The sequence below is a fragment of the Melitaea cinxia genome, chromosome 10 (assembly GCF_905220565.1).
Source record: "Melitaea cinxia chromosome 10, ilMelCinx1.1, whole genome shotgun sequence".
NCBI classification, from domain to species: domain Eukaryota; kingdom Metazoa; phylum Arthropoda; class Insecta; order Lepidoptera; family Nymphalidae; genus Melitaea; species Melitaea cinxia.
This window is the reverse complement of record NC_059403.1, coordinates 6,625,292-6,764,733: the sequence shown is the minus strand read 5'-3', so window position 1 is coordinate 6,764,733 and position 139,442 is coordinate 6,625,292. Positions and strand designations below refer to the sequence as shown.

Genomic DNA, 139,442 nt, shown 5'->3' with positions numbered 1-139,442 from the left:
TATATAGACAAAAAAAAGAAAAGGTCCTTAATATTCATCTTTTATATTGTGTGTTAGGTTAAGATCTTTTTTTAAAGGAGACATATTATTTATAAGTTTTTTTTTAACAAAGTTGTGATTCTTTTTAAAAGAATTATTATAGAGGTACACCTCTATAATAATTCTCAATATAAAATTTATCAACGAATTTAATTATATTGTTTTATATTTCTTCAGCAATCCGTAATAGAGGAGCGATAGATGGATTTTTATATAAAGCCACGGAACGCTTAAATGCCGTTCAGTAACTTCAACATAAATTTTTAAGAAAATTCCTTTTTTGTTACAAACGAATTTTGTACCAAAACAAGCATGTTTTTGACAGCGAAATTACTGTGTTGGATAGAATTTTAAGAATATAGAATGAAAATATAGGTACAACAAAACGAATCCGACTGAAACGTTATAAATGCGGAAAGCAGGTTAAAATGGAATTGAACAAGAAAATGAAGACCTCATTACGAAGCTGCGGAGAGATCACGTAATATCATATTTAAAAAAAGTTTTAGTTTTCTTTTTGCTTATAAAACCTTTTTAAGTGAGTATTTTAATTCCCACAAGTATTTATGTAGTGGTTCCAAAAAGCTGGTACGAAATAAAAAATAGCGTCAAATATTCACGATATGAGAATTTGTTAGTCCAGCCACGTCCTGTGTAATTTACGAGCTGGCTGTGCAACTCGGGAAAAAATGTAAAGAGGAAACTGTAAAAAAAAACTTGGCAAGCGCGAATCGTCGTGTCTCTTGATGGTTCATTGAGTTCCACTGAATAGTGCAGCTTGTGATATATATGTGACAAAATTATTTTAAGATTTTTCCTTTTTTGCTTTGACAATTGCAGGTTTCATCTACTTACCACTACAAAAATATTTAGGTAAGCGTGATTTTGTTACTCTTCGTCAAAGTTTCTTGGTCGTTCTTAGATTCAATAACTTATATTCGAATAATTAATGCATATTGTTTAAGTAACTATATTATGATTTTCATCGCCAGTAGGACAAAAACTAATGTCATTGAAAATCCAAATCAAGCGATTGGATTCACATTAACATAACGGATGAACGGATGTAAAACCACATCAGTTAGTATTAAACATGTATCCTAAACAAAGTCAGTTAATTTTGGACGTTACAAAAGTACAGAGAAACATATTACATAAGATACACGTTAAGCTTTAACTTCGCTAGTTTTTGGTAGGTGACTTATTATGTAATTGATCAATGACTGAATTACTGGGAAAGTGTGTAAAAGTACGACACTTCCCAATCGCGATTCTTCCCAAAGTTAACAAACTGGCCGTTGTTATCTACGAGTCAAATTCCTTTCCACATGTTTGACCCGACTCTTTACGTGTTTTGTCAATCTCGTATACTTAGCTATTGAGTAAAATCGGAACGGATGTTTTGTTAGAAATATAAAACTAAATCGAACTAAACACTAAGCTCTAAACTTTAGATATAAAATTCAGCTGTTTAAAAACAAGGTACATTTTTAAATAATGTGACGGTGATAAATTTTATTTATTCCAGTGATCCCTAAAGACCGAAGCTCCGTATGCACTCGTAAATATTTGTACTACGTCTATTTATAAATATGATTTTTCACTTATGCGAACTTTGTTTCGTTTATTTATTTTTAATTAGGTAATTTCGCTGAGAAAACGAAAGAGAATATTTTATAACTTCGTTTTACATTAAAAAAAAACTATTAGATGTTGTAATAACGTAAAAGAATCTTCAATGCAACTAAGTATATGATGTTATCAAGAATAAGTGTTTTAGGTTTGATATTGATAGATCGTATCGATCGAAATTGTTTATCGCCCTACTGCTTGACATAAGCTTTTTCTCCTATAAAGAAAACTGGTTGAAGTGCTTGGTATGCAGTTGACTTAATTTAAGTCTATTTAAATACAGGAATGTTACTCGTTGGTACAGTTTGTAATGACACTGCTTCGTTGTGGGTTCTGGGACTGCACAAACACCCAGACCACGGCAAACACCTGTATGGCCGATACAAATGTTTGTCATGTGTGGGGATCGAACCCGCAACTGCCAGCGCAACAGGTACAATCCATGGCTGTGACCGTTGCGCCAACACGGCGTCAAAGTAAATATGTGTGAAAAAATAATAAGTAGCTAGTTAAGTACCTCTATTATTGAAATTTATAAGCCTTTTTAAATTTGTCTTGCAATAATAGCGAAAATATTTGTAAAAAAGTAGCTGAACTTTCAATCTTACATATAAAATTCTCGTGTCACAATGTTAGTTAACATACTCCTTCGAAACGGCTGGACGGATTTTTATGAAATTTCGTGTGTACATCGGGTAGGTCTGAGAATCGACCAACATCTATTTTTCATACCCCTAAGTTATAAGAAAGAGGGGGATTAAGGGGGGTTAATAACATAACTGTGGACTGTGTGAATCGAGGACGATGTATGTACATTTTTAGTCTTCCGTTCACGACTACATTAAGACGAGAAGAAGAGAAACAGTAACTTGTATGTAATATTTTTTTAAAGATGGATTGAATGGTAAAATTAGTGCATTAAGGCAAACTAATACATAAGCTCTATTATATTAAGAACACAATATACTATTTTAGTATGCATACAACTGAATTGGATTAAGCAGTAGTAAATTATTTAATCAGGATCTTCAAGTTCTAGTTAACTACGACGCATAAATCCTCTATCTTGAGTAATAGAATAGATTAATTTGCAACAGTACTTCATCTCGTATTTCGCGGTAAGGAAAACATCGTTGATCTGACACAATTTTGGGATGAAACCGAAACATGTAACCATCGAGCACTGGGTTATGTTGTTCGCCGATTTACATTTATAGCTATCGACGACGGATTTGTTTGCAAGTCAATTCTATTGTCTCGTTTCAATAACGACTAATTATTATATTATGGTAGTTAATTTCATTAAAATCAATTAGAATGTTAATGTGTAAAAACCAGAGAAACTTGTATATAATAAATTTGTATACGACATCATACATATATCAAGTTTGAGTTATCTACGAGTATACATATAATAAAATGGTAGGAAAGTCAAAACTGTACATTGAATATTTTTTTTAAAGAATACTTGGGGTGTGATCTACAGTCGATACCGAAGGCAAAAATATAGTTTTTAGAATTTTTGTCTGTTTGTCTGTTTTTCTGTTTGTCTGTATGTATGTCCGGGATAAACTCAAAAATTACTGCATGCTTTTACTTCAAATTTGGCACGAATATTATTAAGAAGTCGGGTCAACATATAGGCTACATATTATCACGCTCTCACCTACGGGGAACGAGCATTGAACCTTAATTTCTACAACGCATTCTGTAACAACATGCAATCTAAGTTGTTGTTATTATGTTAATAACCATGCTATAAGCTAGCTTCACACTTTAAATAAAGACACTCTGTAGTATATTAAGTATCAGCATTGCACCCGTGCGAAGCCGGGGCGGGTCGCTAGTAAATTAAATTTATTTATTCAAAAACTCTTACGACTAGTACCGACACAAAATAACAGGCCCGTTTAGACATATGACAAATAACCTAGAACGTAACTTGGTACGAAACTGTAAGAAACAATAAAAGAATTATTAATAACATAAAGTGTTTTTAAAACAAACTTACATTTTTGGCGCGTTAAATAATATGCTAGAATATATCTTTTCGCGCTTACTTTACGAAACGTCTCAAAAACAGTTACGTTCTAAGTCTTTTTTTTTAAACACTAGTGCTGTAACTAATTCATTACTGAATTTCACCAGCTTCATTCGATTTTAATCGTAATTAAATGTTGTGTCGCGATCTTTACTGAAAAAAAAGAGCTTGGCGCTCAAAGTTGTAAATAAAATTTTGATTTGGCTAATCAACCACGAAAAAATTCGAAAAAAAAATATGTTTCATTATAATTATTAAAATTTGCGTTAACAATAGAAAACAATATAAAAATATAAAATAAAGACAAATTGACCTTTTGTACCATTGTATTATTTCAAATTACCGATTATACAATATTAAAATTTAAGTTAAATTTCTGATCAAAATTTTAATCAATTGCACTTTACATTACATAATCATATCGATCAAATACAACAAACTTGAATCGATTTATCGTGAGTATCGAATACCGAATTGAAAGGTTACTTCGCTATTTACGTCCCGATGACATAATTCCAACGGGCCTATTATTTTGTGACGACTATAGTTCCGACATGGTTGGTTTCAATAATCGAATAAAACAAACGTCAATGCGGCTACAATACGAGTTATCTGTTGACTCGTAGCTATCCGCAGTGAAAATGGATAGTGTAAATTTGCCAATCCAACTATTTACCTAACAGTTTAAACTTCAATCTCATTCTAATACATAACAGAAATGTACAATAACCTATTCCACAGAACGACCAATTGTTAAGCAATCGAAACTTATAACTAAAAATGATAGAGAAAAATATGTGTCTGTAACCATATACATGTATTTAGTGCTGGTAGCGTTTGTAAAAAGCTTAACTTCTCATTACAACGCTACCTTAAGACGCGTATGTATTCACAACGTAACAGCTAATCGCCTGAGCAATAGAAACCGCGAAGGCAGTAAATAAGATGTATCTACGGATAGTCGTAAAAATGTCTGAAAGAAATACGTATTTTCTCGATAGGAAGTTTTAAGCCAAGCACGTGATCTTGATGGAATAGCCTGTGAGGAACAGTTAAATGTTTTTTTTTAAACTTACTTTTACTAAACCGCAATAAACAACATAAATAATATGTTACGTAATTGAAAATATAAGAAATATAAGACTTTCAGGGGTTTTGTAACAGAGGATTATGATGGCGATAATAGCGTTTGTAATACCTACTTGATCCAAATTATTTTTCCTCTGTCGTCCTATTGTTATTTTAATGTTGTAAATAATTATGCTTGATGTTGCTTTTATTATATCAATTAAAATTCTCCTTAGTTTGAATTGTTATTTATTAGATTAAGGATATAATTGCAGGTTAGAATGTGGTGCAAAATTAAACGAAATGGCCGCGAACGCTGCAATGGAACAAGAATACAACGCCGTTCCCCATTACTGTGGCGATTTCCGGAATGTCAAGTAAAATTATAGCAAATTTTCAAGCCCGGGGAATCACATCTCGCGATATAAATGTTAGGATGCTGCGGTATTCAAATATACGCAAGAGTCAGGATAACCACTATGGGTGTGGACTTTAGATCGAAATTGGTATTTTTAACCCATTCCAATAAAAGTTCAGTCTAAACGGCATTCGACTTAAATGTATTTATTATTTTGCTATAGAATAGCCAGTTACCAGGCGGTTATTTTGTTGAATTTATTCGTGTGTATTATTCATATAAGAAATCCGTATAATTGATATATTACGACTATAATTATTACAACCAGCACAGTTCAGTTCGCAGAATTAGAAAATAAACAAATTCCTACAATAAAAGTAGCCTAAGTTACTCCTTATTACATAAACAATCTGCCAGTGACAGTCCCATCAGAACCGGTACAGTCGTTTCAGAGATTAGCCGGAACAAACACACTGACAGACAGACAAAAATTGTAAAAATGTTATTTTGGTATATGTGGCGTGTATACATCCATATGCATTTAGTAAAAAGCGGTTATTTTAATATTATAAACAGACACTCCAATTTTATTTATTCGTATAGATGTATAGATCATATCGACGTAGGAAAACATATTTGCTGTAAGTAGACATATTGCAATTGTTCACCAGAGCCAAGAAACTTTATTGATTTCGGAAAAAAATTCATAGTGTTTGACCTATCCATGATATTGCTACCATTTTTGAAACATATGTTTATTTAGCTGCCAGACACTATTTGCAATGTAAATTTTTTATCCAAAGTTACTATAAGTACATGTTTGGCTAGTTACAGCAAACAGTTTTTTAAATCACCTACCTTTAAAACGCTGTAACTAAGGAAGAAAAATGTACGCGTAGATGGAAATATTATTAATTTACAGGCGGTAAATATGCTGTATGTAGTAAATTTATTTATTTGGGTACTGCAATTCAAAATGTAAGATTAAATTTATAAGTATGATTAGATCTAGAAATGCAGTAAGTCAGTCGGTAATGTAATGTTTGGTTGAAAAAAAATGTCGTTTACCATTTGTAAAAAAAACGTGGTCTTTTGAATTGTTGAAACAAAATTTGAAACTCTAATTATACTGCCGGAACTTCGTTTCAACAATACGATGAATTAAAAAAGTATTTTTCTCTTATATATAAGAAATAAAACGTAAAAAAATAAAATATTCAATATAAAAAGTAAGGCCCTAAAACTAGTTAGGAATGCAAGATGTAAATAAAAACATTGTATCCAATCAAAGAATGTTTATTTAAAACTAAAAAACAGAAACTTAGTGCCAATTTGCCTCATTTTATAGAACGAAAGATATAACAAAATACAATTATAATTGAAACTTAACATGAAGACATTGTGTTCAATCAAAACCATATTTAAGGAAAAGCAAATAAACCATTGATATTAAAATTATGCTATCGCGAATCATTCACATTTTTTTTTTCAGTCATCTTCATCGGTTTCAGGTAAACAGTCATTTGTTTTACAGCTGTACTTAAAACCTAAATATTCTTTGGCGTAAATATTTGGAATCACTTTTTTCTCTACTAATTTTTTTAAGTCATTATATTTTTGTTGGGATATTGGTAACTTAGTCAAATATAAATTTGATTTCGGCATTGCACTATTGAGGCTGCTCAATTGCACTTCAATTGTTTCAGTTTGTGGCAACATTGAGTTTTTCACGTACATCACATTTGGTTTACACCTTTTAAATGTAACCACACGCATCTTTGAAATATTGATTCTTTGGTTTTTCTTAAAAGTATTATTTGTTATTTCTTCAAATCCCATAAAATTTGTTCCTTCAAGTGTGGTTACTTTGTAAGGAAAGGGGTTCTTCCTGGCTATTTCTACAATAGTAGGCCATTGAGATGGAGCCCATACTATTGTTTTCTTTACTGCTCGTTCTATCACAGAATGCATGCTATCTACAGGCATATATGTATGGCCAGGGATCAAGTAGTTCATCTGAATAACTTCAAGATTAACACACCTAGATAATGCAAAGCGAAACATAGATAAAACGGTCTTATTTTTGTTTTGTCCGTAGCAGGAATCGGAATACAATAATAAGGTCTTAACTTTGACTTGAGAATCAACTTCCATTATATAATTTAGTAAACATGTCGAAATCTCATTTGCTCCACGATGGGCATCTGTTTCATTCCATATATTACAGAGCCCTACCTGCGTGTTACTTTCATAAATTGTGAAATTATACACTGATATTTTTCGGCTATAATAAAGGGCCATGTTGTCACCGTGTGGAGTATTAAGCACTTTCTGCATGTCAAAGCTGGCACAGATAACACTTTTGTCTGCCTTGTTAAGATCCTGATGACATAAAAATCGTTTGTATGATTCTTCTTTCTCTTTTATGTGCTCGTTTAACTCGTTCATTTCCTCTTCAGTTTTCACCTCGAAGGTTTTTGTGGCCAAACACTGAATACATTTATCCTTTTTTGGGATATGGAAGCCAATATTGAAAGTACTACGAAACCAATTTGAAAAAACTTTAAAAGACATAGGTTTTACATTTTCACCGCTGCAGTGCTCTTTGTAAATGTTGTACAAGTTAGTAATATTTTTGAAATTTTCTGGCAGGTACAGTCGTGTGGAATCTTTGCGACAATAATGAGAAGGCAATAATGGCAGAGACATAACAAAAGACTTGGCTTTGGCGATGACTTCCGGTGATGTTTTATTATGACCACCGTTTTTACCTCTTTCGTCAAGTTTGGAAAAATTGTCTGTTGAATTTTGCAGTGTATACAAAATAAATCTCTGCGTCACATCGAGAGTCGCGATAAGAAATTGTTGGCAGACCTTTCTCCTTCCTTCTCCTTCATTAATAAAATATTCATATGTGATGCTCCGCCTAGATACTCCTCTATTTTGTGACGTGTGGTTCTTTACACTTTTTTTATGAAAGCATTGAGCAATCCAATCTTTGCGCCTTTGCGTACACTTAAGATTCCAAAAATAGTTAAATAAATTTATACGCCGTTCTTCGGTTATGTTTTCACAGTTATTTCTACATTTTTTGCCAGTACATGGGTTTGGTTTCATTTTTTTTTCCTCAATAGATTTTCCTTTTCGAGTTAAATATTGTTTCCCTTTTTCCTTTTCTTCTTCATTTTCTTTTTTAATCAACGCTTTTGTTTTATTTTTTTCTATATTTATGTGCCTATGATTTATCTTTGTTTTTATTTTGTCTTTATGTTTGCCTTGCTTGTTCTTATTTCTTTTTGCAGTTTTAGTGTGTTGATCTCCATCTTCCATCTCGTCAGATGACTCTTCCTCTTCACTCCAATCTGTTGTGTCATCTGATACAAATGCTTCATTTAATAATAACGTATCCACATCGTCCACATAATCAAGATAACATTTATCGAAATTTAGTTTTTTCTTGCATCTTTTAGGATTTATCCTTCTGGTACCTCTGTCCTCTGTTATCTGTATTTTGTTTGTTTCAGGGGATGGTAAACTACTTCGAAACTGTATCTGTACCAGGTTGCTGTCACTCGTTCTAGGGAACATTGATAGACTTGGAGATCCTATTGGCACTATATTGCTCTCAATTGTAGAACTGTTGTCAGGAATAAATTGCATCTGCACAACGCCATTTGTAGCAGTACTTATGCCAGGAATCAGAGAATAGCTTGAAGATGATACCTTTACTACGTCGCTCTCAATCGCAAAACTCGTTGAAGGTACTAGAGATGGACGCCAAAACTGTAGCACGTTACTTTGAGTAGCAACTGGAGATGGACCTTGAAGTTGCGTTTGCACGTGGCTCTCTACTGCTGCACATGTTCTAAGACCGGAGGGTAGACTTTCAGGGTCCATCAATTTTACATTGCTTTCGATCAAAGCTCTCTTCTCAGTAGCTGGTGATTTTCTTTGAGGCTGTTCCATAATACTCTCAACATCACCACCTAATTCTGGGATAGAATAGAGACATTGGGTTTTGATTTGCTTACCATCATTCTCAACTGAAAAGTAGGCTTTACAAGCTGTTAAATGTGGAATACTTTCATCCAAAACATCTTCATTCTGGACGGTTACAGTAAAATCTAATTTAGCGTGTTTTGTAATACATGTTTCGTGGGTGATTTCGCAATCTTTATGCAAGTCTGTTGGGATTTCCTTCAAGCCCGAAGCTTGAAGCGGTGGCGGTATAATTTGTCTTAGTATATGGTCGGTTGCAGCTATGTATTTTTCTGGGTTTCGAAAAGTTGGAGTCAATTCTTTGCTACTAGTCATGTTCTCTTCCAAATTCCATGTATGTCGTGGTGTCGTTTTGCAATTGTTTTGCGAAAAATTATTAGATTCATCGGTCTGTGATTTTATTGTTTTGTTGTTCAATTTCGACGGAATTAAATTGCCTTGTAGGTATAGTTTGTTTCTTAATATTTGTATTTTAGGTTTCTTTCTTGAATGCTCTTCAACAATGTCTTCTTGAAGAGGTCTCAATTCGTCCATCCATTCCCTGCGTTTCGCCATCTAAAATAAGCAATGCAGCTTTAAAAAAATATCTTGTTACCCTCGTTGGTCTATTGATTGTGATTGCTGATTATAGGTCATGAGGTTCCGGTTCGATTCCCGGCTATGTCAAAGTGTAATATATGTGGTTTTACTGTTGTGAAACTACCTCAATTGCAGCTCGTAACCGGGTTTGTGCTCGTAGTATATTGGTTGGTTCGCCACCAGTCACATTGGAGACTAAATACGTCGGTAAAATGCCTACTCCGTCAGGGATTATAGGTGTAACGATATTCATAAAAAATCTGTAGACGGACAAGTAAATTGATCATTTTTATACTTTGAAACTACCTAGAAAAAATTATTAAACCTAATTATGGCAAATTACAAATATCTTTGCTTGTATCAGATAGATTCGATTAAGATACAATACGTAAATAATTATCGACACTTAATAATAATTATTTGGAAAATTTACTTACGTTTTCGTAATATAATACTCAGGTTCAATGTAAATCACGCTACTTATTACGGATACTCAGCACACACAACGTTTCAAATCAAATGCCACGCTTATAATGAGACAATAACAGAATGTCGTACAAGGAACGAAGGGTGCGGGCGGAGCCGGTAGCGATGCGGTAACACCGACACAACTTCAAAGTACTATCATTTTTTCAATGGCGTAACAGTAAAATGAATTGATAAATGATTTATCAAAATGCATTATCTCAAATTTCTAAAAAATCACAGGTTTTTAAAATGGATTATGTGGTGTGAGCTTTTAAAGTAAATACGTGATGATTTGCTGTAAATAACAAAAACTAAGACTGTAGGTTCCCTAAACTTGCTGTAAGTAAACGAATGTAAAAATCACACGCCACAGAAATGCTGTAAGTAGCGTTAAGTTTTTAAATGGGAAGAAGTAAGTATTTGTAAAGCAAAAAATGCAGTCTTTCTTTTGCTGTAAGTACAAAATGTCTAAAATGACTAGATTTTGGTCTACATACAGCATTTAATCTTGCTAAAAAAAATATAAGTACGGGCGTTTTCAACGGCGTATGTAATTTTTTTTTCATCGTAGAGACACACGACCCGGATCATTCGATGCGGCTTTTTTTTCTGATTCCAATGGTAGTAAAAAGTCACTTTAGGTATTTTGTCTACTTACAGCAAATATGCTTTCCTACGTCGATATTATCATATGCTAACAATAAAATGAATAATTTTAACTATTTAAAAGTAAACTAACTAGTTATAAATTAGTCGGCTTTTACTTAAACACAGGCATTAAGTTGCCTAATTTAGAAACATGACCGTGTCTATGTTATTTTAACATAATATATAAAAATATCTTCTACAAGAAGAACGAAGCGTAGCCAGCAATGAGGTGTTACTGTCTAAATCAATCAAATGTACACAACTACGAGGACAGCGTACACTAGAAATTAAATTGAACAAACAATTTTATTTTAAATTGAAAAGGCTGTTAATCACTTTATCCAAGTTCAAACTGTTTGTAACGTCTGACTAAGTTTGTCAGTAAGTTATATGCCGCGTCATATATCATTACACAGCGCTAGGGTGGCTCACTTAATCTAAATTTATTACTCTGACAGTATTTTGGCGCTCGTCACTAAATTTTTGCACGGCTTAATGTATTGTGATTGCAGAGAATTGTGTTTTAATGGTAATTACTGCTACTGGTGAACAAGATTATGCTTTTTATGCTTAAGTCATTAATTGTATTTAAGTCTTCGCCAGCACTTATTGAGGCTTCTTGAGGCTTTGTCATTGTTCTGAGAATCATTTATTCTAAGACTTCAATATTGAGTATTATACTGACTACCGAGCTTTCGTTTATTTAATCATTAAAATATTATATTATTATCGCGTCAAATTTAATAAAATGTGTGAATGTGAATATTTTACTGTTGAACAAAGTAACATTATTTTAATAACCTATTTATTATTGGGGTTCAGTTTGAATGTCACGTGTCTTAACTTAGTTTAGACATTATTTGGTCGAAGAATAGTAAATCCTTGGACAGTATTATCGCACTTAGTTAAATAAATAAATAATAAATAACACATGGTTTTCTGTTCCTATAGTAAGCAAATTAATGCTTGTGTTATAGGCAATAGTCGACTGTTATAACTAGTTTTTTTTTTAACCGACTTCCAAAAAAGGAGGAGGTTCTCAATTCGACTGTATTTTTTTTTTTTTTTATTTTTTTTTTTTTTTTTTTTTTTTTATGTATGTTACATCAGAACTTTTGATCGGGTAGACCGATTTCGACAAATTTTGTTTTAATCGAAAGGTGGTGTGTGCCAATTGGTCCCATTTAAATTTATTTGAGATCTAACAACTACTTTTCGAATTATATCTAATAATGCGTTTTTACTTGACACTTTTTTCGTCGACCTACGTTGTATTATACCGCATAACTTTCTACTGGATGTACCAATTTTGATAATTCTTTTTTTGTTGGAAAGGGGATATCCCTAGTTTGGTACCGTGATAAGAAAACTAGGATCTGATGATGGGATCCCAGAGAAATCGAGGGAAACTCTCGAAAATCCGTAATAATTTTTACTGGGTGTACCGATTTTGATAATTTTTTATTTAATCGAAAGCTGATGTTTATCATATGGTCACATATAAATTTTATCGAGATCTGATAACTGCTTTTTGAGTAATCTTTGATAACGCGTAGTTCCTTGACCATTTTTTCGACGATCTACGTTGTATTACTTGTCGATGTAATTGAAGTCGGTTTTTTTTTTCGTTTGCGAGCAAACACAATTATTTTCATTAATATACATAGAAACACTGAACATATAAATAAAATATTACACACAGGTTCAGGTGGCAATTAAACCCGAAACCTGCGGAGCAGAAAGCAGGGCCACTAACAAACTGTGCCAATGACAAACAATGACAAAGTTTTAAATAATATTTTATATATAATTAAAAATATACATGCAAATATTTTTTATTCGTAGCAGGAAAGAGTAAACATCGCTTTATTTCGGTTATGTAATTGTAACGAAATTTCCAAATAAAAGAGAATAAGTACGTTAAAACGTAAATGTCACCTAGTTTTGTATAGTTTTGTACGCGGGTGAGGCTTTATTACTCCTATTACGGGTATCTTTCACAGTTTTATGTTTCACACAACTGGGAGTCAGTCCAAGTTGATATAGTTTGCCAACATATTAAATGCAAATGACATTTATATTAACATATAAAATCGTTTAAAATGTTATTACGTGTATGAATGTGGAGTAATGGAACGTTACTCATATTTGACCAATTACGTGACGTTGCAAGTCGGTTTTTGACTTGTGAAATTGTTTGTTAAAATTTTTATTTCTGTGGTAACTATATAAAGTCTTCTTTTTATTAAAATATTTTACATAAGTTTAATTTAAGAAAGCTTGTAGATTATGAAGGTAGGGCTAAGTACTGTTTAGTGTGAGGTATTTTTTTTATATTAACTCATAATATAAAATTATCCCTGAGCTAAATTTAAGATCTTTCACAGTTCATAATATTTAATAAATAGAAAACTTGAAAATAAATTTGTAATATTTTATTAAAAGACTAGCTGACCTGGCGAACTTCGTATCACCTTATTCTTTTCTGAATAATAACATAATATATCAAAATAAAATATAGCCTATCTTTTAAGTTGGATCAAACTGCACACGGTGTTTAAATTTGATTAAAATCGGTTAAGTAGTTTAGGAGTCCATTGAGGACAAACATTGTGACACGAGATTTATATATATTAAGATTTAGGAAAACACCAAGGTCGTGGCAAGAAATTCATTTTTTATCGGAATAAATGACAGCAAACTTTGTACAAATGAGCGTAACATCCGACTCTAGCAGGATACCATATTCGGCCGCCATATTGACGGCGCCATATTCGCCCCGTCATCTGATTAAGTTGGTAAATCGAGTGGAAGGATTGATGGATGGCTGGATCATTAATTATGTTTTAACGTAGAATCTTTGGGAAAAATCGTGACTTGGATGTAAATATGTGCACTATGATAGGCTTCGTTGAGCGAGATCGCTGTCTGTTTATTGTTAGCTTATTAAGACAGCCTTTTATGGGAAACTTTATTTGGGCTTTCGTTGCTGATCCAGTATGAAAAACATATATATATAGGAAAATACTTTTGTATGGTTTTACTGTATAAATTATATATAACTATATATTATATTATTATTTATTTTAGACCATATATTACTTAATGTTATTTGAACATTTAAGTTCCGATACACGCAATCTCACATAGAAATACTTGAGGTGATAATAATCACATATTTATCGTTAATGCTTTTTTAACTGACTTCTAAATAGGAGGAGGTTACTCAATTCGACCGTATATATATTTTTTTATGTATGTTCGGGGATAAATTTGTCGTTTATGAACCGATTTTGATAATTCTCTTTTTGTTGGAAAGGAGATATCCCTGGTGTGGTACCATGATAAGGAAACCAGGACCTGATGAAGGAATCTTAGAGAAATCGGGGGAAACTCAAAAATCCGTATATCTTTTTACTTTGCCTATGTCCAGCTGTGGACTCCAATAGACTGAATTGACTGACTGACTGATTTTAAAATTTAAAAGAAAACAGTATCAACAATCAATGTAAAGATAAACATGATTTTATCCCTCTGTAAAGACCGTGGGTTGTCGCTAGCTCATTTTAAGATGTTTAATTTTTAAACGAGTTTTCTGTAAGTCAATTTGATCTAGTTTACATAAGAGAGGCCCTCAGAACGAGAGGCCTTGGGCGGTGACCGAGGTCCTCTTACCCTGTTTTTGATTTGAAATTTTTTATTTCCCTCCTTCCTGTTTGTAGTAGATAGCAATTTTTTTTTTTACGAACGAGTTTATTTGAAATGTAAAAATAATAATTTATTTTACGCTTTATTTTTATGCTTTTAATAACGAACGGTTACATCGTTGGTAACTAACAAAAATATTGTTACGTTGTAATAAAAAAGGAAAGTTTAAGTTATATACTTGTTTATATAAAATATGTATCAATATCACAAAATATAATTCTCTATATCATTTTTGACAAATTAATCATAATTTTGAATTAAATATTACAACAATTATCCGATTTTCACTTTAATATATTAAATAGACTAAATTAGCTATCGCTTTCGTACAATTAGTTTTAATTAACTCTGTTTTGCCTTTGATACACTAGAATTGTAAATAAAATATTAAATGTTGTGGCACTGTTTATTTGTAGCGTGAGTTATTTATGTAATATGGTTAGTTAAATACGAGGGATGTTTTATTTCATTTGATTGATTAAGAATATTTAACAAGCTCATTCAATTAATACGCACTTCAATCTGAGTGTTATATTCGTATCTGTTTGATGTAAATGTATGTTATTTATAAAAATAGATTGGCAAAAATAGTCCACCATATAATAAAATATTTCATACATATGTAGCCTATACAATACATATGTAGCAACAATACCAGGAACATTACAAGCGTGTTGCAGGCCTGCTGACTATATAACTCACCATAATAACATCACGCTACTTAAAAGCAGTATTATTTATCTGTGATCTTCCTTAACGTCGAGGTACTTTTCCAGTCAAGCTGTTCCAAATTTTGAGCAAGATATTTCCTGCTGCAATCCAATTTTGATGGTCGTTTTTGTTATTAATAATATTTTGATAAAGCCTTTGTATTTGTTTTATAAAACATAAAAAAAGAAAAGATAGGTATTAATCTAGAATGTTAAAAACTGAATTATAGCTATGGATTAAAATAGGGATATAAGAATACGGAAAAATATTTGAAACTGTTTGTTCATTTAGCCGTAGTGTATACACACACAAAGTAAAAAAAAAACGTAAGTACGCGAGGTCGTGTGTCCTCCGCTCACTTTCTGTAAAATTGTCCTAAGGATATGACTATGTTTGCCGAGGCGAGGTGGCGAATGCAAGCACGACCTTATCTCGCCCCACTCAGGCGGAGGTCTGCTCACACGTGGTGGTTTTTTAGCCAGTAAGAGTTTGGCATAACTACTCCGGTGCCCCCGCGCCAAGGGTATCCACGAGGATTTTCCCCACGTTAAAAAAAGGATAGGGCTGTGTTTTCAGTTTTGAAGTATTTTCAGATTTTATTTGCTACTTTACGCCACGTTAGTTGCTAATTTGCTATACTATTCTTCACTGCGCTACGCTACTGCAAGCTAGGCTATATCAGCTGTTAGGCTATGCTACAATAGTTGTGACACTCTGCTAACTAGTTACTACGCCTTTCTAGTTCCAACACTAAGCCGAATACTTACTATATATACTTCATCACACTAGATAATTATTTAGGTATTGTAGAATTTTAATTGTATTCACTTTGACTTCTGATTTTGTATTTTGACGATGCTTTGGCGCAGCGCGAGCGATCAAAGCACACTCTTATGACTGTTGCGTTGGCAGTCTGGGCTTTTGTTCTTATGTGTTGTGTGTGTGTTCCCGGACCCCCGATACAGGAGAAAATCCTACTAGGGGCCGTTGAGTGTGAAGCATTTATTTATACTTAATCTGAAACTTTAGTAAATAATCTTCGTAATTTTTTATTCTTTCAATTTAGGTATCGTATATATTAGTAAACTAAGGTTTAAGATGTTTGCCTCCCTTTTTAGAAAAAGTCTCACAATTATTTCACATAAATTATATATCATTTTATAGATAATTGCTGGCTCTACTAGCATCACCAAGTAAAAAAATATTATTGCTTTTGATTTTGTAAATTAATGAATCATTAAAATTACATATATGAAGGCTTTTATTTTGAAACAACGTCAACATGAACGGTCGGTACATTTTTTGTCCAATTTCAAATCAACTCACGTGTAAATACATTTTTTGTAATTTTTTAAAGTGATAATTATTATATTTAAATAAGTGCGAATTTTTCGCACGGGTATAGCTAGTTTTAAATAATAAGTATATCATACAAACTGTGTCGAAAAATAAACTTTCAAATTTTTAAAGTATATATTCTTTTGACCATCCAGAGATAAAAGTTTATCGATCCATAGTGTTACCGGTAGCTACGCCTTGTTTCAATAGTCATTCTTTAGTATTTATGTGTCTAGTATGATATTAATCAACACCTACGAGAATAATAAAACTGTAATTGATTTATACCTACATTGCACGTAAGAAATATTTGAAAAAAAAGGTCGCATGGTTTCCATAGGGCTAATTGAAACTAAAAATATATTGTTTGGAATTTTAATCTGCCAGCCTGAATGTTTGCATCGCGCAAAAATCATTGAATGAAATTTGATATGGTTTTCGTGGAGGTCTAACTTGAAAACTGGTGCGTGTTTTATTTCAATGTTTTTGGTACATGTTCCTGTAATTTGTAGCGTCATATCTATTAGACTATAATATTTCTTAAAAATAGTTTTTAATGGAATACTCATATTAAAGTGAATCCGAATCTGGTTTTTATGTGTTCTTATAAAATACACTAGGCTTATAGGGTATTTTCAGTTGTTCTCTACATTTATATAAATAAAATATTTCAATTTTTTAAAATAATTTTAATATCCATCCACTCTCGAGCGCCATCATTTTGGGTCTGTGGACAAGCGTCTGATGCACAGCGCCCTCTGTATTTATGTGTTGTGCTAATCTGTCAAGACTCATATCGTACAGTTTTATTGTAATATTTGAAATAACTGGGATCATTAGACAAACTTTCTAAAATCTTAGATTATATATATTTTTAAATCATAGTCAAATACATCATTACAAATACACACATAATAACATGCAAGACATTTAAAGAATTTTAGTACCACTAAAACCTAATAGGTTTATCTGGGCGCAGAGAGTGATTCAGTTCATTAAACTTGTTTTTTTTTAACTTAATTTTTGAAGCATGATACGCATCTAAGAGTCAAGAAGCGAAATGACAGCTATTTCTAATAATGCGCAATTACTTGATAATTTTTATTTACCTACGTTGTATAACTCGTCCATGTAACTGAAGTCAGTTTTTTTTCGTTTGCAACCAAAATTATACAGTCTGTATTTTATAATAATAATAATAAGGCTTTTTTTCTAATAATTTTAAATTAGACCGGGAGATTGATTTTAAGGAAATCACTTTGAAACGATTAAAATGACTGGCATTTTTTTAATAAAAATATAATATTATGTATATAGACCCTAAAATATAAATATAAACAGATGACGTAAATATAAAACAGCTTATATAAGCTCCGCTATTCTATGTTAATCTAAAGTAAATACTTTTTATACATTTTTCTTTAACGTTTACATTTTAAAAAATGTCAAAGGAAAAATAAATGTAATTTTTTTTCCAACGATATCGTTTTTATTTAGAAATATACGTATAAATAAGGAAGACTTACTAATAAGCCGTGTAACATCGCCGTCCATCCGTGCATCACGTCTATCTCATAAACTAATAATCATATTATCCCGCCTGAACCGCCCCGTATTAGCCAAGAAAGGGCTATGAGAGAAGCGTTTAGCTGTAGCGCTAACATTATTATTTATTATGAGATTTTTATTAAGGGACCGCACAGCTTGAAATACTGTCCTCAAATTTCGACTCCTTTTATGTTTTTTCTTCGAAAAACCAACGTGTTTCAATAAGCTATGGAACCAACACACTTTAAATGCAAAAAATATATATATAAATTATAATATTATGATTTTGATGGAAAATTAAAGAAGAATGACCAACAATGATGCTTACAGTACCTTACAGTGACAATATTGTAACTGATAAATTACACAGAAAAAGGTTTTGACGTTTTAAGATAGGTGATTTTATTGTTGAAAAAGTCATGGCCCAGGGATTGGGAAGAAATTGGACATAATAGTCGATAAAAATCAGATTTAAATACTAGTGAAGCTTATATAATTGTTAGCAGTGATACAATAAACTGTTTTACTAGAAGATACGGAAATAATTTAAAAGCAAGACAAATAAGCAGTGGGTGTCGTAAGAGGCGAATAAGAAATAACACAGTTTTACTTACCACCTTGGAATTTATAAAGCCAACCGATGGTGGGATAGCCATCTAACTGCTGTCTGAAATACACAGGCCGAAGACGGGTAGCAGCGTCTTCAAGAAGATTAAATATTCTTAAAAATGGAATTCGAAAATTAACTGAGAATTGAGGAAAAGTAGTAGATTTCGTGGGACAGTACTGTGATTAATCAGTTAATTTACGTTATTTTCAAATTAATAAAGCCCAAAAAACGGACCGATATAATTTGATCACTCAATATAAAGTTTTAAATAATTTTCTTTGAATTTGGCATTTAGTATAATTTTTAGTACAGGCATAGGAACAGCTGCAATGTGGTACACCTCAATTTTAGAGTAGATCCAGGCCAAATAATCATCATCATCATTACAGCCTATACAGTCCACTGCTGGACATAGGCCTCCGCAAGTTTACGTAAAAAATAACGTGAACTCATGTGTTTTGCCCATAGTCACCACGCTGGGCAGGCGGGTTGGTGATTGCAGTACTGGCTTTGTCGCACCAAAGACGCTGCTGCCCGTCTTCGGCCTGTGTATTTCAAAGCCAGCAGTTGGATGGTTATCCCGCCATCGGCCAAATAATATTTCTCACAAATGGTGCTGTACTTCTGTGGTAAGTAAAGTAACCAGAGTACCGGAGGAGGAGCTGTGTTGATAGTAGCCTTAGGTAAGATGCAGTTGATTATAGTCTATGGTAACCGCTTACCATCATCAGGTGGACCATACGTTTGTTTTCCATCATATTGGTATATTAAGGTGCAACGAAATAGTTAATTGGACGAATAGCAAGTTTTATGTAAAGGATACAATATTAAATGTTAGTACCAAATTTCATGCTTGTTTACAACAAATTACGCGATTAAATTTTAAAATTTAAAAGGCACAGAAAAGAGACCAGACAGACAGACAATAAAGGTTTACCGAAGGAGGCCAATTTTAAACCTAATTTGAAATAATATCTAAAAATATTTTATCTTAATCAGTAGTCATGCCTTTAGACCCTGAAGATTTTTTTCAGCTTTTTCGCCATTTTTCGTTATAAATAAATCAATATTTATTTGTTAAAAATGTTGTATCAAAATAAAACGAAATATTAAAGTGAAGGGGGGAAGTTATTCTAAAAATTTTGTTTTAAGTACAGTCTTAAAAGATTGTACTAGTTCCGAAACTACACTCCCTTATTTACGAAATATTCGAATATAAAATATTAAAGATAAACAAGGCGTTTCTCTTCATAATATTAACTTTACTAATGAAATTATATTTCAATAATAATTACTATGGAATTTAATTAGTAGCAATGAATATACTACTTCATGAAACTCAAATAATAACTGCAGGTAATAAACTGGTTGCAAAACAAAAAAAAAATCTATTTCAGTGGCCCGCAGTAGCATAAAACTTTTACTAAATCATTTAACTTCGTTAGGAAGTCTTTATTTCATAGCCAGGGCTTTTCGTTTAATAGCAAATATTCATAACCTCATATTCAAAGCCCCAGTATCTCTTGGAAGCCTTGCTTAAGGCGTCTATTTTCAATTACAACTGGTGAAAAATGAAAGAACGAACGATTATTGAGCCAATTTCTTTGGAGTTTTAAGCGTCAAAAAAATAAATTTAAGTCGTTCTACGTGTAAATATCAATTTAGTGATTTCTTTTTACGTAAATTTATTGTTTTATACGTATCAATATTAATGGAAGATGGTCTTATACCAGCTGAATTACTAACATTGTATTTTACTTGGTAGACAGTAGACGCGAGGTATTCGTGTACGTGTGAAGTGCTGTAATACTTACTGTGTTTTACTTGGGATAGTTGATGTTAGATTCAACGTATCATCATATGGTATTATTTAATGTGCATGATTGTCTTTTGTATCTGACCTTAGTTCTCATCATCAGTCAAGTGACAGTTTTTAAAATGTTTGTTGAAACTCTTCGTTACTAATTTAATGAACACAATCATAGAAACATTTTAAAAAGAATTGTTCGATTTGTAAGTTATCATGCAGCTTGATAGTTTATTAAAAAAAAAAAAAAATGAATATTTGGGTACATAGATAAATATATCAAGCCGTAAAACTGGCTTTAGAGCCGATGTTAAATAATTGTCAATAGAGTATAGAGTTTTTAAAAAAGGTTCATCCATAAAACACGAGCATAAACAAAACAAACGGGACGGCAGTTAAACTTCGAATATACGTTCTCAAACTTTTTCATCCCGTAGACTCTTTTCGATCTTTTCCGTTTTTGGTACATCCAAAACTTCTCTAATAGATCCCTAATTCATCGAAATGAGATGTGACACCTTAATTAGTTTAACTTTGGAGTAGAAAAGTTTTAATTGTTCTTCATTTAAAAATATATCTGAGAATTTGTATCAAAAAGGGAATTCACTTTTATAGACCCTTATTTACTTTTATAGACTTTTGAGGACCTTAAAGATTCAGAGGTTTTTAAGTGATGAAGTTTGTTATTATAAATCCGATTTGATATCAATTTGTATTGAGGAGGAAATCTAAAATAGCAGTAAAAAAGGTGTGGAAGACAAATGTAACTGAAAGAAAAGTAAGGGTACCTAGGTTTACCACCCTTAGGGTAAGCCCTTACATCGTATTAGGAGAATATTTTACTACATTCATGTTTGAAACACGATAGTTGCAATTTCTTAGACCCGTCGAGTAAAAGTAAAAGCTACATACGTAATATTATCATGATAAGTAAAGGCTGTACAAGATTCGCACTGAACAGCCCCAGAGGATGTAAATTCTAGCTCATTGATCCGAAAACATACACAATACAATCACAAATGCCCAGACCACGACAAACATACATAGCCTATACAAACAGTTGTCATCTATGAAGATCGAGCCCGCGACCACTACTGTGACCATTGTGATAGATAATAATATTTGAATTATCAATAATATAAAAGCGTCAAACATATTTTGATCTGAGACACCACCAAGTAAACCTTACCATATCATAATAACCTGCCAGTTATGTTTTACCGTCTGTAAAACTAACACCTCCACGGATTACTACATCAACCGAATTTTAGGTATTTTCAAAAGGATATTCCTAATAAATTGATCGATAAATGTAGCAGGTAACGAAATTTTATTTGTATTTTCTATGTCCATTCTTTTTTATACTTACGATAAATCAACCAGAAGTAGAAGTAATAAAAAAAAAAACAAAAAAACTTTAATTTCAGTGAAGAAGAAGGTCACAGACGTTATTCAGACAAGTTCATATTGACTAGGATTCATAAATCCGCAGAACGTATAACATTCTATTCTGTCACTACATATATTAACAATATTTGACAACAACTCCGTGCCAAGTTTTTACGATTGTTTTTATTGCGTATTCTCTTCATATTTCTAAAGTTTAGCTAACTTTAACTGGTAACACCATTTGTGTTGATTATATAGGATATGAGAAATACAAAATTATGTATTAGTATATTCAAACATACATATATACATACATACTTTTTATGTGTGAAGCTTGTGTATGTTTTTTAACGCTCAACGGCTGCCACTAGAACAAAACTCTGTGTTAGAAGTTAAAGAAAATTTACAAGAAACCTGAAAAACTGACCTGTAAAAACATTTATCACAAGTATAATTCAAACCAATATTGATATGAAACTTACCAAGTTATAAATATAAAAGTGTTCAGTCAATATCCTAACGATTGCATTAGCTATGGTGCTCCTATCAGCCGTTAGAAGTTTACCGAATTACGCCAAGTTGTATCGCTGAGGAGTTGCCTATTCGAGCGTTATTGCGATTCTACGTCTCATTTGTTACTCTTTCTATCTACTTTCCCTCATTTGAATGGATTCAATTAAGTCGTGATCAAGTACTAGATAGGGATTTCGAAGGTTTTCATTTATTTTCAGAAATGTAGATGGCGCTGTTTTTATTAATATTATGTGTAATATAACATTGAAAAATAATATATTAAAATATAAATAATATATTATTATAAGGATGGCACACAAGTACGTTGTTTTGAAATGGTTTAAAGATAGTGTATCAATGGTAATAATAGCTATAAGCTCAACTTGCCGAACAGTATTTGTTATTACAAAAATAACTGTCACCGTTAGACAATAGAAATACGACTGAAATAGCAGAATCGCAACTCTAGATGTCCTTGATACACACACTAGGAAATATTGCTCAAAATTTGGATTAACCCAAATTAGGACCTCAATCGTACACAAGTTTATAGCTCAATAACACTGCTCTTAAGTAATGTTGTGTCGAGTGATGAGTAAGGTAGCTAAAGCTCCTGGAGATAGTCAGAAATAGGATCGGCAAAGCGCTGGCCTTGCTCTTGGTGTTGTAGGCGTCCATAAGCTACGGTATTCTTTTACCATCAGTGGGCCGTACGCTTGTTTGTCACCTTTGTAAAAAAAAGAAAATAATTTATTTTATCTTTGGTACAAAACTAAAAAGACGGTAGAGACAGCCGTAGTGTTTAATGGTTCATTCTACACTTAAGAAAAAACGACTTCCGAGTTCCAAATTATCGTAAAACTACATTAAAAAATATTTCTACAACGTTAAAAATAAATTTAAAACAGTCAACATCTTAAAATAAGCCTGCCAATATCGATAGCACAGTAACACCGTAGTGGTCCAACGCCACCTCCTTACTAAAAGGTAAACCAATTAGCACTCCTTAAAAATTCAACACGCTCCAAGCAACGAGGCTCTTTTTAAAAGCGAGAAGTAGATCTTTGAAATAATAGAGGTGGCTTTCGTAACTAAATTATTAATTTTGCAGAAAAAAATTTTTTCGTGATTATTTCATTTCTGAATAAAATTTCTTATGTTTAATTTACACTAAATAATTGAATAATTTAAATATTAACTAATTTTTATGTATATATTTGGAATAAAAGATATCAATATGTACGAGATCACGCTTTTTTCAGCCTTATATAGTATATTATAGAATAGTCTAGACGTAAATAGTATAAGTAAGAAGGTTACTTACACACTTACAAACTAAAACAATGTCTTATAGCCTAATTTTCCTTAATAAATAAGAAGATTATTGCACCAAAACCATGCTTAAAATCAGTATTGACGATTTTCGAAATTTCAAATGTTTGGAAGCAAACGAAATCGACTGCTTTACAACAGTAATTAAAGTATATCGTTATTTTGTATTTATTTTGAAGTATCTATCTCATTTTTCTATAGTAAACTATTTTATCGATTTGTAATCAGTCCAATATTTTACCAACGATACAGTCTAAACAGTGAATCAATAGTGCATTCACTTGTTTATTTAGCATTCGTGTAGGCGGATGCGGTAGATTAAACAGTAACCCAGTATTGGCAATATTTATATACGCTGTAATTAAAACTGCCGCATTGAATTATTCATGGCTCGATTCTCGCAACACCTTAAAAATGCGATCATCTTGGTTTAGTATGCGGCGGCACAGCTCCTCCGTGAAACATTCAATACCTAACAAGTATCGAGCTGACACTTACTGCTAATTGGAAAATTTTCAACTCCATTGTGACTATTTTTTACTGCATAATTTTATTTATAAACGGGTTTTTAATGTCTTTACATTTAAGTGGTTATGAAATATGGATGTGTTTTTATATGTTCGAAGAATATTTTATACATTAAAATATTAAGATGAGAGATATGGCTAGCATGTACGCGTTGTGTTGTAAGCGTTTGTGTTTGTGTATGTGAGTGTTTATATCATAGATATGTTGAACGCAACGACGTATATGCTAGTAGAAAATTGATTTTTATTCTTATACGTCTATCCTGAAAGCTTAGATATAAAAAATCATATATTGTGTGAATCTTAATCGAAGTCCTTTTGGTTCATAAGGATTGTATAAATTTGAGAAGTGTTGAACTGTAAATAGAAAAGTGTCTTCATTGTATATTATTCATGAGATCTGTAGACAAAAAAACGCGTGTTAGACACTTAAACAAATAGACAAGAATTTTTAAAATAGTCAAAGGCGATCTAAAACAATTATTACACATATTCATTTGATATCGACTGAAATACTTACAATGGTCTGTTCGGAACAATTCAGCTTTTTCAGATTATAGTCATTGTTTCATGATAATCGTTAAAACCATATAAGAAATAACCCAACTTTCCAATTGTTAAAGAATTCAAAATCATTTTGCTAATTCAAAGACTATCCCCTGGACACCTACAAATAAACTACTAAAACCTTTGCCTATTTATAGCATTCTTTTTCGATAAATATTTATTTATTCGGACTAGCCTGTTAAATTAGTTTGCAGTCATCCTGCTCTCTGCTACGCTGGTTGTCTAGTAATTAACCCTATTCTTGACACTGTGTACAATTTGATACGTTCAACTTTTAGAAAATCCCGAGAATTTCTCTAACGAGTTTTTAAAACTTTTCTTTTTTAATATGATAGAAAATACACATATATTTCTACCAAAAATACTATTTAAGTGCTTGCAACGAAAAATCAGCCGTAAGAGCGCAAAATGGTGGACCCATCGAATGCGTCTACGCATCGCAAGGTAAAAATAATCATTATTTATTATATTTTGTTCAAATTGTTTTCAAAAGTAGTCCAATTGCCAAAGCTTATTATATACTCTAATCATTAACGTTATTTTCATGTACCTAAATGGATTGTAACTGCATGTAATCTTTTGTGTTTTTCAAGTGTAGCAAATATGATACATTGCCAGATGGCGAAGAGTCTAGACATTTTTTGCTGTGTATCAAACATGTGACATTGCTTGATTTTTAAAGATAATACTTGAGTTTGCTTTCCTAACCACACTTATAACTAGGCTACGATTCGATTGTCTATTGTGACCAGAATGTGGTCAAGATGATAATTTTATTATAATTATTTCTTATTTTCATTCGAAGGTACTTCCTCACCTTATTATGCAACAGCAAAGAAGAGCTCGGTAACTCGTAGCTCTTGTTCCGAAACTGGGAGCAAAATCAGATTTGGACGAAAGTGAATCATCTGAGGATGAAGTTCAATACTACACCCGCCTTACGCACTCTAATAGCAGTTCACCACCTCTATCATTGCCATCTTCAATAGAAAACCTAAACCGTCTCTCTGATGACGATATTGAGGTTAATCAAGTGCTTACTTCACGTCTTTAACCCTTATTCACCGTCAATTTTATCGCCTAATTCATCAGCAAATGTACCACAGCACATGTACCTGCACCACGAGTTAGTAACTTGAAGCGGCATCATCAGTCATCATCGTCGTCGCCATCATTTGCATATTTTCCTTCAACAGCTACTCGTTCAAAGAGACCTGCGCTTTTCACAGTCAAAATATTCTACAACTATTATATTCGACAACCTGCTTGCAAAGTCCTATGTTTTAATATCTTTTTTCACATCTATTGAGCTGTTACAATATTTACGCAATGAATGCAGGCATTTTTGCAATGGGTACAATCCGAGCAAATAGGCTACGAGGAGCGGAGAAAAAACTACCCACGGATAAAAATCTAAAAAAAAGGGTAGAGCACAAGTCGTCTACAATAAAAATAAGATTGCTGTCGTTAAATGATTAGATAACAAATGTGTCACTGCTGCAAATAATTTTGTAGATGCGTATCCTACCCAGACTGTGGTTCGTTACAAGATAGAACAAAGTAGAAAAATGCCAGTGACTTGCCCCAATTTAAAAAAAATTAACACTTCTTACATGGGCGATGTTGATCTCGCCGATATGATGATCACTCTATATCGTACACCATCCCGAGGCCATCTTTGGTATTTACCAATATTTTCTCAAATGCCCGATATTTGTAAACAATTCCTGGCTTCTATATCGGCGTGATAGAAAAGCCAGGATGGATGAACAAAAAACAAAAAACCCTAAAAACCTTTAAAATTGAAATTTTTGAAAGCCTACGAAGGTTTGAAAGAACTGATATGAGCGATATCAGCAGGCCTGGTATGAAATCAACCAAGACTATTTAGAACCCAGTAGCTGAAGAACCGTCAGATAGTGTTCGGTACGATCAAGTTACTCATTATCCAACTGTAATAACCAGCAGAGGAAGGTTGCACAAAAGGGTTAACTTAATTTTTTTTTTTGTCAAAATTGCAAATTGAGGTTGTGCTTATTGCCAGAACGTAATTGTTTCATAGAATACCATACCAAGAATTAATAACCTAACCTAACCTATTTTTAACACTGATTTTTGACTTGATTTTAATGATTGATCTCAATTTACCAAAAATTTAGATTTATAATATACAAAGGCTGTTTTTTATGTTAATTTTTATATCTATGTAGAAGTATAAAATAATTATGTTTTATATTTTGTTATTTCACAGAGAATATTGACATTTTTTTGTTTTATTTTGTTACAATTATTATGTTTAAAACTAAATTGTTAGCTCCACTCAAAGACTGGCAGTGTAGCAAATTAGATACGTAGACTTTATAGTGTTGATTGTTAAGGGCCTGGCAATGTATCTAATGTGATACACTCAATATATGTTGAATTACTTATATTATATTTTTTTTATTATTTTTTATCCCTTCAATAACCATATATAAACGTGTTTTATTATGTTTTTTTCAGTATTTCTAAAATATTTTTTCTTGCCAAGTATAGGGTTAATGATTGCGTATGTACTTATAAATTTATACATATACATATGACAGACATCCGTGTGTATATTGTTGTTGTCATACTTATTGATTAAAACATACCTTCTAAATTGTTTACCTAGTATTAGACAAGTAAAATAATTAATCAGGCTTCCAAACAGAATACTTAATGACTTTTTATCGATACGAGTGAAGAGAGTTCATTAGGCGTGTTCATACACTATTGGAGATTTTACACGCGATCGCATGTGTGAGTAATGATGCTATCAACTTTTGTTTAGACTCCATCAGCTGTGTACTAGCGATAGCTTAGCGATTATTGTTTCGAAAAAGAAAAATTTCACGTATAACAATTGTGCTAGTAGCCACTAGTAGACTCAAGCTTTGTATTTAGTTTGTGTGTGTGTAAGTGATTTAATTATTTTGTTCATATTTGTTTTTAGACGACTATTCCTTGAAAAAAGAAATAATTAAATTACATTTTTCTGTAATAAACATATAAAGATAATTAGAACTGGGAACCAAGCTATTCTCTTCTTTTTAAATTAATATAAATATGCGCGATGGTTAGCGTGTGTGCATACAATGCATACTAATATTATCTTTAATGAACATTTATTACAACTCATAATTTAAAACTAATTTTAATTATAATTAATTAGGAATAAGTTGGAAATATTTATAATCATGAAATTTATTATAGAATAAACTGTTATTTATAGGTGTATATGAATTTTGCAATGTATATTTTTGTGTTTTACTTAATTAATAACTCGCTTTTCTCTTTTATGATATCGCACCGTGGAGTTTTAGCCCTTTGAAAGGATAGTTTCTGAACTCTAATTAGCGGTAGGTTTCTGCGGTTCTGACGTGTCTACGATGTTTTCAAACATTATATAGCATTGATAAAATCTATTCATAAGAAATAATTTCAACAGCAAAGCTGCTTTTTAGCGATATACTACCCTCGGTTTATTTGGACCACTAAGAAAGTAACCGGTTGTTTTTGTGCAAATATTTTTTGCTGCTCTCAAGTCTGTGGGTCTCTCCATCGTGTCTTGGAGAGCACGTAAAACCGTCAGTTCCGGTTGTTATCATATACAACTGATAGAAAAAGTCATGATAGAGAAATTACCCGATTAAACTTTCTTATTCTTCTACATGCTTACTCAAAAGTACGTAAATTTTAATTTAATGTACAAAAATATACACTATTCAATATTCCTGCCGGCAAATTAAAAATCTTTTTTAAATTAAAATTTGAGTTTTTTTGTAAATTCAAATGCCTGTAAAATTGGTATTAAATTAACCTGTTTGAACGGGACACGTCGAAATATTGAATAATATCAAATTATTGCTCATAAATCATTTATCGAAGCAATATTTTTTATCTCTTTTTTAGGATTTAGGCCTTCATAAATCAACTCGTCTGTGAGTGTAATGACGCGTTAAATAGGCTGATATTCCACACGACGGTTAAAGATAAAAATATATTAATTATTTCAAATAATCATCAGTCAGTGGTTACATTTTAACATTCTCATTAAGGCATGTTAAAACGTAGTATTTATTTTATGCATATGTAATACTGCAAATCAGATAAAATCCGCGCTTTAAATCTTATTTTACCTAACGATATTATTATTAGTTCATTACAATGTGTAATTGAAAATAGTTTATACTACAGTATGTATACACACATGTGTATTACATTGTTTACATGACGACCTCATATGTATGAAAATATACATATAGGTACATATACCAATGGCAACCACCACTCACTCATATGTGGTGCGAGTAGTCACCTAAAACACCTACATTTGTATTCCATATAGATCGTTACTCATAGTAGGGAACATATCCGCCAACCCGCAGTGGAGCTGTGTGGTGGAATGAGCTCCAATCCTTCTCCTATATGGAGAAAGAGGCCTATGCCCAGCAGTGGGGTGTTACAGGCTAAATGCGTACCAATACCTTCTATCTAATCAAGACAAAGACCATCCATAATCAAGGCATAAAATCCATCGGTATATCGACAGATTCATCAACCGAGCGGTGGATGCCTCAAAAAGCCAGGGAAAATAAGCACCGAGGAAAAGGCAGTGCTTGAGATGCTACAGGATAATGCACCGTCTCCACCTTTTTTTAAATAGACTGCTAGCTTTAGACAAAAATGAGTGTGTGTCTAAAGCGTAATAAGATAATCTAAAAAAAAACACCATCAGCGAATAGAAAATCGGAATCCGTGCTAGTTTAAATAATAATAATATTTTCCTTATTGTGCGAAACAAAAACCACCACCACCACCAGAAAAAAAAAATAAAGTTTAAAACTCATAAATAAAGAATAAAAAATAAAATAAAGTTCTACAAGGCTGTCACAGGGCTATCGATCTAAAGTCAAATAAAATTGCTTATAGATAAAGCGTGGACAATCGAGTGCCCATACCTAGATATCGTTAATTAAAAAAAATTAAAATAAAACAATAGTATAAAAAAAAACAATAATATAAAATAAATAAAAGAAGGAAAAAGCTGTCAAACTATCAATAGCGCAATAAGATAAAATATGATTTGGGGAAGTACCTACTTTATTAACCGTAACAGATGCTGTAGTATACTTTAACTTTTATTACCGAAAATAAACAAGTGTAATTGAATGTCGTCCGCTCATAATTCTTAGACTGGTTTTTAACCAAATGGGCTTTCTGTAGTTTGTCATTTGTAGATTTATAATTCTTATTTCGCTTTTTTTTTATAAACAAAGTTGCAAAACAGCGTACGGCTACCTGATTGTATTTACCTTAGCCCATAGACACCTGTAAAAGCATCACAAGCGTGTTACCAACCGAATCCCTGTTTCTTCCCAGAAGTTTTAGCCATCTTACTCATCACAGGAACCCATGAGATGAGAGCAGTGTTATGTAGCTGTTACCTTCTTTAAGGTTGAGGTATTTCTTCACAAGGGCTACTTTGATTTTGAGCAGTAACATACTGCAATATACCTACAAAATATTTACTGCCCTATCTATATCTATGAAAAAAGTAATTTTGGTGTGTGTGAGTGTGTGTGCGTGTGTGTGTGTTTTGTGTGTCATTAGGCGGAATCTACTGCGACTATTACTTAGAGATTTGATTGAGAACATCACGACGTCATGAAATTCTGTCGTCCCATGACCTTAGCGTCTGCACATTCATTTCGAAAATTTTGAAAGCCAGAATGGCGTTAAGTCTTTTTTAAATCTAAGCTAAAATAGTAAACCTTAAAAATAAAAAAATAAAAAATGAGATATCTTAAAAATAAATGTTGCTTAACAGGAAAAGTGATAACGAGTACTGCAAGTTGTTGAGGATAATATAGCAGCGAAAATCTTTAGTTTTGATGGATAACCTGTTTTTTATTTATATATAAATGTAGAGTTAAGCTCTGAGGTTTTGAGGCCAACATTTTTATGATTGGATGAAGCTGTAAACGTATTTAAAGTGACGGACTTGATGTAAGATCACATGATTAACACATTTTTGATATATAACATTTATTTAGTTTTAGGTACACATAAATAGTACATTTTTCTGTATTGTAGTACATTTTATTTGAAGTATTTGGAGTAGGTAACCGACTTACAGAAAAGGAGGAGGTTCTCAATTCGATTGTATTTTTTTACTTCAGAGCTTTTGACTGGGTAGACCAATTTTGACATTTTTTTTTTAAAATTAACGGTGATGTGTATCATTTGGTCCCATTTAAAGTTATTTGAGGTTTAACAACTACTTTTCGAGCTATATCTAATAATGTGTTTTTATTGACAAATTTTGTCGTCGTCCTACGTTGTATTATACCGCATAACTTTTTACTGTGTATACCGATTTTGATGATTTTTAATTTAATCAAAAGCTAATGTGTATATAGCTATGATGTCGTCACCTTTAATTTTCATCGAGATCTGATTACAACTTTTTGAATAATCTTTGATAACGCGTATTTACTTGACAATTTTTTCGTCTACCTACGTTGTATTAGTTGTCGATGAAATTGAAGGCGGTTTTCTTAGTTTGCGAGCAAATACAATTATTTGTGTGCCAACTGCTCTATGTCTAGTAACCGGCGTTTAAAAGTCTACACAACACACGCACCACTACACCAGAGCGATTTCTGGGCATAAATATTTTATATTAAAATGGTATGAAAATAATCGTTTTCCAATTTCTCGAGAAATTAAACGCACACAATCGCACGCTCGCTCATACGCTCGTACATATGCACAATCGCACTCCCGTACATATGCACACACGCACCCACGCCCGCTCGTACATACGCAGGCTCGCACATACGCACGCACGCACGAATGTACGCTCGTAAGCATCCACACATAATCACACGTGCACATACAAAATAACTATTGATCAAGCTAGGGCTCGCTAGCAATTACATGCTTGATAACGATTCAACTTCACGGCTGGCATCACAGAGCCAATGTCAAGGGAATGCTGTGTGCTTAGCTTTTGTTGATTCCTACAGACAGATTCGCCACTTAGCATCGAAGCAATAACAGTCAATTTATTATCTATATGAATACATATACGAGTACAGTCAGTCTGACTGGCTGGCGGCTGGCTGCAGTTCCAATACGAAGTCAATTTATTTAGCTCCATTCTACATCGATAATCTGTCCTGGAAGAAGGTCCGCTGCTATACAATCTAGCTAAAAGCTAGCTTTTATTAGTAGTCATTGTACGTACTAGATATAAAATATTTCTAAGTATTCTAATTCCATTTGAAACGATTAATTTTTTGAGACGTTTTTCAAATTGATAAATGAATTTAAAAAGAATAACGATTCATTGATAGTATAACAAGCAGAACCAGCAGACGTTGTCCTGCTTGGAAAACAGCAAATTTGGTAGCTTACATTCTGATAGCAGCGCCACCTACCGGGTTCAATTGTGATAAAAACTAGCCTATCTACCAAGTTGGGACCAAATTACAGATGCTTACAAAATTTGATATCAATTGTTTCAGTAGTTTCGAAGTTACATACCGATAGCAACGGCACTTATCAGGCCCAATTGAGATTAAAACTTCTCTATCTCCCAAGTTGGACCAAATTACAGATGCTTACAAAATTTGATAAAAATTGGTTCAGTAGTTTCGAAGTTACATACTAGTAGCAGCGCCACTTATCGGAACCGATTGAGATAAAAACTACTCTATCTCCCAAGTTGGACCAAATTACAGATGCTTACAAAATTTGATAAAAATTGGTTCAGTAGTTTCGGAGTTTATCTGTAACATACATCGTGACACAAAATTTTTATACACTCGTATATAGATTGGAAGAAATGTATGTATTACTAAATATTTTATTTTTATGACGGCAATTTTTATTTTTATTATAGATAAGTAGCCTGAGATGTTTTAATTATATTATAAATATACAACCACCACTGTTTTACTCACATTTATGATTATTGTCCCCAAAGACTTCAAATATTTTTTGAACCTTTCTCAAAAAACAAACTTTAAACGCAAAGAGAATTATTTAAATCAGACTCGTAGATTCAAACACTAAGGCTTTCAAACAATAAATTAAAGAAACTCTTTAACATTACGGTACTAAAGAAGAGATAGTTGTTCTCGTATATATAGTTGAACCTTTATATCTTCCAGACGTTTTCTCATTTTTATGTAACTTGTATTTTTGCTACACGCCAAACGTAGCTTCCATATTTCTCTCTAACGCTTTAAATGGGGTAAAAATGCGACGAGGTGACTTTTTGTTGAGATTTTCATATTTTATTATGCTTTGGGGGAGTGTCAACGTATTTTACGGTTAAGGGAGATTTTGTATCATACAAGGGAAATAAATAGCCATAAAAACGTGAAGGAAAGTTACGTGTGACGTATTGTGTGATGATATCAGGATTAGGGTAGTATTATGGAGACGGGCTTAGACTGTGGGATTTAGGTTTGCTTTTTGTCGATTGGAATTATGAAGTGATATAAAAATATAAAATATATATTATAGGATTGTATTTTTTGTATTGTCTGAGATATGGCAAAGGAACTAGATAATAATACAAAGCTTGCGATTGCTTTAGTTATGATATTTCACAATTCTTATTTCTTTTTTATTGTAACGATGTAAACGTACGTTTTTGTGTGTGTATATATATGGTATTAAAGGATTTTTCTAACCTAAGAGGTTACAAAATAAAAAAGTTTATATTAATTTATTTTTCATTTTTAAACCAAGATGAAAAGCTGCTTCTTTTCTGTGTTTTACCGGGTTGTTTCTTACTACCTATTTAGGCTTATGATAAGAACCCAAATATGTGGACTAAAAATATTAGTTGCTCAGATCTTCACACTTGTTTCTACAAGTTACATTTATATCTTTTTGTATAGAACTTGTGACTATTGGAATAATAGGACTCATCGTAACTATATTCGAGTACTATAGTGCATAAGATCGTTTATACATGTATTTCTACATCGGATTATGTAGATATTGAAATGTTAATACGAATGTATATCAAGATGAGACCCTAGCTGTAACCTAGATTTTAACGTTACGGAAATTAGGCCGGCTACGTATCTAGGCAAAACATTTATAAACCAGGGCGTCATTTTTTTTTTAAATTAAAATATTACTGTCTCTGTAATTTTTTCATTTAGTTTTCGAAGATGTATCGATGTATTAGACAGCCCATAATTATTTGATTATTAAATAAAAATATTGTCTCATTTTATTATAGGAATAAAATTAAAGTTTACATTCGTGTAATTGGGCTTTTTAATCTTGATTTTTGAAGTAGCATGGTTTTAACTCCATTGGATAATTAATATTTTAGTTTTATACAAGTAAGTGTTCGTTGAATAAAATTTTAAGGAGATAGTTTTTTGGAAGTTGCGAGGAATAGGTTGTGAAGTTCTTCGTCCGCCATTGAAAAGGGAGGATCCTCCAACCAGACGGGTGTTGTGTCTGGCGGGCTAACGCCCCGACGGTTGTTGTCGGGATCTTGTATATATACTCAATCACTTTGATAGTGCGATGTAGGATACGTCAGTTTTCTCTAATTACGTAGTTTGTAGTCGTTCGTATTTCGCGCGATAGATGTAGCCACATCACTCCCCTCCGAGACCGGAGGTCGATAGCAGGTTAAGTCGTCCATTCATCTTGTGATGCTTGCCGGGCCAGTGGAATGTTCCAGTGAGTCGGGACCAGATGCCGCATAGTTCACGGTGAGTCGGAACTGTCTGCGGTGATGCTGCATATGCTCCAGTGAGTCGGAGTGGTGCAGTGCTGCGTAGTGGCTGGCTGCTGCGTCGACCAGGAGAGAAGTGCGTCTCTGCTTGCTGACCGGCCGAAGTGCAGTGTGCTGTGCCAAAGTCGCTGAGAAGGCTGTGGGCGATGACCAGGAATGCGCGTCCGCTGCATGCTGGTGGTCAGGATACCCATAGTAGCCGTAAATGCTGGCTGGCTGAAGCCGTAGATGCTGGATGCTACTCGCTGCTCGAAAGCTTGAGGAAGTGATGATGACGTCACGATGACGTAACTTGCGAAGGCTGCGCTGATGTTCATGCTCGGGGTCACCAGTTTGGAAGTTGCGAGGAATAGGTTGTGAAGATCTGCGTCCGCCATTGAAAAGGGAGGATCCTCCAACCAGACGGGTGTTGTGTCTGGCGGGCTAACGCCCCGACGGTTGTTGTCGGGATCTTGTATATATACTCAATCACTTTGATAGCGCGATGTAGGATACGTCAGTTTTCTCTAATTACGTAGTTAGTAGTCGTTCGTATTTCGCGCGATAGATGTCGCCACAGTTTTTTCTTAACAGTATCGAGTCGATAATTTTAGGTCAAAGAGTATTTTAAGAGTACGATTAAAATATTTAACAAATGTATATTTTAATTTAAATTTTATTCGTTTCAAATGTCAATCAATCAAAAACACAACACTCAAAACAGGCTAAGGCCATAAGAGACGCGTATTTTTTTATAATACTAAAAAAAAATACATTTATTGTAAATTAAATATATTGTAGGTTATACAATATAATTTGTGTTAAAATTGCTTTTCGTTCTACCAACCTTAATATATATAAGATAGGTATAATGTGTAGGTGTTCAAAACTTAAGACATTGTACAAAAATGTCTTAATAACATACAAGAGTAGGGGCCTCAATAGATGTTGTCTTTACTTGCTGTTACAGAGGAGTGCGTTCACAAAACCTTTTTAACCGACTTCCGAAAAGGAGGAGGTTCTCAATTCGACTGTATTTTTTTTCTTTTTTTTTATGTATGTTACATCAGAACTTTTGACCGGGTGGACCGATTTCGACCAATTTTTTTTAATCAAAAGATGGTGTGTGTCAATTGATCTCATTTAAATTTATTTGAGATCTTACAACTACTTTTCGAGTTATATCTAATAATGCGTTTTACTTGACGTTTTTTTCGTCGACCTACGTTGTATTATACCGCATTACTTTCTACTGGATGTACCAATTTTGATAATTGTTTTTTTGTTAGAAAGGGGATATCCCTAATTTGGTACCATAATAAGGAAACGAGGATCTGATGATGGAATCCCAGAGAAATCGTGGGAAACTCTCGAAAATCCGCAATTACTTTTTACTGGGTGTATCGATTTTGATAAATTTTAATTTAATCGAAAGCTGATGTTTATCATGTGGTCATATAAAATTTTTATCGAGATCTGATGACTCCTTTTTGAGTAATCTTTGATAATGCGTAGTTACTTGACTATTTTTTCGTCGATCCACGTTGTATTACTCGTCGATCTAATTGAAATCGGTTCTTTTTTCGTTTGCGAGCAAACACAATTATTGTATGATTGTTATATATCATGTCGCCGCGGACGTCAATCGGACTTCATTTGTAATTTTATTTTAGTTGTATTGTAATTTATTAGGTCACGACTAAACTTTAAGTATTCCTTAATTAATGAAAGGCATCTTAGTGAATTGATTATCTGTTTTGTAACATATTGAAGTAGGTATCTGTTTAGTTACTATTTCTTTTTATATAATGCTTTCGCTGTTTAAATTTCGCCGTTAAAATTAAAATATTATTGTAATTTTAGAAGTCAATTTTATGCATTTCTACTTTGATTTATTTATTTAATAATTTAATTTAATATTGTAATGATCTTAATTCGTGTACTGTCCCTCGACCAATAGGAACGCAGTATGACAATGTCTTCATTCAATGTATATTGGCGGGAAATCGAGTTCACGTGTGTTTGGATCGGTACAGATTCATTTTGGTATTTTAGCTAGCGAAAGATAGCCTTTGTCTCGTATGGTCTCTCTGTCCAATTCCTGCCGTACGTTTTGAATTATGAAATAATAATTTGTGAAGTTCTTATTAAAAGCTAAATATAAGCAGTCTAAGATTTAATTTTCATACTATTTTAGTAAGTGCTTTTTAGGTGACGGTAGTTTTAAAGTAAATTACAAATTTACCAACGAAATCTATAATTCTTTCTTGTAAATACTTCCATTAAATATTTGATTTAATTTGCTTTCGCCTTTAATTTAGTGCTGTGGACTTACCTACCTATGGTCTACGATTCTGCCGTTTTTAAAAATGTTAATGACCCAGCAAATCTGATATATATATATATATATATATATATATATATATATATATATTTATATCTAATATATATATATATATATATATATATATATATATATATATATTAGATAATAATTTCGTAGGTATATGTTAAGTAAGAATCATAAATAATGTAATATAATAAAATTACCTCACGTTAGTTCTACACAATTGTTATATTTGTAATTCAAAGCGTAGCTGAAGCATTGAAAACAAGATTAATTTGAATAGTTTACAAATACTTAGTTTTATTACATCGTTGCAGCTTGATTTATATGTTAATGTTATACAAACAAAATAATTTCAAATATTAAATTCAAAATGAAGATTTATCCGGAAATAGAAGACTTGAAAATTTCTGTTATTGCGCTTAAAATTTTTGTTTGTTTGTGCCTTAAATTATTTTGTCCCGGGAGATTGAACTTTATCTAAGTCAAACTTAGCACACTAGAGATATTTTAAAAATAAATTTAACATGTTAAAATGGTACTACCATGAAAACAACAATATAGCACTGCACGAACAACACCCAAAACCATATCATTAACACGAACAACATATAAATAACTTCTACTCGATTTACTAAAATAGAAGCTAAATAAGATACAATAAAAGATCTAGGAAGAGAGAGAGAGAAGACACTCTCATAGTGCCGATTAAAAGCCACTATGTTAGATTATTTTTCGAGACCAGGGTTAAAAAGAGAAGATTTCAGGTAAGAGAGTGTTACTACAATTGAAAACTGCAATAGTTTCTGGCACCTGCACTCATTTTGTTTTTACCTCTAGATTACCGTTCCGTGAGTGATTTCTGCGGCTTGCATTGCTCAAGCCTCCTAATACATATACCTACAATTGTACACATAGTAATCCTTAATACAGCGATATGGCGCTTTTTTGCATTTTTAAAATGCATAACCATGAAATATTTACTATAATTTACATTTACAGTTAAACATGTAATACGATTTAGATTTTATAAATCGAAATCATTATTTACATAAAACACATTTTATTATTGATAATATTTTGATTTATTAATGCTAATTTAATGCTTTTATAAGTAAACATTTCACTGTGGTGTTTATTTAATCTTTGTTTGTTTGTTTGACATAGCAGTTTAACGGAACACAGAAGCATATACATTAGAAAGATCTAGAGTTAAGGCAACGTGATGTTATAAAGGCACGAGATTATAGTTTACGAGGACAGGGGGAAGATCTGAGCTTCCTAAAAGCAGAGATTAAGCCATTGTCCCCAATTATAAGGCTGGTTCTGAGGCAAGAGCTCTGCTCAAGATGCTGAGGGCAGGCGTGAATCCGGGTATATGAATCAGTGACACAGTGCGGCGTTTGATATACAAATAAAGTAGATATATATATATACATATATATATATATATATATATATATCAAATATATATAAACATAATATATAAAGAATATGAAAATACAAATATACATACGACAGAAGAGAGGAAGGACCGGCTAAAGTCATTGTCAGTAATATTTGTAGTAAGTTAAATTTATAAACTTATAACGTGACTCATCAGTTTAAATAGTGTTTCTTTATGTAACTTTTAATATAAAATATATATATATATATATATAGGTGTATTTATGTAAGTATGTGATGCCGCGTTGGCGCAACGGTTACAGCCATGGATTGTACCTGTTGCGCTGGCGGTTGCGGGTTCGATCCCCGCACATGACAAACATTTGTATTGGCCATACAGGTGTTTGCCGTGGTCTGAGTGTTTGTGCAGTCTTTGTAGGTCTCCCCACCGTGCCTCGGAGAGCACGTTAAGCCGTCGGTCCCGGTTGTTATCATATACACCTCATAGCGATCGTTACTCATAGTCGGGAATATATCCGCCAACCCGCATTGGAGCAGCGTGGTGGATTAAGCTCTGATCCTTCTCCTACACGGGGAAATAGGCCTATGCCCAGTAGTGGGATATTACAGGCCGAAGCGTATGTAAGTATGCAATGTAGTGAAATGTAAGTAAATAACAGAAATAAATAAATATATATAAAAAAAACCCTTACTAACAGTAACATAGGTTAAGTGTATATTGTAGGTAGAACATAAGTGTACATAATTATATGGTAACTAGGAAATAAGTGTACATATATGATAACTAGCAAATAAGTGTAATTATAGACATAGATAAGAAAAATAATAATATGTTCAGAAATTACGAATGAATGAATAATGTGTATACTTTTCCATCAAACAGTAATTGCAAAGAAAAAAAAAATACCGTCAGCGTCGGACCACGTCCTATTTTTACTAGGCAGTCACAGGACCGTCAAGTTGTAATGAAGAATCGCCTGTGGTAGTAATAATGCATGCATGTTAACAAAAAAACATGGATTTTTTGAGCTCGTGGATGTTAATAAAAAAACACGATTTTATTTTTAATATGAACTATGTATTTTCGGAGGTAAAAACACAAGTAATGTAATTGCTAAAAACATTCAAAAAGCTGATGTTTTCAAGATTTCTGTGGTTATTTTCCTTTTGGTATTAAAAAAATGTATTACAAAGGATTACAAAAATAAGGTGACTAAGTAAACCCTGTGATTTTATATATGAGATCTGATATAGAACTATTAATAGCTATTAATAATTCAAGATGATTTTTCTTATGTATTGTTATTTTCCTATGGTAAAAGTGTTAAAAACGTTACTGAAATACGTGATTTCATCATCATCATGATCGTCATAACTGTCATTGGTGTCCACTGCTGAACGTAGGCCTTCCCATTGACCTTCAGAAAAACCAGTTCCAAGCAATTTTCATCCAGTACCTTCCGTCAACTCTTTCTAAATGTCTAAATTAAGTTGCATTATTATGCAAAAAAATATCTTTCAGAGATGACGTCACGATGAATTGTTAATTGTTTCAAGAATTCCCTAGAAGCTCCTAAATCCGGACAATCAATAGAATGGACGTGGTATGATTGAATATTAATTATTATAGTTCCATATCGTATCGTATTTTCATGTCTGCTATCTGTAACGAAAAACAGGGCTTACAATTCACTTAATATGTATATTTAAATAATAAATGTGCGTCTGTCGTTTTTATTTACCATCTTAATTTCTAATCATATTTGAAATATAAAAGAATACACAAAAATACCTATTTACCCGCTTGACTTAAACTATTTCTTTACCGACTTCCAAAAAAGTAGGAGGTCTCATTCGATTGTATTTTTTAATTAAAAGAAAAGGATAAATATTTGCAACAGCTAATTTTGAACAAGATGTATAATATATAGGAAAATTGAAATAATTAATAATAATGTTATAATTATATTATTTAATATCAATCTATTATTATTAATTTTCTCCATCCTGCAAAAAAAATCTACAAGTAAATAATCTGATAATTAATTGTCTGAAAACTTGTACAAAAATGATAACAATAATAAAGCTATCCACTATATTACGTTTGGCAACCATTAACGACTTATTCTCAAACCTGTAGCTGTACCAAATCTGTCAGAGAACTCGACCGGAGACGTGCTGAGTTTAGAACGTAACATTTAGGCCATTTCTTACTATTGATATTTCGCAACGTAATTAACATTCGTATTCATGGCAATTTCGAAGTGAACAATATTTAAGATTACATTACGTGTAAAGGTTAAAATAATAAATGAAACTACGCTTCATACTAACCGGTGCCTAGTAGAATACGATTCCTCTGTCGGGGGTCCGGAAACACACAAGATTGTACTTTGCATCCAGACCAGGACAAGTATTTGTATGGTGAAATATTTCGTACTAATCCATTAATATAATTAATTATACGTGTTATATTTAAAAAGGCGTAACTATATTCAGCATTATTTTTATTTTAAATTTATACGGTTTTTTAAAAAGTGCGCTTTGAGACAATATATTATTATTTAAGCTCATTTATCTGCCACATCGCTGTGTTTTCAGACGGCTTAGGATAATTACTTCAAAACTATTACGTAGTTATATTTATTTATTTATCTGTGTAGTAGTTGTGTTTGGAATGACAAATCGTAGTGTTTTGTTAGGGTTATGCTTTACACTTTACAACAATCAGCCCTTAACAATTGCTTGTTTCATTTTTAACCGACTTCAAAAAAGGAAGAGGTTACTCAATTCGACCGTATATATTATGTATGTTCTGGGAAAACTTCGTCGTTTATGAACCGATTTTGATAATTCTTTTTTTTTTTGTTGGAAAGGAGATAACCCTGGTGTGGTACCATGATAAGGAAACCAGGATCTGATGATCCCAAAAAAATCAAGGGAAACTCAAAAATCCGCATAACTTTTATTGGGTGTACCGATTTTGATAATTTTTAATTTAATCGAAAGCCGATGCTTATCATGTGGTCACATTTAAATTTTATCGAGATCTGATAACAACTTTTGAAGTTATCTTTGATAATGCGTATTTACTTGACTAATTTTTCGTCTACCTATGTTGTATTACTTGTCGATATAATTGAAGTCGGTTTTTTTTTCCTTTGCCTGCAAACACAATTATACTTTTATAAATTATATAATATAACTAGCAGTAACCGTGGCTTCGATAGCGTAAAAAATGATAATATTTACAAAGAAGGATTTAAAAAAATAGTGAATAATAATTATATTATAACAATTTAGGACCTCTTTGTATACGATATGTATAGTTCAACTTTGCGCGCTACAACTATCAGACTGCTCGCAGAGCTTGTTCTCGATCATAGTTCAACTGTAATTGCAAAAATAGGCTTTCCATAGGTCTTCTCAAGTCAGTTTTAGGTTTTTTTTTCCATCTCCCTATCCCCAATCTCCCATTTTAGCATTAAGATTTCTGCAAACGCTTAAATAATTATTTATGTTCTATGCTATGATTTATATCAAAAGACTAAACACAAAATGTCAAGCTTTAAAAATTTGTTATTTGTTACAAAATAAGACAAGATAACATTTAAGGTATACTGAGGTGTATAATTCTATTACGACTGGAGTAGTTTTATTTAATTATTTGTTTTTAATCAATAACCTAATCGGGTTTTAAGAATAAGGGATAAAATAAAAAATAAAAAATTTAAAAGTAGCCCAGAAATAAAGCTTTATGTAAAAATAACACATTTATGCAAAATTTTAATGATTTTGATGTATAGATTTTCCCTTAATTTCAAAAATGCTGAAATAGGTACGTGTTATAAATTTCATCATATCCACCACTTCACCCATTTAAGGCTAGAATTTTCACAAAACCTGAAACACGTGTTTCCTAATTTTTAAGTAGTCCAGAATATAAATTTGTTGTTTCCAGCTACAAAAAGGACGAACTTTCCGTTTAAACTTTCAGCTCCTATTTTACCCCTTTAAGGGTATATTGTCAAAAATGCTGACATTTATTCAAAATAGTAATCTAAAAATTTTATTTCATGCTTCCAATTAATAAAAAAAAACCTTGTTATTTAAACTTTCAACCCCTTTCACCCCTCAGAGGTATAATTGTTCAAAAACTTGTTCATACTGTCCAGTCTATTAGTTATAAACTTTCTTACTTTCGCAGGACTTTCTTACAAAGTTGCGTGAGATCTCATATTTATGTTTATTTTACATGGTTTTAATTTTTGTCAAATTTCAAGTTTGTAACACAAAAAATTAAGGACTTATAAAATTAAAAAAAAAAGCCTTGGACTTTTCTGGCTCTGATGCAAAATTGTCCTTAGTAGTCTACTAATTATTAACTATAACTTATCCAAATTTCAAGTAAGTAGCACAATATTTTAGTGTTTTATAAAAATTTCTAATATTTCTAACTAAAACCTACCTCCCTTTTAAATTTCGTCTTTAGGCGGCTTTTGAGATTTTCTTGATTTCCACATAAAGGCAATCCCATACGTTCGAAAGTCATATATAATATGTATTTTCATAAGAACATAGCAAAAAAGGCGACGAAATGCTATAAATAACAACGACAATTTATCGAGACAAATGACAAGATAATAGAAAATGTATTCAGATAAAATATTTTTCAAATCATAAAATATATTTACGATAATTTGAAACAAATGAGATAGGAAGTTATTCCATTATTGGAATAATGTTAAGTAATACGATATCATCGTAGAAAAAATGATCATTTATAATATATACGCAATAAATATTTAAGCTCTGATTGTATATTATTAAGGGTTAGGACCTGAGGGCTGGTTTTACCTTTTATCAGCAAAATATTTTAGTAACATTATTAGCAACCGATGAAAAGGACTCCTTAACTGCTATAATTAATAAACATTTAAGCTGAAACTGTATTTTGAACCCCTTAATTTATTTAAATAAATTAAAGAACAATTACGTTTTGTGCTATTTTTATCGCACAGCTTCCAGTCCTGAAAATGATGTTCCACGTCCGAAAAAATACCGACAACTGACATTAACAGACAGCGGAAAAAAAGTTATTCTATTTATTTTTTAGGCAACGTTCTATTCAAAATTTTATTTATAATAAAAACAAATGTGTAGCAATTAATTAAATTTGCATATACGTGAACGATGCCAGACGTCACTATCATCATCACTTCAACCTGTCGCAGTCCACTGCTGGACATACGCTTCCACAAGTTCGCGCCAAAAATGGCGTGAACTCTTGTGTTTTGCCCATAGTCACCACGCTGGGCAGGCGAGTTGGTGACCGTGGGACTGGCTTTGTCGCACCAAAGACGCCGCTGCCCGTCTTCAGCCTATGTATTTTAAAGCCAGCAGTTGGATGGTTATCCCGCCGTCGGTCGGCTTTTTAAGTTCCAAGGTGTTAGTGGAACTGTGTTATCTATCCCTTAGTCGCCTCTTACGACACCAACTCAACTCAGCTTTAGGTGGAACATCCAGCAAAATGCATTTTAATCCTATGTTTCGTACTAAATAGGTACTTCTCCAATTCGTCCTATTTATGCTTAACCTAAATGCTTAACTGAAATGTCAGTTAGTAAAATACTACGCATTAAACATTAACATTTTTAATGTCTCCACATCCGAAAAATATTTTAGTTCAAAGCAATTCAATTTCACACGGCGTTGAGTATAAATGGGTGTAATTTTAAAGTGAGACTCAAACTGCTTGAATTAGAAGTTCTCAATTTAGAAAGCGGTCTAAGTGACTTAGGAGCAAGCGTTTTTTAAAACTTTATGACACAAATATCCTTCACTTAACTTTTTAAATTTTGTCTACAATAGTTTAATGTAATGTGTAATAAATTTACGGGTTAGAGACATTTGAATATGTTACATTTAAAATCTTTTGATGTTCACGTTAAAAGACTAAAAAAAATTGTAAATGTATAACTTTCAGCCTGTAATATCCCACTGCATAAGCATAGGGAATGCTTGAAAACAAAAGTCTTCAAGCAATGCGTCCTGCCTGTGTTAACCATACGGAGTCGTGACGTGGTCACTGATGAAGGGACTGGTCCACAAGTTTAAAGTCGCTCAACGTGCAATGGAACGGGCTATGCTTGGGGTTTCGCTCAAAGATAGGATTAGAAATGAGACTATCCGCGAGAGAACGAAAGTAACCGACATAGCCCACAGAATTAGCAAGTTGAAGTGGCAGTAGGCTGGTCATCTGTGTCGCAGGACCGATGACCGTTGGAGCAGACGGGTCCTGGAGTGGAGACCGCGTCTTGGCAAACGCAGTATGGGACGTCCTCCGGCCTGCTGGACCGAAGATCTACGTAAGATTGCCAGTGTGGCCTGGATGAGAATTGCGGAAAACCGAGGTATCTGGTGCAAACTTGGGGAGGCCTATGTCCAGCAGTTAACTGCAACAGGCTGAACTGATATCGATACTGATAGGTATAGGCCCATGAAGGAGAAGGATCAGAGTTTAATCCATCACGCTGCTCCAATGCGGGTTGGCGGATATAGTCCCTACTATGAGTAACGATCGCTATCAGGTGTCGTGATAACAACCGGGACCGAGGGCTTAACGTGCTTTCCTAGGCACGGTGGAGTGTTCCACAAAGACTAGACAAACACCCACGGCGTACATCTGTATGGCCAATGCTAATATTTGTCATCTGCGGGGATCGAACCCCTTAAATGAAAACCGTGTAAATGTATACAATGTAAGGTTTTTCACAGGGATCAACCATGGTTCAATTTTGGTTTCAAATTTAGATTTTTCGTTCTATGTTTAAAGTATTTGTGATTTGCAATGACTCTAGATATTATTTCGCTTAATTACTAAGTCAACAGAACAAAAGATTTTTAATAACGAAGCTATTATTGTACTCATCACTCACACAACTTTATTTCGCGTAAAAATAAGTTAGCTTTAAGCTCTACATCAACAAAACAAGGAACGTTTGCTGAATTTATTATAAAGCATCAAACATAATTATGTTATTATACTGTACAATATCAATGTTATATAATGTCACTATAGACTACATATATAGAAACTACTACATACAGGCTTCTTCGTGGCATCTTCAGGCTTTCTATGGCACGTTACGGTAGGGCATAGTGTTTATATTCTACCATAACAATATTATAAGCAATTATATAATTGACGTAGTAAAAAATACGAGATTACACAAAGGACTAATCTGGGTTAACACTTTCTTTTACGTACATCTTTCACCAAAATCAAAATAATTAAATAATAATTAAGATTTATACATCTAATATATAAAATTCTCGTGTCACAGTTTTCGTTGCCATACTCCTCCGAAACGGCTTGACCGATTTTGATGAATTTTTTTGTGCTTATTCGGTATCTATGAAAATCAGCCAACATCTGTTTTTCATCCCCCTAAATGTTAGGGGTAGTCCACCCCTAAATTTTTATTTTTTTATTTTTTAGACAAAATTTTTAATTTCTATTTTTTTATGATACAACATTAAAAAATACATACAACCCTAAATTTTCAACCCTCTACCATCAACCCCTATTTTTAAATAGCGTTTAGCGGCAAGACAACGTTTGCCGGGTCAGCTAGTAATATACAAAAAGAGCTTTCTTTTGTGTTAAGTTATGCTTAGCAGTATTATCTATTATTTTTTGTTTCATAAAAATAAATTATGGCTGGTATTTTTGGTATTGGTATTGTGGCAGGGTAATCTTAGCCTTAAAAACAATAGGCAACGTTGTTACTTATGAAAAAGAATCATATAAAGTATCAAAAACTTACAAGTAATTCAGTACATCGTCATGTCTACATTGTGCGCATTGTGTTGAAAAGGTACAAGTGAATAATCCTAAAAAAGTATTTTTCAATCGGTAATCACATAAAATATTACTGTACACCGAATAATATAAATTGAGAATGTGCATGATTTTTTTTTATTGTCTCAAATTCATTATTTTCATCTTTATATCATTACGTAGTATGAAAACTGTCATTCCACTTTTACTATTTTTTTATCTAAATCAGTTCTATCGTTTCTTCAATAAAACCCTGGCCCTGTAATAAGGTTCCAATACCGCGTTTCAGATACTTCGATACGAATCAAGATATCCCATTTACAACCAGATTGTGGACGAGTAACTTTTATAGAACTCGATCTCGACAAATGTTTATGTTCTACTTCTGTTATCAGCCCCTCAAACTTGTAGTGATGCCAAATTTTGGAATTTTACGGTTGATTTGTATCATAATACGCTGTTTATATTACGTGAATTTCAAGCCGAGGCCCTTGTTTCTCTGAATTGGTCTACTTGGCTATGGTTTTGAAATCACAATAAAGTTTTGTCTGTTTTGAGAATAGTCTTCGTCTGAATTTCAGTCGTCACGTATAAGGCATCAAAATTATTGTTTAACAGTGCTTCAACTTAGAGAAATTAAAAAAAAATCTATTTTCCAGAATATTTTAGTTAATACGACTGTTAGTCACCTAGCTTTATTTATCTATCTTAATATTTTTTTTGTTGGTGATAGTGTTGATGAATTTAATTGTTGGTGAATTATATACTCAAGTAACTCTGTTTGATTACTTTTCAATGAGTTCTGTATTTCTAATACTGAGGGCAGTGAGAACTTAAAATTAGAAGTAAGACATGTGTATTATGTATTAGAATTAGTCATTATAATTATCGTTTAACTTTGAGTTAGAATTTCCAGTGAATAACAGGGGCCCGCTACTAATATGATAAATCTGAATAGTTTGTCTGTTTGAAATTTGAAATAAATACTTTAATTTTATTGCTTCTTAAATCAATAAAAAAAACTACAAGTCAATTATTATTTATCAACCTAATTATTACTATAGAGTGGCGCATATGGCACACGATAGCAAGCAATTAGCATAGGTTACGGGCGCATTTAACACCAGAAGCATCAAAATCGTATTGCGAACTCTATTCCCGTTACCTCACTCATCACAGGGATACAACAATCCTTGTGAGCAGTATTATGTAGCTGTAATCTTCTAAATTTTAGCAAGATAGTTCTCTTTGAGCTTCAATACGAACCTCATAATTAACTAAAATGCGGGTAGAAATACGAAATACAACTTTACTCTAAATGAAGATTGAAATAGCAGTATATGGTTTGTCTCGCTCGAAACAATTGTTTATGATAATCGCACATTACATTCGCTGCTATAAAGATGTTTCAATGAGAGCTGACTTTATCTATAATGGTACTTCGAAACACTTAATAGGCTATTATTTATCGAAAGAATTATTAGTATTTTATTTTTAAAGTAATTTTAACCGTAACTTTTTACAAATACTTTTTTTACAAAAGATTTTTTACAAAATGGTTCTATTAAAAAATGATGGAGGCGTATTTAAATATAATACTAACTAGTCTATTCCTAACATTAGTGGTTGAGATACTTGCTCATTTACTAGTAATTTAAAGAACGAAAATGTCGGTTTCTTTTTCTTTCTTTACAAGTGTTCCACAGAGTAAGATTATCAATGTAACTCAATCCACTCCTTTTTTCAAACTACTGTACAGATATAGGATAGATGTCATGATCACAGTCGTTTTTTGAGATATTACGCTTCAGCCTGTAATATCCCACTGTTGAGCATAGGCTTCTTTACCCATGTAGGAGAAGGATCAGAGTTTTATCCAAAGCGCTGCTCCGAAGCGGGTTGGCAGATATATTTCCTAGTATGAGTAATTATCGCTATCAGGTGGACATGACAACAACCAAGGCTCAACGTGCTCTCCGAGGCTCGGTGGGGAGACCCACAAGGACTGCATAAACAATGAGACCACGACAAACATCAATCAATAAAGGCATGACAGCGAGATTATTATATAAAAAAAGTTTACTAGTACCTATCAAAATACAAAGAAAAATGTTTTCTTTCCTAACACGCTTCTATAAAACCTTTAAATAAGCAGAGGGTATTATTAAAGAGGCAACAAAGCGGTGACAACGGGAATTTATGGTCTGTGGTCGTCTGCCGGCACTGAATTAACATTAAAATAACTCACAAATTGCGCGGCGACCGCTGTGGGGCGGCCATGTTGTGCCTTGTAAGACGGACGTGACGTAAGCCTTAGTAACGAAACCAGTAATGTTTTAAAGTAACCAGCGTGAGCGTTAGAATTTAATTAATATTGGAAATTTATATCTATATTTTATTTATAACTATTTGTAATTCCTATAATATCAGTATTTAAAATAAAATCACACTGAAGCTAGTTTGCATAACATTTTACGTTAACATTAACGTTGTGAAAAGAACATCCTATACATTTTACGTGTTTTTGACTTTATATTATATAGTTTTATTTTATTGTATGAGCTTAATGATTAAACTTAGTTTTGTTATAACCGGCCATAATGTACGGTATAAAGAAACACTATGTCTATGACTTATAAAAGCATAGCAGTAAATTTTGACGTTAACACGGATGAAATTGAGTGGCTGGGGCAAAAGCTTTTCTTTCTTCGCCCAAATTGACAACTAAAACCATGGTATTATGATATTCAATGTGGTATGATAGTAAAATAATTAGTCATCAACCAGCAACCCCTGGAGCAGAAAGCATACTCATCGCAACCAGATGCAATGGTCTAGTGATCAATTTGATTTATAATCTCATATACATATGAAATATGTGATAGTAAATAGCTTCTACTTAGAGTTATTATTGCGTAATTTGCAATTGATAATAGCTTCAATATTAATTTTTTACAATAAATTACAAGCTAAATACATTACAAAGTAGATGCATTCCTATAAATATAGGAATGTATCGTCTCGCATTGCTCGCAGTGCTCGTAAATTATTACTATAGATATTTCAAGTCATCTTGGCGAGCTTTGGTTATACGTATTGTTGGCTGTAGGTGTAAAGCTTATATTAATGCATTGTCTGTATTTGCGTGGTGAGAGGTACGTTTGAACGAATTTTTTCAAATTATTTATTTAAATATACATGTAATTCAATAAAAACACACAAATAGTATGTCATTGTATATATAACATTGTTTTATTTTTATAATTTTAAAATGTAACATTTTTTTTGTTTTGTTGATTGGACGATGACTGTCAAAATAAGTTTACGCTAAATTGCAACAGCCATTGTATATACTCGATTTTCACTAATAAAAAATATTTGTGTAATTATCAATACGTGTTATGATATGGAGGTTAGTGAGAAGTTTAGATGTTTAGTATAAAGAAGTTTTCGAACCTCCAACAAATCTAACTATTCTAACAGGAGCCAAAAGAATGTAAGACGTTTATTTAATTAATTACAAAATTGATTATAAAATTAAGGGTCACCCTAAATATATTCCACGCAGCTAGCAGCTAGGTAAAATTGTGCTGTTTCTAAAAACACGGAGAAAGACCGCACAAATGTACGCAGTTACAGCAAACAACAAATAATTGGCAGATGTAAAATCTCCTTAACAGTAAAAAAATATATATTTTTATATACAACAGATTATTTAATATTAATTGCAAATTGGGGTGATTATTAGTCGCGTTATATTAAGTTACTTTACTGTAAATTATTGTACTACTCATGCTACTAATGAGTCGTAATATAACATTTCAATTTCAAGTATTCTGTAATAACCAAAAGGTTCTTTATAGGTTCTTCAAAGGTTTTTTATAGTAAGTTTCCAAAGTATCTCTGAGACATGCATAATTTTACTTTTTTTATTAGTCTTTTTTTAATTAAATGCAGTTAATGTGAAGCTAGTGGGTCTAGTCGATGGTAGTTCGGAATGTACTCGTAGATTGTGCTGAGCAGAATGTACAAGGAACTCAATAGTTACTGTTTAAAAAAAAAAATTATTTCATATTTAATTCTACAATAAATTAAATTTTAGTAACCATATTATGCTGTGTAAACACAGAGTTCACGCCATTTTGACGCGAACTTGTAGAGGCCTATGTCCAGCAGTAGACTGCAATAGGCTGAAGTAATGTGATATTATATATATTCGAACATTTATAATATTAAGATAAAATTAAAGTGCTCGCGCGAAATCGTTTTCAGGCATTATAGCTTGTACTGCATAAAAAATAGATTAAAAGTATGTATTTTTTCCACGTGAAACTTATTAATTAAAGCGCAACTAGGAAGTTTGTGTGTCTACAACCGGGGAATTAGGTACAGCATGTGTTACTAAACCCCGGAATATCGGAGCGATTATAAATATATCAAGAAGTGTCAAATAAAAACAATATTATTTATGTTAATCATACATAATACATATATATTCATTTGTTTCCGTTCCACTATGTTATTGTAGTTTAGTCTTCAAAAAAATTCATAGCTAACTTGAAATGTGTTGTATGCCTTATTTCTGTTTGATTTTTTTTTAAAGTTATAGTTCTTTTGACGCGTTAGGGAAAAATGATGAGAGTAAAATTTTACGCGTACACCATCACGAAAAAAACTGACACCCAGAAGTTAGCAACGTGAAGTTAGCTAGCCAATGAAGTATAACTTCTTACGTGCGTACATAAGTACACACACTTTTTTATATTATATGACTAGGTCGGCAAACAAGCGTACGGTTCGCCTGATGGTAAGCGATTACCGTAGCTTATAGACATCTGGAACACCAGAAGTATCGCAAGCGCGTTGCCAATCCTATCCCCAATTCCCCCAAGGAGCTCTGGTCACCTTACTCACCAAGAGGAACACAATACTGCTTGAAAACAGTATTATTTAGCTGTGATCTTTTGTAAGGTAGAGGTACTACCCCAGTTGGATAATATATCTAGAATTGAAATTATCGTATAGAATATCGATAGATAAAACATTTTAAACAAGTCCAAACAAAATAAAAAAATATATTCAATCAACAAAAAATTTCTAGCAATTTGTGCTAATGCTTCAACAACTATACTCTAACTAAACAATATTTAAGGTTTTTAGGGAAAAATAAAAATACGGAATAAAAACAAAGTTATATTTGAAATTATTATAATAGCGAAATGTAAATTTTTATTTTTATTAATTTATAAGATTAGCTTACAAATTTTAAATTATGTAGAGATAAATAAAATATTAACGTTTAGATAGGTTAATGATATGCTCTTAAGATCAATTTTTGTGTTTGGCGAGAAGAAACTATCGCAAAGAAAATTTGAGATCAAAATCTCGAATGGCAATGACTTTACGCTAGTTCATGATGACACAACTTGGTGACTTAGTTAAGACAGACACAAAAATTATAAAATATAAATATAAAACATATGCATTTAGTAAAAGCGGTTATTTTAATATTACAAACAGACACTCCAATTTTATTTGTTTGTATAGAGGCTTATTTATTTTTTTGTATGTTTCTTAAGGCCCACAAAAGATTTTAGTACTAAAAAAATATTAAAAAAAAATATTTTTACTATTAACTTTTGACGGAACGAAGTCTGTCCGGGCAGCTAGTCTATAATAATTAAAAGTCAAGTGTGAGGTTTATATATAATCACAGTAAAGTTAAGTATTACCTTACGACAAAATGATTTTAGTAAAAATTTGTTTAAAATGCAGGAATACTGAAGTTTTCAATCCCTAACAATAAAGATTATTTGTATATAATATTAATATATCGCAAGTATCTTTTGAAGTATTAAAGATAATAAGAAATCAATTCAGGCTCTAGGTTCTAATCGGACCCATGATCCGCCTTTAGGTTGAATATTAAATCCTTTAGGTTTCAGCTCAATGGGATCGGTGGTATTTGAGCATTTGACAATTTTGAAGTTCAGTATGAGATTGTACACCAGAACCTTCAGCTCGAGCAAGGCGAATCTTGAACCTGAAAAAAATGACATTCAAATAATTATAATTGTTTTTCCTCGCAAACGAAAAAAACCGACTTCAATACATTCAATAAATATATTTGAATTTAACTTCAACGTAGAATAACTTTAAAAGGAGTGAATTAATAATAATTAAAATGTTAAGAATCTCTTTTGGTAGAGTATTAAATTTCCTTCGAAAATAAGTATTTGGTACCATAAAAGTATTGATATTGCTGGTAGTTACAAAAATCCAAAATCGAAACGCAAAATTGAAAAAATAAATCAATGTTTAAGGTACGATTACAAGGAAACGGTTCGTTTTACATTAATTTACTAAAAAGGGTTTTTTCTAGGAAATTTAATTTCCTTTAAGAATATGCTCAGCTCAAATTTTTCAGATTGATAAAAATGATGAGTTTTTCATAAAAAATGCGATTTCTTTAAAAAACCTATAGTTGTTTCACGATCATCTTTTTTTATCATCATAAATAATATTTTCACTGTATCGTTAAAAAAAAAACAGTCAGTTTTTTTGGCCTAGTCTATTCTCTATATTATTTCAAATCTGTGCATTATTTCCTATGATTAGATATAAAACAAAATTCTGATGTTTTAGTTTTAAATAGGTAATAAAACATATTTTGGTGTTAGAATAAAATATTAAAAAAATTCTTGAAGACAATACAGTAAGTTGTATTTTATATATAAAATTAGTAAAAAGCACCACTACTCAATGTACTAGAAACAAAAATTAAATAAATTATGTACGCACGTAAGAAGTTATACTTCATTGGCTAGCTAACTTCACGTTGCTAACTTCTTCTTCGATGACTAGCTAACTTAATATCGAACTCGATTAACTAATATCGACTTAGCATCGAAAAATTTACCCTGATCATTTTTTCCTAACACGCCAAAAGAAGTATAACTTCAATGAACATTTTTTTTAAATAAACATTTTTTTTAATAAATGGATTTATATAGTGATTTAGGTATTTATGGATCATCAACAATTTATGCAAGAAAATTGCAAATTAAAATTTTGAGCCTGTTAGTCCTGAAATCTTACAGACTTTTTTATCAAAAAAAGGAGGTTACTCGGTTTTTTAGAGGTAAGTCGGTTTTTTCCGTTTACGAGCAAACACAATTATATATTTTTCACTAGACTTTATGATTTATATTTTAGGCTCTTACCGATACAGTTTCTAGGTCCCATCCCAAACGGCATGTAAGTGAAAGGTTTGATGTTGTGTTTGTTCTCATCAGAGAACCTGTCCGGGTTGAATTTTTCTGGGTCTGGGTGATGAGCGGGATCCATGTGAATTGAGTTTACTACGTTGTAAATAATGTCACCTGGTTTTAGCTGAGGATATTTTGGTACTATTAGTAATGGATTTAAATTGTGACATAACGCTACATTTTAAGTTTTTATTTAATTTTTAGTTCATAGAAATACGAGTACGTTATAACAATCCTCACAAAAAAAATATTAAAATTAAGTAAAGTACCTTCTATTTTTAAAATTGAAATCTGTAAGTTTTCGACATATACTTGTTAAAAAAACAAAAATGAGGTATTTAGTTGACATTCAAGTTTATCACTTAATTAATACGTCAGAATTGTACAAAAAAAACATAGTATTTTTAAATTAACATGGTTATTTTCATTACTAAAACTACTTTAAACGCGATATTTACCATGTTTTATTTTTTGCGGAGCTCGATATTTCGATATTATCTACGAATATCTTGTTTACAAGACAATTCAAGTTTCGATGTCTGTCCTCGTGGGTCTCCCCACGTGCCTCGGAGAGCACGTTAAGCCGTTGTCATCATAAATACCGTCCCGGTTGTTATTATAAATTCCCAATAGCGATCGTTACTCCTAGTATAACATATCCGCCAACCCCCAGTGGAGCAGCATGGTGGATTAAACTCCAATCCCTTTCCTATATCGAGAAAGTGGCCTATGCCCAGCAGTGGAATGATATATGCTGAATGCATACATGCATATTGTAGAAGAATAATTTATAACGCATAGGTCTTCTTCTAGCAGTTTACTTATTTTGGGAGTATTGAACTGAACATTCATTAAACACAATAAAATTTTAACTAACTAAAATGTACTCTCATGTAATGGATGAACTGTATTGTGGATTTTGGAACAATTAATACAATATAGAAGTATCGAGAACTTACTTGAACAGGCTTTGCACCTTCTCTCGGTGGGGGTAGCTCGTAGGGCTTATTACACACACGGTCCATGATTATAGCGGCTGCCCATTTTCTAGATGTTTCTAAAATCAAAATTAGGTTTTTCAATGTATCGAATCTACGAAAACATTTCGACATAAAGATAAACTTTGCTTTTTATAATCCTTACCTTTCTTTAATATTTTACAAAAAAAAAAAAATTAAATTAAAAAAAAAATTATACGCTATACTAATCTTACTTATTCTTAAGTCTCTCCTACGCCTCTTAACAAACACTGTAAACCATTGTACTACCATTTGCATTTCGCATTATTAAATAAACAACCTATTACATTCTTATACCTATTGCGTATAGTATAATGTATCATGTTTATGTTTAAGAACGTACCTATATTTTTAGATTAAGCTATGAAAATATATTTTCTGTCATATACATATTCATTGTTTTCCGCTTACGATCCAGAGATTTATTGAAAGTCTTAAAACAAGTACTTTGAATCCCAGTAAAAGGCTTGTTAGGCACTTCAATTATAAAAATCTTCTCTCTCATCAATCATATCATCAATCATATCTCTTAACGTCCATTGCTGCCTAACATATAATGTGTATCTAAAAATAGCACTGCACTCAGATAATGCTGAGACACCTCATTTTGTCCATAAATCATATTCTCATTCATTTTTTACTTTCTATCAGTTATAATTTTGGTTTTTCTTTATTCTTTATGTTTCTTATGCAGTTGTGTGAAAACAATTTTTTAACTACTTAAAAAGATACTACTTACAAAGTCATTGATGATGGTCAATGATATACGTATAAGTACATCCATTTGGGCAATTGGCCGTAATTAATGTGACTGAAATAATAAATTACTCACCATTCAATACGCAGTCAAGATATTTAAGATTGTTTATATTTTCATAGGTTAAATCTCCGTATTTCTCTTTAAACTTTCTTATTTCCTGGTACAATTTCTCTTGAACGTCAGGGTTGAGAGCTAGTTCGTGGACGCACATGACGAGTGCATTTGCGGAACTTTCGTATCCGGCAAAAAAGAAAATAAACACTTGTCCAGCTAATTCGTTTTGAGTCCATTCTATAAAATAAATTAAAAATTATTTAATAATGTAAGAATCATGATTATATGATCCTCATATAAAATATGAAATTATTTACAATAGTATTACTTACTTCTCTGTACAGATTTTGGTTTGAAGGTTTCTTCAGTGATTGACACTTGGTCGGTTCCGTCGCTTTCCACTTTCAATGAACCTAGAAATCATATGAAAAATGTTCCGCTTCATTTTTTTAACTTTTTATAATGAAACAAGGCTAACCGGGATCAAACTTATATTAAAATAGGGATATATTACAATAGTGATAATCTCAGCAAACCTTACATCCCACATGTCGACAATCTCGTGCGCCAGATCCAGATATTTATGTCTTTTCTCAGTTTCAGCTTTCACGAGGTTCTCGTCATGCGGGATGGTGATGCCCACTAAAACAGCCTCAACCGTGTTCTGTCCATCACCACGATATCAGGCTAGTTCGCCAGTATCATCTTTGCTTTGGCGATAAGCAGGTCCTGGTAGAGCCAGACTCAGTTGCGTTCGAGTATCGGTACCGGTGAGTAGGTACTGATAATATGGCATCATCTGTTCCAGGAGACTGTACATAAGAGCAAGGTCTTGGTGAAGAATCTTGACCGATTGGTTGTGTTTGTGCAAATACCCAGTGCTTGAAAGCGCAGAACAAACCGAAAGCACCCGAGTGACTCATCGGAATGACTACAGGCTCGACAGAAGTCGGTAGTGCCAACCTTCAGGGTGTGCTTTCGGTAGTTGTTCGTCTTAATCACCTGATCTTGTATTGCACGGATAAAACCTTCGGTTTCCCCAAAGGATGGCCAAGGATATGGTATAAAATAGAGGGTCAATCCTTTGTCACTGAAACATCACCATGCAAAACGCTGTCACGTCTCGTCTCGTTTTAAAGTAGGTCTTTAGCACTTATCAGACCTCAACCACTATACTTCCGCGGGATGTACAGTCTCATGACCGATGAATTAGGGTGACTCACGCGATGGCGCGACATAGCTGTGCGAACTCTTCTGTCTAGAGCATCAAGTGAGCATGACCCAGCCGTTATAAGGTGGGATCTTGTTGGCATCCGATAAATGGCTCCGAAGAACTTTTGTCAGCCGTCCAAAAAAGACTTCGCAAACTACCTGTTTTATGTCTAGCTCCTTCACCCCTATGCATTGTGATATACCCAGATACCGAAATGATTCAGTTTCTAAAAGGGTCTTGAAGGTGTTAATTCGAGACTAAGCTGTGCCGATTGAGTCACCTGACCCCGGTCTACATATACGACCGCACACTTATCCACTCCAAGCGATTGATCTTGATGGAACTACTAAAACTCCGTGGTAATTTTCAGTAGTTCCTGCAGACGTGCAGCGTTAGGTACCAGCAATTTTAGGTCATCCATGTAAAAGAAGTGGGACACTTTAGTTCCTCCTTTCCGAAACTGAAAGCCTGCCCCGAACGCTCCAGCAGAGTCCTTAGAGGGTTCAATGTCGAGCTGAACTATAGCGAGCTCAGAAAATACCCATCCGTATTCCAATTTGGTTATCCGCACCCGTCAGTCACTCACCCTGGAGACAAAGGATCGTACTCCATTAGCCCATCCACACTCCTGGAAGGACTAGAAGTGTCGAATTGCATCGTCAGTTTTGTACAGCTTCAGGACCCTCAGGAGCCATAAATGAGATATCGAGACGAATGCCTTTTTGTAGTCAATCCAGGTGGCCGAAAAGTTTTGAGGGTTGTATCTGATAAATAGTCTCGCGACAAAGTGAATGAGAATGAGCTTACGTGAAAGGATTCACAGTAATAACAATAAGTAATAAATAAATACCTCACAGTTCCTACTAGAATGTCAATCTCGGTTTGTCGAAAACGGTAGCGTGGGTAATGTGAATACACAAATTCTAGACATTTTGAATTTGAAATTGAGAACGAATTCATTACTACAAATGTAAATATTGGTTTAAACACATAGAATTTTGCTATAGTACAATATTATTTTGGATACCTTTAGAAGCTTCCATCAAAAGTTGAATCATGTCTGGTCTCTCAATTTTGTTCTTCTCTCTATGTTCCATAGTGCTGGATACGACGTTCCTAAAGAATTTCGTTGTCTCCTTGGGAAATATTTCTATTCCCAATTTCTAAAAAATAGTAAAGACATATAATCAACATAACAGTTTGAAAATGAATCTTTAGTAAAATAATAAAAATATGTTAAATAAAGCAGTTTGACAGGGATAAAATTATATTTCTGAACCAAATAAAATAATTGTTTGACTAATATAAAGATATACTTTTTAGACGAAAATTGGCTATAAATAGTACGCTATGACTTACAGTAGCGGTATCGAAGCTATTAATGTTAATTACAACGCCATTAGTAATAAGTAAAAAATACATAATTGTTACCTTAGTAACGCTGGGAAACGTAGCCGACATAAAGAAAAGAAATCGTTGGTAGACATTAAAATTAAATAAATTTTGACCAGTTTTGTAAAATTCGTTATCTTTATCCTTCAATGAGTTGACTTGAAGACCGAAAGCCGCTGATGCTATCACGTCGTTGGTGTAACGACGTATCAGGTCCTCGACATCGATATCCTCGTTAATGTGGTCTAAATAATAATAAAGTGTTGATTAAATATTGAATTCTTAGTTTATACTTGTGAGTATATTTTCATTGTAGCGTGAATAAAAAAGGAGTCTAAGGGACGGTTTTACTGGTTTCAATAAAGTTTATCCTACATCCTAGTTAAGTTACGAATAGACTTTAACATCACAGCATTTAACAGCAGGAGGTAGATTAGACCATTAAAACCATGTTCATTTCAATTAACTTCAACTTTAAAATCTTTTTTGCAAATATAAATATCTCTTAAACATAGTTGATTTCAGTGGTAAAAAAGAATAATACTTCAAAAACCTGATACCGTAACCCGTCAAATAGCGTTATTCACAACCGGTGTAATAGGCCTTAAGTGTGTATAATATGTTGTTCCATAAATAATTTATTAAATTTATAATTGAGAGCACAGTTAAAAGCCATTTACATCATGAATGTGATACTGTGATGTTCGAGTGTATTTGTAATTGAGTTAAAATTCATCGTAATTGCGTAGTAACCGACCGAAACCAGGCTGAGCTTGATAACGTTCATACTCAAAGTTTAATTAGATTTAAACGGTTTCATAAGTGTGACATGTGTTTGTCTACATATTATGTAAACCTAATATTATATGCCGACTTCAATTTAAAAATGCAGTTAAATTTAGAAGCTCCTCCTTTTTTGAAGTTGGTTTAAAAAGGGGGGTTTTCTTTATTAGTTATTCCTAACAATGTGTATTTAAATGAGACTTTTTTCGATTACCTACGTTATATTATTTGTAATTATGTAAATTGTTGTCATGTTTTTTCGTTTGTGAGCAAACACAATTACTTTAAAGTCAATTAAAACTCATAACAATACGTGTGTATTGACATGTAAAAATAGTGCGTGACGTAGAAATCGGTAAATAAAAGTTTCACACTTAAAGGCCTACAGTAAGATGAGGATTCTGTATCGGGAGTCCGAAAACACGCATAGTACAGTCAAAAACGTCTAGATCACAACGAGTATCTATAAGAACTGTACAAACAGTTGTTACAGGCGAGAACCGAATACACGACCACGAGTATTAGTCACTTGCATTGGTCACTGCTGCTGGCGATATCGGATAAGTGCTGCTTTTCAATTACACTCCTCCTAGGAGGCTCTGCTTTACTCTCACAAAATAAAGCATAATTATGGGAATCGCTCACACTTAAAGTTCTATATTATTATGACAATACATCAATTTGCGATTAAATACACATTTTATTACACATTACACTATACACATCAAACTATAAATTAAATATCATTTAAAGTATTTTTTGAATATTATTTATTATAAAAATTATATATTAAAAAGAATCGGTTAAAAAAAAATATTATGTTGGACGTCGATAGCAAAATAACGCGAGAACCACTTAACGAAATATACTGTTTTTTATGATGTCAGGGAACTATTAACTAAGAAGCCCACTACTTGTTCATCAGTTCCTTATCAAGCTAGTAGAGTCCGGTGCTAGGTATAAGCTGCAAACATTAGTGTGAAGGGAGTGCGTGGAGGCGTGCAGTTTAAGATTGTCCACATATTTATAACATTTTCTAATATTTTGATACTAGTTGTTGCTAATATGTGGGCAGTATTTTATACTTTTCTGTTTAGACTGCCTACAAAAACTATAACCTACTTCTTGCTTAAGACAGTTGTCAATAGAACCATGTCAGATGAAATTCACATTCCTTTATTTAAATAAATTAAAATTTGTCTTTAATAAACATGTTGATAATTATTTAAAAATATAATTAAATAACAAAAAAGTTCGAAAAAACAATATCTCATATAAGCATTACTTATAATTCATTTGTTAAATTATAAAATAGATACCTACATACGGATTTTGATTAATTCTCGTAAAATGATTTCTTTACTTAGCTCGCACTCATTTGCTATTTTAATTGCTTTCGTTGTTTGTCGTAAAATTAAATTTGAATGACTTTAATTGTGGCTTAAACTCTGAATAACATACCATATTCAACGATTATAATCAAGCATTAAAGTTGAATTATAATTTGTGACAGACAATGAAAAATAATATATTAGAGTTTCGATACGGTATTCGTGCGAAATAGACGCGTCGGTAATAGTATTATTGTTTGTTTATAAAATATCATCGTGACACTCGGGTCGACGAGTTTTTACCTGGCCGTCCGGCCTTGACGGCACGGCTATAGAAAAAAAACGGTTGCTTACAATGAATGAAGACATCATTTATACGAATGACGATAATATTGAAAATATGTACTGCAATAGTTCGATGATTGAAGACGAAACTATATCAGTTTGGGAAGAAAATGAATATAAGGAAAATGAGAATGTCATGGTAGAAAGTAATCAAGAGAAGAATTTACGAGCGGAGAAGAGAAATAGAGTAGAAGATGACAACGAATGGTCTGTAGTTAGTGGGAAGAAGAAAAAACCAAAATCACAAAATAGTAAAATCGAAATTTATATAACAGGTACAGAGATTTTGCCTAAACAATTCACGATTGCGAAACTACTCAAAAATAATAATATAAATAACATAGAAGGAGTTAAATACATCAGCCCATACAAGATAAGAATTGATTTACTAAACGATATTGATGCTGACAGATTAATAAACTGCAAAGAGTTTACTGAGAAGAAATGGAGAATCTATAGAGCGATGGAGAAAGATGTGTCCTATGGAGTAATAAAAAACGTAGATTTAGAGTTAGCAGATGACGTCATACGGGAAAGTATAGTATGCCCGAATCAATTTGAAGTGTTATCTGTCCTGCGACTTCTGAGACGGAGTACGAGTAGTGGGACTGGGTGGACGCCAAGTGAATGTGTCAGGTTATGCTTTAAAGGTGCATATATGCCTCCATACGTGTTAGTTGACGGTCTAAAGATAAAAGTTGATCCGTATGTCTTTTCTGTTACACAATGTGCTAAATGTTGGCGTTTCGGTCATATGACCAAAAGGTGTCCGAGCAGTAAAATAATCTGTCCAAAATGTTGTGGAAACCATGCAAACTGTGAAACGACAACGTATAAGTGTATTAACTGTGACGGAAACCATATGGCTTTATCAAAGATATGCCCAAGCTACTTAAAACAAAAAAGAATTAGAGAATTAATGGCAGAGTACAATTGTACGTATAGAAAAGCATTGACCGCTTATGTTGCTCCAGCATCCTCAGATATAGCTACCAATGAGAATAGTATTAATTACAACCCTGAAAATGCTAGTGAAATAAATTACTTAGAGCACAGTCAAAAACGTCTAGGCAAGAAACCTTTTGATATTTTTCCTCAAGATTATAATGATAATATAGAAGTAAAAAAACAAGACACGGTTACATTCGCTGAAATAGTCAAGACAAAAGCAGACGTGCATTGCGAAGAAATTTCACGTAACCCGTCAAAAACTGAGGCTAGAAGTACATCGAGAACATTTAAAGGACAAAGTAAGGAAAGTCAAGATAGGACAAAAGAAAGGAAGACAGATAAGAATGAGTGTAGTATAAGTGCAACAGAAACAGAGAAAGAAGACAATAGGGTTAAATTAACTGAACTTTTAAGCCGGTTAAAAGATATTCTATTTCTTAAAGATATTTCGGTTCAATCAAAATTTAATAGTATGTTAAAATGTTGTTTAGAATGGATGATATTATTTGCAACACAATTTCTATCAGAGAGATCATTGTTTAAATCTGTTTTAGAAATCTTTATAAATAATGGCTAGATCTAATAAAAATATTAGTTTAAATATTTTGCAATGGAATGCTCAAAGTATTAAAGGTAGATTAGTATCGTTACAGAATATTCTTATACAGGAAAAAATCCACATTGCTGCCTTGAGTGAAACATGGCTTGACGTAAATACAGTAATTAAGGTAAATGATTACAATATCTTTCGCAAGGATAGATATGATTCCTATGGGGGTGTAGCTTTATTAGTTCACAAATCAATTAAGGCCAACGTTATATCGATAAGCGACGTAAATCGTTCTTTAGAGGTAGTAGGAATTAATGTACATAATTGTGGTGTAATAGAGTTTATTATTTCTTTGTATTGTCCCCCTTCTGTTCGTTTGAATCAAAGAGATTGGGATGATTTTTTTGCCAGGTTCAATAAAAAGTCTCTTATTTTAGGGGATTTTAATGGACACCACACTAATTGGTCAAATAGAACAGATACAAGAGGAACGCATATATTTGATTCACTAATTGAAAATTCATTTACTCCTTTAAATAACGGAAGTCCGACGCGTTTCCGACTAGTTAACGGTATCTCACAACAATCATCACCAGATATTTCTTTAGCTTCATCGGATATTGCATTACAATTTAATTGGAACGTATTAAGCGAATCATTGGGAAGCGATCATTTATTGATTAAAATTTCTACAGAAGTTGGCTCTACAAGAAATTCAGTTAAACGGCGCAACTATAAAAATGCTGACTGGGTTGGCTACAAAAATCTTTTAGAAACAATGTTTACAGAGTTTACATACAGCAATAATTTACAAGTAAGTTATAATAATTTTATTAAGTTTTTAAATATTGCTGCAGATATTTATATACCGTATAAGAAATTGAACCCTAATCCCACTAATAACTTTCGTCCTTTACCCTATTGGAATCCTGATCTCTCTAAGTGTGTAGCCGAACGTAGATTAGCTTTATCTAGACTAAGACGGAATCCTACTCCCCAAAATTTAGATAACTATCGTCATAAAGTACAGGTAGCTCAAAAAAATATTCGCAGAGCAAGGGAGAAATCATGGCAAACTTTATGTAATTTATTAGGCGAATCAACAAATCCAACAGAAATGTGGCATAAATTAAAATGGTTTAAAGGATACAAAATGTCAAAAAATTATATTGACAAAGAGAAATGTATTAAGATACTCGAAAGCATTGCACCGGACTATGTCTCACCAGAGATGCCTGTGTTTGTATCAGATAATGCACGCTTAGAGTCAGGAATATCGTTGCATGAATTGAATGGCTGTATAAAGAATAAAGATACATCACCAGGTATTGATATGATTTCATATTCAATGATAAAATATCTCCCATATAACGCGAAAATAATACTTTTGAAATTATTTAATTCTTTTTATATGAGTGGGTTTGTACCATTACAATGGAGAGATGTTGTCATTATGCCTATACCTAAACTAAACGGAAACTCAAGCACAGATACAGAATTTCGACCTATTTCTATGTTGTCATGTACGTGTAAAATTTTTCATGCCATCCTAGTAAGAAGATTAGAATGGTTCATAGAAAATAATAATATCTTACTGCCAACAACAACTGATTTCCGTAAGGGTCGGTCAACTTTAGAAAACGTATCTCTTCTTGTTTCAAATATTCAATTAGGCTTAACTAAGAAATTAAAAACTGTTGGTTGTTTTATAGACTTAAAGGACGCTTATACTAATGTTGATATTACAGTACTTCTAACAAAAATGGATCACCTAAAGCTAGGAAAAAAAATGTGTACCTATTTGTGGAACTTCTTAAATGACAGAAATATAAAAATCAATATAGATAATACTTTGTTTTCTAGGAAGTGTAGCAGAGGTTTAGCTCAAGGTGATCCATTTTCACCCTTATTATTTAACATTGCAACTTCTGACCTATGTCGAAGCTTAAACACTGGTCAAATACAGGTGTCTCAATACGCAGACGACTTTGTTGTATATATTACATGCAAAAACTTACAAAAAGGTGCACAATGCTTACAAACTGAAATCGATAAGTTTGTTTACTCTGCCTCGAGATTAGGACTGCAAGTATCTTCCGAAAAATCTAAAATTTGCATCTTCAATAATAGGAATAGTCATGAATTGGTTAATATTAATATAAATAATTATACACTAGAGGTTACTAATAATATAAAATATCTGGGTTTATGGTTAGATAGTAATTTGAGGTGGCATAATCATATTAATAATTTGAAAATGAAATGTAATAAATTGTTGAATTTATTTAAAGTGCTTGTAGGGCCTGGGTGGGGTGTCCACCCAACGCATTTACGTCGACTTTATATAGCTGTAGTACGCAGTCGCTTGGACTACGGCAGTTTTCTGTATGGAAGTAGTTGCAATACACATTTAGTGAAATTAGATAAATTACAAAACCAGTATATGCGAATAATAGGTAGCTTCGTCAAAAGTACTCCAATCCACGTCATGGAATCCGAATTAGGTCTCCAACCTTTATACGTTAGAAGGGAATATCTTGCGGGTAAATTTTGGTTTAAATGTATGTCTCTAGTTCAAAATGATATTTATAGTGTTTTAAATGAAATTATGGATACCTACCACAATAATAGATGGAGGCGTAAAAAAATACCACCATTGGCATTAGCTCATGAAAAATTTAAAACAACAACTTTTTATAAAAATAACAGGTTAGGATGTTTCTGTTTAGACACGTGGGTAAGCAATGTGGATTTATCGGATGTTGTAGAAACAAAAATTAATGAAATAGATGATGCTAAAAGAAATTATAATCCTACTAATCTAAAAAATATATGTACGAGATATTTAAATGAGAAATATGTAGACTTTTATAGAATTTATACCGATGGCTGTAAGAGAAGTGAAGGATCAGGAATGGCTTTGTTAGATTATCAAACAGGTGTGTCATGTAAATTTAAAGTAAATCACAATATGTCCATAATGCATATAGAACTGTCAGCTATAGCTGAAGCGATTTCATATTTAGATTCTATGGTACCAGGTAATTACTTGATTGTAACAGATTCAAAAAGTGCCTTACAGCATCTTTTAAAATGTACAACAGATGTTAGGGGAGCACCTGTGGCGTATGACATATTAAAAGCAATAAATATTTTGTCTCGTAAAAATAAACAGTTAAAGCTACAGTGGGTTCCATCTCATATAGGGTTAGTTGGAAATGAAGATGTGGACCTTCTTGCGAAAGAGGCTTGTGTAGACGGTATACCTTTTGATGGACTTCCATATTTCAGTGAGCTTACAAGATTAATTAAAATAAAATGTAATGACATTTGGAACGAACATTTTGATGTCCGATCGCTCACTAAAGGTATTTGGTATAAGACCGTTCAACCTTCACTTCCGATTACACCATGGTTTTCTGACTTAAAACTTAAAAGAAAAGATTTAGTCACGGCTTTTCGACTTCGATCCGGTCATATTCCCTTGAATAGCTTTGCAAACCTTGTAGGGAAAGCACAGTCTGCAAAATGTACCGAGTGCGACCAAATTGAAGATGTGTATCACATACTCATGGAATGTGTGCGGGTCGAACTGGAAAGGCAGACCTTTATTACTTCTTGCGATATTAATCTGCTTGATATAGGTATGGTTAATGTAATATTAAGCCATCCAAAATCGTCAGAATCAAAAATTCTTTATTATATGTATAACTTAGCGTGTAAGCGAAGGTAGTTTTAAGATGGTTCTATGAGGGTGTCATGTTCAATACTTGAACAAACCCTCTTTAAATATTAAAGAAGAAAAAAAAAAAAAATAATAATAATAATATATTATGACTAAATGCCTTTGTGACTTATTTCTCTTTAAAAGGTTTGCATAATTTTAGTATTTTTTTTACAAGACACTTAAGAGATTTTTCAATAAAATTCTTGAATCGTGCAATGATGAATTTTAAATTTGATTTAATTTAATTTTTTTTTTATTTGATTTCATTTTTGATTATTATTTTTATTTTGTTTTATTATTTTATTTGTTTTAAACCAAAGTGATTTCATTCTTAATTATACGTTATTTGATATATATTAATGAATTTGAGATGAGTAAATAAATAAATGAATTACATATTAAGAACTAAAAGCAGAACAGGGGAAATATAACCATATTTACGTATCACTGTGCTATTCTGAAGTGTCATGCCCGCAGAAGTCTAAATAATGAGTCAGTCTTATTGTTTGGATTTCTGTGGCCATGCCACATCCAGTCATTTTTAATGCATGTTTTGTCCGCAACATATTATATACACTGTCGATCACTGCTGTTTACATTCTACCCACCAAGTTAAGATTATTTTCATTAAGTGTGAATTTAGTATGTGACTTATTTTTTCTTTTTTCTTCCTTTTAAATTATTTATTATGCTTCTGTAAATTGTGAAACGTGAATACTTGTGTCTCTAATGTACTATGAATCAATTTTTCTATCAATTGTGAAATTTTTATATTGTAAGTAATGATGACATTATAATGTGTTTTTATGTAATTCCTAAACTTTATCTGATATTATGTGATTATTGCTGGGTTATTGTGTTATCTAATGCAACCATAATCTATCTTTCACTAAGTGCAACGGTGATTTTTGCATGTGGTGTTAGCCTATAAGTGGTTGTTGCACTTGTGCTATGTATTAATTATATTTAAATGTTAAATGTCTGTGAATCAGTGTAAACAACTGTTGGCTAACCTAATAAATAAAATAAAATAAAATCGTTAACATTATCATGTGATATTTTTATTTTTACCCTAAATTCGAAACCGATTTTGTATTTATTTTCTATCTGCTACATTTTGTATTGGTTTCTTAAAATGTTGTCTTTTTTTGATTGAATTGCAATTTATAACCTACCTTTTAAGTATTCGACGATGTTGGCGCTGATATCGGTCATAAAAGGCATCATCTTTCTCATCTTGGAGCCAGTGAAAGCTGGACTCAGTGTAGTTCGCATGTCGTGCCATCTCTCACCTACAAAAAATGGTTTGTATGTAATGAATGTAGCAATAAAATACCAGTAGTTATTAAAATCTTATAAACGCTGTATGATGTAAAATTGAACCATCCGACCCAATGGCGTGATGGATGGAACACCAGAATAAATACATACAAGAATAAGCATCAATATAACAAAACAAAACAAAAGGGTCACAGAGTATTATACGAAATTAACATATCATACAATAACATAACATATATGATTAATTAATCAGTTTAGTTCTTTCCAATTTGCATCACTTTTACTTATTTTATCTTCTATTTCTTAGTAACTTTGTTAAATTGTGACGACATGTTATGTATGTATGTATGTATGTATGTGTATGTATCTATGTATGTATGTATGTATGTATATATGTATGTATGTATGTATGTATATATGTATGTATTGTATGTATGTATGTATATGTGTATGTATGAAGTATGTTTTTTTTTCTATATTTTTTGCGTAGGGAACGTAAATGCATCATGTTTGCATGCATAATGTTGAATTTACAAATTATATAGATAATATAGATAATTGCGCTGCTACCTTTTCAATGCATATTATTCTATATCTAAAGGTTGTCTGGAAGAGATCGCTACTAAGCGATAAGACCGCCTTTGTACATTACTATCTCTATGTGTAAATAACTGTTTGATGTAATTTTTTTTTCTCCGAGTGGTGTGCAATAAAGTATATTCTATTCTATTCTATTCTATATCAATATTTCCTTTTGAAATACTTAATGTTACATTTTATCAAACACATAATGAAGCACAAAATTAGAAGAAAGCGATATGTATGTTTCAAAGAAAAAATAAATTAATTTTTAGTAATCCATCCTTCATCGAGGAATATTTACCCTGCAATGAACCTCTGTTTTATTTATACTAGTAGTATAAATTGGTGGCAAACAATCGTACATTTTACTTGACAGCTCCATTGTTGACAGCATTATCCGCCAACCCGCATTGGAGCAGCGTGGTGGATTAAGCTCTGATCCTTCCCCAACATGGGGAAAGAGGCCTATGCACAGTAGTGGGATATTACAGGCTGAAGCGCGCACTTGACAGTAAGCGATCACCGTAGTCAGTAGGAATATTATTATTATTTATACTATATTATTAGCGGGTAGTAGTTTCTACTGCCGACTCATCCGAGGAGCTCTGGATATTCTACTCATCACAGAAACACAATAGTAATTGAGTGTAGAATTATTTGGCTACGATTTATATTGTACAAGGTTGAGGTTAAAGGTATTACTTACATAAGTCTCGGAACGTGATAACATCAAAATACATATAATTATGCATTAAGGCTCTACATGTTCCGTTCACTGTTCAATACTGTGTACACTTACACGAGCTCTCTAACCATAGACAGTTTCTAAATATAATAATAATAATAATTAGATAAAATTGAAGTGCTTATTAATTTTAATTTTTATGAAGCGTTGGTAGCTTAGAAAATATTATTTGTCATATACCTACATACTCGTATACTGAACTATTGAGAAATATACGACTAGTAATTAGTGAATAATTTGCTATATATTAGCAAATAAGAATTGCAAATACATATAATTATATAGTAATTTGCGCCTTTTACTTAAAATTGAGAGTATAAATGACAGAATCCCAACAACGAATAATGTTTTTTTTTTGTTTCATATCCTTATTGGTCAAAATTTTTACCTTGCTTCAATAGTTAATTTTAAGCGAATATTAAATACAAGCAGTTTCAAATTAAACTATAGTAAGTTTATAACAAGTGATATTTGTTAGAAAACACTTGTATTAAAAACATTAAAAATGTTACGTTCTTACTTAACAAAGCAGAGTTTAATTTTGACAGTATGCACTGGTTACATGTATAGGACCTTTTTAGACATGATTATTATTTAGAGTTTTAACGAAAGTTTTCCTTAACTTTATATATATTTGCGACAAAACCAGCCCTGCGGTCATCAACCCGCTTGCCCAGCGTGGTGACTATGGGCAAAACACATGAGTCGCGTCATTTTTGGCGCGAACTTGTGGAGGCCTATGTCCAGCAGACAGACAGTGACAGTGGACTGTGATAGGCTGAAGTGATGAAGATGAAGTGATGATATATATTTAGTTTATGATCTTAAAACGATACTGTAGTCAGCTTACTATGTTAAAATATATATTTTATATTTATAAAAAGCTGTGATTTCTTAGTACGGTAGTAGTAGTATTATTAAAGATGTTGCCCTTAAATTTACTGTTTGGCTCAAAGATACAATAAACAATTAAATCCAAAACCGATATGTATTTAAACCAATCGAATGAATAATTTAGCAGTGAAATGTATTTGTGTATCTAAAACGAGGGCTCGTAATGGCTTTTAATTGTCAAATGAAATGTCTTCGCGTGATTTGTTTAATTTAGTCTCGTTTCAATTGCGAACGTTTAAATAATTAAATGTTTTAATATTATTTCGAAATAGGAAGATGAAGTTACTTCAAAAGTATAATGTAATCTTGGAAATTTTTTGGTTAGTATAAAATAATATGTTCAGGTCAAAGATATTTATTCTCATAAGACACTATAATGGATTCTCTAAGACACAGCACACCAAGCTTCAATCTCCAAAAATATACAAATTAATTGCATTACAAGCAAGCATACAATAGTATGTAGTATGTAGTATGTGCTGTGTGGTTACGGCACTAAAGAATTTAGCCACCCCATCTCTTCCCGTGGGTGTCGTAAGAGGCGACTAAGGGATAGCACAGTTCCACTACCACCTTGGAACTTAAAAGGCCGACCGATGGCGGGATAGCCATCCAACTGCTGGCTTTATAAATGCACAGACCGAGGACGGGCAGCAGCGTCTTCGGTGCGACAAAGTCAGCCCTGCGGTCACCAACCCGCCTGCCCAGCGTGGTGACTATGGGCAAAAACCCCCATGAGTTCAAACTTAAAAATAAGGCCCTCAGTTCCCGGCAGCCCCACTATTCCCGGCTACGGCAGCGGCCGTGGTAACGGTGGGGTAGAGGGTGCCAAGAATCACCGGGGTACGGGAGGCTGCCATAGAAAAATATTCCTGGCTACGTATAATGGACGCACGCTACGGTTGGACCATCACCTCACCGAACTTGAGGTAGAACTTAGTCACATTAAGTGGAGCATACTGGGGTTGTCTGAAGTCCGAAGAGAGGGAGAGGACACGATGATCCTGGACTCCGGACACTTGTTCTACTTCCGTGAAGGTGATGGGCTTTCCCAAGGTGGCGTCGGTTTTCTGGTTCACAAGACTCTCACTAACAACGTTGTGGAAGTCAGTAGTGTGTCGACCCGGGTAGCGTACCTTGTACTTAAGCTCACCGACAGGTACTCCCTGAAAGTGATACAGGTATATGCGCCGACCTCGGCACACTCTGACGATGAAGTCGAAGCCTTGTATGAAGATATTACAAGGGCCATACATGGCACTACTTCGACCTTCTACAGCGTTGTTATGGAAGACTTCAACGCTAAAGTGGGAGTACAAGGCCGCGACGGATCGAGCATCGGACCACACGGATTGGGGCACAGGAATCACAGGGGGCAGACGCTTGTCAACTTCCTCGAATCGGGGGGGCTCTTCTTGATGAACTCATTTTTTGAGAAGAAGCCCCAAAGGAGGTGGACATGGCAAAGCCCCGATACTGTGACGAGGAACGAGATAGATTTCATCATAGCGGATAAAAGGCATATATTCAGAGATGTCTCAGTGGTTAACAGGTTTAACACCGGCAGCGACCACCGGCTAGTACGGGGCACTCTGAATATATGTCTCCGAAAGGAGCGGACCCGCTTGATGAAATCTACTCTCCGACCTACGCTGCTCCAAATACTATGTGGCTCCGAGCAGTTTCAGTTGGAACTCCAAAACCGATTCGATTCGCTGGAAACTACTAGCGACGTGGACGAGATAACCGACAACGTGGTGAAGACGGTGTGTACACTGGGTCGCAGGCACTTTCCACCAACAAAGCCAACGAAGCAGTCCAAACTTTCTCCCGAAGCCTTGGATCTGATGCGGCAGAGGCGCGAGTTGCCGGCTGCTTCGCCAGAACAGAGGGCTCTTTCCAAGAGGGTACGGAAAATTATTCGCCGAGACCTCCGCTGCTCAAATACGAGAGAGGTTGCTACTCTGATTGAGCAGAATAGGGGGTCCAAAGTTTTCCAAAGACCATTGGGGAGAAGCCTTCTTGCGAAGCTTAAAACAGCAGATGGCAGAACCGTCTGCTCTCGCCCTCAGGTCCGAGAAGAGGTTGAGAATTTTTATGGACAGCTGTACTCGTCAAGCGCACGCAAGCCTGCGACTTGGGACACCGAAGATCCACGGGCACCATTGTTGCGCCATTATTCGGAGTGTATCCCGGACTTCGAAGAGGATGAGATTGGTGCAGCGCTCGGGCAGCTTAAAAACGGGAGGGCCCCGGGGGATGACGGAGTTACCACTGAACTCCTTAAAGCCGCAGGGCGACCTGTCCTGAAAGCCTTGGCAAGACTATTTAACGCCGTCATCCACCGAGGTACCACGCCGGAGGCGTGGTCCAGGAGTGTAGTGGTGCTGTTCTTTAAGAGAGGCGATAAGTCTCTGTTAAAGAATTACAGACCGATCTCACTTCTGAGCCACGTCTATAAGCTGTTTTCGAGGGTTGTTACGAATCGTCTCGCCAGAAGACTCGACGAATTCCAACCACCAGAGCAGGCTGGGTTTCGAAAAGGCTACAGCACCGTGGACCACATCCATACTGTTCGGCAGATTATCCAAAAGACGGAAGAATATAATCAACCGCTGTGTATGGCATTTGTGGACTACGAGAAAGCCTTCGACTCCGTCGAGACCTGGGCTGTCCTGGACTCTCTGCAGAGATGTCATGTCGACTGGCGATATATCGAGGTACTAAAATCTATGTGCGACGCGGCGACGATGACCGTTCATGTCAATGACCAAAGAACAAGACCTATTTCCCTCCGGCGCGGGGTAAGACAGGGGGATGTAATATCACCGAAACTGTTTACCACTGCGCTAGAGGATGTTTTTAAGACCTTGGATTGGGGGGAACGGGGCATCAACGTCAACGGTGAATTCATCTCTCACCTTCGTTTCGCCGACGATATTGTCATCTTTGCGGAGACGCTGGATGAGTTAGGCCAAATGCTGGCCGGCCTAAACGAGTCCTCCCGACGTGTCGGTCTCTGTATGAACTTGGATAAGACGAAAGTTATGTTTAACAACCAAGTCATACCGATACCGGTATCGGTCGATGGTACCCTTCTCGAAGTTGTTCAGGATTATATTTACCTAGGCCATACTATCCAACTAGGCCGCAACAACTTCGAGAAGGAGGCCGATAGGAGGATTCGGTTGGGCTGGGCGGCGTTTGGCAGACTCCGTCGAGTCTTCACTTCGAAGATTCCGCAATGCTTGAAGACAAAAGTTTTCGAGCAATGCGTCCTGCCTGTGTTAACATACGGAGCCGAGACGTGGACACTGACCAAGGGACTGGTCCACAAGTTTAAAGTCGCTCAACGTGCAATGGAACGGGCTATGCTTGGGGTCTCTCTCAAAGACAGGATTAGAAATGAGACTATCCGCGAGAGAACGAAGGTAACCGACATAGCCCACAGAATTAGCAAGTTGAAGTGGCAGTGGGCTGGTCATCTGTGTCGCAGGACCGATGGCCGTTGGAGTAGACGGGTCCTAGAGTGGAGGCCGCGTCTTGGCAAACGCAGTGTGGGACGTCCTCCGGCCCGTTGGACCGACGATCTACGTAAGATTGCCGGTGTAGGCTGGATGAGGATTGCGGAAGACCGGGATGTGTGGCGCGAACTTGGGGAGGCCTATGTCCAGCAGTGGACTGCGATAGGCTGAAGTGATACAATAGTAAAGACATTACCTGATAAAAGCCTAACCATAAACAATACCGAAGACGAAGACAAAATTACTTACCAAGTGACAAACAATTACGACAATCTTATAATCAACACACAATCCTTGAAGTTCCTATACGCAAATATTCGCAGTGTTGTGACGCCCGGAAAATTTGACGAATTGAAATGTATCGTTCAATCGTTCAAAAGCATAATACATGTGATAGTTTTGACAGAAACGTGGATTAAATCTGATGCCGAAGCCAATAGATTGCAATTTAACGGCTACACGCACTACTATCACTATAGACAGGATGCTATTGGTGGTGGAGTGTCAATTTTCGTTCATGATTGTTTGAAACATTATAAGGTAGAGGAACTGGAAAAGGATGGAAATCATTACCTGTGGATCCATTTACAAAAACTCTCAATCGATATTGGTGCAATATATAAACCTGGCAGAACTAACGTTAAAAACTTTTTAGAAACTTTTGCATTACAACTGAATCAAAGAAGAAGGGCCGTGTTATTTGGTGATTTTAACCTGGATCTACTAAACCCTGATAGCACTGTTGAAGCGTACACAGATACACTACTGGAAAATGGGTATGCAGTAATCAATAAAATTTGCCCTGAGTACTGAACACGTGAAACCTCAAAAAGCAAAACTCTTCTTGATCATATATCTACAGACCTCAAAGAAAATAGTTTTCATTTGGCAATTATTGAATCATCATTATCGGACCACAAGCAAATGTATTTTGAAGTAAAGAAGCAACAAATAAAACCTAAGCGAAGAATTGAATATGAAGCACTCGATTATAATAAACTGTACGAAACAATTAAAATATTAAGCTTAGAAAACATCAAAAACAATGAATATAAAAAACTTGAAGACAAACTAATAAAAACTATTGAGGATTGTAAAATAAAAAAAGTTAAAATTATAAACCCACCAAGGCAAGAATGGATTAATAAAGGGATAATCAAAGAAATTAACTATAAAAACAAACTCTGGCATCAACATAAACACAATCCTAAGGATAAAATCACTGAAAATAATTTTATAAAACAAAGAAATCTAGTTGCTAATGAAATTAAAAAAATGAAAAAAGAGTATTTTTACAAGAAATTTACAGACTATAAAAATAAACCATCCAAGATGTGGAAACTTATAAATGATTTATCTAATAACAAAGTTAAGCAATCTTTGGCAGCACCAAAATTACTCATAGGAAATACTTTAATAACTGAAACTAAAGAGATATGTGAACATTTCAACTTATTCTTTTCGACCATCGGAGAGGAACTAGCACAGAAAATAGCTCTTCAGGACCATGATGATAAGATTGTCACTATTACTGAAGTCGATGCGGGTGACGATATACTGACAAATATGAAACCGGCCACGGTAGGTGAAATAATTAAAATCATTAATAACTTGGATTCTAATACTACTTCAGGCATTGATAACATCAGTACTAAATCGATAAAATGTTTAAAAAACCTAATTGCCCCAGAGCTGACTCGATGCTTAAATAACTGTCTAGAACAAGGCACATTTCCTGCTAATCTTAAAATCGCCAAAGTTACACCAATTTATAAATCTGGAAATAAAACTGACCCCAGCAATTACCGACCTATATCAATACTTCCCGTAGTGTCCAAAATTTTTGAGAAGGTAATTTATAATCGTCTTGAAACATATCTAAACTCTATTGATTTTCTTTGTCATAAACAATATGGATTCAGGCCCAAATCTAACACACTGTCAGCAACTGTAGATCTAGTTACAAAATTAAAAAATAATATAGATGAAAAAAAAATCGCCATTGGTATTTTTATTGATTTAAAGAAAGCGTTTGATACAGTTTCCCACAAAATTCTCTTAAATAAGATAGGCGATATCGGCATAAAAGGTAAAGCTTTTGAACTGCTTAAATCATATCTCTCCAATCGCTACCAGGTAGTCCAAATTTCAAAATATAAAAGTAGGCCAAAAATAATAACGTGCGGTGTGCCACAAGGGTCAGTTTTGGGCCCGTTGCTCTTTCTAATTTATATTAACTCCCTAAGTAGATTGAGACTCAAAGGTGATCTATCATTATATGCGGATGATACAAGCCTGTTTTATTTCGGTGGCGAAATTGAACCAATCATTCAAGACGCGCAAAGTGATCTTAATATATTAAAAACGTGGTTTCAGTCTAACCTACTAACAATAAACCTATCGAAAACAAACTATGTCATTTTTACAGCAAAAAATAAAATAATACCTAATTTCGCACCTTTGAAAAGTGATGATTTTGAAATAAAAAGAGTTACTAGTGAAAAGTATCTAGGGCTAATTTTGGATAATCAACTGACTTGGAAATTACAATTGGAAAAAGTAAAATCAAAGTTAACATCACTTACTGGAGCACTACGCGGAATTGTTCACTGTCTACCACTAAAAGTACGCCACTTTATTTATAACTCTTTGGCAAAGCCGCACATAGACTATTTGATAGAGATCTGGGGATCAGCTGCTAAAACTAATCTTAACACTCTTCAAGTCGCTCAAAACAAACTGGTTAAATTACTATTTCATTACGATTTCCTAACACCTTCAACTACAATATATAAAGATACGAAAATACTTAACATTGAACAATCATACAAATACTATTCTTGCATACTTATAAGAAAAATTATAAATAAAGATGTACGTAGCACTTTAACTTTTACTAAAAAGAAAAATATACAAACAAAAACGTTGAGAAGTTCTAATGACCTAGTTCTACGCCCACCGAGAACAAATTACGGGAAAAGGAACATTACATATGAAAGTGTACAAATATATAATAAAATACCCACAGTTATTAAAGAAGCTAAAAGCATCCTGAAGTTTAAAAAATTGCTAAAAAATTATTTACAAAATCTAAAAATATAATAAAAACAATTATCACAACTACAAACAAAAATTATCATCTAAAATAATGAGTGGAAGTAATAACATAAATGAAATAAATAAATAAATAAATAATAATAATTAAGAAATAGGTTGCAAAACAATAAAAAAACTACAAATTTATACATAAAAAAAAATATACCTACAAAATATCAAAATAAAATTCTTAGTCTGCAAAAAAAAAAAATATTAAAAAAAAAAAAGAAAAAAAAAACGTCAATTTAATATTATTTACATATGTATATGTTTAAAAGACCCTCACTTTAAATCAAAGTAATAACGTTAAAATAACTAGGAAATAGGTTACAAAATCTCAATAAAAAATAAAGTAATTAATAAATAAAAACCTTAATTATATAATTTTAAAATCACACACATACGAGTAAATATATATTTCGCCTGGCCGCATCTAGTTTAACATTTGAAGATCTATGTATTTGTTTGTGTTTCGTCGCTTGCTGCTTTTGTTGCTTTTTTTTTTTTAATGCATAGTGACCGGTCTTACCATTGATGTAATGCGTTTCTACCCACTTTTTGGTTTTTGTGACGATATTGTATAATGAATTTTGTTTATTACCGACACGCTCGGCTAGAATTATTGTAAACTTGTAGATATTTAAAAATGTATTCTTTCTAATGTATTTCTCATATAAGTGAATTGTTAATTCTTATGAGAATAAATATCTTTGACCTGAACATATTATTTTATACTAACCAAAAAATTTCCAAGATTACATTATACTTTTGAAGTAACTTCATCTTCCTATTTCGAAATAATATTAAAACATTTAATTATTTAAACGTTCGCAATTGAAACGAGACTAAATTAAACAAATCACGCGAAGACATTTCATTTGACAATTAAAAGCCATTACGAGCCCTCGTTTTAGATACACAAATACATTTCACTGCTAAATTATTCATTCGATTGGTTTAAATACATATCGGTTTTGGATTTAATTGTTTATTGTATCTTTGAGCCAAACAGTAAATTTAAGGGCAACATCTTTAATAATACTACTACTACCGTACTAAGAAATCACAGCTTTTTATAAATATAAAATATATATTTTAACATAGTAAGCTGACTACAGTATCGTTTTAAGATCATAAACTAAATATATATCATCACTTCATCTTCATCACTTCAGCCTATCACAGTCCACTGTCACTGTCTGTCTGCTGGACATAGGCCTCCACAAGTTCGCGCCAAAAATGACGCGACTCATGTGTTTTGCCCATAGTCACCACGCTGGGCAAGCGGGTTGATGACCGCAGGGCTGGTTTTGTCGCAAATATATATAAAGTTAAGGAAAACTTTCGTTAAAACTCTAAATAATAATCATGTCTAAAAAGGTCCTATACATGTAACCAGTGCATACTGTCAAAATTAAACTCTGCTTTGTTAAGTAAGAACGTAACATTTTTAATGTTTTTAATACAAGTGTTTTCTAACAAATATCACTTGTTATAAACTTACTATAGTTTAATTTGAAACTGCTTGTATTTAATATTCGCTTAAAATTAACTATTGAAGCAAGGTAAAAATTTTGACCAATAAGGATATGAAACAAAAAAAAAAAAACATTATTCGTTGTTGGGATTCTGTCATTTATACTCTCAATTTTAAGTAAAAGGCGCAAATTACTATATAATTATATGTATTTGCAATTCTTATTTGCTAATATATAGCAAATTATTCACTAATTACTATTTTTTTTTTTTATTACGATATGGGCTTACTCTTGACCTCAGTCTAGCCCTAGAGCACAGACGAGGTCGAAGATGGAGCGAGTTCGCCCAGAAGAAGCCTGTTCACTCGCGCTTTAAATATGTTCGGGTTATATGAACTCGGAAATACAGACGCCGGCAGGGAATTCCATTCCTTGGCTGTGCGCATTAAAAAAGATGATTCGAAGCGATTTGTACGTATGAAAGGTATATCAATCAGGTAGGAATGAAAGCCTGCGGTACGTCTGAAAGTCCAATGGAAGAAAGGAGATGGGGGTATGAGCTCGTGCAGCTCCAGGGCACACTCTCCAAAGTACAACCTGTAAAAGACCGTTAGACTGGCAACCTTTCTTCGGTGAGCCAGAGTGTGAAGAGATTTCACCAAACTGGCATTACCGATAAGCCGCTTGGCTCTGCGTTCCACTGAGTCCAGTGTGGCGAGTTGATATTTGGCTGAGCCATCCCACAAGTGACTACAATATTCCATGCACGATCGGATTTGAGCTTTGTATAGCGTAAGAAGCTGTTTAGGCGTGAAATATCGCTTAACCTTATTTAAGATGCCAAGCTTTCTGGCCGCAGTTTGCGCTTTGGACTCAATGTAATTGCCAAAGTCGAGGTTAGAATTCAACTCTATGCCAAGGAGGTCGAGGGTATCGGACACAGGGACAGGTGTACCACGGAAAGTAGGAGTCAAGTTGAAAGGACTCCGTTTGGTGGAGAATAAACAGGCCTGCGTTTTGGCGGCGTTGAACGTGACCAGGTTGCAATCACCCCATTGGGATACTTGCTCCAGTATTGAATTTGTTCGTTCCACCATGGCCTCTCTCTGAGAACGTATTACGTCCCTGCTGTCTTTTGCGCTGGACAAATATCTCTCAACAATCGTACTGTCATCTGCGTATCCAACAATGCTTGGTCGTAGCATGTCGTTAATATGGAGCAGGAAAAGAGTTGCAGAGAGAACAGAACCTTGAGGTACTAGTCGTATATTTCTCAATAGTTCAGTATACGAGTATGTAGGTATATGACAAATAATATTTTCTAAGCTACCAACGCTTCATAAAAATTAAAATTAATAAGCACTTCAATTTTATCTAATTATTATTATTATTATAATTAGAAACTGTCTATGGTTAGAGAGCTCGTGTAAGTGTACACAGTATTGAACAGTGAACGGAACATGTAGAGCCTTAATGCATAATTATATGTATTTTGATGTTATCACGTTCCGAGACTTATGTAAGTAATACCTTTAACCTCAACCTTGTACAATATAAATCGTAGCCAAATAATTCTACACTCAATTACTATTGTGTTTCTGTGATGAGTAGAATATCCAGAGCTCCTCGGATGAGTCGGCAGTAGAAACTACTACCCGCTAATAATATAGTATAAATAATAATAATATTCCTACTGACTACGGTGATCGCTTACTGTCAAGTGCGCGCTTCAGCCTGTAATATCCCACTACTGTGCATAGGCCTCTTTCCCCATGTTGGGGAAGGATCAGAGCTTAATCCACCACGCTGCTCCAATGCGGGTTGGCGGATAATGCTGTCAACAATGGAGCTGTCAAGTAAAATGTACGATTGTTTGCCACCAATTTATACTACTAGTATAAATAAAACAGAGGTTCATTGCAGGGTAAATATTCCTCGATGAAGGATGGATTACTAAAAATTAATTTATTTTTTCTTTGAAACATACATATCGCTTTCTTCTAATTTTGTGCTTCATTATGTGTTTGATAAAATGTAACATTAAGTATTTCAAAAGGAAATATTGATATAGAATAGAATAGAATATACTTTATTGCACACCACTCGGAGAAAAAAAAATTACATCAAACAGTTATTTACACATAGAGATAGTAATGTACAAAGGCGGTCTTATCGCTTAGTAGCGATCTCTTCCAGACAACCTTTAGATATAGAATAATATGCATTGAAAAGGTAGCAGCGCAATTATCTATATTATCTATATAATTTGTAAATTCAACATTATGCATGCAAACATGATGCATTTACGTTCCCTACGCAAAAAATATAGAAAAAAAAACATACTTCATACATACACATATACATACATACATACAATACATACATATATACATACATACATACATACATATATACATACATACATACATACATAGATACATACACATACATACATACATACATACATAACATGTCGTCACAATTTAACAAAGTTACTAAGAAATAGAAGATAAAATAAGTAAAAGTGATGCAAATTGGAAAGAACTAAACTGATTAATTAATCATATATGTTATGTTATTGTATGATATGTCTGACTTATTTCTATAGTAATTTTGGAATGGATCTTTTGTCTATGTTAACAACTCATTTATGTTGTTTGATAAACGCTTTATTTAAAAATAAATAATAATATTAGTCTTAGTTAGTATTAGTAGTATAATAATAATATTGTCGAGTAAAAGTGCACCTTTTTTTTCTGAAGCGATTGCTATTTGCAATGGATTTTTCCAAAATTACTATAGAAATAAGTCAGATGGTTATTAATATTTGTTAAGACGTATGATAAATTTCGTCTTCCTAGTCCAAAAATTATCTGGAATATATTAAATCACTTTCTTAGCAGTAATAGCGTCTTTTGCACATTTGTTTATTTTTTACTGTCCGAAGTCCACCCTGACTGTACGACTGACAGTCGCTAGCACATTATTATATATTATATTATTAAATATATCTTATCTATATCTTTTTCAATCTCTAATATAATATCAATATAATATAATATCTATCTTCTAATCTTTTTCATATATTATATATTTTTAAATTTGAACGATTCAGGTGAGCCGTACGCTTGTTGTAACCCACCTAGTTGTAAAAATATGTATAATACCTTCCAGTCAATTCATAGTTCCTTTCGCGTTTCTGCTCTTGTCAATTACACTCGAGTTCGATTCGCGTCTTGGGGTGAGTGTCTAAGCGGTTGTTTAAACGTGTTCAAACATGACGAGAGAAAATCAAAGGTAATGTGGGCCATGATCACATACATTTACACACAAATTTCTTAGTTAGCTCGTGCCTCGTCTTGCGACAATCACACAAGTCTAAATAGTACAAGTCATATCAAAAACAACAACAATATACCACATATGTTGATAATGCATTATAATACAAACACAATTAACGATGACAATGAACTCGTGGCCTTGAATATAATCCATTCATACAAAGCCATTGCCAATAAATATTCAAATTAAATCAAAATATTCCCTCCATTCGAAACGACGATGATGCTGTATAAATGAGTAGATATTAATGGGGCAATGGCGTGGGAAGATGTAAGATAATTCAATTGAATATACTAGTTGTGCCTAGAGTTGTGTAACTGAGTTCCGAACCGGAATTTCAGTTTACTTATAATATATTTGACCTTTGCTGCTTTTATAATATATGCTGACCTTTTGGCCCTAAGGTAAATACGCCCATAGCTATTGCGCTTTTTTTTACTGGTTAAAAGCTTAGGCTCAACGTCGTGACTCATCTGCTGATCTGCAGATCATGCACACATGACTCTTGGTTTTAAACTTATACAAGGTTAGTAGCTATCTTCACATACATATATCACATACATGTATATATATATATATATATATATATATATATGTAAAAAATATTCTTGCATAAGTGAGCACACGTATCGGACGTGTTGTTGGTTTTTTTCTAAAAATATTAAAAGCGCTCTATAATTTTTTTTTACCCAAAACGTCTAAATATATATATATATATATATATATAATATATAATAGAGAGATATAAATAGAGATTTCGCAAAACTGAACTATTATTTAGGGTTGGCAGTTTTACTGTTCTATGGTGTAGTTATTAATGTGACATATCCTATTGCTGTGCAAAAGCTTTATTTCGTGTAGTATTTATAGAGTGATAGTTTTATCCATATTTACCTTTCATCATAAATAAGCTATTGTCAAACAGTGGTTCAGAAAAAAACACCCTGTGGTCGACGAAATGATCGAAATCCTTTACTGTTATAGTCTTGATTAATTCAGGGTCTCTTATCATGATAATGGGTGTAGTAGCCTCGATGTATCCCACATATCTGAGAACGTAAAAAAAAAGAAATTAAACTTATTCAAATTTCGTAAAGATCAGGGTATGCAAAGATCAAGTGACAAGGAAATTTGAATTTGGTTTATGCTTAGTAATATTAAACACTTTTGTAGTATTATAGAATATTAAAAAGACTCTTCTTCTTTAAATACACTTTTATTTTAATTCCCTTACACCAATTTTTAGTTAACGACCAACGTGTTTTGTAGCTCAATGATGAATTAATCCTTGAAAATAATTGTGTTTGCTCGCAAACGAAAAAAAAAACTGACTTCAATTACATTGACGAGTAATACAACGTAGATCGACGAAAAAATAGTTAAGTAACGACGCTTTATCAAAGATTACTCAAAAGGTAGTTATCAGATCTCAATAAAATTTATATGTGACCACATGACAAACATCAGCTTTCGATTAAATTAAAAATTATTAAAATCGGTACACCCAGTAAAAAGCTATTGCGGATTTTCAAGAAGTTCCCTCGATTTCTCTGGGATCCCATCATTAGATCCTGATTTCCTTATCATGGTACTAAACTAAGGATATCTTCTTTCCAACAAAAAAAGAATTATCAAAATCGGTACACCCCGTAAAAAGTTATTGCGGATTTTCAAGAATTTCCATCAATTTCTCTGGGATCCCATCATCAGATCCTGGTTTCCTTATCATGGTGCTAAACTTGGGATATCTCCTTTCCAACAAAAAAAGAATTATCAAAATCCGTACATCCAGTAGAAAGTTATGCGGTATAATACAACGCAGGTCGACGAAAAAAGCGTCAAGTAAAAACGCATTATTAGATATAGCTCGAAAAGTAGTTGTTAGATCTCAAACAAATTTAAATGGGACCAATTGGCACACACCACCTTTCAATTAAAAGAAAATTTGTCGAAATCGCTCCACCCAGTCAAAAGTTCTGATGTAACATACATAAAAAAAAAAAATACAGTCGAATTGAGAACCTCCTCCTTTTTTGGAAGTCGGTTAAAAAGATATAAAAGCATCCAACTGACATTAAATGATATTTTCATTAAAATACTCGGAAGACAAAATTGAGCTAAAAAGAACTTAAAATACTGTTAATACAAAATACCAGATAATAAAAACATATTTTTAAAATATATATTTATAAGTTCAGATACACGTTATATTACAATAAATTCAACAATATTTTATAAAAACTTCCGTTATTACTAATAACTTTTAGTCAAGTTGACAATTTATTTTTAATTAATGATTAAAATATTTTTATACTTATGTGTAATATTTATTAGAAATTAGGACAAATTAACAAACATAAATTTACAAGCTAACAATTATGAGCTTTTCGTTTTTTACTATTAGAATGATGAGAATTCTTTCTATACTTTTTTGTAAGGAGATATCATAAATATTCCTCTGAAAATATTGTTAAAGTTGTTGGTTTGCTTACTCAGTACAGACATCATAACTACTACTACTAGGTTCAAATAGCTTAAAACTTCTCTGATCGATTTAGTAAAAGGAGTGCCAAACGCAAACGAAATTGCGGGTACAGACAGTAGATGAAAAGGTAATGTGTAGTTAAATGTATCCGATCTAAATGCTAAACAGATTTTAGCATTTTGTAAATCGTAAGTAGTACATATGTTTTAAATTTTAAAGCACGAAACGTAGATTTTTTAACTGATTATCACCGCTCGTATCTAGACACCGGTACTGAGTGCAGCCTAGTTAACAAAAAAACTGGCGACGCGGCTAGTGTAATATTTAAACCTTCCTATCTTTTAAGTAACGACATTGGGCTTGTGAGGCTACATCGGGTTGTCAAATTGTTAGATTTATCCCTTCCCCGGTGAATACAATTTCTTTAAGTTTCTTTAAGTCGGTTAGAAATAACGCCGAGGCCTCTCAGGCCCAACGTCGGTACTAGCGTGAGTTTTTTTGTTTTAGTAACGAATAATAATTTATTCATTATAAATGTTTGTTTTCAAGGATTTAACGGATAATTTGAAGAATAAATGTACCTGGGATGTCGGTTGGTAAATGTGATTTACCTATTGATAATCCACAGTTTACAAAAGACTACGGCGTGCAATAAATGACTAGACGAGATTAATTGGTTTTTGAGACTCTTTTATAAATTTTGAGACATAAGTTTAGACATTGTAGATATTTTACATGATACAAATCTAAACCAAGGACTGATCGTGGAGTGTACACTCACGTGGAGTTTACACAGTGTATAAAGCAATTAGCTCGACAACAAATATTAGAGCATATGAATAGAGGGTTAACCTTACGCGTGGTTCGTGAATTTCGTATGAGTCATCATGTTATTATTAGGCGGTTGAAATCATGTACACCTGATAACGATCGTTACTCAGAGTAGGGAATATATCCGTCAACCCGCATTGGAGCAACGTGGTGGATTAAGCTCTAATCCTTCTCCTACATGGGGAAAGAGGCCTATGCCCAGTAGTGGGATATTACAGGCTGAAGCATCAGGCTAATGTTAAGCGATGTGAATGATCTGTGTGAAGCCTCATGTTAAGCGATTACCTTAGCTTATAGACGCTTGGAACACTTGAAGCATCGTAAACACCTTGCCGAACCTACCCCCGGTCAATCTCAGGAGCTTTGATCACCTTACTGACCACAAGGATGCAACACTGTTTGAAAGCAGTGTTGTTTAGCTGTGATCTTCTGTAAGGTCGAGGTTAAAAGTTATTATGACTGTAGCTAGTAATTCGCTAATCAGATTTTTAGTTGTTTAGTTTTGTTAGTATTAAGGTAACATTTTTTAATGGTACTGTATATTAGTGAGTAGTATACTACCAATATATATTACAAATAATTGACAATTTATTTTGTTAACAGTTTGTATTTGTTGATTAAAAATTACTTATATTTTGTATCCTGTTACACTAGCCTAACCCCACGGTATCAGTGTGCCTCCGACTTAACTTCATACGAAGATAATTAAACAATATATTTGAATATAAGAAACCCAGGTGTGCCCACAGCCTTATTTTCTCTGTACGGCACACGTGCAAGATTTCAACATCATTTCGGATGAAGATGGCAAGCAACGGAAAGCGACCACCGCAGAGACCACCGCAGCGACGGCCACACCGTGAAAACCTTTCTTCAACTTCGTTTCATTAAATCATTCTTCTACTTAACATCAGTAGGGAATCACCTCTTTAGTATTAAGTTTAATTATAATGTAGATTAATAAATTATTATAAGTAAATTGCTTTTTTTTGGTATCTGCGGCTGCAACAATCGTAACTATCCTGTAAACTATATTCTAAAATATCGATATCAATATTTAAAAAAAACAAGCTCACCGTTTTTATTTACGAAATCATCAATTGATACATTATTTATGTCACTCATAAGTACTCGTGATGTGTGGTATCCGACATTAGACACTGGACATTTATATCAATTAAGGCGCGAGAACGATACCGATACGGTATGTAACAAAAAATAATAAACGAAAAAAAATATATTTTTAAAACTAATTTATTTAACTGTTTTTTTTTTATTAATACATGTAAATATATAATAGTTTTTATAACGATTTATGTTCAGAGTCCAGAAAAAACTCATTGCATTGGCCTTAAGTCCGTCTATTGCAGACGTAGTAGAAATTTAGACAGTGTCAGACAGACGCTGTGTCACCTAGGACACTCTTCAGAAAACGAAGAGTTACAGTATAAAAAAAAACTAACAAGTATGTATATCAGTAAATCTGCAATTGAAATAAAATTATAAAAAGTCCAAATCTTCACATAAAAAATTCAGAATAGTTTTTTGTAAGATGAGGGCAGTATTATACTGTAGTACGACACTGAATTCAAAACTATTTTATCTATTTTTATCTTGGTTGGACTCTGTGTTGAAATTTTTTTAATTGATTTTAGTGAAATCAGTAGATAATTTGAGTTTAACCTATTAGGTAGCACACTGGGTTTGTCTTGAAAGATCTGGGAGACGATATGAGAGACAAAAATGTAAAAGCGAAAGATGTTGTTGGTAGGGCTTGTAGTAAATAAATTTATTCCCTCGTACTCTTCAGCATGTCCACCGCTGGACAAATGCCTGTAAAAGTTTTTCGTAAAATTTCTAGGATGTCCGTAATTGTCATTCAGTCATCACAGGCAATATATTCTATTATCGGTCCAGCAAGTCGGAGAACGCCCCACACTGTGTTTGTGGAGACACGCGTCACTGTAACTTATCGATTCTACAAGATATGTCGGTTAATTTCGTACTCTTACGGATAATCTCATTTTTTATTTTTGAGAGTCTAAGCATAGCCCGTTTCACAATATATTGAGTGAGTAACTTTAAGCTTGTGGACTAACTCTGTCCTCAGTGTCAATTTCGCGGTACCGTATGTCAATACAGGCTGAACACATTACTCGAATATTTTTTTTTCTAGCCATGTATCCGAATGAATGGACGAATGAATGAATGATTTTGTTTTTCTTTAAGCATTGCGAAATATACAAAGTAAAATAACTTCTTTCCAAGTAAATCATTATTGCAATAATATATAATATACCAAAAACACGTGGTACAATCAAAATAAAAACAATATAAATTAGTGATAAAGCTTCTCGTATCTGTGTACGCTTTATATGTTTGTGTTATATCATTTAGGTATATAATACGATAATATACTATTTCAACATTCGATATCATGGGTCAATCGTCGTTTAATTAGTCGTTGGTTAATGTTATCTGTAAATATTTATGTAAATTTGATAACATTTAAATTTAATTGCTATATTATTAAAATATTAATGATTATTTTACTAGCGATTCACTCGAGGCGTAGTAATCACATAGATATCTTAACATCAGCAAGGAAGTGGCATGAGGGTAGTTATGTCAACCAAGTAACATTATCGAATGAGATCGTCGGACTTATTTTCGTGCACTTTTTTTTCTAGATTGGAAATAACTCCTAAGAAATTCATTTAAATCAGGTTTATGGTGTAAATAATTATGTTGAAAATTCTTACGGCACCGAATTTATTTAAATTAGAATGGATTAGTACTATATACGTCTAAATAGCTGTTGGATTGTAACATTGTTTTAGAAATCAGAAAGGGTCAGGCAGCTTCCTTAAAATATAAATCTATGTATGTCATTTCTGTAGACCTATGGAATAGTAATAGTTGAACTAAACATTAATTTTGATATATTTCGATAAGGCTCCAAGGTTGATTAATCAGTCCAACATTGCAACATTGTTTATAGTTACTGTCATATTTGAAATAATTTACACAGTACCTATTATACTTTGACCTTCCTCACTAATTATTCCTTCAGGGAAAACCACACATTTTTTTAAAGTAGTTTTTCAGTTTATCGCGAACAGTGTACTGTTAATGTAACTTTTGTTTCTAATATGTGAAATATGTAAATACATGATGACGGGTTGCCGCAGCATCCACAGTAAATACTTTTGCCTCAGCAGACGCAGATTCTCATTACATGTAGGGTAATGTGTTCTAATAATACGCAACCGATAATGGTATGCAATATCAAAGCCATGAAATTGTTTACAAAGCTCGGCTAACTTCACTCAAATTTTGATATCAGGTATTACAATAAAAGTAAAAAAATCCGGACGAAAACACAAAATACAAAAGTTTAAGAATTATAGGTCAAAATCATTTTGAATATTTTTACCATTTTTAAAATATTTTACCAATTTGAAAGTATTTTTTGTGACAAAAATGCACTTATTTTGTAAAATCGATTTAAACTTTTGCGTTTTCAAAGACGATGGCTAATCCAATCCACACATCGGGAGTAATTCCGATCAACGCCAAGAGATAGCGTAAAAATTTCGCTCTTTTACAATTTGGTAAGCGTGCAAGAGTAGAATTTATGTACCTTATGGGTCCAATAGGCAAATATTGACTGTGACTTCCCTTATATTTACTGCGGCAGCCGCAAATTCTATACAGAGTTATGTGATATTTAGTCGTTAACCTTCTTTTCTAAGAGTTTGGGAGATAATCAGGATGTAGGTACTGAAATCAACGTAACCCCCCGAAATTGAAATAAATTAACTTCTTTCTTTTTTTGATTTGCAATAAAACTAAATATTTTGTAAATGGTATTATAGCGGCACACTGTTAATTACGAGTAATAAAAAAATATCAATTATTTTATTCCAGACTGGGTTTGTCTGTAAGGAAATGTAAAATCAGTGATATTTGATTATTGTAATTGTTGTAAATGTTATTTTGAATTATGCAATAAACTAATAAATAAACATCGAAATAAACTTACTTTTCATTCGGAAAGGCTTTGTACACGGCATCTATATCTTCAACAATATGTTTAAGCGTAAACGTACTTTTGAAAGTATTGCCGAATATCGGAACACCAGGTACGTATTTTATGTCTCTTTTATCAAAATATTTATGTATCCACTTATGTACATATACGAAATAAACTAAAAGTGTTGTCAGTAAGAATATTATTATTTCAACAATCATTTTGTTTGAATGCCAAACTCGTACTGACAAAACGATATCATACTCGTATATGAGTTGATTGCCTCTGTTGAGAAAAACTGCGTAGATTACGCTTAAGCTACAAGCGTAAAGCGAAGGAAAATTAAAAAAATAGTTGTATGTCAGCTACTGGAGTTTGCTCCGACTACGATTAAAATACAAAATAAATAATGATCATTAATTAAATTTGTTATGATTCCTATATTTAGCTACAGCTAAACGGTATAAAGTATCAATCTTAGCGTTGTTTCACACGATTTCACTTCCGTTTTTTTTAATAAGTGAATTCCAACATTATTTAGCAGAAGATATTTCTCACTGTTCCTAATGCTAGTAGCATTGGTATTTATTGTTGTGAGTTGTAACCTATTGTAATTTACTCCTTAAGAAATGATATAAGGCGATACGAAAAAAATATTGAAATGGTGTGAACCGGGAACGTTAAACAGTGACCGTGACCTGTGACAGTATAGACGCCTGTATAACACACTCATCGGGAGCTCTGGCCATTTTACTCACCACATGAACACCACACTATTCGAAAGCAGTAGTATTATTTAGTTAGTAGTAGTATTTAGCTGTGATCTTCTAGAAGACTTAGGTATTTCCCTAGACGGTCTATTGCGATACTCATACTCAAAATTTGGAGCAAAGGAAAATCAAGAATACTGCAAAAGATTAACTTAATTGTATATGTATGACGATGTAGATTTAACTGAGGTAGGGCACAGCAGGAATTTCCTGGTCAAAATATGGAGCAGACCGACTGGGGTAGTGCATCGACCTTACAGAAGATCACAGCTAAATAATACTGTTTTCAAGCAGTATTGTGTTCCTGTTGGTGAGTAAAGTGACCAGAGCTCCTGGGGGGATTGGGGATCGGGTCGGCAACGCGCTTGCGGTGCTTCTGGTGTTGCAGGCGTTTTTAAGCTACGGTAATCTCTTAATATCAGGTGAGCCGTACGCTTGTTTGCCGACCTAATGATATAAAAAGCACGTGTGCGAGTGAGTGTATGTATTTATAAGAGGTTCACGGGCAGACTATTGGAGTGATATGGATTTTTTCACTAATAATAAGTGTAGGGTACATCAACTATATATATATATTTCGTCGCTGTATTCTTTTGTATCTCATCAGGTAAAAAGACAATGAATGAGCTGTGGCTACAGCTATTACTATTAATTTACAACATTTACTTGATAAAAACGAAAAATGGACAGAAGAATAAACTTGGTAGATATTAAGTATTTCAATTCAAAATATTTTAAAAACAAACAGTTTTTTTTACAATTGATTGCTATGTATTATCTAATATTCCGTTTAGTACAACGTACAAACGAATACAATTGCACGAATACGAATGACTTCCTCTATAATCTGATGGGTCCCTTCTACATACTCAACTACTTCAACAATTTTATTTTGTACACCGTATACATCGAGAAGTACGCTTATGAACGTTTCTAGCCATTATATTTAAGCTAGCAATGGATAACTAGCTACGTAAGATAGTCGAGAGATTAATGTTTTAAATGATTACTCGGTACGTCCAGTTTGCGCTATCATCCTCCACCGTTGTCCCAAAGGAAAAAAAATTTTGGTTATCAAGTTCCCCGGTCATGGGATTACAAGGTCCGTCCGTATTTTGTGTTTTGGTATTCTATTTTGAATAGATTCGTGTGTTTATTTGGGTTGATTGGAGATTATTTTGTAAACAGAAAGCAATTTTTTCTACGAAGTATTTGTATGTACGTTGTATCAAGTTACAGGAGTTCATTGAAATTGGGCTATAGTTTGATTCATTACTTTTTTTTTTGGAATTCACTCTTCTAAAAAATTGAGAAAGATTTGTTTTAATTATTGACATTTTATATATACAGTTACAATTTAGAAATATCGTATTCAACGCGTAGTTTACTACTGCAAGTTCAAAGTAATCACACATAGTGTGCATAATTTTTAGATTGATTATTTTTGTAACTGTAACTAAATGTATTTATTTTTGTTTATTTCATTAGTAGTTTTATGGTCTGTAATTGTTATGTCCTAATTAAGCACTATATATTCTAGACTTGTTATACAATGACAATTGCGACATAGGAACATAATACTGCTTGAAAGCAGTATTATTTAGCTGTGATCTTTTGTAAAGTCGAGGAACTTACCCAGTCGTACTGCTCCATATTTTGAGCGGGATATTCCCTGCAGTACCCTACCTCAGTTTATGTACCTTTTACGCTATATGATCTGTAAAACTAAGAATAGACTTGAAATATTAAATGCACTTTCCGTACACTTATAATAGATCCCTTTTTTCTTTTTATAGGTATGGCTAAAAGTGTTGCAGCGCTCGTATATATAAAGCTAATGTTAATTTGTTTATTAGTAAATGTACTCAAGCCATAGTTGTAGAAGATAATGTAAGGGTATTTTTACTTGATCTAAGTTACTGACGGTCTAAACTACACAAGTTAGCCGGAACGTCGCCAACAATACCTCTAGTATGAATATGCATATTTCGAAAACAATTTCTACGATATATTCGTCATCCCGCAATAAAACCGCATAGTGAATTAAGTTTTAGACGTTTTTTATAGTAAAAATGTCTTTGCTTTCCTGGTAGTGGTAGGTAAGTTTAGAAATAGCAGTAAACACGGTTAAAAAGTAAGTGTCTCTCGAGTCCCAAAAAACATTTTCCAAATTTATATTTAGCAGAGATAACTAAAAGTTCAGGCTGTAGGTATATGATGCTTGGAAGATGTTATTTTACATTACAATTATACCCAATACTTTTTAAAAGAAAAATTAAATCCTATAACATTAGTAAACTGAAATACACTATATACCGGATGAAAGTTATACAATTTACTAAAACAAAAAAAAACTTATAATCAAATTAATATTACAAAGAATAATAAATATATTTTAAATTCACGTATTGTTTTGTTACGTAAACTAACAAGATATTCAACAGCCAATAATTAACGTTACAACCAAGTGCTTGAAGCAAAGTGTACAGAGATGTCCTCATGAATTAATTCATGCGTTCGCTTCTACATTTGTTAGTTTACTGTTTAAAATATACATTCGTGTGGACTGCGCTGTAAACTGTTTCGAACTGGCTGTATTGTGTTATTTATGTTTCAATAGCAGCCACTTTGCTCACTCAGGAGATCTTATATTCATTTTAAATTACTATTTCGTAACACTTGTATATCAATTGAAGCAGTTACTCTACAAAGTTATCACTGAATACATAAAAACTGTTAAGTACATGTTATCTTTTGAAATAATATGTCTTTATATATTCTAAAAAATACTTACTTTAAAATTCTATTTAGTAGTATTATGTTCTTGTGGTGAGCAAAGCAGCTGGAGCTCCTATGAGAGAAATGTTTTGAAAGCAGGGCTAGGGTCAGCAACGCGTTTGTGATGCATCCATTCATAGGCTATAGTGACCGCTTGTCATCTGGCGGACAGTACGCTTGTTTGCGAATAATATTAAGTAAATGGAATAACTTATGGGAAAACCCTTTATTGTAGTCGACAATATTATAAAAGACATCGAGATGTACCGAAAACTGTAAAAGTTAACAGCTGCTTTATTCAATACTCTGGTATTGAATTAAGCATATAATTTGAAATTTATAATATATATCTATAAAGTTTTATGCTTACACCATATCAAATAAAATGAATAATAAGCTTTAAATATTATGACATAATTAGAGGGTAAGTGGTTATAAAATGTGTTCAAAATACCGTCGTATATTGATGAAAACAAAGTAATATATTACGTTCATTTAAATTTTAACACAGGCGAAAAGTTCATTCAATTTGAATTTTTGCGTGAAAAGGTCTATTTAAATTCGACCACAGCGGAGTGACGTGGTTCATTGTAATTAAATTGTATTTAAAACTATAAGGGCAATAAAATATAGTGTTTTTGTTGTTTGCGGTGGAAACAGAAATTGAACGGATGTTCGTTAAATACGAATCAATTTTATAATACTTATATATCAAAAGTTAAATACTTATAATCCCAAATAGAGGTGTACAAATCAATCAACTATGTTACTTGATAAAAAGATAAGAAATGCTGAATTTTGGTAATCGCTTGAAACTGTCAAAAGTTCGATTTAATCAAATGGTTTAAATATTTTTACGTGACTTTAAATGTCATGGATATTTTTTTAAATTTTTTTTTACATAAAAATTTTAGGTATTTTACTATAGAGAACAATGTGAACCTTTATACGTTTACTTAAAGTACCAAAAATTGCATACCAAATTATACCTGTATGCTACCAATATTCGCTTCGAAGCTTTGTAATTTGTAATAAATACAAAGTAACAATTATAAAAATAAGATCAATGTATCACAAAGGAATTGAATCACAAAATATGTTAATAGCAAATAAATTTTGAAAGCAATGTCAAATGAACACCCAATATTGTTATCGAAAAGTTTACGAGCGAAGAAAAGATAAATCTTTGGCACTCTTATAAGCAAGCGATTATGATTAATGTTAACGTTCTCATCCGAACTCGCTCCCTGTAAGGAAGGAATCGCAAAAATTGTTTTCTGAAGCAGATAAATATGTCATATGAATGAGACCCCGACATCGATCACAATACGATCACAAGTCATCCGAGCGTGGTTACTACGTAGATTAGTTTCAAGTACATACATTTGTAGAATAATACTAAGTAGGTACATGTATTCGTACTGTTTGGATAATCAGAACCGAAAGGAGAGAAAATAAAAGTGAAGTTGTTTTGTTTTAGGGATTTGAGACAAAAAATTTTGAGACAAAAGAAGTTTAGATATTTAGTAGAAAGAAGTTTTCGGACCTCCACCAAATTTATTTCTTCTAACATGAAATACATAAAAATATTTGAAACAAGTTTAAAATATTTCTAACAATTTGTGTTAATGCTTCTTAAGTTCGAATAAAATAAATAACAACGTACGAAAATGTTTAGGGAGAAATAAAAATACTATACGAAACCAAAATTATATTAGATATTATTTAATAATTTATAAAATTAATTGTTATTTTAATATTTTATAATTTATATACAAAATGAGATTAGCTTACAAATTTTTTGATTATTTTGAGTTCAATAAAAATTTAACGTAAAGATAGTTTAATGATATTGTCTAAAATCGATTTTTTTTTGTCTGTAACTCGTTTTTGTAAGAATCAAAATATCGCAAACAAAATTCGAGATCACAATCTCGAAAGTCACGACTTTACGCTAGTTCATAATGACACAACTTGGCGACTAAGTTCCAATTGTCGTCTATAATAGATAAAAAATAGGTAAAAAAACTTTTTAAGTTAAACGGTTTTATGTTAAACATACATTGCAATGTTTAAGATAAATGTACTAAAAACCAAAAAATAATAAAATAGATACAGTCGTGGGAATTATAAACATATGCATAGACTAGACTAAAATAAAACCGTGGGGCACGTCAATTGTCTACAATCGTTGATTAAAATGTTTGTTTTGTAATGTTACACTATAATTAGGCAGTTGTTCAACCGACAACGATGGACGTGTGATAAGTAGGGCTAGAATGTGGAAACAAGCTAGCAAGCTCGATTATAAGCGAGTTTTAGGGTTTCATAGTGGTGAGCGAGTAGTACTTTTATCATATGTTTTGTCGATTAAAGACAAACTACGAGCAGTGAAACGATTCCTCGCCAGTCAGCAGTGTGAATGTCCAACGATAAACTAGTTGAAACATCTCTTTTATTTACATGGAGTGTATAACTATTGGAATTTCCATGAGCAAGAAAATAGTAAGTAATTACCTCACCGTCTGCGGGCCAACTGCCTATTTTAACGACGAATTAAACGATTCTTCTATCGCACATTAAGTCGATAATTTGTAGACAATTGACGTGCCCCACGGTTTTATTTTAGTCTAGTCTAATGCATATGTTTATAATTCCCACGACTGTATCTATTTTATTATTTTTTGGTTTTTAGTACATTTATCTTAAACATTGCAATGTATGTTTAACATAAAACCGTTTAACTTAAAAAGTTTTTTTTACCTATTTTTATTTTCTAGTTTTTAGTTTTTATTTCGCATTCTGTTTAATTCATTTAGTGCTTCATTATTGCAAGGCCCATCTTAAATATTGAGGTTGTATAGTGCACTGTATTCTTCTTGTCAAGTCCTTTTATTTGATACCCATATTGGTGGGATTGATAAAAAATTGTTATCAGACATTTGGTAGCGGCGGCCAGCTTAGATTTCAATTTTGCATAGTAAATTGTATTCTACTTGTTGAGACCTTTCATTTGATACCCATGTTGATAGGATTGATAAAACCTAAGTTATCCGCCATTTTGTAGAGGCCGCCATCTTGGATTTTAATTTTATATAGTACATTGATTATACTGGTTGAGCACTTTCATTTGATACCCATATTGATGGGATCGATAAAACCTACGTTATCCGCCATTTTGTAGCGGCCGCCATCTTGTATTTCAATTTTTTATAGTATATTGTATTCTGCTTGTTGAGCCCTTTCATTTGATACCCATATTGATGGGATTGATAAAACCTACGTTATCCGCCATTTTGTAGCGGCCGCCATCTTGGATTTCAATTTTTTATAGTATATTGTATTCTGCTTGTTGAGCCCTTTCATTTGATACCCATATTGATGGGATTAATAAAACATGAATTATCCGCCATTTTGTAGCGGCGGCCATCTTGAATTTATAATGATAATGAATAAACATAATTGTATTGTCACCAAAATCCAAAGTGTATACAAAATTTCAGATTAATCGGTTGACAGGAAGAGGGTGAAATTTGAATTACTAAATTTGACCCAAGAATAAAAAATAAAACAAACGGGGTGAGCTAAATAAAACCGTTTAATAAAAAAAGGGTTTTGTTATCGAGTGTAAGTTTTATATATAATCATAGTACAGTAAAGTATTACCTTGCGACAAAATGATTTTAATTGAAATTTCTTTAGAATTCAGGAAAAATCGAGTATTCAATAAAACCCTACTAATAGGGGAATAAATGTGTAAAATATTTAAAGGTAATTATAATAGTATCTTTTAATGCATTAAAGATAATAAGAAATAATTTCAGACCCTAGGTTCTAATCGGACCCAGGATCCGCCTTTAGGTTTAATATTAAATCCTCGAGGTATCAGCTCAATGGGGTCGATGGTCTTTGAACATTTGACCACTTTGAAATTCAGTATGAGATTGTATACCAGAACCTTCACCTCGAGCAAGGCGAATCTTGAACCTGAAAAACATTCAAAAAATAGGTAAGTAATTACGCATTATTATAGATAATTCGAAAAGTAACTAATTTGCCTGATTTAAGTAAAATAATTGAAATGTCAAGTAAGTGACACACGTGACAGTTTGGCTACTTGAATTTCAAAGTAGCCTAATTAACTTTCTCATCCTAAGGGAAGTATGAACAATCTTGCAATCTACGAGCGCGCGGCGACCTTAGTTGTTGAGTGCGCAAGCTACTCGTATGTACGCATCAATGTAGGCGTGAGAGTGAGCGTGCGTATTATTCGTCCAAATAATATAATAAATAAGGAAATACATATTTTTTAATAAAAGGAATTATGTAGCGATTTTGGTATGTATGGATCATCAACAATATGTGCAAGAAAATGACAAAATAAAATTTCGAGCCTGTTAGTCCTGAAGTCTTACAGACTTTTTTTTTAATTTTCACTGGACTTTATGTATATGTATATATATAATATTTTAGGTTCTTACCGATACAGTTTCTAGGTCCCACCCCAAACGGCATGTAAGTGAAGGGTTTGATGTTGTGTTTGTTCTCATCAGAGAACCTGTCAGGGTTGAATTTTTCTGGGTCTGGGTGATGAGCTGGATCCATGTGGATTGAGTTCAAAACGTTGTAAACAATGTCACCTGGTTTTAGCTGAAAATATTTTGGTACTATTAGTATTTGATTAAATTGTAACATAACGCTACATGTTAAGTATTGGAATTTAGTCCTTAAGAATCGATTTTCATATAAGGCCCCGGTATGAAAAAATATGAGGAATAAAATCTAACGAATAATCGTTACGTTTCAACAAACTAAAATGTTTGTTATGGATGAACTATGTTTAAGAATTTTGGAACAAGAACAAACAATATAGAAGTATCGAAAACTTACTTGAACAGGCTTTGCACCTTCTCTCGGTGGGGGTAGCTCGTAAGGCGTATTACACACACGGTCCATTAGAGCGGCTGGCCATTTTCTAGATGATTCTGAAATTAAAATCAGTTTTTTCGATGCATCGAAAAAGTTTGATTTAATCTACGAAAACGGTTTGACACAAAGATATATCTTGCTTTTTCATAGTCCCCATCTTTTTTAAATATTGTACGAAATCATAAAAAATTGATTGTCTGTAATTGGTTTACGGACGATAGCTTAACGTAACAACGTCATAACAAAACATCTCCTCGGACGCACGGCTAAACGAGTTGAAGAGAGATAATGCGGCGCAAGCGTACAATGAGCGCAACGGGACAATGAGTGTAGCGGGCAATGAGTCATCCTTTTTCGTGCATGCAGCCGGCATTAATTGATTTATTAGACGTTGCCATGTCAAAGTTTAAACAATTTTTAAAAAGTAGATTGATTATCAAACCACTAGTTACTCTTACAATACTTATTTGATTATGTTCTATGAAAAAGAAGGGTTGAGCTTTCTTTTCTCACGCTGGTCTATTGAAACTTGATCTCAAGCACTGCTTAGTTTTAAAACATCTTTCCTATTCTTAAGTCTCTTCTTTGCCTCTTAACAAACATTGTAAATAATTGTACAACCATTTGCATTTCGTATCAATAAATAAGCAACCTATTACATTCTTACATATACTGCGTGTATCACGGTAATGTTTAAGAACATAAATTTTTAGATTTCCACTTACGATTTGGAATCGCTTAAGCTTGGAAGATCCTAAGATCTATTGAAATGTCTTGACAAATACTTTAGTCTAAGTAAAAGGCTCGTTTCGCACTTTAATCATAAAAATCTTCAAGTATTTATATACACATACACGCCACGCAGGCACGCAGTATATCTTTTAACGTTTATCGCTGCCTAAGAGCTTAAGGAGAAATGTATAACTAAAAATTAGGTACCTATATCTAATAATTAATTAATTTATATAGTATATCTAATAATTAATTATTTAATTAATTATTTATTAATTAATCTAGGGATTAATTACTTATAAATGTTTTTTCTGTTTGCTGTTTATGTTTGTTTTTTAACTTTACTACATCTATTTTTAATTATACTCAATCTGTATTGTATAATTTGTAGATATAATGTTTTTAATAATACTAGTGTTACATCTATTTTCGTGCATGTTGTAACAACTTAAAATGTTGCGCATTTAAACTCAATGTAGTATAGTTTTTATGTGAAAATTGTAATGTAGCAACTACTATTTGTTCAAATGAATTAAATAATAAAAAAAAAATGCACTGGACTCAGATAATGCTGAGACACCTCTTTGTGTCCATAAATATACTCATTCATTTCTTATTTTATGTCAGTTATCCTTTTGGTTTTTCTTTATTATTTATGTTTCTTGTACAGGTGTTTAAAACAATTTTTTAACTACATAATAAGAAAGTTGGTGATGATCAACGATATACGTATTAGTATATCTACTTGGGCAATTGGCTGTAATTGATGTAATTGAAATAGTAAATTACTCACCATTCAATACGCAGTCAAGATATTTAAGATGGTTTATATTTTCATAGGTTAAATCTCCGTATTTCTCTTTAAATTTTCTTATTTCTTGGTACAATTTCTCTTGAATGTCAGGGTTGATAGCTAGTTCGTGGACGCACATGACGAGTGCTATAGCGGAACTTTCGTATCCGGCAAAGAAGAAAATAAATACTTGTCCAGCTAATTCGTTTTGAGTCCATTCTACAAAATCACTTAAAAATTAGTTCTTGATGTAAAGATCCTATGATCTTCATATAAAATTTGAAATAGTTTACTTACTTCTCTGTACAGATTTTGGTTTGAAAGTATCTTCAGTGATTGATACTTGGTCGTTTTCTTCGTTTTCTACTTTCAATGAACCTAAAAATCATACAAAATAAACACTTTAAATTTTTTAGTTTATGAATTATGAATACTTAAATGTCACTACTACGACTTACGGAATTGAAGAAAAAAATCTTAAAAATATGTCATTCTAATTCTCTGATTTTATAAGTATTTATTATCCAAGCAGTCTTCAGAAGACGGCTCCTCATTTTTAAATTAAAAATTTACAGTGATTATTGACGCTTTTATTAGCTCGGGTTTTATGTATGTATGTATATATGTCATGGAATCTTTGAGCATAATTTCCACCAATTTCCAGAAGTTTCAGTAATTTTAAACTTTGCACATATTAAGGACCGATGACTATGCAATAATTCAATAGCAGTTTCCCAATATCCTTATTAGTACCGCCAGGATTACTAAATTCTTTCGTAACTCCTCTGTTAGGAAGTAAAAGAGATAAAGCTAGAGCGCGACCTGCGCATCCCTTCAGTCTCATATTTACTCTTTATTCCGCACAGCACAACGTTGACAGATACTTTTTCAGAATAGTTTCATTTTTACCTTGTTGTGTTATTTCTTACTAGCTGTTTCCCGCCCGCTTCGCCTGGCGTAACTTCGTGGCTTCGCCCCGCGCGGAATAGTTATTCTTTTATTGTTTATATCAATAATAGAAAACTATCACATGTCCGCAAATAATTAATTGAAAAATCGAATCGTTTAAAAAAGACCACACTTTTATAACTAATCGAACTAAAAAGTAGAAAATAATTTTTAATTACAAAGAGTTTATGTTACAATAGATAGAACAATCAATCATAATTAATAACTTCAAAATAAAATTATAATATAATTTAACTTATTAAGAGAATAATTCAATTAAGAGTAAGAAACGTGGGGTTCTTGATATATTAAATGTAATAAATATTCTACTTGCAACTATCTATGTGCGGAGAGTTATAAAAACATCGTAAAAAGTTATGAAAATATAGTAAAATGCACCACATAAGCATGTCCACCTCTGCATTGTGACATACCCAGATACCAGTAAGATTCAGCTTCGGAAAGGGTTTTTAAGGATGTTAATTGAAGACTAAGTTGCGCCGATTAAGTCACCCGACCCCTGGCTATATGCAAGACTGCTCACTTATCTACTTCATACTGCATCTTGATGGAACCGCTGCACTCCTTGGTGACTTTCAGCAGTTACTGCATCCGTGCTGCATTAGTTGCCAGACATTTGAGGTTTTCCATGTAGAGAAGGAAGACCTTAGTACCTTCTCTACGAAACTGAAAGCCTGTCCCAAAATGTTCCAAAAGAGTGCTTAGAGGGTTAAAGGACAACTAGAACTATAGCGAGCCCATGCAATCACCCTGGGGAATACCTCTCCGTATCCTGATTTGGTCATCGTACTCCACTGCTCCATGCATACTCCAAGGAAGTCTCGAACTGCACAGTCAATCTTAAACAGCTCAAGGACCCTCAGTACTTTTTTTAGTCGATCCAGGCGGCCGAAAAGCTTGGACGGTTGCATTTAATAAGCTGGCCCGCAACAGAGTCCATGAGATGAAGCTCAGATGAGAGGATTCACAGTAATAACAATAAGCAATTAATAAATCAATCACATTTTCTACTAAAATATGAATTCTGGTTCTGGGAGTCGATTATACACACGGATAAGCACAAACCCCTAGAGAAGCGCTCATCAAACTGTTTTGGCCAGCTGCTGGTGATGTGGATGGGTAATGTGAATACAGGTATACATATTCTAGACCTTTTGAATTTGAAATAGAGAACTAATTCATTACATTCGAATAGCTACAAATGTAAATATAGATTAAAAACATAGAATTTTGCTACAATATTATTAATAATTAATCTGCATGGTTACGGCAGTTAACAATATAACCACTCCTTCTCTTCCCGTGGGTGTCGTAAGAGGTGACTAAGTGATAACACAGTTCTACTACTACCGTGGAACTTAAAAAACCGAGTGATAGCGGGATAATCATCAATATGTTGACTTTCAAATACATAGGCCGAAGACGGGCCCTGCGATCACCACTAGCAACTGACTAGCGCTCTGACAATAGACAAAACACACAAGTTCGCGCTATTTTTGGAACGAACTTGTGGAGGCCTCCAGCTATGTCCAGCAGTAGACTGTGATAGGCTGAAGAGATGATAGTGATGACAATATTATTTCGGTCACCTTTAGAAGCTTCCATCAAAAGTTGAATCATGTCTGGTCTCTCAATTTTGTTCTTCTCTCTATATTCCATAGTGCTGGACACGAGGTTCCTAAAGAAGTTCGTTGTCTTTGCGGGAAATATTTCTATTCCCAATTTCTAAAAAAATACTAATGATGTAATCAACATATCAGTTTGAAACTCTTTTGTGAAATAATAAAAATAAAATAAAAAAAGAGTGTGCCTTAGAACACACGACTGAAGTAAAATTTACGAAACGTATCTCTCTCTCTTTCTATCATCACGAACTTATATCTCCCTCTCAACTTCCGTTCACCTCGCCCAGTCACACTTTTCGTAACACTCACGCATTCACCATCTTACTTCCCAAGTCAAGCGCGCGTAAAGAAGTTTTACTTCAAAAAAGTATGTAATAATAATAAGGAAATAATGACAATTCTTACCTTAGTAACTTTGGGAAACGTAGCCGACATAAAGAAAATAAATCGTTGGTAGACGTTAAAATGAAATAAATTTTGACCACTTTTGTAAAACTCGTTATCTTTGTCCTTCACTGAGTTCACTTGAAGACCGAAAGCCGCTGATGCTATCACGTCGTTGGTGTAACGACGCATCAGGTCCTCGACGTCGATATCCTCGTTAACGTGATCTAAATAATAACAACGAAGCGTTGGATCAATATTGAATTATTAGTTTATTCATGTGTGTATATTTGTCATTTTAGAACGAAGAAAAAAGGAGTCTAAAGGCTGGTTTTGCCGGTTGTAAATAAAGTTTATCCTGCATGTAAGCTACGAATAGATTTTAACATCACACATTTAACAGCAGGAGGTTGATTAGACCATTAGGACCTAGTTCTTCTTAGTTAATAAACTACAACTTTTAGACTCTTTTTTGCAAATATAAATATTTTTTAAACATAGTGGATGTCAGTGGTAAAAAAAGAATAATACATCAAAAACTTTTATCTATTAGATACCGTAATCTGTCAAATAGCGTTATTCACAACCGGTGTAACAGGACCTAAGTGTGTATTATAATATGTTGCTCTAAAAATTATTAATTAAATATAATATTGAGACCACAGTTAAAAGCCATTTACCGTATATATATATATATATATATATATATATATATATATACTAGCTGACCTGGCAAACTTCGTATCACCTTATTTTTTTCTGAAATATAATAATAACATAATATATCAAAATAAAATATAGCCTATCTTTTAAGTTGGATCAAACTGCACACGGTGTGCAAATTTGACTAAAATCGGTTAAGTAGTTTAGGACTCCATTGAGGACAAACATTGTGACACGAGATTTATATATATTAAGATATATATATATATATGTAAATCTAATATTATATACCGACTTCAATTAAAAAAATACAATTGAATTTAGAACCTACTCCTTTTTTTAAGTGGCTTAAAAAGGTGGAGGTGTTTTTTAGTTATTCCTTATAACTTGTACTTAATTTAGGCATTTTTTTCGACTACCTGCGTTGAATCACTTGTTGATGTAAATTGTAGTCATTTTTTTTCGTTTGTGAGCAAACACAATTATTTTGAAGTCGATTAAAAGTCATAGCGATAGGTATGTATTTACATATAAAAATAGTAATCCGAATATATTTTGCGTGATGTAAAAATCAGTAAATAAATGTTTCACACTTGAAGATCTACAGTATGATGACGATTCTGTATCGAGAATCAAAAATGCCCAGATCACAATGAACGTTATACGAAATATCTTATTGCGGGCAAGAATAGAATCCACGACTACGAAAACATTAGCCAGTTGCATTTGTCACTGCTGCTGGCGACATCGAATAAGTGCTGCTTCTTAATTGCACGCCTTCTAGAAGGCTATATTATAATGACAATACATTAATGTGCCATAAAATGCACACTTTTATACATTATATACATCGAACTATAAATTAAATATCAATTAAAGTCTTTGTTTAATATTAAAAAAGCCGCGTTGGAGCAACGGTCACAGCACTGGTTTGTGGCTGTAGCACTAGCAGTTGCGAGTTCGATCTCCGCACATGACAAAACTTTTGTATTATGCCATACAGATGTTTGCCGTGGTCTGGATGCTCGTGCAGCCCTTGTGGGTCTCGCCACTGTGCCACGGAGAGTACGTTAAGCCATCGGTCCCGGTTGTAATAATTTACACCTGATAGCGATCGTTACTCATAGTAGGGAATATATCCACCAACCAGCATTGGAGCAGCGTAGTGGATTAAGCTCTGATTCTTCTCCTACATGGGGAAAAGAGGCCTATGCCCAGCATTGGGATATAAGAGGCTGAGGTGTAACTTAAAAAGAAAATCTTTCAAAATTCAAAAAAGTAATCAATGCTTTACAACAAATATTTTTACGTTCCTATCATTTTAATATCAGAGCAATCTGTGCATCATCATCATCATTATCTGCAAGATTAAATGAAATAATCCAACTTATTATCATTTTATGGTTGTTAAAATGTTGTTTCTTTTTGATTGAAGTGCAATTTATAAGGTACATAACCTACCTTGTAAGTATTCAATGATGTTGGCGCTGATATCGGTCATAAAAGGCATCATCTTTCTCATCTTGGAGCTAGTAAAAGCTGGACTCAGTGTAGTTCGCATGTCGTGCCATCTCTCACCTACAAAAAAAGGTTGGTAATGAATGTAGCAATAAAATACCAGTGGTTATTAAAATTTCATAAACGCTGTTAAAAAATTTAACCATCCGGCCCATATTACCCCGGACATAATTATATGGTAACTAGCAAATAAGTGTATGTATAAACATAGATTTCATCAAAATAATCACATTTTGTGAATGAAAGAATTATGTGTATACTGTTTTCATCACAGAATTATTCTAAGGTAAAAAACCGTCAGCGTCGGACAGCGTCCTAGTTTTACTTGGCAGTCACAGGACTATCGATTTGTAGTTTTAATTATAAATCGCCTGTGGTTATTATAATGCATGTTTAACAAAAGGCATGGGCTTTTGAGCTCGTGGATGTTACTTTTCAATAAAATATATAATGCATATATATTATTTTGAAATAGGAAGATGAAATAACAACGATAAATTTGTTCTGAAGTTGTTATGTAAAATTTTCAATAATCTTGGAATTTTTTTTATAAATGTAAAATAATATATTAACAACTTAATTATGTTGTTTGATATTATATAAGCTTTATATAAGCTTTATTAAAAAAATAAATAAAAAAATATTAGTACCAATGTTAAGTAAAAAAAATGTAGAACTTGTTTTCTCAAGCGATTGCTATTTCGCAATGGATTTTTCCAAAACTACTAAAGAAATAAGTCAGATGGTTATTAATATGCGCTAAGACGTTTGATAAATTTCATCTTCCTAGTCCAGAAATTATCTATACTAATATTATAAAGAGGTAAAGTTTATAACTTTGTTTGTATGTAGGGGGTAATCTTCGCAAATACTGATCCGATCATGAAAATTCTTTCACTAACAGAAAGCTACACTATTCAGGAGTGATATAGGTTATATTTTATTGTAATTGAACAAAAAATTTAGTAACTAAGAAAAAGATTAAAATATAATGGTAAATAAACTAGCGCCATCTATCGCTATTAGAAAATAATTTATTAGTCTTTCGACGTTATTAATTTAGTCTTATTTTAGTCTATCGACGACGTTTTCTCGATATTTAATAGATGGCGTTAGAGCAACATATTATTTATTTAAGTGCTATAAAATTTGTTCTTTAAAGTATGTTATTTGGTTAATATAATAATAATTAACGCCCAACGAAATGGGCACGGGTCGGCTAGTCTGGAATATATTAAATCGCTTTCTTAGCATTAATAACATAAAAACTTCGCATTTTTTAAGAGCGTTTACCATGGTAATGTATGTTTTTTTGACACCATCAGAGAGTAAAGATTTAAACGAACAAAAAACCCAATGCCTTTTTTAAAAAAGCTGATATTTTGACGTGGTAATTTTAAATTAAAAATTAAGGTCTTTTTCGATATTGAGGTCAAAATAAGGTGAAAGAATAAATATTTTAAATCAAAAAAATTACAGTGTATTTGGATAATAAGGTAAGCGTTCACCAAATTTCGTAAAAAAAGTATAGGATGAAAATAAAAAACCAAAAGCTTAGTTTTTGAATTTTTCACATGAATTTGGAGGTTATGTAAAAAGGGGGAAAATACAAAAATTGTAGATCTTTTTATTATCTTCAACTTTGCTATTTAACGTTTTCCATAGAGCTTGTAGTTTAGCCGGAAATCGAGATAAACCATTTTTTACCCTTAACCCATCCCACTTCCCTACCACTTCCCGACCTCAGATCGCCCGCAATTTATTGTTTCTTTCATTTTCGTTGTATTCTCTTCCTTTACCAATGGGTTTCATCCTATTATAAATTTTTTCACTTTTTACCATTTGCAAAGGCTAAAAGCACTGGTGTATGTAGGATATTAGTTTTATCCATATTTACCTTTCATCATAAGCAAGCTATCGTCGAATAGCGGTTCAGAGAAAAACACCTTGTGGTCGACGAAATGATCGAAATCCTTTACTGTTATAGCCTTGATCAATTCAGGATCTCTTACCATGATAATGGGTGTACTACCCTCGATGTATCCCACATATCTGAGAATGTAAAAAGAGATTAAACATTTTCAAATTGGGTAAAAAAATCAGGGTGTGAAAAGATCATGTGACAAGGAAATTAGGATTTGATTTACGATTAATAATGAGCTTTTCGTTTTTTACTCTTAGAATGATGACTTCGATCCTTCTCCCACATGGGGAGGAGGCCTATGCCCAGTAGTGGGATATTACAGGCTGAAGCGAAGAATGATGAGAATTCTTTCGACACTTTTTTGTAAGGAGATATCATAAATATTCCTCTGAAAATATTGTTAAAGTTGTTGGTTCGCTTACTCAGTCATAACTAATACTACTAGGTCCAAATAGCTTAAAGGGTATGTGCAGAAAACTTTAAGCGTACGGTTCAGCTGGTATCCTTATCTTCTCTGATCGGTTTAGTAAAAGGAGTGCCAAACGCAAACGAAATCGCGGGTCGAAAAGGTAATATAAAGTTAAATATATCCGATCTAAATGCTAAATAGATTTTAGTATTTTGTAAATCTTAAGTAGTTAAGTAGTGTATATGTTTTAGTTATTTAAACAGGAAATGAAGATTTTTTATAACTGATGATAAATAATCACCGCTCATATTTAGACACCCGGTAGCAAGTCCAGTCTAGCTTAAAAAAAGTAACTGGAAACGCGGCAAGTGTAATATGTAAACTTTAGATTTTAAGTACTGACGTGGGGCCTGTGAGGCCACAGCGGGTTGTCAAGTTGTTAGATTTATCCCTTCAATATAATTTCGATAAGCTATGTCGGTTTGAAATAACGACGCGGTCTCTTAGGCTCAACGTCGGTACTAACGTGAGATTTTTGATTAAGTAACGAATAAAGTAAAATGTTTGTTTTTAGGAATTTAACAGATAACTCGAAGAATAGGTGTGCCTGGAACGTCGCCGTCTGAAGGTAAATGTGGTTTATCTATTGATAATCCACAGTTTACAAAAAGACTACGGCGTCTAATAAATGTCTTGATCGAAATTAGTTGGTTTTTGACATCCTTTTATAAAATTTTAGACATAAGTATAGTCAATGAACATATTTCACATGTTACGTATCTAAACCGGAAAACTGATCGTAGTGTGAATATAAAGCAATTACCTCCACAGCTAATATTATGGCATATGAATAGAGGGTTCAAATTATGCTTGCCTTGTAAACTTTGTATGTGTTTAAACAGAATACACGTTCTTGATAAGCCAAATACAGTTCAATGATAACCCAGCGAATAAAAAATATAAATAAATAAAAATAAAATAAAATATGCTTTTTATTAAACGGTTTTATTTAGCTCACCCCGTTTGTTTTATTTTTTTTTTATTTATTATTTATTCTTGGGTCAAATTTAGTAATTCAAATTTCACCCTCTTCCTGTCAACCGATTAATCTGAAATTTTGTATACACTTTGGATTTTGGTGACAATACAATTATGTTTATTCATTATCATTATAAATTCAAGATGGCCGCCGCTACAAAATGGCGGATAATTTATGTTTTATTAATCCCATCAATATGGGTATCAAATGAAAGGGCTCAACAAGCAGAATACAATATACTATAAAAAATTGAAATCCAAGATGGCGGCCGCTACAAAATGGCGGATAACGTAGGTTTTATCAATCCCATCAATATGTGTATCAAATGAAAGGGCTCAACAAGCAGAATACAATATACTATAAAAAATTGAAATACAAGATGGCGGCCGCTACAAAATGGCGGATAACGTAGGTTTTATCGATCCCATCAATATGGGTATCAAATGAAAGTGCTCAACCAGTATAATCAATGTACTATATAAAATTAAAATCCAAGATGGCGGCCTCTACAAAATGGCGGATAACTTAGGTTTTATCAATCCCATCAACATGGGTATCAAATGAAAGGTCTCAACAAGTAGAATACAATTTACTATGCAAAATTGAAATCTAAGCTGGCCACCGCTACCAAATGTCTGATAACAATTTTTTATCAATCCCACCAATATGGGTATCAAATAAAAGGGCTTGACAAGAAGAATACAGTGCACTATACAACCTCAATATTTAAGATGGGCCTTGCAATAATGAAGCACTAAATGAATTAAACAGAATGCGAAATAAAAACTAAAAACTAGAACTTTCTTTTCGTGTATTCTCCATTCTACGTGACATTGGCGATATCGAGATTTTTTTCTTCAAGCATTTCGAACCTACGAAGTAAAATAACTTATTTCCAAGTAAATGAATATAGCAATGTAAAATGTACCAAAACCTCGTGGTATTATCATACGTGTGTTTAAAAAAATAAAAATAATATAAATAAATCGGCTTTATTTTCACGTGTAAACAAACAACGCTAGGCGATTAGTTTTTCGTTTCTGTGTAGGTACATATATATTTATTTATTTATTTATTTATTCTTAATGTACACCAAAATACAGACACATATAAAGAAAGACACATGTATATATATATACATATATATGTTAACATTAGGTATATTATTTATTACTTAGGTATACTCGAATCCTCCTGTCGGTCTCCCTCTAGAAGTTGTTGCGGCCTAGTTGGATAGTATGTTAGATAAAAAGTAAAAAAAAAATCCGAACGAAAACACAAATTACTAAAATTTAAGAATTATTAATATTTTTTATTCTTATTTTAAGGTAAAAATCTTAAATATTTTTACCATTTCGAAAGTATTTTTGTGACAAAAGTGCACTTATTTTGTAAAAACAATTTAAAATTTTGCGTTTTCAAAGACGTTGGCTAAACCATACATCGAGTGTAAATACGATCAACGCCAAGAGATAACGTAAAAATTTCGCTCTTTATTTGATTAGAATGTGCAAGAGTATGAACTTATGTAGCTTATGAGTCCAATAGACAAATACTGACTCCGGTTTACCTTATAGCTACTGCTGCAGCCGCAAATTCCATACAGAGCTATGTGTTATTAAAACTTAATCGTTAACCTTCTTCTTTAAAAGGTTGCGAGATGATCAGTATGTACTGAAATCTACGTAACCCCCACAAAAGACTACCGTTTCTAAATAGTGATATGAGGCTTGAAGGACTTACAAAACATTTTCTCCTCTGTGACAGACTGGAAGTCACAGGAAGACTATACTTTTTTTGTTGATATACCAAACTTTTATTCCTAGACCAGGTTACCCTATTCGCCTGGGTCTAAGTATTTCTGAGATATTTTCCTGCAATACAGTGTATTGTGTGTTTGCGGACTCTAGTTGCAGGAGTAAACCAAATTTTTTTACCATTTTTGGTTCAATTATATCAGCTGAGCGTTTTTAAAAGAACAATTTCATCAGGGGCACATTACCATCGTGTGTGATATTGAAATAAATAAACTTGTCTTTTTCTTTTAATTAAAAAAAAATACTTTTTGTAATTTTGTAAAGTGATAATTATTATACTTAGTGCAAATTATTCGCCCGGGTATAGCTAGTATGCAGTAAATTAACAAATAAACATCGAATAGACTTACTTTTCATTCGGAAAGGCTTTGTACACGGCATCTATATCTTCAACAATATGTTTAAACGCAAACGTACTTTTGAAAGTATTGCCAAATATCGGAACACCAGGTACGTATTTTATGTCTCTTTTATCAAAATATTTATGTATCCACTTATGTACATATATGAAATAAATTAAAAGTGTTGTCAGTAAGAATATTATTATTTCAACAATCATTTTGTTTGAATGCCAAACTCGTACTGACAAAACAATATCATACTCGTATATGAGTTGATTGCCTCTGTTGAGGAGAAACTGCGTAGATAACATACAAGCGTAAAGCAAAAAACAAAATAAAAAAGTTTGTGTGTTATCTACTTGAGTTTATTCCGACTTCGACCAAATTATTAAAACAATTTTAATCATAAATTAAATTTGTTATGATTCCTATATATAGCTGTAGCTAAACGGTCTAAAGTATCAATCTTAGCGTTGTTTCGCACGATTTCACTCCCGTTTCTTTAATAAGTAAATTATAACATTACTTTATTTAGCACAAGATATTTCTCGCTGTTCCAGTTCTTATGTGTTCGCTTTATTCAATACTCTGCTATTGGATAAAGCATATAATTTGAATTTTATACTATAAAGTTTTATGCTTACACCATATCAAATAAAATAAATAAGCTTTAAACATAATTACATAATTAGAGGGTAAGTGGTTATAAAATGTGTTAAAAATACCGTCACATATTCATCTTTTTAAAACTGTTGATGAAAACAAAGTAATATATTACGTTCATTTAAAATTTAACACAGGCGAAAAGTTCATTCAATTTGAATTTTTGCGTGAAACGGTCTATTTAAATTTGACCACAGCGGAGTGACGCGGTTCATTGTAATTAAATTGTATTTAAAACTATAAGGACAATAAAATATAGTGTTTTTGTTGTTTGCGGTAGAAACAGAAATTGAACGAATGTTCGTTAAATGCGAATTCGTTTTATTATACTTATATATCAAAAGTTAAATATTTATAAACGCAAATGGAAGTGTACAAATCAATCGTATGTTACTAGCTAAAAAATAAGAAAGGCTGGCTTTTGGCAATCCTTTATAACTGTCAAAAGTTCGATTCGACAATGTGGTATAAATATGTTGCCACGTTTTTTGTTTTTGGTTTTTTTTTACATAAAAGTTTTACGTATTTTATTATAGAGGACAATGTGAACCTTTATGAGTTTACTTAAAGTACTAAAGCAGTAAGTTGCATACCAAATTATACCTGTATGCTACCAATATTCGCTTCGAAGCTTTGTAATTTGTAATAAATACAAAGTAACAATTATAAAAATAAGATCAATGTATCACAAAGGAATTGAATCACAAAATATGTTAATAGCGAATAAATTTTGAAAACAATGTCAAATGAACACCCAATATTGTTATCGAAAAGTTTACGAGCGAAGAAAAGATAAATCTTTGGCACTCTTATAAGCAAGCGATTATGATTAATGTTAACGTTCTTATACGAACTCACTCCCTGTAAGGAAGGAGTCGTAAAAATTGTTTTCTGAAGCAGATAAATATGTCATATGAACGAGACCCCGACATCGATCACAATACAATCACAAGTCATCCGAGGAATGGTGACTACGCTGATTTAGTTTCAAGTACATTTGTAGAATAATACTACTATGTATACGGTTTAAGTAGGTATACATATGTATTCATACTATTTGGATGATCATAACCGAAGAGATAGAAAATAAGAGCGAATTGGTTTTGTTTTAGGGATATCGGAAATTTTGTAAAAAATAAAAAAATATTAAATTAAATTCACAAACTTAGTAGAGTATCAAAAACTGGTCCATATGATATAATTTCCCGACGAAGAATTCTGCGACAAATAGACTTCAAGAAAATATTAAAGCGTGCTGTAAAATAAAATAAAAATATTTTAGTCCCCTTACTTATAACCCAAATTTTTGTACATTTTTTAAGTTTGCAACTAAAAGAAATATTGACCAATAATTTCAGTCAACCTAGTCATAACAAAGTCTGTCCATAGGGGAAAATATAGGTTAAGTTAGTAGATAAGGAAAAAAACATTGTGACTCATCTAACAAGCTGACAAGAAACCTGTTTACAGTATCACAGATACGGCAGTTATTGATAAAACCATCATCTTAGTTAGTACAGCTTGGTAAATGGAGATTTGTGTCGAAAAAAGTAGTTTTCGTGGACCTATATAAACTTTTTTGTGAAATCAAATGTGCCATTAAATTTTCTGTTGTTTTGTTTACTTCCAACTTCCAACACCTCCAACACCCCCAACACCCCCGACAACCCCGACACCCCCAACACCCCCCCCCAACATCCCCAAAACCCTCAACACACCCAACACCCCCTAACAACCCCAACACCCCCAACACCTCCAAAACGCCCGATACCCCCAACACCTCCTAACTCCTCCAACACCCCCAACACCTCCAACACCCCAACACCTCCAACACCCCAACACCTCCAATACCTCCAACACCTCCAATACCTCCAACACCTCCAACTTTCAACTTTCAATTTTCACTTTTCAACTTTCAACTTTCAACTTTCAACTATCAACTTTCAACGAAAGAAGGGAGGTGAGGAACTCGCAGGTAAAACCTAGTAATAAAATAAGTTTATGATTTAACGTCTTACTAAATTAAATCTTCGGGACGAAGTTACTAGGCCTACACAACCACGTTAGAGCAAAACTCGCTCATTACGTAAAGGTCTTATTACTCATTAATAAGCTGTTACTCACTGAGAGTCACTATATAATGCTAATAAAACCGTAACACGAGTGCGTGAGACGCTCCAGCTGGACACAGAGTATGTGTGCACAGATTAATAAGAGTTAGCTAATAAGAACTAGTTTAATGCATTTTTTTATTTCAGGTAAACATAGATTATTATAGTACTCTGGACAATATATAAATCATTAAGTTACTAAAGTATTGAAATAAAATTTTAGTAAAATAGTCGCATACTTAACGGTATATAAGAGGATGTGAATGATGTACCGAAGATCCAGAAATACGCACAATGTATATAGTCCATACAAATATTTGTAATATGGCGGCATCGAATCCATGAATGCTAGCATATTAGATAGTTGCTGGTTAAAATAACAGTCTTAAATAATGTGTTGACAGTTATTTAGTTACAAAGTATTGATAATTAAACATTATTAGTCCAGGAACAAAACGCAAACATTACCGAGTATTAAGAAGCTTAGTAAATTTATCGTAGTGTTTGGTGAGGTACGGATTCTTGATAGAATTGTTATTTTTGAATTATATGAACTCCTATTACAAGTAGTTATAATCATCACTGGCCTTAATCCGTTTATTGCAGACAATTTAGACAGTGTCAGAAAGACACTGTGTTGCCTAGAACACTCTTCAGGAAAACGCAGAGTTTCCTAATCTCTGCGCCACCCTCTCGACTTCACTAGCTAAGGCCCACAGGAACGACGAGTCGATACGTGTGGAGCCAGTTCGGCTGCAGGAGTCTTTCGCATTTTAGAGCTATGCCACGAATGCTTGACGGACCCTGATGATTTTGAGCCAGGTATCCCTCGGTCGCCTTTTACGACCCCCACAGGAAGAAAGGGGATGGTGCTATTCTACTCGGCCCACGCCACACGGCAAAAATAGTTATAATATTAAATTTAATATTGTACTACTAACTCTTCCACTGTGCTATTTTCTATTAGACAGATCGATTCACCTCTTTTTTACAACTCGGTCGGCAAACAAGCGTACGGCTCATGTGATTGTAAGCGATTATCGTAGCTTATACACCCCTGCAACACCAGAAGTATCACAAGAGCGTTGCCGATCCTTCTCCCAATCCTCCCCCCAGGAGCTCTGATAACCTTACTTACCACATGAATCTTCAGGTTCTGCAAGGTCGAGGTACTTCCCCAGTTGGGCTGCTCCAGACTTTGAGCAGGATTATTTCTGCTGTGCCCTATCTTAGTTAACACCTCTACCATTTCATAGATATAAAAATTAAATAAATTCTTAGAAAGTGATCATCTTTTATTACGTTGTATTTTTATTTGGAAACATACAGAAATATATATATATATATATATATATATATATATACATAAATATTGTCTCTGTATTCCAATTAATCTGGAGGTAGAGAATGTACAACTAAGTTTAAAGCGCTGTTCGCTATATTATTGAATTATGACACTTGATTTTAGTTGATGGTCGTTGTTTAATCGAGTTATTCGAGTTAATATGAATGCGGCGAAAACACTCGTCTTTTTAGTGCACGTATTAAATATAATGAATGATGAAATGAACGGAAACGTTCTATATAGGGTGCTTATTCATAACGTTATAATGGGTTTTGTTTTCCCTTACACTTCTTTATTTATTTTCATATGTACTTTGACAGAATGTTACAAATGTTATCAGCTTCTGAAAGCTGTTCCTCAAATATATTCTGCGTCAGAAATTCAAGATATCTTTTGTTTTCTTTGGTATTGTTTGGGCCGAGCGTCTGTTGTAATCATTTGAACCATTGTCTTGCTTTTATTCTTAGGTTTGTCTAACTGCACATGATATGTTACGTTTTTTTCATGTTTATTATATGTTTTATATAGAATCATTTCTTTTATGTTATATAAATGTATTTTTGGTATATTCGTTAAGTTCAAAATTAATTTTGAATGATAATATGGAAAACAAAAGATTTTGAATCATCATACTATCAATATTTTTAGAAGAATTAAAAATTAGACGTTTTCTAATTTAAAGCAGAACCCATTTAATGACTAAAATATTTTTTAATAAACTAATAAAACCTTATTACGATTGCAAAACATTTGCTTATTAAAGATCGCTGTCAAAAGATAATACCGCCAATTATTACAATTTGAAGCTTAATTGTATTTTAGGAGTTTACTCCCTAAAAATCGATTTTCATATAAGGCCCCCGATATGAGAAAAATATGAGGAGTAAAATCTATTGAACGAATGACTTCGTTACGTTTTTGTGCGCCATCTATCGACATCGACCGATAGATGGCGTTATTTGATTCGTTTATTTACGTACAGTTGTACATTACCATTTGATATGAATGACAATTATATTTATTATAAATAATATTAATCTTTTGCTTAGACTAGTAAGCTTTTTTTGTTCCTATTAAGACAGTCGATCTGAAGGAAAAAAACTCCAGTCGTGCGTCGGAGCTGACACACACACACACACACACATTTTTTTCTAATATTACCTACATTTGTTCTTGGTATAGATCAGAGTTCCTTTATTATAAATATTTTGACTTCTATTAATTTTCACAACTGTAAATTGAGAGTTTTACAACGCTTATCTTAAACATTCAAACGACTCACTCGATGACATACTCGTAAATAAGTCTATTATCTTTTGACGTTACTAGACAACTAGTGTGATCATTCAATCAATTGAGTTTTTTGGTCACCACTATACTGTCGCGTACTACCTATATGTATATATACGTATAATTATATGTATGTGAAGGACTTAACAATTTACTAATTTAATTTTTTAATTTTTATTTTCCTGCTATTGATATATCTTTTCATTAGTAGACTTATGATATGTATATAGCTAAAACAGGAAAAATAAATTATTTTCGCGCTGCAGCTATTTGATCTTATGGTATATTTATATAATGAATTAAAAGCTATTCAAAAATGAAAGCCATCAGAGATAGATTTAGATTAATAGACGAAATCGTTCTAAATTCAATGATTCTTCAAGATACTATTTTCAGAAAACAATAAGTTTTGCTTTTGAACCGCTAAAACTGGAACATATCGTGTTCGAAAATTAACGGTTAATGGGCTAAATAAAACCTTTTTACATCTCTCGTGTTCGGTAAGTAGGTTCTTATTACCTCCAAATGGGACTTGTAGGTGACTATTTAGCGCTCTAGAGTAATAATGTAATAAAGTAATGTAAATCTGTAAATACTGAATATCTGTTAATGCTCGTGTCTAGTCCTTTAAGTCCTTTCTTATGTAAATACATTAAATGAAATAAAATTAACATGTAAATGTAGGTATGTGGTGAATATTTACACATAATTTAGCTGTACAGATAGATCAGTAGCATTGTTCTGCATGCATGTGTTTGTTGTACTTTGAATGTTCGTGTTGTTTCAGGTTATGGGCTAACTATAAAACACCTTCTATTTCTACGTTGTTCAAAACTTTATCAATATTGTGATCTCTTTCGTGACATCTCCACTCTACGTGACATTGGTCAAATCATCTGTGCTACTTTGACAATCTTGGAAGCGATCAATCTGAATGCATGAATGAGTTAATTAATGAATACTTACGGCAATTAGCTTCAGATCAGCAAATTACTTAACTAAGGAATTATAATTCATAATTACTTCAACTATATTTTAGTCGTATATCGTAGTAGTATCAAAAATTACTGTCATAAAAACAAGCATGGGGTTGTTTTGTTTACAGTTCAGAAATCTGTTATCGTGCTAGTAACTCGAACAATAACTGCAGAACTGAAATCAGTATCGTTGACACCGCGTGACAGAGTCGCGGTGCTCGCACGTGACTCGATTGTTTATGGGACATAGTTGTGGTCTAAACATAAAGCTCCAGCGGTTGTAGTTTTAAATATTATTATTTATTCACAATCTTTTTTAATCAATTATGTTTAAACAAAATCAAACAAACGAGTAAAACATAGAATATAAAGGTAAGAAAAAATGTGACTTTGATGTGTTAAGGTTATTATTTACTATCGGGGGGTTATAGCCTTAAATTTTAATCTGAGTCGGAGGTGCATTACATCCCTGGTGACGAGTTTAAAGAAATACCTGAAGTTGTTTAGGGGCATACGGTCAAAACTGTTCCTTTAAAGAGAAAATATACGCAGTCACTATACAATATTTGTGTTTTCTGGATTTAAATGACAAACTAAACCAAAAATAACAAATAAAAATGTATGCAGAGTGAATAACAACTATAATAGTGTTTGCAGACGTAAGTTTTTGATTTACTTGTCTGAGGCATGAATAAAACCACTGGTTCATAAGAGTGTCGAAAAAATTATTTATAATGTTATCGACCAGTCAACAATAACAAAGGACAAACAACCAAGAACTAAAATGAATAAAATAAGATTTCTCTTGACTGACAAATATATTGTCATATGTCTGGGGTCCAGAAACACACAATACACGAGCATAAATGCCCAGACCACGGCAAATATCTGTATGCTCATCGGACCCGCAACCACCAGCGGATCACCCACAATCCACAAGGGAAACAAACAAAAATCGAACAAATAACAACGGTCAAGCTAGCGCGTCATCAAATTTAGAATAAAATGTATTACAACAGAAAAATAGTTGTAATTTCAAATCGAAATTTGAAATACAATAAAATCTAATATACAAAATATATCGCTTTCTCTTACAACTTAGAATGTATTATAGCGTTCAATACACAATACCGTCACGGAATCTGACAAAGTATTTTCTATTTCCTGAGTCAATGTTGTCATTTCACTAATTTAATTCACCCCACGAAACACAAACGGAATTCAGACTCGGCTAGTATTTCAAAGAAAAATAGCAAATAATAAATAACAGGACCCCATTTTATGTGATATTACGACACTCTACTTATTTGTTTTACGTTATACTTAGAGACCTTCTTTGAAGTGAATAGTTATAAAATATAATTTTTTAATGTTTGCTGTTTGTTGCTTATTAATTATAACTAGAGAGTATTACGGTAAGGTAAATTTACTCTTCTTCATACATTACGATTTGCGATCGCTATCAGGTTTTTCAGGTTATCAGTCACATTTACAACCAGAACAACAACTACACCCGCTCTTTGAGATACGGTAACGAGACCCATAAGGACGTGCCTAGCCAGACCAAACACAAATATTTGTACAGACTGAGATACAAACCTATGATCGCCATGTATGAAACTAATTTATACCTCCAATTTATTAAAACGACATCCGCAGGATAAGGGTAGAATTATAAGGATTAAAAATAAAAAATAAATGTATAAACAAACAATAATAAAGATAATTGAAATTTATGTGTTCTTATTATAAAATGCTTTTTCTTTTTTTTCGGCCGCTACAATTTATCGGTCATTTTACCCAGACAATTATGCTTGTATATCATAAAATAATAATTAATTAAAAAAAATAGTAGTATGTACAGTATAAGTTCTGTTGGTAATTATTATTATTATTATTATATGCATGTAAAATGAAACATAATTTATTTTAATATGAGAATCTTGGCACGCTTTGAGTAGATACAACGATCTAGTATGAAAGATAGTTTTTATTCCGTAGCTTAGTACGATTGCCTTGGGAGAAAGAATGAAAGCCCAAACGTGTACGCTAATAAAGTCGCGGGGACAGCTTGTAATAAAATAAAAAAGAGTTCATCATCATCATCATTTCAGCCTATCACAGTCTACTGCTGGATATTAGTCGTCTCTTACCACCCACGGAAAAAGAGGATGTTGCTATATTCTTTACTACCGTAGCCACACAGCGTCAAAATAAGAGTTATCGTTGCCAAATTTAAGAGCTGATAATAATTAAGCGGTATCAATTTTTAATTACAGCTGCTGATTATTTTTCTATCAAGGGGTTGCTGCCACTCATGGATACTTGCGATATTAGAGTAGTCCGTTGCTGGTCTTTAGAGGAAAGGTGCCTTAAAACGACGCTTGTAAACCACCAAAATAACGAGTGTTATTTAAAATATAACAAATTAAATTGTTACTTATTAGTAAAATATATTTCTTATTCATTAAAATATCACTTGAATAAGAAATATATAGGGTATACTTTAAAAACACGTTAACCTAGGTGAATGTAGTCTATACGCATATACAAAACTGCTGATACGACTGAGTAATGGCTCGTAAAATAGAAGCTTGTCACCAAGAAACACGGAAAACACGGTATCGAGACAAATTTATAAACAGGAAAGTTTTTACTATCTACATTTTACTACATACATTTACTTTTGGTACATTATGCAAAAACTATTTCCTTTAATTAAAAAAAAGACACCATATTTCTGTATGCCGAAAAAGGCGCTTTAGCTCTATTACTTCGATATCATATTTGGAAACTAAGCCATGAGGTGCAAGGATATGGTATTTCGATAATATCCTTAATACATCACACTTATCACATTTTGTTTAAATTTAAATCAATTTTAATATATTCAGTAGCCCATTGTTACAGATATAAGGTGTTTTACTGGGACACTACTTTTATTACTTTTCTTGTAAATCACTAATAGTCAATCAAGGGATCACACGGTTACCTGAAGCAGGAGTCATCTTTTAAAGTTAACAGAGAAAAGAAACTCATAACGTATAATACACATGTTATACCATATTATTTATCGAAAATTTTAGAGGGAGCAAGAAAGACACAAACACAAATAACCTATATTTGATATCACGTGTCATTACCCACTTTAAACTGCGCTTCCAATTATAAAATCCTCTTGAAAATATCAACAACGATTCCGCGTCAACTCTTATCAATTAAAAGATAGGTTTAATGATAAACAAACAAGTACAATGCACGCGCAAAAACCCTCAGGGTATGAAAATAAATTATTATTTGCATACGCTAATTGTAGTGTCGGAAAGAGGTTCGCTTAAAAATTTTATAGGTCTTTTTTTGGAAAAGATATCTTTATAATAGTGTGACACAGCAGTTTGAATCAATCGGAATTACTTTTGTTACTTTTTTTTTTATTTATAAATTTTGATCCACAGGCTCAAAATGCCCGTGCCTTTGTTTATCATGCATGCATTATAATACTACAGGCGATTTTTTGTTACTTACTTCTCTTCTTTTTTGTTACTTTCTTGCGGGATACATTTTCCTGCTATAGGCCCGTTAAAACTCTTAAAACAGTAGATTTGCATATTAATAATTCTAACTATGACTAACTATTTAAACAGAGAATTTATAACCACATTAACAAACAATATTTACAAATAATATAAAAGTATCAATAATATAAAATATTCTGTTTTAATATTTTTTTTTCTGGAAGTGTCCTTTAACAAAATTACTATAGAATACAGGTGGTTAATAACTACTCAGAAGCAACGCTGTTTTGCGATTCTCAATCTAAACAAAGCTCATATCGCAGGAAAATCAATTAAAACAACAAAAAGATTTGAACACCTAAACCTACATCTGCGCCAATTAAAAAAAGCGGGGACATGGCCGGACTGTAATTTGCGGTGGGTCTCCCGGGAGCATTTGTCAAACGGGTGACGTCTGAAAAATTTCACCGGAGCGATACGGCAGGAATGAAAGATTAAATCAAGAACAGAGATATAGTTTTGCAAGAAAAACTTTGTAATTTCCCTAAAAAACTCAGAGATTTAAATATTCAGGCGATTAAATAGAATTATTTAAATTAATATAAATATATAATTTTGGAGAATATAAAGAGTGCAACTTAATATGGGTGTATTATGTCGTTTGAGAAAAAAATATTCGTGAATAGTTGAAGAATCAGTTTAATAAAGCGGCTTTTTGCTATTTATCCCGGAATTTACACAGGATCCGGACTCGGAAAAGAGAATTCGTGTTTATGAGTCCCTTGCTTAGAAGGAATGGTGTACATAATAAAAAAATAATAATATCCATATTACCAAAAACACGCACTTAATGTATCCAACGCTTCCAAACTTTAAAAGTCTATTTTTTACTACAGTCTCTCTCTAAATTGGCTAACTAGAGATAAAAGTTTGACTTAAGCTGCATATTGCGTACAAATTGTGTCAAAAATCTATCGCTTGTAGAAAAAAACTGAGCATATAACAGCTTTTTAACAGTAACAGGGAACTGTCAGTACTATCTGGGCCTCAACCCCTCAAACCCTCAAGAATCACAATAAAAAGATCAGATACTATATGACATCACCGTCTTTTTTTAAAAATGATACTTGATTCTTACGTTCTGTCGTTTTATTTATTTTTAACTACTTGGATCTGTCAAAAGTTAATAGTGATTTTTTTTTACCTTCCTTGGGCCTTAAGGAACACAAAAAAACAAATTAGCCGAATTGGTCGAGCCTTTCTCGAGTTATGCGCTTAGCAACATTCATTTCTATTTATATAGATTAACTAGCTGTGCCCGCGGCTTCGCCCGCGTTGAAATCAGTTTGTCACAAAGTTTTCCCGGCAAACTTCCAGTGAAACTCTCATCAAAATCGGCTTTGCCGTTCCGTAAACCTTCCTCTTGAAGCCCTCTCTCCATTTGTGAAACCGCATGAAAATCCGTTAAGTAGATTTTGAGGGAATCGGTCACATACGCTTTTGGGAACTTTGTTTTATAATACACTAACTGTTGCCCGCGACTACGTCCGCGTGGTTATGAAGATATGCATTACTATTAAGATGCTTAACGCAAATTATTTTTTTATTTCAGTCACTTGAAATGCTTATCACTCTGAGTAACTTTTAAAAAGGCACAATTCAGTATAATTTAATAGTTATTTTTATAGAACCTCTCTATACACCCCATTTTTAGTTTTATTTTTAGGCTGCAGTATGAATAACCTATCAGGCGAACTTGTTGCTATTGTATATGTTTCATACAAACTATCAACCCCAATTAAACCCCTTAGCGATGGAATATCGCAAAATCCGTTCTTAGCGGACATCTGCTAACTATAATCTACCTCCCTGCCAAATTTCATCTTTGTCCATCTTGGATGGATGGACCATCCAGCGGTTTTTGAGTTCTCGTGATGTCAATCAGTGACCTTTCTCTTTTATATATATAGATTACGATGTATTATTTGGACACTTCCTCGCCATCTATAGAGCATACATTTTAAATTTCAAGTCTCTTACCTTAATAATATATGACTTTCATATAAACTTCCAACCCCCGTTTTATCCCTTTATGGATCGAGTTTCGTAAAATCCGTTCTCAGCGGATGCTTACGCCCTATAAGGAACCTATCTGCAAAATTTCAAGTTTGTAGCTGTTATAGAGATACATTATTTGAACACCTTCTCAACATCTATAGAGTATACATTTTAAATTTCAAGTCTCTTACTTCAAAAACATAGGACTTTCATACAAACATCCAACCCCCGTTTTATCACCTTAGGGGTCGAGTTTCATAAAATTCTTTCTTAGCAAATGTATATGCCCTATAAGGAACCTACTTGCCAATTTTCAAATTTGTAGCTGTTATAGTTTCGGAGATTTCGTGATGAGTAAGTCAACCTACCATCCCCCGTTTTAACCCCAAAAGGGAGTTGATTTCTAAAGATACATTATTTGAACACTTTCTCACTATCTATAGAGCATACATTTTAAATTTCAAGTCTCTTCCTCCAAAAACATAGGACTTTCATACAAACTTCCAACCCCCGTTTTATCCCCTCACGGGTAGAGTTTCATAAAATTCGTTCTTAGTAAATGTATACGCCCTATAAGAAACGTACCTGCCAAATTTCAAGTTTGTAGGTATTATAGTTTCGGAGGTTTCGTGATGAGTGAATCAACCTACTATCCCCCTTTTAACCCCAAAACGGATTTGATTTCTAAATATACATTATTTGGATACCTTCTCACCATCTATAGAGCATACACTTTAAATTTCAAGTCTCTTACTTCAAAAACATAGGACTTTCATACAAACTTCCAAACACCGTTTTACCCCCTTAGGGGTTGATTTTTGTAAAACCCGTTCTTAGCGAATGTCTACGACCTATAAAAAGCCTATCTGCCAAAATTTCAAGTTTGTAGGTGTTATAGTTTCGGAGATTTCGTGATGAGTGAGTAAACCTACCATCCCCCGTTTTAACCCCAAAAGGGAGTTGATTTCTAAAGATTCATTATTTGAACACCTTCTCATCATCTATAAGGTATACATTTTAAATTTCAAGTCTCTTACTTCAAAAACATGGGACTTTCATACAAACTTCCAACCCCCTTTTTACCCCCTTAAGGGTCGAATTTTGTAAAATTCGTTCTTAGCGGATGTCTACGCCCTATCCAAGGAGCCTTTCTGCCAAATTTCAAGTTTGTAACTGTTATAGTTTCGGAGATTTCGTGATCAGTGAGCCGATCTACTATCCCCCGTTTTAACCCAAAAAGGGGTTGATTTCTAAAGATACATTATTTGGACACCTTTTCACCATCTATCTATAGAGCTTACATTTTAAATTTCAAGTCTCTTACGTCAAAAACATGGGACTCTCATACAAACTTCCAACCCCCATTTTACCCCCTTAGGGGTTGAGTTTCGTAGAATCCGTTCTTAGCGGATGTCTACGTCCTATAAGGAGCCTATTTGCCAAATTTCTAGTTTGTAGGTGTTATAGTTTCGGAGATTTCGTGATGAATGACCTTTCGCGTTTATATATGTCGGATATTAAGAAAGAAAAGGTATACTTTTTGGCTTGAAGGTATATTTCTTTTTCTCATGATCTCTGAGTACTCACTCAGTCTACTGTGGGCATAAGTGGGTAATGTTGACACAAGTAAACACAATTAATGATATCACCAAATTATTATAACACAGGAATCAGTTAACAGAAAGGTAACGCAGTACGGAAGGCGGGTAGTTATTAGTTAAGGGGGCGAAGACTAACTTCTTAGCATTCGATGGATTCACGGTTCACCGTGCGGGTACCGAATCCATCGTGTGGCAGAGGGAGTAACTCAGAGCAGTGCCTAGGACTTGCGACCCAGGTGTAGGTTTAAGGAGGCCTCCTTTGCGATGCGCATCAACGCTCACCTTCACTGCTCGAGTTGTCCGCCCAAATAGGTAAAAATTAATTCGTATGCACAAATTTATTATTGAATGAGTCTTGGTTAAGCTACTAGCAGGATATAACAAGTGTATCGTGCCAAGCCAGAGCCAAGACTGCCTTATCCGAGGTAACACCGTTCGTTTTATACACGTCAGAACAATTCGAGTAATATAATAAATGAGGGTAGGTGACTATTGAACGATGTGCTAATTGGCGCGTCGATCACCCCACTACTCTAACGGCTAATAATTGACAACTGACATAATCTGAATACACCCAAGTCAAACACTTGACGTTCCGTATTCATACTCTGCGACATATATATTAATAGATTATATAGATAAGTATCAATTAAAATTTAAAATTGGCATAGTAAATGACGAAACAGTATCTTCCAGTGACAATTATTTATCCTCGTCAAAAATCCGCGTACATCGTTTTATCATTTTAATCGGTTTTCAGGCAGGTGTGAAGCGTCCTCTATTTAATTTCGTTTCTAAACGAACAACTCTCTCATCTGGTCAATTGTTACAGATTCATTCAGGTCTACGGTTATTTGAAATTTGAACTATTACTTTAACATTTACCGGTATAAGAGTTGTATGTAGGAAAAATTAACAATCTTCGAGTTTCTGTTATTCTGTTAATAGAAAAAAATCTCAATCACAACAAGACACCTTCCCTTAATGATGTTTGAAAGATGTTTCTTTGCAAGTCCACCATATTGGGTTTAGAATTACGTCATTTTATTTTTCGAGTGACTCTCAGCTAGCTTTTTCGTTTGATACCCATATTGCAGTAATACATTAAAAATAACTAGTCCGCCATCTTAGGTGTTTCGCCATGTTAGATTTAGAATGACGTCACATAACTGATCATGCATTCTCTTCCAAATTAAACGTGTTGGTTGGTTGTAACAATCGGTTGAAGATATATGCTTCAAAATTGTGTTGCAAGATTCCACCCTTAGCAAAACATACTTTGCAAGTTAAACAAAAGCTTTTAAAACCGGCTTTAATTTACATCGACAAGTAATATAACGCAGGTATTCGAAAAAATAATCAATTAATATGCATTATACTAGTAGAATTCGAGAGGAGGGGGGGGGGGGTGAGAGAGTAGAGATTACAAGTTATTTTATCGATATAGAAACTGTCTACTTACACTTATTTATTTTATAATTATTTTATTTTATACTTTTTTGTAGACCACAAATATATTACAAACAAACCATACATATAGTTACAGACAATGAAGTACAATGGGCGGTCACTTATAGTCTAAATTAGCACGATATGACTAAAGTTAATAACGCACGGTTGCCTGTTGTACTAGTCATCGCGAACGATACGATTGTCAGATGATGACCATATAATTTTATTCTACTTCTTAGGCCCTTTGACTGTAACTCGATCATTAATTATATTCAAATGAAACCAGAGAATAAATATGTATGAAAAATTTATAGCACAATTCTATAAGAAGTTTGCATGATTTATAGAGCTAATGCTATGGGATAGAGATATAGCAATAACACAATAAAATACAGTTTTTTTAAGAGTAAGTGCGGAGTATCTTACTAATGTAGAATCTACATTCCGAGTCGGTGGTAGTTTAACTTTTTAACCGACTTCCGAAAAAGGAGGAGATTCTCAATTCGGTTGTACTTTTTTATGTATTTCACTTCTGAACTTTTGACTGAGTGGACCGATTTCGACAAAAAAAAAATAATCGAAAGGTGGTGCGTGTCCTTTGGTTCCATTTAAATTTATTTGAGAACTACTCTTCGAGTTGTATCTAATACGTTTTTACTTGACTATTGTTGGCGACCTACGTTGTATTATACCGCATAACTTTTTACTGGCTGTACAGATTTTGATGATTTTTAATTTAATCGAAACCTGATGTTTATCATGTGGTTAAATTTTAATTTCATCGAGATCTAATCACAACTTTTTGAGTAATCTTTGATAACGCATATTTACTTGACTATTTTTTTGTCTACCCACAATGTATTACTTATCTATGTAATTGAAGTCGGTTTTTTTTCGTTTGCGAGCAAACACAATTATAACTATAACTGATTGATTAAGACAAATATAGTTTTGATTTGTGAAATGACATTTCAAAGGTGTTTTTTAAAAAATTAAATAATTTTTGATTTTGATATCATATCAGTGAATTTTACACTTATTTTATTTACCAAATATGTTCTGATACGAGTATGTATATTGTTAGTTTGCTAAATAAATAAATAAATATAGAAAGTTTTACTATTACTCCAAGAAATAAAATATGGTCACGAAGTACTATTAAGTACTATTAAATACTGAGTTTTTAATTTAATGGTAAAATCGTTACGATATTAACGTAACAAACGTATGGTTTTTGAACGGTGGGTAAATAATATCAAAAGTGCTTTGCACTTCTGTATTCGTAAATTATGTAATTGTAAATTATGAGAGTGATAAAATAAAATATTGTAAATAAAAACGATTTAATTATCATAAGGAAATTAAATTGTTTTTATTTTTTAAATAATGTGTTTCATTTAACTGGTGTTGTTATGATTCGTATGTTACCTCATAACTTTTGACTAGGTAGACCGATTTCGATGATAGTCGGTAGGTAGTGCTTGTTATGTAGTCCTATTTAAATTTAATCGATATTGAATAAGTACTCTTTTAATTAACTTTAATCATACGTATTTACTTGACTACATTTTCGTCGACCTTACATTATATGCCTGGTGGATGTAAATGAGCTTAGCTATTTTTCGTTTGCGAGCAACCACAATTGTTATCCTCCCAAGTTGGGAGGATTAAAAAAAGCATACACTTTATTTAATGGTAATATATACCGTCGCCTATGAACACCTGCTACATCAGGAGCATTGCAAATGGAAATCGAACTCTACAGCAGAAAGCAAGATTACTGCCACAACACAAATTACAATGGTTCTATTTCTATTTTTTTTACATATTCAAATTAACCACATACCAATGGTACTCAGTGCTTCAATCCTTTTTATGCATGGATAGAAGATATTTGCACAGCAATGGGACAGTTCCGTTCAGTTCATGGCCGAAATATATTTTTCTCGTTTACATTCTTACTATTGTTGCCATGTGATCAATGAAAGTAAGATACAAATCTAAAGTTAAATTAAAACAACGCAAAATTTTGGTCTTTTACATAACGAAATACTCGAAATACCTAATTTTATTACTCTCACAAATTCCGATGTTTCGACGCTTCGAGACGTCGTAAAAACGCGGGTACAATCTTTGTCATTAGGCCTCATTAGATTTTTACTGCTGAGTTTCAGTCTATTCAGACATTGGGTCATTTCATCAGATTGGCATACGATAACGTTTCCTTTGTGATAATATATTTCTGTATAAATTAAATTATAATGTAATAAATTTAATCTCACAAGTCAAGTGTGAGAATGTAATTGTAGTACATGTTTATACGCTTTGCTCCACTGTGTTAGGGAAGATAATATCAATCTAAGCTTCTAAGATTGTACTGTTTATGATAAGTACCGCATTCGACAGCTTTACGTTTTTTTTCTAAGAATGAAATATGAGAACAAGAGACCAAAGTAAAAAAAAATATTTGTGTAAATATTAGTTTTTGCATATCGGATCAGGATCGATCGACGTTAATAGAACTTTAGTGAACAATTTACCAAAATGGTAGTCGACACGTATAAATTATTTTTATTCTAACGATAATTTGATGAATGAAAATTTACGAAACTTTCTACCAACTCTTGTAACTTACACCAAACTATCTAACATAATCCTATGAAACCGGAGAGCGAGTTGATTCTTAACGCGAAGGCTACCAAATTCCTTTCATTTTTTCTTTCTTTTTTTAAAGTGAAATGGAAACAGGGAATTTGTGTACAATAGGGATGAAAGTTAATTTGGGAATGGTTTTGATTTTAAACATCATTTTTTTTAAATTGAAATGTGGAATGTGTGAAAACGGTTAACAAAAACGAGTAACTCGAGGCTCAATATTTTAATTTTATACAAAGTTTTTACTTAGTTTTAAGAAATAGCTCTAACACATATTAGAACTAAAATACTTGCAAATGTACTAAGCGTATATTTTTTAACTAATATGTAGTCTCCTGAAATTATTATCGTAGTCATCAATATCATTTTCAGTATTGACAAAAGTTGATTTGTTCCCTAAACATTAATTGTATTAGGCAGTAGCTAAATTTCTTTTAATCCATCTGGATTAATAACTGCTAATAGAAGTAGAATGAAAAAAAAATGTCATGGAGATTGCGCTGTGATTATGTAATCATATAGTCGTCGTAGTATGTAATAATAAGTCCATAAAAAGTAGGTTCTTTATGACTTGCTTTAGAACAACGTAAACAATTAAAATGTACCAAAAATAGACAATCACCAAACGATTAGTAATTTATATACAGCTAGACAACCTTAAAACAATTACCAAAAAAATAAATAAATAATTATATAATTACATTTACCGCATGCCCAGCGTGGTGACTATGGGCAAAACACATGAGTTCACGTTATTTTTGGCGTAAACTTGTGGAGGCCTATGTCCAGCAGTGGACTGTATAGGCTGTAATGAATGAATGAATGAATGAATAATTACATTTAGGATTCACTGTGATTGCAAAGAATATAAATTAATCCTTCAAATAATAACAAATAAAGAAAAAAAGTTTTTCATTGTCCTCCGGTTTGCTTAAAAATAAATAAAAAAATATATATTTTATTTTACAATTTCAATTTCCGTATTAATTAATATTTTATTTTCGTATTCCAATAAAGCCAAATAGTGTAGTTGGCAATTTGTTTAAATGGATAGGCGTTGCGGAATTCCCGATGCATTGCCAAATTGGAGGGAATCAAAATTCGAAACCGTAGTAGATGTCTATAAATTCTATTTCGTTCGTCTATTGGTATATTGTTCCTAATTGCTTCACGTCTTTTCATATGTAACGTGGTGTTAACAGCTTAGGTGATTAGATAACGTGGCAACATAGAAAAAAATGTTTATACATTCGATCTTTTTGCACGTACTTATCATTTTTAAGTGTAATCGTTATTGTAAGTTAAGGGTAGGGATAAAGGTCACTTATCATTTATTTTTACGTCGGGGGCAGGAGTCATTGTAGATTCTACAGCAATTTTAATGAAACGACATTATATTTTTCAAGCAAGGATTACTTTTCGATACTTTAATTCCAAATCAAGTTCCAACTAGCTAAAAACCTATAACAAAAAGATTATAACGAATTCATAATTTACACACATTACCTCAGCTTGCAAACTATTCTAGTACACTTTTTTTTTGTTTCCTCAAGTAAAAATAAATAAAATAAAAAATATATACACTATTCTTTTTATTTATTATATAATCTCAAAATACATAAATCAACATCTAAGAGGGAAGTTGAGACAATTTTTAAAGATTTCCCATCTTATTCCCGACACGCGCCATTCATAAAGGAAACTTAGTATTCATTTGCCGCCGCGTCGTCAGAGGCATCATAAATTCAGATTACGGTGGGCCTTGCTGGATACTGTTTACTGAGATATTTTACACCGTCAACTTGTTTATTACACATTACGAACTTCGGGACAGCTACGTCAGAGTTAACTGAAGTTATCTCTGAATGTTTTATTTCTTGTTTCATATATAGAATAACGACGGTCTTATTTATTTTTGTGCTACCTACACATTAGGGAATTCTAAACATTTTTAATATCATATCAAAAATCGGCCGTTTTCTCCTTTTTTGAAGTAGGTTAAAAAACTATCATATACTTAACGTCACAGCTATTCAAATTCACTGATCAGTAACCATAGCTGTTATCATTGATAGTTTATTTGAAATACCGTGAAACTTACTCGTGTGTATAGCTGAGATATTCTTTATAATATTTTTTTTATAATTTACGAAAGTTCTTATGGTATGACGCCTTTGTACATCTTTCTCTAATTGCACTACTTTTGTTTGTATCTTTTAATGGTGTGCAATAAAGAATATTATTATTATTATCATTGTGATAAATCAAGAGAGTTTCGAAAGTTTTTTTTTAATTCAGATTTTTAAACTTAACCCGTTTTATATTTCGCAATACAGAACAAAGTCTGTCATCGGCGTATTGGCGGATATAAATATTTGCTACTACGAGTAACGATCGCTACCCGGTGTCAATGATAACAATTAGGACCGAGAGCATAACGTGCTCCATAATATTTCGATTTAAGTACTCAATACTAACTATTATACCCACGTGGCAGTGAACTTATTTTTAGCTATTGTACTGAAAAATATTATTGTACTGTTTTTTTTTTGACAATTGTGTAAAGACTACTTTTTAACTTAGCAAGTCCTTATAATAATTCTTTAAGAGTAAAACTGAATAAAATCAAGTTGAATCTGTCTCCTCTGGTTACCAGCCCGTTAGTAACTAACGACTTGGTTAAAGTTATCACCTACCGACTTAATTTAAATCGTTGTAGGAATTTTAACCTTTATACCGTTGGTTTTATGGCGGAGAATTTCATGGAGAGTGCGAATTTTTGCAATGGTGGCTATTGGATGAGCGATATTGAAATATTTATGGTTTTTTAATGAACAAGAAATTTGAAACGATAAATTTTGATCACTTTGGCTGTAAGTCTTTAAATAATTCTGCACTTCCTGTGCCAAGAGCAAAAACAAGGTTTCTTAAAATTATTGCTCGTGAACTAAACTAAATGCACTAGATTCATTTTAGTTTTTTGATGAAAATTAAATTTTGAAAGTAGTTTACGAAAAAAAATTGTGATGTATCTTTTTTCACAGTTATTAAGTGCCTAAATTATGTGATAAATGATACTTGTACAGTTAAATCAGTTTGCGCTTCTAACTTACTTTGTAAAAGTTGGAATGTTACTCAAACAAAAGATAAAAATATATATTATCCTTTATACTTTTTTTTTTGTTATTACTCGCCTAATCACATAATTTACGTGAATTTTACCTTTACGAAAGTTTTAGATTCAGAAGAATATTCACGAAAAATGTACTGAAAATTAATAGCAAAATTCAATACAATAGCACTTAAATTACAAAGGACGACAAATAATGCTTAATACTTTCAGTGATTCATTACCGACAACTTGGCAAATAAATATCTATATTCATGAATTTTTCAAGAGATTTATATTACTTTGCAAACAAATTATTTCCATTATAGAAGATAGAACGTGAATTAAACCAAAAAAAATGTTATTTTTTTCTGATAACGCCGACACTAAAACCACAGAAAGTGTATAAATCGACTTATATGACTCGACTTACATCACACGAGCGGATTTCTATAAGAAAAACTAAATACTAAGTCTGTGTCTCGTTTGTGGGCTAAGGATTAAGGAGTCTTCTCCTTAGACTTAGTTCAGAAGAATGAGTACGGTGAGCACACAAGCGTAGCACTGCTTTTTTTGAAGATACCTGAAAAATATTCGAAAAAGTAAGGGTACTCATGAAATAAATTGCGCTATTTGTAATACCAGTACCAAGTAATATTTGTTTGAATTTTATATATATACACATATACAATAGTAATAACATTTAAACAATAAATATAACTAAAAATGTGAGTCATTAACTATCTGATAACCATGAAATAAAATATTTTAATTTATCTACAAAAGATTTAAAGAATTTTACAAGTGTACAATGAGTGGTGTTGACAACGATCAGTTGTAGAAGTGCGTGTGCGTGCGTGGCGCCTAACACCGGCGGACGAAGGTTCGATTTGGGATAGATAATTGTAGATATTATACAAACATTTGTCTCTGGTCTGGATGTCTGTTCTCGTTAGTCTTCTCACCGTGTCCCAGAGATTTGTTACCATAGATATCTATCTGATAGTGATTGTTTCTCATAGGGAATAAATCCGCCAACCCCAAGTGGAGTAGCGATTTGGATTAAGCTGGATTAAGCTCAAAAGAGTTTTATGCCTAGCAGTGGGATGTTACAGGCAGAATAAAAAATCAAAACATCAACGGCGCCAATTAAAGCGTGCGACTAAATATCGTAGAAGTAATCGTGAATATAAACTTTCATTAAATAAAGTTATTCGCCGTTCACGTAGCTCCGAATGCGACTCAAAACAGAAACTTGCGGCCAATTAAAAGTTTTTAACAATTAACCGGTGGCAATGACGCTTTGTTCGTCTGCGGCAACTATCCCGGCAGTATCCTAAATAAGTTCATGCTATTCGTTGCATCGAATGCGCGGAAAATTTGTTATAAGTTCTAGTTTTTCTAGGTTTTTTAGTTTTAATGGAAATGGCACGATTCGTTTTAGTGTTACGTATATCATGTATGTCTTTACAGATACCAAATTCGTTCCGCTTCTACTAGGATATTTCCTTATTAATTGTGCTTAATTGTTATTTAGTAAGGCTAATTAATTTAATTACTTTCGAATTGTTTTTAATCAAAGTGATTGATTTTTACTATATATTTACTATATTTATGTTTATTATATATAGATTTTACTATATATAATTATGTTTCTTTAATTAAAAGTTAAAAAAAGTATTGTAGCATTGACATCTGGTCCTTTATATGAAATTAAATTTCTGTCTAATATTCTTTTAAATATAACTATGTCAAGTATTTATACAAACAGTGTACTCGTATAAATTCAGTGCAATTAACATATAAAAGACAGGCGTAATTAAATTTAAATGAGTTTGAAAAATATCACAAACCGTAATCTTTTATTTTTATCTAATAACAAAAAACAACGAGAACACTTCAATTAGGTATTCAGCACATGAGACACGTAAAATAAATTGCCGGCCGAGGTGTAAGGCCTTATCCTGTTCAAATTCACCACTATCCCGGGACGCCAGGATTGTCCCGGGATTACGACAAATCCCGGACCGTCATCGCGCTGGCTTATAACGTGAATTTTTACATCCAAAATATCGCTCGACTTTTTCAACAGCGATAGCACCAAAATTAAAGTAGAACACACATTAACTAAAATTAAGAATTATGTTACATGAGTGTTATATTATTATATAGTGTAATTTGTTTCTTTAATTTTTTTTGCTACTGAATACAATGGCTACACCAGCATTGTTTTAAATACTTTAAAGATTGGCTTAAAAAATTTAATCTTGAAGTATTTTACTTGTATAGAAAGTAACAAAGATCTGCTGTAAAGCGCTCCAGAGACGATGAATGTCAATTGACAATTGATTGATTTATCAACTGTAATTAAAGTAAAATTGTAGCAGTTTCAATTGCTTCGTTATTGCTTTGTCCTTAGTTGCATTTCGTTTCAATCGTTCAGGGATCGAATGAGCCTGAGTAATTATCAATACGTAAACTATCAACTCTTCCAGTCGTCATTTCCTTAATATCACTTAAATTGTTTGATCCGGCCTGTTGAAGTATCACTATTGAGAAAAAGAGCTTAAAACACAATGTTCACGTTTCACTGTATGCTAGTAAATAATTAACCAACTTCCAAAAAAGGAGGAGGTTCTCAATTCGACTGTATTTTTTTTTTTTTTATGTATGTTACATCAGAACTTTTGACCGTATGGACCGATTTCGACAAATTTTGTTTTAATCGAAAGGTGGTGTGTGTCAATTGGTCCCATTTAAATTTATTTGAGATCTAACAACTGCTTTTCGAGTTATATCTAATAATGCGTTTTTACTTGACGCTTTTTTCGTCGACCTACGTTGTATTATACTGCATAACTTTCTACTGGATGTACTGATTTTGATAATTCTTTTTTTGTTGGAAAGGGGATATCCCTAGTTTAGTTTCGTGATAAGAAAACTAGGATCTGATGATGGGATCCCAGAGAAATCGAGGGAAACTCGCGAAAATCCGCAATTACTTTTTACTGGGTATACCGATTTTAATAATTTTTCATTTAATCGAAAGCCGATGTTTATCATGTGGTAACATATAAATTTTATCGAGATCTGATAATTACTTTTTGAGTAATCTTTGATAACGCGTAGTTGCTTGACTATTTTTTCGTCGATCTACGTTGTATTACTTGTCGATGTAATTGAAGTCGGTTATTTTTTTCATTTGCGAGCAAACACAATTATTTTATTCCCATGAATCATTATCATCATCATCACTTCAGCCTATCGCAGTCTACTGCTGGACATAGGCCTTCCCAAGTTCTCATGAATAACGATCTCTATTACATGTCTATAGTAACAACAATCAGGATTTGTTGTGCTCTCCAAAGCATGGCATTAAGACCAACAACAATATATAACCTACGTAGGTTTTCTAAATGTTTGTATCTAATATTTGTACAAATATAATGATATATGATATATGATGATGAAATATATCTGCCTCGAATGGGAATCGATACCGGAAACGCTGAATAAAACCACATTGCCTACTGCAGTACGGTAAACGGTCATAAAAAGAACAGTTGAAAATGGTACATGCAAAAATTATTTTGAAAAATCAATTTCTCCCCATTGCTTTGCTTAGAAAAGATACGTGGGTTCCGAAAAGGTACTTATTTATTAATGATAATCCAAAAAGTTTAAATTGATTATTAAAAACAAAACTTCGACTGCGACAAATAACCACTAAAAAGGAAAAAAAACAAGCTTTACAATTTAGTGTGAAATGTGTTCTGTGCACCGTGTATTACCTATACGAGTATTCCGTTTGATACTTTCATAAACTACAAATAATTTAATTTATAAATAATATAATTAAATATTTCAAATAATTGCAGGCGGAAGCAAACTAATAACCCAAATAAATTCAATTTATAGTAGTTTACTTAGGTTTGGTTAATGTTCGATTTGTAATAGAATCAGTGTTTTGTCGAACTTTTTTGTCCACACGAGCAATAAGTTAAAGTATATTTTAATTATATTATGAATATATTAAATTCTGTTGAGTTATTTATCGAAATCGGGTTTTTTGTTTTAAATATTTATTTTTTTATAATTTATATTAGAAACAGTACAATAATACAAAATCAATTAAAAGATAACACGTAAACTAATCAAGTTTCCACTAATCAAATTCCATAGTATAATTATCCGACATTAACAAAAATGTAACATATTAAGTTACATTACAGGAAAACCGATTTATTAACAGGTATAATTCACACACATTCATTCCTAAGCAATGCAATAAGGTAAGTAAGGCAAGAATAAACATTGGCATCGTTCATAATAAACAGAGGAACAAAGCGAATAAAAACGGTCGGAAACACCTGTGCTACACCGCTTGCCATACTAATGTATCAGCATTCTGTGTATATTTGTTTTTACTCACGGAGTTGAGATATCTTTTTTTTTCAGGAGGCTATATCGCTTTGTACGGGTTTTAGAATTGTTCGCAATATTGTAGTGATTGATATTTACAGCTGTGATATCTCCTTGGATAAAAGATGAGGATTAAAATCCTTGATATTAGGATGAAGCCCGGGCTAGCGTGCTAAGTTGTACATATTACGATTTTTATTTGAGACATGTTCATGTGTCTAAACATTTTCGTGTGATTTAATTAAAAAAAAAATTATATCAAAGATTACCTGTATTGAATATTTTAATTTTTGAAGATTTAATATATATTTTTTATTCAATAATCTTGCTGTCTAGTCTCGTTTCTTTAAAGAGTTTTGCACGAAGAAGTGTAAACGGAAACCTATTGTTAAGATATCACTGTCTGTCTGCCACATTGCATTTTAGAACCAATTTGATGACAAATTTTAAGTAACAAAATACTACAACCATAAAGGAAACCGTATTTTATGACGTTGTTAGCTAGGGCGTAATAAATATATAACACCTAATAGGGTAAGGTAGTACAGAACTCTTTTTTTTTTTAGTTAGATTTTCTCGTAAAATTATAACCAGCATACTTATGATTAAATGAAATTCCAAAATTTAAATGTGAAATTTTATAATGAAATTACGTTACTTTCCAATCACCCGAATTGATCTCTGAGTATATGTTACGTATACCTTTTCAGAAATTACTGACGTCTAATAAGACGAATCGCTCGAATTTTAAGCCTTCATTTAAAATCAAGTAGGTACGTGCTATCTTTCACTGATGCTCTCAGTTCACGTTATCAGATACATACAAAGGTAATTATTTTGGCCATCAGTGTAATCTGAGGTGGTAATCCCGACGTTATCCTCGCTACACGCATGTCATTCGTTTTGATTACTGCGTCGCGGTTCCGTGTTGCGTATTTTTTATTGTATATTATTTATTTTACTCTAGATCCCCACGTGGGTGTTGGGTGGATATTTATATATTTAACGATAACCACTGCTTTTCGTGCGTTTACTTGGTATTCGTCAGTCTACTGAGTCTAAGCATATTCTATTCTAGATATCATTTTAATTATTAATTTATAGTATATATAATAGGTATTTTTATATACGCTAGTTATTCTATTACGGGAAAGAGGCGTGATTATATCTATGTACGTATGTATGTAAGTTATTCTTGTCATTAGTCGTAGTAAACTAATATACCTTTAAACACCTATATTAAGACTTTCATTAATTTCGAAATATCTTTTTTTTTATAACCTATAATACTTATAATACAATACTTATTTACTATAAAATACTTTATACTTATAACTCATACATCGAAAAGTTGTTCGCCTCCTCTACTTGATGAACTGCGTGTATATAGTTTTATATACCACAACTTCAAGGCATACAATTTTTTTAACAATCAAAAATCTTCGATGTAATTACTAAAATAGATTTTGGGTACATAATTATTGGAATAAACATTCACGAAAATAAGAAACGACCGATTTACAAACGCTCAATCAAAAATTTTCAAGTGTTAAACGTCTTCCTAACACGCTGTAGACCAGCAACACGTGATGTGCCGATTCACGCTCACAAATTACCTCGAAACGGTCCACTATTTGTAATTCCAACGATTCGCGTCTTTTCTCCCCTTTTTTAGGTGAATAATGTTTGTGGATGTGCGACACGGCACCGCGTGTGATTTTCGGGGATTTTTAAAATAGGGTTGGCTGTGAATTTAGTTTTGAATGTTTAATTTTCAGAATATAATAAATAGATGAAATAAAATAAATAATTTAAACATGATTAATTAGTATTTATATTTCAACATGAATAATACATTTGTACTATAATAATAGATGTAGCGACAATAAAATTTAGGTTCAAAATACAAAGATTTTTAAGTATTAAAAATCTTTCCTCTTTATAATTATATAAATAATAAATGATATTATAAGTATGATAATAACGACGAGTTCGCGCAATGGTTGGGCCCATTGCGCTAACTGTTCTGGATTGTGACTGTTGGCCTGACGGTTGCGGTTCCATCCCCGCACAAGACAAACATTTGCATTGGCCATACTGATGATGTCAGCGGAGGTTTGGGGGTTTGACTTATGTATTGTGTGTGATTTCGGACCCGGGACCCGGCACAGGAGTAAATGTGGGCGATTCTTACGAGGCATTTATTTATTTATTTATAATAGAAAACATGTAAATGTTTACCTACTTGTGCTCAAAGTGCATAAGAATTTGTCCAAGAAAAAGAAGTTGTAGATTTAAAAATTAAGTTTTAAATAGACTTACTTGTTATTAATTTTTTAAGCATAAACGAAACCTCTTGTAAATTCCACAAAAAGATAAAGATTTAGTGTTTGATAAAGATTCGTAGAATTTCAGTGATTTGTAAAAACATAAAAACTGTTCTTATTTAAGTTCCATCATCACTTCATCCTATCGCACTCCATGCAATCCATCCACGCAACCGCAGTGACCGCAGGGCTGGCTTTGTCACACCGAAGACACTGCTGCTCGTCTTCGGCCTGTGTATTTCTAAGCCAGCAGTTGGATGGTTATCCCGCCATCAGTCGGCTTTTTAAGTTCCAAAGTGATAGTAGAACTGTGTTATCCCTTAGTCGCCTCTTACGAAACCCACTGGAAGAGAGGGGGTCCATACATCCATACATACAAACTTTTGCGTTTATAATATTAATAAGATATACCCAGAAACAAAGAATTCTGGTAAAATTTAAAAATGGAATGTCACGTTGTGAAATATCTTAGCGCACTTATACTGTCGGTAGATTATTGATTACAATAGAAAATCAGCCTAACTCAGCTAACTATACGTTTTGTATAGTAACCTATGGTATCTTTCGCTCACATTTCTTTAACCAGTAATATATTTGTGCCTTTTTTTATATAACTAGGTCAGCAAACAAGCGATAGCAATGATAAGCGATTATCGTAGCCTATAGACGCCTGACACATCGGAAGCATTGCAAGCTTGTTGCCGACCCAAACACCAATCCCCCAAGAGTTCTGGTCACCTTATTCACGGCAAGAACATAACACTGCTTAAAAGGAATATTATTTAGCTGTGATCTTCTGTAAGGTTGAAGTTCTTTCCGAGTCGAGATGATCTATATTTTGAGCAGAAAATTTTCTGCCGTGCCCTACCTTAGTTATATTAAGTACTTATTTCTTTCAAAACTTTTTTATACCATACCAGCTGTGCTCACAATTTCAACCACGTGGAATTTAACAAAAAAGGTTTTCAGTTCGCAGAGTTATAAAATTCAATAAATTTCTAAAAAAAAGCCTAAGTTACTCCTTATTATATTAGCTGTCTGCCAGTGAAAGTCCCGTCAAAATTGGCCTAGCCGTTTCAGCCGGAACAAACAAACAGACAGACAGACAAAAAATGTAAAAATATTATTTAGGTGTACGTACCATGTATAACATACATATGCGCTTAGTAAAAAGTGATTATTTTAATATTACAAAGAGACACTCCATTTTATTTCTTTGTACAGATAACGTATTTAAAAATATGCATTCAAATAAACAGTAAGTGACAACCTTATTCTATAGAGATGAATAATGGTGGCAAATACAATTTTCATTCGACTGATAATTTTTCTCCATAACGTGTTTGTTATGGTTGACTTTGACAACTACGTATCGATTTGTTGTTACGCTTTGTCAATATTTGCTCATTCAGTTCATCATGACTATCGTATATTTCTTGGAATTATCTGGGAAGAAATAGCTTACGTTACATATTATTCTTATTTGGTGAGCATTATTACATATATTCTCATTATTGGTTACTGAAATAAAGATTAGTAAATCTCTTTTCTGGTATCGTTCACTTTGAATCAAATTCGGTGATTTGCTACTTTATCTATACTAATATAAACGAGAAATTCTTGTATATTGAATTGAATCTCGGAATCCGCTCCAACGATTTTCATAAAATTTAGTATATCTAGCTAGGATTCATTTTTAGAAAATGTCGTGTTTTAGGGAGTGAAAAAATAGCTACAATATCGTCAGAATACGAAGGTAAATTTCGCAACTGTCAATAAAGTTCTAATAGCTCGTTGGAAAAACGGCCGGTCGGGATCAACCGAGAAGATCATGGTTCAAATCCCCATGATCCCCTGATCAATATATTTTTTTCCAATTGCACTCGTTATTTTTTATTATTATGTCAGTAAAATCGAAAAATAGTATTCATATTTTATCATTATTATTTTTTAATACCTATTTATTTTTTATATTAATTTATATTTTTGTTAATGTCGGTAAAAAAATATTATTCATATTTTATAAATATGTAATTCGTATTTAAATATGATTAAAAAAAAAAAAACACGATTTGTTGGAACGCCTATCACTTTTTGAGAAGCAATTACTCTCAAACTTGTAATTTTGTATTTTTTATCAATTTTTGATTTACCGTTATTTTTATTTTATTTTATACATTACCTTTGTTACACATCGTGCGTTAATTCATTATTTATAATTGTGTTTGCAGACGAACGAAAAAAAACCGACTTCAATTATATCGACAAGTAATACAACGTAGGTATACGAAAAAATAGTCACAAAATACGCACTATCAAAGATTACTCCGAAAGTTTTAATCAGATCTCGATGAAATGTGATCACATGATAAACATCGGCTTTCGATTAAGTTGAAAATCATCAAAATCGGTACACCCAGTAAAAAGTTATGCGGATTTTCGAGAGTTTCGCTCGATTTCTCTGGGATCCCATTATCAAATTCTGGTTTCCTTATCATGGTACTACACCAGGGATATCTCCTTTTCAACAAAAAAGTATTATCAAAATCGGTTCATAAACAAAGAAGTTATCCCCGAACATACATTAATATATATATATATATATATATAATATGTGGTCGAATTGAGTAACCTCTTCCTTTTTTGAAGTCGGTTAAATAAGACAATCCAAACCGGCAGCGAATCATTTTAACACTCTCTTCTACTAAATCCTTCACGATTTACTAAAAATACCGAGCTAAGCTCGGTCACCCATACTAATATAATAAAGCTGAAGAGTTTGTTTGTTTGTTCGAACGCGCTAATCTCAGAAAATACTAGTCTGATTTGAAAAATTATTTTAATATTAGATAGCTTATTTATCGAGGAAGGTTATAGGCTATATATCATCACGCTAAGCCCAATAGGATCGGATCCAATGAAGAATGTTTCAAAATCGAGGGTTCTTTTTTCTTTTTAAGAGCGTCCGCTGCGTGCGCTGCGGAAACAGTTAAGGTTTCGCAAAAATTATGTATGACAGAATTGTTCCCTTTTAAAAGTTCTAAAAAACGGCCACGACAGCATAATATGTCTATCTTTAAAGGTAACACTATAACCTTTTTTATACTAAAAAAAAAATTGTTCTAAAATATTGCATTATTTGCGAAGGAGTTTTCATAAACATGATATTAATCATGTTATGAAGCTTGCTTATGAAGCTTGCTGAAAGCTTGCTCAATAGGCTCTCATGCCAGACCCGGTCAAATGCCTTCGATACATCAAGTGAGACAGCTAGCGCTTCTCCGT

General features: G+C 32.8%; 3 protein-coding genes across 3 annotated transcripts in view; all 3 read right to left on the bottom strand.

Annotated features, from left to right (window-relative positions):
* Positions 1-51,951: 51,951 nt before the first annotated feature.
* LOC123657087 (cytochrome P450 9e2-like) lies at positions 51,952-88,215 on the bottom strand. The gene is made up of 10 exons (XM_045592674.1): positions 87,954-88,215; positions 81,487-81,641; positions 66,826-66,942; positions 58,003-58,208; positions 57,599-57,734; positions 55,691-55,771; positions 55,377-55,595; positions 54,485-54,582; positions 53,481-53,649; positions 51,952-52,300 (listed from the first exon to the last, which is right to left on the bottom strand). The coding sequence occupies exons 1-10, from the start codon at positions 88,160-88,162 to the stop codon at positions 52,134-52,136; spliced, it is 1,557 nt and encodes a 518-aa protein (XP_045448630.1). The 5' UTR covers positions 88,163-88,215; the 3' UTR covers positions 51,952-52,133.
* Positions 88,216-95,261: 7,046 nt separating this feature from the next.
* Positions 95,262-108,850, bottom strand: LOC123657086 (cytochrome P450 9e2-like). Its single transcript, XM_045592673.1, has 10 exons — positions 108,642-108,850; positions 105,000-105,154; positions 103,046-103,162; positions 100,943-101,148; positions 100,502-100,637; positions 98,241-98,321; positions 97,944-98,162; positions 96,380-96,474; positions 95,971-96,139; positions 95,262-95,476 (listed from the first exon to the last, which is right to left on the bottom strand). Exons 1-10 carry the CDS (start codon positions 108,848-108,850, stop codon positions 95,310-95,312), a joined length of 1,554 nt encoding a protein of 517 aa, XP_045448629.1. The 3' UTR covers positions 95,262-95,309.
* Positions 108,851-131,847: 22,997 nt separating this feature from the next.
* Positions 131,848-139,442, bottom strand: part of LOC123657214 — a 9,796-nt gene continuing 2,201 nt past the window's right edge. Inside the window, exon 3 of the mRNA XM_045592791.1 lies at positions 131,848-131,943. Coding sequence (XP_045448747.1) covers positions 131,848-131,943 — 96 coding nt within the window. The remainder of the gene's footprint in view (positions 131,944-139,442) is intronic.

Bases quoted from the DNA above. Each gene is read 5' to 3' on its own strand.
- LOC123657087 (XM_045592674.1), bottom strand. From the start codon at position 88,162: ATGATTGTTGAAATAATAATATTCTTACTGACAACACTTTTAGTTTAT. The intron at 81,642-87,953 runs GTAAGTTTATTT...TTACGTTCTCAG, and splicing joins AAAGCCTTTCCGAATGAAAA to ATATGTGGGATACATCGAGG. The intron at 55,772-57,598 runs GTATCCAAAATA...TATGATTTCTAG, and splicing joins TTTGATGGAAGCTTCTAAAG to GTTCATTGAAAGTGGAAAGC.
- LOC123657086 (XM_045592673.1), bottom strand. From the start codon at position 108,850: ATGATTGTTGAAATAATAATATTCTTACTGACAACACTTTTAATTTAT. The intron at 101,149-103,045 runs GTAGGTTATGTA...GTTATTATTTAG, and splicing joins CATCATTGAATACTTACAAG to ATCACGTTAACGAGGATATC. The intron at 98,163-98,240 runs GTAAGTAAACTA...GTGATTTTGTAG, and splicing joins ACCAAAATCTGTACAGAGAA to AATGGACTCAAAACGAATTA.